Below are 144,179 nucleotides of genomic sequence, written 5' to 3'. Positions count from 1 at the left end.
AGCTCTTCGAACATCTCATATGTTCTATGGCGTTCAAAACGCTTTTGGAGCCCTGACTCTAAGCCGTAAAGCATGGCGCACTAAACTACCAGGTAGTCATCAGAACGTGTCTACCAGATGTTCACAACATCAACAGAATGCCAGAGGGGTTGGCACACCGAGCGGTGCATCAAGGACAGAAGCCTTCTGTGTAGCAGTGAGGACAATCCTCAGACTACGGCCCTAGTCCGCACAATTGCTTACAATATCTTTTAACTTAGTCTTTCTCTAGGAATGTATTAAAACAAAGAGCTAAAGCGCGAGCTATTAATCCACAACATAATTTGCAAAGACAATTTAGACTATGTTCATGATAATTAAGTTCATCTAATCAAATTATTCAATGAATTCCCACTCAGATAGACATCCCTCTAGTCATCTAAGTGATACATGATCCGAATCGACTAGGCCATGTCCGATCATCACGTGAGACGGACTAGTCATCAACGGTGAACATCTCCATGTTGATCGTATCTACTATACGACTCACGTTCGACCTTTCGGTCTCTCGTGTTCCGAGGCCATGTCTGTACATGCTAGGCTCGTCAAGTCAACCTAAGTGTTTTGCATGTGTAAATCTGGCTTATTCCCGTTGTATTCGAACGTTAGAATCTATCACACCCGATCATCACGTGGTGCTTCGAAACAACGAGCCTTCGCAGCGGTGCACAGTTAGGGGGAACACTTTCTTGAAATTTTAGTGAGGGATCATCTTATTTATGCTATCGTCGTTCTAAGCAAACAAGATGTAAACATGACAAACATCACATGAAAATCATAAAGTGACATGATATGGCCAATATCATCTTGCGCCTTTGATCTCCATCTTCGAGGTGCGGCATGAACACCATCGTCGCCGGCATGACACCATGATCTCCATCATCATGATCTACATCACCGTGTCTTCATGGAGTTGCCTCACCAACTATTACTTCTACTACTATGGCTAACGATTAGCAATAAAGTAAATTCATTACATGGCGTTTTCATTGACACGCAGGTCATAAATAAATTAAGACAACTCCTATGGCTCCTGCCGGTTGTCATACTCATCGACATGCAAGTCGTGATTCCTTTTACAAGAACATGATCAATCTCATACATCACATATATCATTCATCACATCCTTTTGTACATATCACATCACATAGCATACCCTGCAAAAACAAGTTAGACGTCCTCTAATTGTTGTTGCATGTTTTTACGTGGCTGCTATGGGTTTCTAGCAAGAACGTTTCTTACCTACGCAAAACCACAACGGTGATATGCCAATTGCTATTTACCCTTCATAAGGACCCTTTTCTTCGAATCCGATCCAACTAAAGTGGGAGAGACAGACACCCGCCAGCCACCTTATGCATCAAGTGCATGTCAGTCGGTGGAACCAGTCTCACATAAGCGTACGTGAGGGAGTCCTAGATTAGGGGGTGTCCGGATAGCCGGACTATACCTTCGGCCGGACTCCTGGACTATGAAGATACAAGATTGAAGACTCCGTCCCGTGTCCGGAAGGGACTTTCCTTGGCGTGGAAGAAAAGCTTGGCGATGCGGATATGTAGATCTCCTACCATTGTAACCGACTCTGTGTAACCCTAGCCCTCTCCGGTGTCTATATAAACCGGAGGGTTTTAGTCCATAGGACGAACAACAATCATACCATAGGCTAGCTTCTAGGGTTTAGCCTCTCTGATCTCGTGGTAGATCTACTCTTGTACTACCCATATCATAAATATTAATCAAGTAGGAGTAGGGTTTTACCTCCATCAAGAGGGCCCGAACCTGGGTAAAACATCGTGTCCCCTGCCTCCTGTTACCACCCGGCCTAGATGCACAATTCGGGACCCCCTACCCGAGATCCACCGGTTTTTACACCGACATTGGTGCTTTCATTGAGAGTTCCTCTGTGTCGTCACTTTTAGGCCCGATGGCTTCTCCGATCATCAACAGCGATGCGATCCAGGGTGAGACTTTTCTCCCCGGACAGATCTTCGTATTCGGCGGCTTTGCACTGCGGGCCAATTCGCTTGGTCATCTAGAGCAGATCGAAAGCTACGCCCCTGGCCATTAGGTTAGATTTGGAAGTTTGAACTACACGGCCGACATCCGCGGAGACTTGATCTTCGAGGGATTCGGGCCACAGCCAAGCGCGCCGCACTGTCACGATGGGCATGATCTAGCTCTGCCACCGAACAGTGCCCTGGAGGCCGCACCTGTGTCCGCTTCGACCCCTAGCTCGGAGCCGATCACACCAATCGAGGATGGGTGGTTAGACACCGCCTCGGGGGCTGCAATCTCTACGGCGATCGAGCCGAACACTAGCCCTATTCTCTGCGAAGCCCGTGACTCCAAGGAGACGGACTCCCCTCCTGACTCCGAGCCCTCCGTGCCCCTACCGATCGAACCCGATTGGGCGCCGATCATGGAGTTCACCGCCGCAGACATCTTTCAGCACTCGCCCTTCAGCAATATTCTGAATTCACTAAAGTCTCTCTCTTTATCAGGAGAGCCCTGGCCGGACTATGGTCAGCAGGGTTGGGATGCGGACGATGAAGAAATTCAAAGCCCACCCACCACCCACTTCGTAGCCACTGTCGATGATTTAATCGACATGCTCGACTTCGACTCTGAAGACATCGACGGTATGGACGCCGATGCAGGAGACGATCAAGAACCAGTGCCTATAGGGCACTGGAAAGCCACCTCGCCGTATGATATATACATGGTGGACACCCCAAAAGAAGGTAATGGCGATGGAACAGCGGAGGATGACCCCTCCAAGAAGCAGCCTAAGCGCCAGCGTCAGCGGCGCCGCTCTAAATCCCGCCAAAGAAAAAACGGTGATTCCGGCATGGGAGATAATAACACCCCGGACAGTGCCGAAGACAACCACCTCCAGCAAGATTCAGCACAGGAGGATAGAGAAGCCAGCCCTCATGAGAGAGCGGCAGACAGAGAGGTCGAGGACGATAATTATATGCCTCCCTCCGAAGACGAGGCAAGCCTCGACGACGACGAATTTGTCATGCCGGAGGATCCCGTCGAACAAGAGCATTTCAAACGCAGTTTCATGGCCACGGCGAGCAGCCTCAAGAAAAAACAGCAACAGCTTAGAGCTGATCAAGGTTTGCTAGCCGATAGATGGACTGAAGTCCTTGCGGCCGAAGAGTATGAACTCGAACGCCCCTCCAGGAGCTACCCAAAGCGTAGGTTGCTACCCCAATTAGAGGAGGAAGCACCTAAACCTACATCACCAGCGCATGATGCGGCCGACCAGCCACCCCGTGGCCGCGACAGAGAGGCCTCTCGGCCCTCCACTCAAGCCGCACCCCGGCACCGCTCAAAAAATACCAAGGCATGGGAAAATGCGCCAGACCTGCAAGATATATTGGAGGACAAGGCAAGGCAAACAAGATCGATCTATGGATCACGTGGGCGCCCCACGGCATGAGACGGTACTCGTCACGCCGGATACAGTAAATCCGACCGGGCCGAACACAGTAGACAAAGCTCGTTTGAGCTGCGTCGTGATATAGCCCAATACAGAGACGCTGCACACCCACTATGCTTCATAGATGAAGTAATGGATCATCAAATCCCCGAGGGTTTCAAACCCGTGAACATCGAATCATACGATGGCACAACAGATCATGCGGTATGGATCGAGGACTATCTCCTTCATATCCACATGGCCCGCGGTGATGACCTACACGCCATCAAATACCTCCCACTCAAGCTTAAAGGACCAGCTCGTCATTGGCTTAACAGCTTGCCAGCAGAATCAATTGGTTGTTGGGAGGACATGGAAGCCGCATTCCTCGACAATTTCCAGGGCACTTATGTGCGACCACCAGACGCCGATGACCTAAGCCACATAATTCAGCAGCCAGAGGAATCGGCCAGACAATTCTGGACACGGTTCCTAACCAAGAAAAATCAAATCGTCGACTGTCCGGACGCAGAGGCCCTAGCAGCCTTCAAGCATAACATCCGTGACGAGTGGCTTGCACGGCACCTAGGACAGGAAAAGCCGAAATCTATGGCAGCCCTCACGACACTTATGACCCGTTTTTGCACGGGAGAAGACAGCTGGCTAGCTCGCAGCAATAACATGACCAAGAGCCCTGGTAATTCGGATACCAAGGACAGCAGTGGCAGGTCGCGTCGCAACAAGCAAAAGCGCCGCATTAACGGCGACAATGCTGAGGATACGGCAGTTAATGCCAGATTCAGAGGCTCTAAACCCGGTCAACAGAAAAAGCCATTCAAAAGAAATACTCCGGGCCTGTCTAGTTTGGACCGAATACTCGACCGCTCATGCCAGATACATGGCACCCCTGAAAAACCAGCCAATCACACCAACAGGGATTGTTGGGTGTTCAAGCAGGCAGGCAAGTTAAATGCCGAAAGAAGAGACAAGGGGCTGCATAGCGATGACGAGGAGGAGCCTCGGCCGCCCAACAACAGTGGACAGAAAGGTTTTCCCCCACAAGTGCAGACGGTGAACATGATATACGCAACACACGTCCCCAAGAGGGAGAGGAAGCGTGCGCTAAGGGACGTATACGCGATGGAGCCAGTCGCCCCAAAGTTCAACCCATGGTCTTCCTGCCCGATCACTTTTGATCGAAGGGACCACCCCACTAGCATCCGTCATGGAGGATTCACCGCATTGGTTCTAGACCCAATTATTGACGGATTTCACCTCACTAGAGTCCTTATGGACGGCGGCAGCAGCCCGAACCTGCTTTACCAGGATACAGTGCGGAAAATGGGCATCGATCCCTCGAGGATTAAACCCACTAAAACGACCTTTAAAGGCGTCATACCATGTGTAGAGGCCAATTGTACAGGCTCAGTTACACTTGTAGTGGTCTTCGGATCTCCGGATAATTTCTGAAGCGAGGAGTTAATCTTCGACATAGTCCCGTTCCGTAGTGGCTATCACGCACTGCTCGGGCGAACTGCATTTGCTAAGTTCAATGTGGTGCCGCACTACGCATACCTCAAGCTCAAGATGCCAGGCCCTCGAGGAGTCATCACGGTCAACGGAAACACCGAACGCTCTCTCCGAATGGAGGAGCATACGGCGGCTATCGCAGCAGAAGTACAAAGCAGCCTCTCAAGGCAATTCTCCTGTCCGGCCATTAAATGTCTGGAAACCGTCAAGCGCGCCCGGAATAACCTACAACAAGACCGCCTGGCATGTTCCGAGCAAGCGTAGCAATGCGCCCCAACCCCAGCCCTCGCGAACTTGCGAAACCAGTGTTGCGCGTACATAACTACGCTCTGGAAATACCATGGGCAAAGGGGGAGGGGCACCATCACGGCACGCCTGAAACGCAGCTTAAACCGCACTAGGGGCTGCCGATTTCTTAATTTTCTCTTATTTTCAGGACTCCATTCTTCGGAAGGCTTGTCCGGCAGTACAATTGCCGCACAAACGATACAACCAGGGAAGCAGAAAGCTACACCGCACTATGGAACTCTAAGGTGGTCTCTATAACGAGTAGTATACCTGTTTCACATGCCATTCCACAGCTCGCCCCTGGAAAGGACACGTCAAATAGTCCCATTGTTTGCTTATCGCACTATTTGTATCGTTCTGCTTTGGTCGCAGCTTTTTGAATAAACAATGCATAGCTTCCGTCTATTATTGCATTACTCTTTTTTACGAATATATGTTCATTAATGACATGTTGCACCCGTACACTTTGGTACAGCCAATACGCCAGGGGCTTAAGTACCCCACAATACGGTGTGAGAAGTCCGAACACTTTCACAAGTGCGGCACCCCGAACTTATAGCATTATATGCATCGGCTCCGAATCATGTCTTGGGTCAATAGTTGGGTTTGCCCGGCTCCTATGTTTTGGTACCTTACGTTCCGTTATATCGGCTAAGGTAGCACTAGGAGAACTACTGAGATTGTGCCCCAGTTGAGCTGGGCTAAGCACCTCAGTAGAGAAAGCTAAAACTGACCGTCATGATGAGGCGAGAGCTGGTCACTGTTCGAGAGGTTTTCGAGTCCCTAAAGACTTATGCCGCTTAGAGCGAGGAGTCAGCTTTGTCCGGCCTAGGCGTGGATAGCGCCCCGAACTCGGTCTTCCGAACACTAGGGGCTTTGCTGAAATTTCAAATTATAGAATTCTATGGCTAAGTGAGAGTGTTCAAGCATTATAGTCCGATTGCCTTGTTCGTTGTGTTGAGCGCCTCCCTCGAATGACCCAAGAATGGGAAAAAGAGCGCTCATGTTTATCCCGAACACCCCAGCACTCGTGGCATGGGGGCAGAAGCCGACGACTCGCCATCTCTCAAATTTGATAAACGGCCGCACAGAAGGTAATATTTTAAATTCAAAAGCATTGCTTAGCGCATATGAACAAGTTTTCAGCGTACAGGATCACAAATGCGAGTTTACTCCAAAATTACATCTTTGGAGCATTCATCTGCTATAAGGCGGGCACCCTTCAGGACGCCCACATAATACGCTTCCGGGACGCGATGCTCCTTGCCCGGCGGCGGCCCGTCCTTCACCAGCTTCAACGCAGACACCAATGCAAACAACACTTATCTAGGTTCAACACTAATCCCAAAGGTAGAGGGAGCGTGCGATGGTGATCACATCAAACTTGGAAACACTTCCAACACACATCATCACCTCGCCCTTAGCTAGTCTCTGTTAATTCCGTAGCTTTTGTTTCGAGTTACCAATGTTAGCAACTGAACTGGTATCTAATACCCAGGTGCTACTAGGAGTACTAGTAAGGTACACATCAATAACACACATATATCAACTATACTTTTGTTGAAGTTGACAACCTTCTTATCTACCAAGTATTTGAGGAAGTTCTGCTACTAGTGACCGTTCCCCTAATAGAAGCACTTTATCTTGGGTTTGGGTTCTTGGGTTTCTTCACTGGAGCGGCAACTGGCTTGCCATTCAAGAAGTTTCCCTTCTTGCCCTTGCCCTTCTTTGAAACCAGTGCTCTTGTTAACCATCAACACTTGATGCTCCTTCTTGATTTCTACCTTTACGACCTTAAGCACGACAAACAGCTCCGGGATTATCTTCCCTTGCATGTTATAGTTCATCACGAAACTCTAGTAGCTTGGTAATAGCGACTGGAGAACTTTTGTCAATCACTCTCTTATCTGGTAGATTAACTCCCACTTGATTCAAGTGATTGAAGTACCCAGACATTTTGAGCACATGCTCACTGGCTGAGCTATTCTCCTCCATCTTGTAGGCAAACGTCTTGTCAAAGGTCTCAACCTCTCAACACGGACATGAGCCTGAAATACCAATTTCAGCTCTTCGAACATCTCATATGTTCTATGGCGTTCAAAACGCTTTTGGAGCCCTGACTCTAAGCCGTAAAGCATGGCGCACTAAACTACCAGGTAGTCATCAGAACGTGTCTACCAGATGTTCACAACATCAACAGAATGCCAGAGGGGTTGGCACACCGAGCGGTGCATCAAGGACAGAAGCCTTCTGTGTAGCAGTGAGGACAATCCTCAGACTACGGCCCTAGTCCGCACAATTGCTTACAATATCTTTTAACTTAGTCTTTCTCTAGGAATGTATTAAAACAAAGAGCTAAAGCGCGAGCTATTAATCCACAACATAATTTGCAAAGACAATTTAGACTATGTTCATGATAATTAAGTTCATCTAATCAAATTATTCAATGAATTCCCACTCAGATAGACATCCCTCTAGTCATCTAAGTGATACATGATCCGAATCGACTAGGCCATGTCCGATCATCACGTGAGACGGACTAGTCATCAACGGTGAACATCTCCATGTTGATCGTATCTACTATACGACTCACGTTCGACCTTTCGGTCTCTCGTGTTCCGAGGCCATGTCTGTACATGCTAGGCTCGTCAAGTCAACCTAAGTGTTTTGCATGTGTAAATCTGGCTTATTCCCGTTGTATTCGAACGTTAGAATCTATCACACCCGATCATCACGTGGTGCTTCGAAACAACGAGCCTTCGCAGCGGTGCACAGTTAGGGGGAACACTTTCTTGAAATTTTAGTGAGGGATCATCTTATTTATGCTATCGTCGTTCTAAGCAAACAAGATGTAAACATGACAAACATCACATGAAAATCATAAAGTGACATGATATGGCCAATATCATCTTGCGCCTTTGATCTCCATCTTCGAGGTGCGGCATGAACACCATCGTCGCCGGCATGACACCATGATCTCCATCATCATGATCTACATCACCGTGTCTTCATGGAGTTGCCTCACCAACTATTACTTCTACTACTATGGCTAACGATTAGCAATAAAGTAAATTCATTACATGGCGTTTTCATTGACACGCAGGTCATAAATAAATTAAGACAACTCCTATGGCTCCTGCCGGTTGTCATACTCATCGACATGCAAGTCGTGATTCCTTTTACAAGAACATGATCAATCTCATACATCACATATATCATTCATCACATCCTTTTGTACATATCACATCACATAGCATACCCTGCAAAAACAAGTTAGACGTCCTCTAATTGTTGTTGCATGTTTTTACGTGGCTGCTATGGGTTTCTAGCAAGAACGTTTCTTACCTACGCAAAACCACAACGGTGATATGCCAATTGCTATTTACCCTTCATAAGGACCCTTTTCTTCGAATCCGATCCAACTAAAGTGGGAGAGACAGACACCCGCCAGCCACCTTATGCATCAAGTGCATGTCAGTCGGTGGAACCAGTCTCACATAAGCGTACGTGAGGGAGTCCTAGATTAGGGGGTGTCCGGATAGCCGGACTATACCTTCGGCCGGACTCCTGGACTATGAAGATACAAGATTGAAGACTCCGTCCCGTGTCCGGAAGGGACTTTCCTTGGCGTGGAAGAAAAGCTTGGCGATGCGGATATGTAGATCTCCTACCATTGTAACCGACTCTGTGTAACCCTAGCCCTCTCCGGTGTCTATATAAACCGGAGGGTTTTAGTCCATAGGACGAACAACAATCATACCATAGGCTAGCTTCTAGGGTTTAGCCTCTCTGATCTCGTGGTAGATCTACTCTTGTACTACCCATATCATAAATATTAATCAAGTAGGAGTAGGGTTTTACCTCCATCAAGAGGGCCCGAACCTGGGTAAAACATCGTGTCCCCTGCCTCCTGTTACCACCCGGCCTAGATGCACAATTCGGGACCCCCTACCCGAGATCCACCGGTTTTTACACCGACATTGGTGCTTTCATTGAGAGTTCCTCTGTGTCGTCACTTTTAGGCCCGATGGCTTCTCCGATCATCAACAGCGATGCGATCCAGGGTGAGACTTTTCTCCCCGGACAGATCTTCGTATTCGGCGGCTTTGCACTGCGGGCCAATTCGCTTGGTCATCTAGAGCAGATCGAAAGCTACGCCCCTGGCCATTAGGTTAGATTTGGAAGTTTGAACTACACGGCCGACATCCGCGGAGACTTGATCTTCGAGGGATTCGGGCCACAGCCAAGCGCGCCGCACTGTCACGATGGGCATGATCTAGCTCTGCCACCGAACAGTGCCCTGGAGGCCGCACCTGTGTCCGCTTCGACCCCTAGCTCGGAGCCGATCACACCAATCGAGGATGGGTGGTTAGACACCGCCTCGGGGGCTGCAATCTCTACGGCGATCGAGCCGAACACTAGCCCTATTCTCTGCGAAGCCCGTGACTCCAAGGAGACGGACTCCCCTCCTGACTCCGAGCCCTCCGTGCCCCTACCGATCGAACCCGATTGGGCGCCGATCATGGAGTTCACCGCCGCAGACATCTTTCAGCACTCGCCCTTCAGCAATATTCTGAATTCACTAAAGTCTCTCTCTTTATCAGGAGAGCCCTGGCCGGACTATGGTCAGCAGGGTTGGGATGCGGACGATGAAGAAATTCAAAGCCCACCCACCACCCACTTCGTAGCCACTGTCGATGATTTAATCGACATGCTCGACTTCGACTCTGAAGACATCGACGGTATGGACGCCGATGCAGGAGACGATCAAGAACCAGTGCCTATAGGGCACTGGAAAGCCACCTCGCCGTATGATATATACATGGTGGACACCCCAAAAGAAGGTAATGGCGATGGAACAGCGGAGGATGACCCCTCCAAGAAGCAGCCTAAGCGCCAGCGTCAGCGGCGCCGCTCTAAATCCCGCCAAAGAAAAAACGGTGATTCCGGCATGGGAGATAATAACACCCCGGACAGTGCCGAAGACAACCACCTCCAGCAAGATTCAGCACAGGAGGATAGAGAAGCCAGCCCTCATGAGAGAGCGGCAGACAGAGAGGTCGAGGACGATAATTATATGCCTCCCTCCGAAGACGAGGCAAGCCTCGACGACGACGAATTTGTCATGCCGGAGGATCCCGTCGAACAAGAGCATTTCAAACGCAGTTTCATGGCCACGGCGAGCAGCCTCAAGAAAAAACAGCAACAGCTTAGAGCTGATCAAGGTTTGCTAGCCGATAGATGGACTGAAGTCCTTGCGGCCGAAGAGTATGAACTCGAACGCCCCTCCAGGAGCTACCCAAAGCGTAGGTTGCTACCCCAATTAGAGGAGGAAGCACCTAAACCTACATCACCAGCGCATGATGCGGCCGACCAGCCACCCCGTGGCCGCGACAGAGAGGCCTCTCGGCCCTCCACTCAAGCCGCACCCCGGCACCGCTCAAAAAATACCAAGGCATGGGAAAATGCGCCAGACCTGCAAGATATATTGGAGGACAAGGCAAGGCAAACAAGATCGATCTATGGATCACGTGGGCGCCCCACGGCATGAGACGGTACTCGTCACGCCGGATACAGTAAATCCGACCGGGCCGAACACAGTAGACAAAGCTCGTTTGAGCTGCGTCGTGATATAGCCCAATACAGAGACGCTGCACACCCACTATGCTTCACAGATGAAGTAATGGATCATCAAATCCCCGAGGGTTTCAAACCCGTGAACATCGAATCATACGATGGCACAACAGATCATGCGGTATGGATCGAGGACTATCTCCTTCATATCCACATGGCCCGCGGTGATGACCTACACGCCATCAAATACCTCCCACTCAAGCTTAAAGGACCAGCTCGTCATTGGCTTAACAGCTTGCCAGCAGAATCAATTGGTTGTTGGGAGGACATGGAAGCCGCATTCCTCGACAATTTCCAGGGCACTTATGTGCGACCACCAGACGCCGATGACCTAAGCCACATAATTCAGCAGCCAGAGGAATCGGCCAGACAATTCTGGACACGGTTCCTAACCAAGAAAAATCAAATCGTCGACTGTCCGGACGCAGAGGCCCTAGCAGCCTTCAAGCATAACATCCGTGACGAGTGGCTTGCACGGCACCTAGGACAGGAAAAGCCGAAATCTATGGCAGCCCTCACGACACTTATGACCCGTTTTTGCACGGGAGAAGACAGCTGGCTAGCTCGCAGCAATAACATGACCAAGAGCCCTGGTAATTCGGATACCAAGGACAGCAGTGGCAGGTCACGTCGCAACAAGCAAAAGCGCCGCATTAACGGCGACAATGCTGAGGATACAGCAGTTAATGCCAGATTCAGAGGCTCTAAACCCGGTCAACAGAAAAAGCCATTCAAAAGAAATACTCCGGGCCTGTCTAGTTTGGACCGAATACTCGACCGCTCATGCCAGATACATGGCACCCCTGAAAAACCAGCCAATCACACCAACAGGGATTGTTGGGTGTTCAAGCAGGCAGGCAAGTTAAATGCCGAAAGAAGAGACAAGGGGCTGCATAGCGATGACGAGGAGGAGCCTCGGCCGCCCAACAACAGTGGACAGAAAGGTTTTCCCCCACAAGTGCAGACGGTGAACATGATATACGCAACACACGTCCCCAAGAGGGAGAGGAAGCGTGCGCTAAGGGACGTATACGCGATGGAGCCAGTCGCCCCAAAGTTCAACCCATGGTCTTCCTGCCCGATCACTTTTGATCGAAGGGACCACCCCACTAGCATCCGTCATGGAGGATTCACCGCATTGGTTCTAGACCCAATTATTGACGGATTTCACCTCACTAGAGTCCTTATGGACGGCGGCAGCAGCCCGAACCTGCTTTACCAGGATACAGTGCGGAAAATGGGCATCGATCCCTCGAGGATTAAACCCACTAAAACGACCTTTAAAGGCGTCATACCATGTGTAGAGGCCAATTGTACAGGCTCAGTTACACTTGTAGTGGTCTTCGGATCTCCGGATAATTTCCGAAGCGAGGAGTTAATCTTCGACATAGTCCCGTTCCGCAGTGGCTATCACGCACTGCTCGGGCGAACTGCATTTGCTAAGTTCAATGTGGTTCCGCACTACGCATACCACAAGCTCAAGATGCCAGGCCCTCGAGGAGTCATCACGGTCAACGGAAACACCGAACGCTCTCTCCGAACGGAGGAGCATACGGCGGCTATCGCAGCGGAAGTACAAAGCAGCCTCTCAAGGCAATTCTCCTGTCCGGCCATTAAATGTCTGGAAACCGTCAAGCGCGCCCGGAATAACCTACAACAAGACCGCCTGGCATGTTCCGAGCAAGCGTAGCAATGCGCCCCAACCCCAGCCCTCGCGAACTTGCGAAACCAGTGTTGCGCGTACATAACTACGCTCTGGAAATACCATGGGCAAAGGGGGAGGGGCACCATCACGGCACGCCTGAAACGCGGCTTAAACCGCACTAGGGGCTGCCGATTTCTTAATTTTCTCTTATTTTCAGGACTCCATTCTTCGGAAGGCTTGTCCGGCAGTACAATTGCCGCACAAACGATACAACCAGGGAAGCAGAAAGCTACACCGCACTATGGAACTCTAAGGTGGTCTCTATAACGAGTAGTATAGCTGTTTCACATGCCATTCCACAGCTCGCCCCTGGAAAGGACACGTTAAATAGTCCCATTGTTTGCTTATCGCACTATTTGTATCGTTCTGCTTTGGTCGTAGCTTTTTGAATAAACAATGCATAGCTTCCGTCTATTATTGCATTACTCTTTTTTACGAATATATGTTCATTAATGACATGTTGCACCCGTACACTTTGGTACGGCCAATACGCCAGGGGTTTAAGTACCCCACAATACGGTGTGAGAAGTCTGAACACTTTCACAAGTGCGGCACCCCGAACTTATAGCATTATATGCATCGGCTCCGAATCATGTCTTGGGTCAATAGTTGGGTTTGCCCGGCTCCTATGTTTTGGTACCTTACGTTCCGTTATATCGGCTAAGGTAGCACTAGGAGAACTACTGAGATTGTGCCCCAGTTGAGCTGGGCTAAGCACCTCAGTAGAGAAAGCTAAAACTGACCGTCATGATGAGGCGAGAGCTGGTCACTGTTCGAGAGGTTTTCGAGTCCCTAAAGACTTATGCCGCTTAGAGCGAGGAGTCAGCTTTGTCCGGCCTAGGCGTGGATAGCGCCCCGAACTCGGTCTTCCGAACACTAGGGGCTTTGCTGAAATTTCAAATTATAGAATTCTATGGCTAAGTGAGAGTGTTCAAGCATTATAGTCCGATTGCCTTGTTCGTTGTGTTGAGCGCCTCCCTCGAATGACCCAAGAATGGGAAAAAGAGCGCTCATGTTTATCCCGAACACCCCAGCACTCGTGGCATGGGGGCAGAAGCCGACGACTCGCCATCTCTCAAATTTGATAAACGGCCGCACAGAAGGTAATATTTTAAATTCAAAAGCATTGCTTAGCGCATATGAACAAGTTTTCAGCGTACAGGATCACAAATGCGAGTTTACTCCAAAATTACATCTTTGGAGCATTCATCCGCTATAAGGCGGGCACCCTTCAGGACGCCCACATAATACGCTTCCGGGACGCGATGCTCCTTGCCCGGCGGCGGCCCGTCCTTCACCAGCTTCTCCGCATCCATATTGCCCCAGTGCACTTTAGCACGGGCAAGCGCCCTACGGGCACCTTCGATGCAGACGGAGCGCTTGATTACTTCAAGCCGTGGACAGGCATCCACCAGCCGCCTCACCAGCCAAAGTAGCTCCCAGTCAGAGCCTCTCCAGGCCAAAGCCGAACTAAGAGGCCCTTTATGGCATGTTCGGCCACCTTGTGGAGCTCGACCAGTTGCTTCAGCTGGTCGCTCAAAGGCACCAGGTGTCCGGCCTCAGCATACTGAGACCAGAACACCTTCTCCGTCGAGCTCCCCTCCTCGGCTCGGTAGTAGGCGGTGGCATCAGACGCACTGCGGGGCAAATCTGGAATGCTCCGGGAGAGCTTCGGACTCGGGTAAGTAACAAGTAATTCACTTTCACATGCTTGCTTTGCATAATGAATGCCTTACCCGCCGCTATCTTCTTCATCGCTCCAATTTCTTGGAGGGCTTTCTGGGCTTCGGCCTTGGCAGACTTCGCGCTTTTGAGGGCTGCCGCAAGCTCGGACGCTTGCGTCTTTGAGTCAAGCTCCAAACTCTCGTATTTTTTCATGAGAGCCTGGAGCTCTTTCTGCACCTCCTCCACCCGCGCCTCCTGCTTCCCTCTCTCGGTGCGCTGACAACGCTTGCTTAAGGGTTGCCACCTCGGTCGTGGCCCCTATAATAGCACGTTGATCCTATCATTTTTTGCAACCACATCTTCTCTATATACTTGTGCAAGGTATTAATTACCTTCCTTCTCCTCGAGTTGCCTCTTGGCATGGCCGAGCTCGTTCTCGGACCGCACGAGGTTTTGCTTCAGCGTATCCACCTCCGCAGTCAGGGCGGCGGAGGCCAGCAGCGAAGCCTGTATACGCATATTGACTTGATTACGTTAGACTCCTGCGAATGTTATTAGATCCTCTATTCGGCTTTTCTGTCCGAACACCGAACAGAGCATTAGGGGCTACTGTCTATGCGGTAATATTTTTATTCTTTACTTACCTCAAAGCCTCTTAGAAGGCTAGCACAGGCTTCAGTAAGTCCGCTCTTGGCGGACTGAACCTTCTCGATCATCGCACTCATAATAGCGCGGTGCTCCTCGTCGATGGAGGCGCCTTTAAGCACCTCCAGCAAATTGTCCGGTGCCTCTGTTTGGACGGAGGTCACCGGCTCGGTAGGCTTGCTCCTCTTGGAAGGAGGCTGCCTACCGGAGTCCGGAACCGTTGAAGGTTCCGGCGCGGTGTCCGGCTCAAGGCCGGACTCGGGGCCCTTGGGGGTTTTATCCCCTTTACGCCTAGAGTCCGGGAGGTCGCCTTGTGGCGCCTCCAGGACCACCTCCTCCTGGCTTGGAACCTGTTGGGACAGCACCTCGGCATCGTCCGTAGGGTGGGGGGAGGTAGCCGTCGGAAGCGAATTCACATCCGACGAATCCAGGGAACCGCTCGACGACACATCGAGCCGGTCTTTGGGTGGACTACATAAACATGTTCGACATAAGGAAAAGCTGTGCAATGGAGGAATACTATGAATCACTCTGGTATCCGGATACTTACGATCTCGCCAGGGGCTTGGCCCTGTGCGGCCACTCCTCTTCGCTGTCGTCGACGTTGGTGGAGCCGTCCGAAGGAAGGGTTTTCCCCTTCTTGGACCCTTCGGCCTCCCCAGTTGGGGGGGGCCTTCCTTTTCTTCTATCCCCCCGCTGGAGGGGGAGAGGTATCTTCTTCCTCCTCCTCGTCTTCACGGGAGGAGTGCGCCTTGGAGTCGCCGGATGATGAATCCGACACCTCCTGGCGCCGGGCACTCTTTCGAGTCCCGGTGGCCTTCTTCTTGGCCTTCTTCTCCGGCACCACATAGGGTGCTAGAACCAGCAGCTTTTCGCCAAGTGAGCATCCGCTGGGCTTTCGGGCAAAGGAGCCGGACAGTTGATCTGTCTGGACGTCTCCTGCCAATCCTGTCAAAGGTAAGGGATCTTAGATCCCGCATGGAGTCAAACTATGAAAAACTAATACCCTGTAAAAGGTTAAAACAGCTTACCGCACGAGCGCGACGCTGCATGCTGAATCCGTGATCCTTGGTAGCGGATACGGGGGCCTCGGCGCCCTTGAAAAGCACCTTCCAGGCATCTTCGTACGTCGTGTCAAAGAGCCTGCTCAGAGTTCGGTGCTGTGCCGGGTCGAACTCCCACAGGTTGAAAGCTCGTTGTTGACACGGGAGGATCCGGCGGATGAGCATAACCTGGACTACGTTGACAAGTTTGAGCCTCTTGTCCGCCAGGGTTTGGACGCATGTTTGGAGTCCGGTCAGCTCTCCTTCTTTACCCGACGACAGGCCCGTCTCTTTCCAGGAGGTGAGCCGCGTAGGGGGTCCGGATCGGAACTCGGGGACTGCGACCCATTCAGGGTCGCGCGGCTCGGTGATGTAAAACCACCCCGATTGCCACCCCTTTAGGGACTCCACGAAGGAGCCCTCGAGCCATAGGACGTTGGGCATCTTGCCCACCATGGCGCCTCCGCACTCCGCCTGGGTGCCGCGCACCACCTTCGGCTTGACATTGAAAGTCTTGAGCCATAGGCCGAAATGGGGGCGGATGCAGAAGAAAACCTCGCACATGATGATAAACGCCGAGATATTGAGGACAAACTTCGGGGCCGGATCGTGGAAATCCAGGCCATAGTAGAACATGAGCCCCCGGACAAATGGGTGGAGAGGGAAGCCCAGTCTGCGGAGGAAATGGGGGAGGAACACCACCCTCTCATGGGGCCTAGGGGTGGGGATGAGCTGCCCCATTTCGGGAAGCCGGTGCGCAATGTCGTTAGACAAGTATCCGGCCTTCCTCAGTTTTTTGATGTGTCCCTCCGTGACGGAGGAGACCATCCACTTGCCTCCCGCTCCGGACATGGCTGGAGAAGGTTGAGGTGGGGTTTGCGGACTTGGGCGCTAGAGCTCGAGTGCGCGGAAATGGATAGGCAAAGGAGGAAGAAGGCGTGGATGAAAAGGCGGATCCTTATCCCCTTATATGGATGGACGCGACTATGCACCCCCACCAGCCTGGTAAAACTCGCTTATCTCCCAAGCGCCATAGTCAATGGCGCGGTTGGGTTACCCACACCCTTATTGATGAGAATCCCGGAATAAGGGGACACGATCTCTGCTTTAACAAGACGTGCCAAGGAAACCGCCTCGCTAAATGTGTTGAGGTGGGATAGTAAAACGATTCGAATAAAGACTTGGCCGTGGTGTGATGTCACGCTACGGAATACGTCAGCAGATTAGATTTGTGTAAATATTATTCTCTCTATGGCAATATGTGGAAACTTATTTTGCAGAGCCAGACACTACCTTTGTGTTAAAAATCTTCTATGAATTACTTAGAGGAGGAACCCGCTTTGCAATGCCGAAGACAATCTGCGCGCCGGACTCGTCGTCATTGAAGCCAGGTTCAGGGGCTACTAAGGGAGTCCTGGATTAGGGGGTGTCCGGATAGCCGGACTATACCTTCGGCCGGACTCCTAGACTATGAAGATACAAGATTGAAGACTTTGTCCTGTGTCCGGAAGGGACTTTCCTTGGCGTGGAAGGCAAGCTTGGCGATACGGATATGTAGATCTCCTACCATTGTAACCGACTTTGTGTAACCCTAGCCCTCTCTGGTGTCTATATGAAGTACTTGGAGGAGGAACCCGCCTTGCAATGCTGAAGAAAATCAACGCGCCGGACTCGTCGTCATTGAAGCCAGGTTCAGGGGCTACTGAGGGAGTCCTGGATTAGGGGGTGTCCGGATAGCCGGACTATACCTTCGGCCGGACTCCTAGACTATGAAGATACAAGATTGAAGACTTCGTCCCGTGTCCGGAAGGGACTTTCCTGGGCGTGGAAGGCAAGCTTGGCGATACGGATATGTAGATCTCCTACCATTGTAACCGACTCTATGTAACCCTAGCCCTGGTAATTCGGATACCAAGGACAGCAGTGGCACGTCGTGTCGCAACAAGCAAAAGCGCCGCATTAACGGCGACAATGCTGAGGATACGGCAGTTAATGCCAGATTCAGAGGCTCTAAACCCGGTCAGCGGAAAAAGCCATTCAAAAGAAATACTCCGGGCCCATCCAGTTTGGACCGAGTACTCGACCGCTCATGCCAGATACATGGCACCCCTCGAAAAACCAGCCAATCACACCAACAGGGATTGTTGGGTGTTCAAGCAGGCAGGCAAGTTAAATGCCGAAAGAAGAGACAAGGGGCTGCATAGCGATGACGAGGAGGAGCCCCGGCCACCGAACAACAGTGGACAGAGGTTTTCCCCCACAAGTGCGGATGGTGAACATGATATACGCAACACACGTCCCCAAGAGGGAGAGGAAGCGTGCGCTAAGGGATGTATACGCGATGGAGCCAGTCGCCCCAAAGTTCAACCCATGGTCTTCCTGCCCAATCACTTTTGATCGAAGGGACCACCCCACTAGCATCCGTCATGGCAGATTCGCCGCATTGGTTCTAGACCCAATTATTGACGGATTTCACCTCACTAGAGTCCTTATGGACGGCGGCAGTAGCCTGAACCAGCTTTACCAGGATACAGTGCGGAAAATGGGCATCGATCCCTCGAGGATTAAACCCACTAAAACGACCTTTAAAGGCGTCATACCAGGTGTAGAGGCCAATTGTACAGGCTCAGTTACACTTGAAGTGGTCTTTGGATCTCCGGATAATTTCCGAAGCGAGGAGTTAATCTTCCACATAGTCCCGTTCCGCAGTGGCTATCATGCACTGCTCGGGCGAACCGCATTTGCTAAGTTCAATGCGGTGCCGCACTACGCATATCTCAAGCTCAAGATGCCAGGCCCTCGAGGAGTCATCACGGTCAATGGAAACACCGAACGCTCTCTCCGAACGGAGGAGCATACAGCGGCTATCGCAGCAGAAGTACAAAGCAGCCTCTCAAGGCAATTCTCCAGTCCGGCCATTAAACGTCTGGACACCGTCAAGCGCACCCGGAGTAAGCTACAACAAGACCGCCTGGCACGTTCCGAGCAAGCGTAGCAATGCGGCCCCAACCCCAGCCCTCACGAACTTGCGAAACCAGTGTTGCGCGTACATAACTACGCTCTGGAAATACCATGGGCAAAGGGGGAGGGGCACCATCACGGCACGCCCAAAACTCGGCTTAAACCGCACTAGGGGCTGCCGATTTCTTAATTTTCTCTTATTTTCAGGACTCCATTCTTCGGAAGGCTTGTCCGGCAGTACAATTGCCGCACAAACGATACAACCAGGGAAGCAGAAAGCTACGCCGCACTATGGAACTCTAAGGTGGTCTCTATAACGAGTAGTATACCTGTTTCACATGCCATTCCGCAGCTCGCCCCTAGAAAGGACACGTTAAATAGTCCCATTGTTTGCTTATCGCACTATTTATATCGTTCTGCTTTGATCGCAGCTTTTTGAATAAACAATGCATAGCTTCCGTCTATTATTGCATTACTCTTTTTTACGAATATATGTTCATTAATGACATGTTGCACCCGTACACTTTGGTACGGCCAATACGCCAGGGGCTTAAGTACCCCACAATACGGTGTGAGAAGTCCAAACACTTTCACAAGTGCGGCACCCCGAACTTATAGCATTATATGCATCGGCTCTGAATCATGTCTTGGGTCAATAGTTGGGTTTGCCCGGCTCCTATGTTTTGGTACCTTACGTTCCGTTATATCGGCTAAGGTAGCACTAGGAGAACTACTGCGATTGTGCCCCAGTTGAGCTGGGCTGAGCACCTCAGTAGAGAAAGCTAAAACTGACCGTCATGATGAGGTGAGAGCTGGTCGCTGTTCGAGAGGTTTTCGAGTCCCTAAAGACTTATGCTGCTTAGAGCGAGGAGTCGGCTTTGTCCGGCCTAGGCGTGGATAGCGCCCCGAACTCGGTCTTCCGAACACTAGGGGCTTCGCTGAAATTTCAAATTACAGAACTCTATGGCTAAGTGAGAGTGTTCAAGCATTATAGTCCGATTGCCTTGTTCGTTGTGTTGAGCGCCTCCCTCGAAGGACCCAAGAATGGGAAAAAGAGCGCTCATGTTTATCCCGAACACCCCAGCACTCGTGGCATGGGGGCAGAAGCCGACGACTCGCCATCTCTCAAATTTGATAAACGGCGCACAGAAGGTAATATTTTAAATTCAAAAGCGTTGCTTAGCGCATATGAACAAGTTTTTAGCATACAGGATCACAAATGCGAGTTTACTCAAAAATTACATCTTTGGAGCATTCATCCGCTATAAGGCGGGCACCCTTCAGGACGCCCTCATAATACGCTTCCGAGACGCGATGCTCCTTGCCCGGTGGCGGCCTGTCCTTCACCAGCTTCTCCGCATCCATATTTCCCCAGTGCACTTTAGCACGGGCAAGCGCCCTACGGGCACCTTGAATGCAGACGGAGCGCTTGATTACTTCAAGCCGTGGACAGGCATCCACCAGCCGCCTCACCAGCCCGAAGTAGCTCCCAGTCAGAGCCTCTCCAGGCCAAAGCCGAACTACGAGGCCCTTTTTGGCATGTTCGGCCACCTTGTGGAGCTCGACCAGTTGCTTCAGCTGGTCGCTCAAAGGCACCAGGTGTCCGGCCTCAGCATACTGAGACCAGAACACCTTCTCCGTCGAGCTCCCCTCCTCGGCTCGGTAGTAGGCGGCAGCATCAGACGCACTGCGGGGCAAATCTGGAATGCTCCTGGAGAGCTCCGGACTCGGGTAAGTAACAAGTAATTCACTTTCACGTGCTTGCTTTGCATAATGAATGCCTTACCCGCCGCTATCTTCTTCATCGCTCCAATTTCTTGGAGGGCTTTTTGGGCTTCGGCCTTGGCAGACTTCGCGCTTTTGAGGGCTGCCGCAAGCTCGGACGCTTGCATCTTTGAGTCAAACTCCAAACTCTCGTGTTTTTTTCACGAGAGCCTGGAGCTCTTTCTGCACCTCCTCCACCCGCGCCTCCTGCTTCCCTCTCTCGGTGCGCTCCGCAGCCGCTCTGTTTTCGGCCTCGGACAGCGCTTGCTTAAGGGTTGCCACCTCGGTCGTGGCCCCTATAATAGCACGTTTATCCTGTCATTTTTTGCAACCACATCTTCTCTATATACTTGTGCAAGGTATTACTTACCTTCCTTCTCCTCGAGTTGCCTCTTGGCATGGCCGAGCTCGTTCTCGGACCGCGTGAGGTTTTGCTTCAGCGTATCCACCTCCGCAGTCAGTGCGGCGGAGGCCAACAACGAAGCCTGTATACGCATATTGACTTGATTATGTTAGACTCCTGCGAATGTTATTAGATCCTCTATTCGGCTTTTCTTTCCGAACGTCGAACAGAGCATTAGGGGCTACTGTCTATGCGGTAATGTTTTTATTCTATACTTACCTCAAAGCCTGTTAGAAGGCTGGCACAGGCTTCAGTCAGTCCGCTCTTGGCAGACTGAACCTTCACGATCACCGCACTCATAATAGTGCGGTGCTCCTCGTCGATGGAGGCACCTTTAAGCACCTCCAGCAAATTGTCCGGTGCCTCCGGTTGGACGGAGCTCACCGGCTCGGTAGGCTTGCTCCTCTTGGAAGGATGCTGCCTACCGGAGTCCGGAACCGTTGAAGGTTCCGGCGTGGTGTCCGACTCAAGGCCGGACTCGGGGCCCTTGGGGGTTTTATCCCCTTTACGCCTGGAGTCCGGGAGGTCGCCTTGCGGCGCCTCCAGGACCACCTCCTCCTGGCTTGGAACCTGTTGGGGCAGCACCTCGGCTTCGTCCGTAGGGTGGGGGGAGGTACCGTCGGAAGCGAATTCACATCCGACTAATCCAGGGAACCGCTCGATGACACGTCGAGCCGGTCTTTGGGTGGACTGCATAAACATGTTCGACATAAGGAAAAGCTGTGCAATGGTGGAATACTATGAATCACTCTGGTATCCGGATACTTACGATCTCGCCAGGGGCTTGGCCCTGTGCGGCTACTCCTCTTCGCCGTCGTCGGCGTTGGTGGAGCTGTCCGGAGGAAGGGTTTTCCCCTTCTTGGACCCTTCGGCCTCCCCAGTTGGGGGGGCCTTCCTTTTCTTCTCTCCCCCCGCTGTAGGGGGAGAGGTCTCTTCTTCCTCCTCCTCGTCTTCACGAGAGGAGTGCGCCTTGGAGTCGTCGGATGATGAATCCGACACCTCCTGGCGCCGGGCACTCTTTCGAGTCCCCGTGGCCTTCTTCTTGTCCTTCTTCTCCGGCACCACATAGGGTGCCGGAACCAGCAGCTTCGCCAAGCGAGCGTCCGCTGGGCCTTCGGGCAAAGGAGCCGGACAGTTGATCTGTCCGGACGTCTCCTGCCAATCCTGTCAAAGGTAAGGGAGCTTAGATCCCGAATGGAGTCAAACTATAAAAAACTAATACCCTGTAAAAGGTAAAAACAGCTTACCGCACGAGCGCGACGCTGCGTGCTGAATCCGTGATCCTCGGTAGCGGGTGCAGGGGCCTCGGCGCCCTTGAAAAGCACCTTCCAGGCATCTTCGTATGTCGTGTTGAAGAGCCTGCTCAGAGTTCGGTGTTGCGCCGGGTCGAACTCCCACAGGTTGAAAGCCCGTTGTTGACACGGGAGGATCCGGCGGATGAGCATAACCTGGACTACGTTGACAAGTTTGAGCTTCGTGTCCGCCAGGGTTTGGACGCATGTTTGGAGTCCGGTCAGCTCTCCTTCTTTACCCGACGACAGGCCCGTCTCTTTCCAGGAGGTGAGCCGCGTAGGGGGTCCGGATCGGAACTCGGGGACTGCGACCCATTCAGGGTCGCGCGGCTCGGTGATGTAAAACCACCCCGATTGCCACCCCTTTAGGGACTCCACGAAGGAGCCCTTGAGCCATAGGACGTTGGGAATCTTACCCACCATGGCGCCTCCGCACTCCGCCTGGGTGCCACGCACCACCTTCGGCTTGACATTGAAAGTCTTGAGCCATAGGCCGAAATGGGGGCGGATGCAGAAGAAAGCCTCACACACGACGATAAACGCCGAGATATTGAGGACAAAGTTCGGGGCCAGATCGTGGAAATCCAGGCCATAGTAGAACAAGAGCCCCCGGAAAAATGGGTGGAGAGGGAAGCCCGGTCCGCGGAGGAAATGGGGGAGGAACACCACCCTCTCATGGGGCCTAGGGGTGGGGATGAGCTGCCCCTCTTCGGGAAGCTGGTGCGCAATGTCGTTAGACAAGTATCCGGCCTTCCTCAGTTTTTTGATGTGTCCCTCTGTGACGGAGGAGACCATCCACTTGCCTCCCGCTCCGGACATGGCTGGAGAAGGTTGAGGTGGGGTGTGCGGACTTGGGCGCTGGAGCTCGAGTGCGCGTAAATGGATAGGCAAAGGAGGAAGAAGGCGTGGATGAAAAGGCAGATCCTTATCCCTTTATATGGATGGATGCGACTATGCGCCCCCACCAGCCTGGTAAAACTCGCTTATCTCCCAAGCACCATAGTCAATGGCGCGGTTGGGTTACCCACACCCTTATTGATGAGAATCCCGGAATAAGGGGACACGATCTCTGCTTTAATAAGATGTGCCAAGGAAACCGCCTCGCTAAATGTGTTGAGGTGGGACAGTAAAACGATTCGAATAAAGACTTGGCCGTGGTGTGATGTCACGCTACGGAATACGTCAGCAGATTAGATTTGTGTAAATATTATTCTCTCTATGGCAATATGTGGAAACTTATTTTGCAGAGCCAGACACTACCTTTGTGTTAAAAATCTTCTATGAAGTACTTGGAGGAGGAACCCGCCTTGCAATGCCGAAGACAATCTGCGCGCCGGACACTACCTTTGTGTTCAAAATCTTCTATGAAGTACTTGGAGGAGGAACCCGCCTTGCAATGTTGAAGACAATCTGCGCGCCGGACTCGTCGTCATTGAAGCCAGGTTCAGGGGCTACTAAGGGAGTCCTAGATTAGGGGGTGTCCGGATAGCCAGACTATACCTTCGGCCGGACTCCTAGACTATGAAGATACAAGATTGAAGACTTCGTCCCGTGTCCGGAAGGGACTTTCCTTGGCGTGGAAGGCAAGCTTGGCGATACGGATATGTAGATCTCCTACCATTGTAACCGACTCTGTGTAACCCTAGACCTCTTCGGTGTCTATATAAACCAAAGGGTTTTAGTCCATAGGACGAACGACAATCATACCATAGGCTAGCTTCTAGGGTTTAGCCTCTCTGATCTCGTGGTAGATCTACTCTTGTACTACCCATATCGTCAATATTAATCAAGCAGGACGTAGGGTTTTACCTCCATCAAGAGGGCCCGAACCTGGGAAAAACATCGTGTCCCCTGCCTCCTGTTACCATCCGGCCTAGACGCACAATTCGGGACCCCCTACCCGAGATCCGCCGGTTTTGACACCGACAGTACGTGTAAGGTCGGTCTGGGCCGCTTCATCCCACAATGCCGCCGGATTAAGATAAGACTAGTAACGGAAAGCAAATTGAACAAATCATCACCCACAACTGCTTTGTGTTCTACTCGTGCATAGAATCTACCATAGACCTAGCTCATGATGTCACTATTGGGGAATGTAGCAATAATTCAAAAATTTCCTACGTGTCACCAAGATCAATCTAGGAGATACTACCAACGAGAGAGGGAGTGCATCTTCATACCCTTGAAGATCGCTAAGCGGAAGCTTTACAAGAACGCGGTTGGTGGAGTCGTACACGCAGCGATTCAGATCGCGGTCGATTCCGATCTAAGCGTCGAACAACGGCGCCTCCGCGTTCAACACACGTACAGCCAGGGAACGTCTCCTCCTTCTTGATCCAGCAAGGGGAGAGGAGAAGTTGAGGGAGAACTCCGACAGCACGACAGCGTGGTGGTGATGGAGCTCGTGGTTCTCCGGCAGGGCTTCGCCAAGCGCTACGGAGGAGGAGGAGGTGTAGGAGAGGGGGAAGGGCTGCGCCAAGGGAAGGGTGTGCGGCTGCCCTCTCTCTCCTCACTATATATAGGGGGAAGGGGGATGGAGGAGGCTCCCTAGGGTTCCCTAGGGGAGGGGCGGCGGCCACAGGGGAAACCCTAGATGGGTTTGGGCGCCCCCACCCCTAGGAAACTTGCCCCCTAAGCCAGTAGGGGTGGCTGCCCTAGGGGAGGCACCCCCACCTCTCCAGGTTACGTGATATGGGGTGGAGGGGCGCTCAGCCCCTTAGTGGGCTGATGTGCCCCCTCCTCTTGGCCCATAAGGCCCCCCAACGCTTGTCGGGGCCTCCGAAACCCCTTTCGGACATGCTGGTCGTCACCCGGTACCCCCGGAACAATTTTGGACTCCAATACCCTTCGTCCAATATATCGATCTTCACCTCTAGACCATTCTGGAACTCCTCGTCACGTCCGGGATATCATCCGGGACTCCTAACAACCTTCGGTAACCACATACTATTTCCCATAACAACTTTAGCGTCACCGAACCTTAAGTGTGTAGACCCTACGGGTTCGGGAACCATGCAGACATGACCGAGACATCTCTCCGGCCAATAACCAATAGCGGGATCTGGATACCCATATTGTCTCCCACATGTTCCACGATGATCTCATCAGATGAACCACGATGTCGGGGATTCAATCAATCCCGTATACAATTCCCTTTGTCTATCGGTATGTTACTTGCCCGAGATTCGATTGTCGGTATCCCCATACCTCGTTCAATCTTGTTACTGGGAAGTCTCTTTACTTGTTCCGTAATGCATGATCCCATGGCTAACTCCTTAGTCACATTGAGCTCATTATGATGATGCATTACCGAGTGGGCCCAGAGATACCTCTCTGTCATACGAAGTGACAAATCCCAGTCTCAATTCGTGCCAATCCAACAGACACTTTCGGAGATACATGTAGTGCACCTTTATAGCCACCCAGTTACGTTGTGACATTTGGTACACCCAAAGCATTCCTACGGTATCCGGGAGTTGCACAATCTCATGGTCTAAGGAAATGATACTTGACATTAGAAAAGCTTTAGCAAATGAACTACACGATCTTGTGCTACGCTTAAGATTGGGTCTTGTCCATCACATCATTCTCCTAATGATGTGATCCCGTTATCAATGACATCCAATGTCCATGGTCAGGAAACCATGACCATCTATTGATCAACGAGCTAGTCAACTAGAGGCTTACCAGGGACATATTATGATCTATGTATTCAAACATGTATTACGTTTCCGGTTAATACAATTATAGCATGAACAATAGACAGTTATCATGAACAAGGAAATATAATAATAACCATTTTATTATTGCCTCTAGGGAATATTTCCAACAGATAATACTGTAGCGGTGCTTAGGCGAAGCCCTGCGTCGGTAGAACTTCATCATCGTCACCACGTCGTCGTGCTGACGAAACTCTCCCTCAACACTCGGCTGGATCGGAGTTCGAGGGACGTCATCGGGCTGAACGTGTGTTGAACTCGGAGGTGTCGTGCGTTCGGTACTTGATCGGTCGGATCGTGAAGACGTACGACTACATCAACCGCGTTGTGCTAACGCTTCCGCTTTCGGTCTACGAGGGTACGTGGACAACACTCTCCCCTCTCGTTGCTATGCATCACCATGATCTTGCGTGTGCTTAGGAAATTTTTTGAAATTACTACATTCCCCAAAGTGGTATCCGAGCCAGGTTTTATGCGTAGATGTGATATGCACGAGTAGAACACAAGTGAGTTGTGTGCGATATAAGTCATACTGCTTACCAGCATGTCATACTTTGGTTCGGCGGTATTGTTGGATGAAGCGGCCCGGACCAACATTACGCGTACGCTTACGCGAGGCTGGTTCTACCGACGTGCTTTGCACACAGGTGGCTGGCGGGTGTCAGTTTCTCCAACTTTAGTTGAACCGAGTGTGGCTACGCCCAGTCCTTGCGAAGGTTAAAACAGCACCAACTTGACAAACTATCGTTGTGGTTTTGATGCCTAGGTAAGAACGGTTCTTGCTAAGCCCGTGGCAGCCACGTAAAACTTGCAACAACAAAGTAGATGACGTCTAACTTGTTTTTGCAGGGCATGTTGTGATGTGATATGGTCAAGACATGATGCTAAATTTTATTGTATGAGATGATCATGTTTTGTAGCCGAGTTATCGGCAACTGGCAGGAGCCATATGGTTGTCGCTTTATTGTATGCAATGCAATCGCCCTATAATGCTTTACTTTATCACTAAGCGGTAGCGATAATCGTAGAAGCATAAGATTGGCGAGACGACAACGATGCTACGATGGAGATCAAGGTGTCGCGCCGGTGACTATGGTGATCATGACGGTGCTTCAGAGATGGAGATCACAAGCACAAGATGATGATGGCCATATCATATCACTTAAATTGATTGCATGTGATGTTTATCTTTTATGCATCTTATCTTGCTTCGATTAATGGTAGCATTATAAGATGATCTCTCACTAAATTTCAACATAAAAGTATTCTCCCTGAGTATGCACCGTTGCCAAAGTTCGTCGTGCCCAGACACCACGTGATGATCGGGTGTGATAAGCTCTACGTCCATCTACGATGGGTGCAAGCCAGTTTTTGCACACGCAGAATACTCAGGTTAAACTTGACGAGCCTAGCATATGTAGATATGGCCTCGGAACACTGAGACCGAAAGGTCGAGCATCAATCACATAGTAGATATGAACAACGTAATGATGTTCACCATTGAAAGCTACTCCATTTCACGTGATGATCGGTTATGGTTTAGTTGATATGGATCACGTGATCACTTAGAGGATTAGAGGGATGTCTATCTAAGTGGGAGTTCTTAAGTAATATGATTAATTGAACTTAAATTTATCATGAACTTAGTACCTGATAGTATCTTGCTTGTCTATGTTCATTGTAGATAGATGGCCCGTGCTATTGTTCCGTTGAATTTTAATGCGTTCCTTGAGAAAGCAAAGTTGAAAGATGATGGTAGCAATTACACGGACTGGGTTCATAACTTGAGGATTATCCTCATTGCTGCACAGAAAAATTACGTCCTGGAAGCACCGCTGGGTGCCAGGCCTGCTGCAGATGCTTCTGACAACGTTAAGAACGTTTGGCAGAGCAAAGCTGATGACTACTCGATAGTTCAGTGTGCCATGCTTTACGGCTTAGAACCGGGACTTCAACGACGTTTTGAACGTCATGGAGCATATGAGATGTTCCAGGAGTTGAAGTTAATATTTCAAGCAAATGCCCGGATTGAGAGATATGAAGTCTCCAATAAGTTCTATAGCTGCAAGATGGAGGAGAATAGTTCTGTCAGTGAGCATATACTCAAAATGTCTGGGTATCATAATCACTTGACTCAACTGGGAGTTAATCTTCCTGTTGATAGTGTCATTGACAGAGTTCTTCAATCACTGCCACCAAGCTACAAAAACTTCATGATGAACTATGATATGCAAGGGATGAATAAGACTATTCTCGAGCTCTTCGCAATGCAAAAGGCTGTGGAGGTAGAAATCAAGAAGGAGCATCAAGTGTTGATGGTCAATAAGACCACCAGTTTCAAGAAAAAGAGCAAAGGGAAGAAGAAGGGGAACTTCAAGAAGAACAGCAAGCAAGTTGCTGCTCAAGAGAAGAAACCCAAGTCTGGACCTAAGCCTGAGACTGAGTGCTTCTACTGCAAGCAGACTAGTCACTGGAAGCGGAACTGCCCCAAGTATTTGGCGGATAAGAAGGATGGCAAGGTGAACAAAGGTATATGTGATATACATGTTATTGATGTGTACCTTACCAGAGCTCGCAGTAGCACCTAGGTATTTGATACTGGTTCTGTTGCTAATATTTACAACTCAAAACAGGGACTACGGATTAAGCGAACACTGGCCAAGGACGAGGTGACGATGCGCGTGGGAAACGGTTCTAAAGTCGATGTGATCGCCGTCGGCATGCTACCTCTACATCTACCTCCGGGATTAGTATTAGACCTAAATAATTGTTATTTGGTGCCAGCGTTGAGCATGAACATTATATCTGGATCTTGTTTGATGCGAGACGGTTATTCATTTAAATCAGAGAATAATGGTTGTTCTATTTATATGATTAATATCTTTTATGGTCATGCACCCTTGAAGAGTGGTCTATTTTTGATGAATCTCGATAGTAGTGATACACATATTCATAATGTTGAAGCCAAAAGATGTAGAGTTGATAATGATAGTGCAACTTATTTGTGGCACTGCCGTTTAGGTCATATCGGTGTAAAGCGCATGAAGAAACTCCATACTGATGGACTTTTGGAATCACTTGGTTATGAATCACTTGGTACTTGCGAACCGTGCCTTATGGGCAAAATGACTAAAATGCCATTCTCCGGAACTATGGAGCGAGCAACAGATTTGTTGGAAATCATACATACTGATGTATGTGGTCCAATGAATATTGAGGCTTGCGGCGGGTATCGTTATTTTCTCACCTTCACAGATGATTTAAGCAGATATGGGTATATCAACTTAATGAAACATAAGTCTGAAACATTTGAAAAGTTCAAAGAATTTCAGAGTGAAGTGGAAAATCATCGTAACAAGAAAATAAAGTTTCTACGATCTGCTCATGGAGGAGAATATTTGAGTTACGAGTTTGGTCTACATTTGAAACAATGCGGAATAGTTTCGCAACTCACGCCACCCGGAACACCACAGCGCAATGGTGTGTCCGAACGTCGTAATCGTACTTTACTAGATATGGTGTGATCTATGATGTCTCTTACTGATTTACCACTATCGTTTTGGGGTTATGCTTTAGAGACGGCCGCATTCACGTTAAATAGGGCACCATCAAAATCCGTTGAGACGACGCCTGAACTATGGTTTGGCAAGAAACCAAAGTTGTCGTTTCTTAAAGTTTGGGACGCGATGCTTATGTGAAAAAGCTTCAACCTGATAAGCTCGAACCCAAATCGAGAAATTTGTCTTCATAGGATACCCAAAGGAGGCTGTTGGGTACACCTTCTATCACAGATCCGAAGGCAAGACATTCGTTGCTAAGAATGGGTCCTTTCTAGAGAAGGAGTTTTTTCTCAAAAGAAGTGAGTGGGAGGAAAGTAGAACTTGATGAGGTAACCATAGCTGCTCCCTTATTGGAAAGTAGTTCATCACAGAAACCGGTTCTTGTGACGTCTATACCAATTAGTGAGGAAGTTAATGATGATGATCATGGAACTTTAGATCAAGTTGTTACTGAACCTCGTAGGTCAACCAGAGTAAGATCCGCACCCGAGTGGTACGGTAAACCTGTTCTGGAGGGTATGTTACTAGACCATGACGAACCTACAAATTATGAAGAAGAGATGGTGAGCCCAGATTCCGCAAAATGGCTTGAGGCCATGAAATCTGAGATGGGATCCATGTATGAGAACAAAGTGTGCACTTTGGTTGACTTGCCCGTTGATCGGCAAGCTATTGAGAATAAATGGATCTTCAAGAAGAAGACTGACGCTGACAGTAATACTACTGTCTATAAAGCTCGACTTGTTGCAAAAGGTGTTTGACAAGTTCAAGGGATTGACTATGATGAGACCTTCTCACCCGTAGCGATGCTTAAGTCTGTCCGAATCATGTTAGCAATTGCCGCATTTTATGATTATGAAATTTGGCAAATGGATGTAAAAACTGCATTCCTGAATGGATTTCTGGAAGAAGAGTTGTATATGATGCAACCGGAAGGTTTTATCGATCCAAAGGGAGCTAACAAAGTCTGCAAGCTCCAGCGATCCATTTATGGACTGGTGCAAGCCTCTCGGAGTTGGAATAAACGATTTGATAGTGTGATCAAAGCATTTGGTTTTATACAGACTTTTGGAGAAGCCTGTATTTACAAGAAAGTGAGTGGGAGCTCTGTAGCATTTCTGATATTATATGTGGATGACATATTGCTAATTGGAAATGATATAGAATTTCTGGATAGCATAAAGGGATACTTGAATAAGAGTTTTTCAATGAAAGACCTCGGTGAAGCTGTTTATATATTGGGCATTAAGATCTATCAAGGCGCTTAATTGGACTTTCACAAAGCACATACCTTGACAAAGTTTTGAAGAAGTTCAAAATGGATCAAGAAAAGAAAGGGTTCTTTCCTGAGTTACAAGGTGTGAAGTTGAGTAAGACTCAATGCCCAACCACTGCAGAAGATAGAGAGAAAATGAAAGATGTTCTCTATGCTTCAGCCATAGGCTCTATCATGTATGCAATGCTGTGTACCAGACCTGATGTGTGCCTTGCTATAAGTCTAGCAGGGAGGTACCAAAGTAATCCAGGAGTGGATCACTGGACAGCGGTCAAGAACATCCTGAAATACCTGAAAAGGACTAAGGACATGTTTCTCGTTTATGTGGAGGTGACAAAGAGCTCATCATAAATGGTTACATTGATGCAAGCTTTGACACTGATCCGGACGATTCTAAATCACAAACCGGATACATGTTTACATTCAACGGTGGAGCTGTCAGTTGGTGCAGTTCTAAACAAAGCATCATGGCGGGATCTACGTGTGAAGCGGAATACATAGCTGCTTCGGAAGCAGCAAATGAAGGAGTTTGGATGAAGGAGTTCATATCCGATCTAGGTGTCATACCTAGTGCATCGGGTCCAATGAAAATCTTTTGTGACAATACTGGTGCAATTGCCTTGGCGAAGGAATCCAGATTTCACAAGAGAACCAAGCACATCAAGAGACGCATCAATTCCATCCGGGACCTAGTCCAGGTGGGAGACATAGAAATTTGCAAGATACATACGGATCTGAATGTTGCAGACCCATTGACTAAGCCTCTTCCACGGGCAAAACATGATCAGCACCAAGACTCCATGGGTGTTAGAATCATTACTGTGTAATCTAGATTATTGACTCTAGTGCAAGTGGGAGACTGAAGGAAATGTGCCCTAGAGGCAATAATAAAGTTAGTATTTATTTCCTTATATCATGATAAATGTTTATTATTCATGCTAGAATTGTATTAACCGGAAACATAATACATGTGTGAATACATAAACAAACAAAGTGTCACTAGTATGCCTCTACTTGACTAGCTCGTTAATCAAAGATGGTTATGTTTCCTAACCATAGACATGAGTTGTCATTTGATTAACGGGATCACATCATTAGAAGAATGATTTGATTGACTTGACCCATTCCGTTAGCTTAGCACTTGATCGTTTAGTTTGTTGCTATTGCTTTCTTCATGACCTATACATGTTCCTATGACTAAGAGATTATGCAACTCCCGTTTACCGGAGGAACACTTTGTGTGCTACCAAACGTCACAACATAACTGGGTGATTATAAAGGTGCTCTACAGGTGTCTCCGAAGGTAATTGTTGGGTTGGCGTATTTCGAGATTAGGATTTGTCACTCCGATTGTCGGAGAGGTATCTCTGGGCCCACTCGGTAATGCACATCACTTAAGCCTTGCAAGCATTGCAACTAATGAGTTAGTTGTGGAATGATGTATTGCGGAACTAGTAAAGAGACTTGCCGGTAACAAGATTGAACTAGGTATTGAGATACCGACGATCGAATCTCGGGCAAGTAACATACCGATGACAAAGGGAACAACGTATGTTGTTATGCGGTCTGACCGATAAAAGATCTTCGTAGAATATGTGGGAGCCAATATGAGCATCTAGGTTCCGCTATTGGTTATTGACCGGAGACGTGTCTCGGTCATGTCTACATAGTTCTCGAACCCGTAGGGTCCGCACGCTTAAAGTTTCGATGACGGTTATATTATGAGTTTATGAGTTTTGATGTACCGAAGGTTGTTCGGAGTCTCGGATGTGATCACGGACATGACGAGGAGTCTCGAAATGGTCGATACATGAAGATTGATATATTGGAAGCCTATATTTGGATATCGAAAGTGTTCCGGGTGAAATCGGGATTTTACCGGAGTATCGAGGGGTTACCGGAACCCCCCCCCCCCCCCCGCCCCCCCGAGGGATTAATGGGCCATAGTGGGCCTTAGTGGAGAAGAGGAGAGGCGGCCAGGGCAGGGCCGCGCGCCCCTCCCCCCTAATCCGAATAGGACAAGGAGAGGGGGCGGCGCCCCCCCCCCCTTTCCTTCCTCTCTTCCTCCTCTTTCCCCCTTCTCCTAATCCAACAAGGAAGGGAGGGAGTCCTACTCCCAGTAGGAGTAGGACTCCTCCTGGCGCGCCTCCTCCTAGCCGGCCGCACCTCCCCCCCTTGCTCCTTTATATACGGGGGCAGGGGGCACCCTAGAGACACAACAATTGATTTGATATTTTAGCCATGTGCGGTGCCCCCCTCCACCATAGTCCACCTCGATAATATTGTAGCGGTGCTTAGGCGAAGCCCTGCGTCGGTAGAACATCATCATTGTCACCACACCGTCGTGCTGACAAAACTCTCCCTAAACATTCGGCTGGATCGGAGTTCGAGGGACGTCATCGGGCTAAATGTGTGCTGAACTCGGAGGTGTCGTGCGTTCGGTACTTGATCGGTCGGATCGTGAAGACGTACAACTACATCAAACGCGTTGTGCTAATGCTTCCGCTTTTGGTCTACAAGGGTACGTGGACAACACTCTCCCCTCTCGTTGCTATGCATCACCACGATCTTGCGTGTGTGTAGGAAATTTTTTGAAATTACTACGTTCCCCAACAGTTGGATGATCCATGACAATATAATTTATCTCAGATGTAAGAAAACATAACCCATTACGTTGTCTTCCTTGTCCAACATCAACTCTTAGCATGTCATACTTTAATGAGTGCTCACAATCATAAAAGATGTCCAAGCTAGTATATTTATATGTGAACCTCTCTTTCTTTATTACTTCCTATTCATTGCAACGATGACCAAAACTATGTTTGTCAACTCTCAACAACTTTTATTCATCATACTCTCTATATGTAAGCTCATTACTTTCCATAAGATCCATATGATCTCTTTGTTTCTTTTTATTTCTTCTCTTATTCTATTCCCTCAAGATCATAACAAAATAATAAAACCCTTGACTCAACACTAATCTTTATTATATATAGCTCATGGGCTCGATTACATAGAAGGATCATAAAGCAAAACTCACAACTAGATCATACTAAAACTTTATTCTACTAGATCAAGGTATTATCAAAAGGATCAAACTAAAACAAACAGTAAAGATAAAAGTTGTGATGGTGATACGATACCGGGGCACTCCCCCAAGCTTGGCAGTTGCCAAGGGGAGTGCCCATACCCATGTGATTATGTCTCCTTTTTCGGGGGTGGTGATGTGATATTCTTGGCGATGATGCCCCTCAGGATACGATTCTCTTCCTCGAGCTTATTGACTTGCTGCTTGAGGTTCATTATTTCCTTACGGAGCTTGCCAGTGACGGGTAAAGCTCCTTTCACCCAAGGATGTTGCATAGCTGTAGGAGAACAAGTAACACTCATTTTCATATTTTTCATAAGAAAGAAATCTAGCATTGGAAGGGATGACCGAGTTTGGAATAGCTGAGCTCTGTAGTTCCCCCATCGTGAATCCTGCCCGAAAACGAGAAGTAACTTCTTGGTACTCCTCCATGGCAGCTATCCTTTTCAAGTCAGCTTCCATCTCTTCCTCCGTTGAGGGCCCAAAGTGATAGGCATCGCTGTTTTCCCCGGGACCTGGTGTCGGATGAGACACCCGACTCTCCCCGACTGACTCTTGAGAATACATCTTGCGCTAATCTGTGGCAGAAACAGCTCGAAACAAGAACTGGGGATAATTGTGTGATACGGAGGTCAAAACCTTCGGGAGATTATATAATGAATTTTTACAGAGTAAAAGAAGTATCATGCAAGAAAACGGAGTCCGGAGAGCACACGAGGTGCCCACGAGGCAGGGGGCACGCCTAGGGGGGTAGGGCGCGCCATCCACCCTCGTGGAAGCCCTATGTCCTTTCTGGTCTGCTTTTTATTTTCCTATTTTCTTAAATATTCCAAAACGAAGAAATATTGCCATTAGAACGGTTTTGGAGTCGGTTTACTTACCGTACCACGTACCCATTCCTTTTAGGAGTCTGAAACGTTTTGGAAAGTGTCCCTTATGTATTCCTCCGGGGTTACGGTTTCAATAATATTAGTTTCAACATTTATAGGATTACCTGAGATATAATGTTTGATTCTTTGGCCGTTCACCACCCTCAGAGTTGTGCCTTCGAAGTTGTTGATTTTTATGGCACCGGAACGATAGACCTCCTCGATAACGTAAGGACCTTCCCATTTAGAGAGAAGTTTGCCTGCAAAAAATCTTAAACGAGAGTTGTATAGCAATACATAATCACCTACATTAAACTCACGCTTTTGTATCCTTTTATCATGCCATCATTTAACTTTTTCTTTAAACAGCTTGGCATTTTCATAAGCCTGGGTTGTCCATTCATCAAGTGAGCTAATGTCAAAAAGCCTCTTCTCACCAGCAAATTTGAAGTCATAGTTGAGCTCTTTAATAGCCCAATATGCCTTATGTTCTAATTCAAGAGGTAAGTGACATGCTTTACCATAAACCATTTTATACGGAGACATACCCATAGGATTTTTTACGCAGTTGTATAAGCCCATAATGCATCATCAAGTTTCTTGGACCAATTCTTTGTAGATCTATTAACAGTCTTTTGCAAAATTAATTTGAGCTCTCTATTACTTAATTCTACTTGACCACTAGAGTGTGGGTGATAAGGAGATGAAATTCTATGATTAACATCATACTTAGCAAGCATTTTATGAAAAGCACCGTGAATAAAATGTGAACCACCATCAGTCATTAAATATCTAGGGACTCCAAACCTAGGAAAAATAACTTCTTTAAGCATCTTAATAGAGGTGTTATGATCAGCACTACTAGTTGGAATAGCTTCTACCCACTTAGTAACGTAATCAACAGCAACTAAAATATGTGTATACCCATTAGAGGAAGGAAAAGGTCCCATATAATCAAAGCCCCAAACACCAAATGGTTCAATAACAAGTGAATAATTCATAGGCATTTCTTGACGTATACTAATATTACCAATTCTTTGACATTCATCACAAGACAAGAGAAATTTACGGGCATCCTTGAAGAGAGTGGGCCAATAAAAACCGGATTGCAATACCTTATGTGCAGTTCTATCTCCAGCATGGTGTCCTCCATAAGCCTCGGAGTGACACTTGCATAGGATTTGTTCCTGTTCATGCTCAGGTACACAACGTCTAATAATACCATCTACTCCTTTATAAAGATGTGGGTCATCCCAAAAGTAATGTCTCAAATCATAGAAGAACTTTTTCTTTTGCTGGTATGTGAAACTAGGTGGTATAAATTTAGCAATAATGTAATTAGCATAATCAGCATACCAAAGCAGTTCGAGAAGCATTTATGGCATTTAATTGTTCATCAGGAAAGCTATCATCAATAGGTAGTGGGTCATCAAGAACATTTTCTAACCTAGACAAGTTGTCTGTAACAGGGTTCTCGGCTCCCTTTCTATCAATAATATGCAAATAAAATTCTTGTAGCAAGAGAACCCATCTAATAAGTCTAGGTTTAGCATCTTTCTTTTTGATAAGATATTTAATAGCAGCATGATCAGTGTGAACAGTTACTTTAGAATCAACAATATAAGGTCTGAACTTATCACAAGCAAATACAACTGCTAAAAATTCTTTTTCAGTAGTAGCATAATTTATCTGGGCATTGTCTAGAGTTTTACTAGCATATTGAATAACATTTAATTTCTTATCAACTCTTTGCCCAAGAACAGCACCTACAGCATAATCACTAGCATCACACATAATTTCAAATGGTAAATTCCAATCAGGTGGCTGAACAATAGGTAAATTCCACCCTCGTGTCCTCGTCCGAGAAGATGGCTTATGATTTTTTTTCCCATCAAAAGACTCCATATAGCAGAAGATGGCCACCGGAGGGCCACCAGGGGGCCCACGAGGTAGGGGGCGCGCCCAGGGGGGTAGGGCGCTCCCCCCACCCTCGTGGGCAGGGTGTGCCCCCCTGGTGAAGTTCTTGCTCTCAGTATTTTTTGTATATTCGGAAAACATCTTCCGTGAAGTTTCAGGACTTTTGGAGCTGTGCAGAATAGCTCTCTAATATTTGCTCCTTTTCCAGCTCAGAATCCCAGCTGTCGGCATTCTCCCTCTTTATGTAAACCTTGTAAAATAAGAGAGAATAGGTAAGTATTGTGACATAATGTGTAATAAAATCCCATAATGCAATAAATATCGACATAAAAGCATGATGCAAAATGGACGTATCAACTCCCCCAAGCTTAGACCTCGCTTGTCCTCAAGCGAAAGCCGAAATCGAAAAATATGTCCACATGTTTAGAGATAGAGGTGTCGATAAAAATAAAATACGGACATGAGGGCATCATGATCATTCTTAGAACAACAACTTATATAATTCTTGTCATATGATTTCTTATGCTAGAGTAATAATTTCAATCACAATTCCAAGTATGAATCGTAAACTTCATTGAAAACTAGCAAACTATAATCTCGGTCATTGGAGCAATTGCAATTTATCATAACATAGGAAAGAGACAATATATAAGAGCTTTTCAGCAAGTCCACATACTCAACTATCATATAGTCTTTCACAATTGCTGACACTCACGCAATACTTATGGGTATGGAGTTTTAATCGAACACAGAGAAAGATAGGGTCTTATAGCTTTGCCTCCCAACATTTTACCTCAAGGTAATGTTAACAATAATAGTTCATGAAAACTCACATCCAATTAGCCATATATACCAGGATCTTTCCAACATACTGTGCTTGCCAAAGGATAAAATGTAAAAAGGAATGGTGAAGATCACCATGACTCTTATGCAAGGTAGGAGATAAAACTAAAAGATAGGCCCTTCGCAGAGGGAAGCAGAGGTTGTCATGCGATTTTATGATTGGATGCACAAAATCTTAATGCAAAAGAACGTCACTTTATATTGCCACTTGTGATCTGGACCTTTATTATGCAGTCTGTCGCTTTTATTTCTTCCATATCACACGATCGTATGAAGTTTATTTTCTCCCACACTAATAAGTCATACATACTTAGAGAGCAATTTTTATTGCTTTGCGCCGATGACAACTTACTTGGAGGATCTTACTCAATCCATAGGTAGGTATGTTGGACTCTCATGGCAAAACTGGTTTAAGGGTATTTGGAAGCACAAGTAGTATCTCTACTTGGTGCGATGAATTTGGCTAGCATGAGAGGGAAAGGCAAGCTTAACCATGTTGAATGATCCATGACAATATAATTTATCTCATATGTAAGAAAACATAACCCATTACGTTGTCTTACTTGTCCAACGTCAACTCTTTAGCATGTCATATTTTAATGAGTGCTCACAATCATAAAAGATCTCCAAGATAGTATATTTATATGTGAAGACCTCTCTTTCTTTATTACTTCCTATTAATTCCAACTATGACCAAAACTATGTTTGTCAACTCTCAACAACTTTTATTCATCATACTTTTTCTATGTGAGCTCATTACTCTCTATGAGATCCATATGATCTCTTTGTTTCTTTTTATTTCTTTCTCTTTTCTTTTATTCACTTAGGATCATGGCAAAATAATCAAGCCCTTGACTCAACACTAATCTTTATTATATATAGCTCACGGACTCGATTACATAGAAGGATCATAAAGCAAAACTCACAACTAGATCATACTAAGAACTTTTATTCTACTAGATCAAGATATTACCAAAAGGATCGAACTAAGAAAAATGGTAAAGATAAAAGTGATGGTGATATGATACCGGGGAACTCCCCCAAGCTTGGCAGTTGCCAAGGGGAGTGCCCATACCAGATACTCAATTCTTCTTTGTTGGTGGAGAAGGTGATGGTTTTGTTGATGGCGTAGGCTTGTCGTCCTTCTTCCAAGGCATAGGCTCACCATCATAGAAGGATGATCGAGTCTCCTGAAACCTCAAATCTGCAGCCAAACTCATCCTCTTGAATCTATATTCATACTCACAGTTTTGATTTTGCAGGTCATAGATCTGGCTTGGAGGTGCTTGTTTTTCTCATGAAGCTTGAAGATGGCCTCCCCAATGTCCTTGACGTCCAGCTTGTGGTTGTTGGTGAACTCCGTGATCAGAATGTGATTGGAATCGAGTCCACGCTCCACCATCTCTTGACACTTGAAAACTTATTGCTCCAATGCCTTGAGCCTTGCCTCCGTGCTTCCGGTCTTCCTTGGTCCCTCAACATCGCGGATGTGCAACAACCCCTCACGCATCTCAATGGTTTGAGGGTGTTGCAGCACCTCCGTGAGGTAGGGGTTGATGACCTTCTCGAAGAACTGGTCCTTGGGGGCACTTGAAGATGACATGACGACCTAGATCTGTCAGAAAAACAGCTCAAAACAAAGACATGATATTTTTGCGTGATACGGGAGTCAAAACCTCCGGGAGATTATATAATGAATTTTTACCGACCAAAATACGTGTCGTGTAAGAAAACGGAGTCCGGAAAGCGCACGAGGTGCCCACGAGGTAGGGGGCGCGCCCAGGGGGTAGGGCGCGCCCTCCACCCTCGTGGAGCCCTCGTGTCCTTCCCGGACAGCTTCTTATTTTTCTATTTTTCTAAATATTCCAAAACGGAGAAATATTGCCTTAAAACTGTTTTGGAGTCGGTTTACTTACCGTACCACATACCTATTCCTTTTTGGAGTCTGAAACATTCCGAAAAGTGTCCCTTATGTATTCCTCCGGGGTTACGGTTTCAATAACATTGGTTTCAACATTTACGGGATTACCTGAGATATAATGTTTGATTCTTTGACCGTTCACCACCTTCGGATTTGTGCCTTCGAAGTTGTTGATTTTTACGGCACCGGAACGATAGACCTCCTCGATAACGTAAGGACCTTCCCATTTAGAGAGAAGTTTTCCTGCAAAAAATCTTAAATGAGAGTTGTATAGCAATACATAATCACCTACATTAAACTCATGCTTTTGTATTCTTTTATCATGCCATCTTTTAACTTTTTCTTTAAACAACTTGGCATTTTCGTAGGCTTGGGTTCTCCATTTATCGAGTGAGCTAATATCAAATAACCTCTTCTCACTGGCAAGTTTAAAATCATAATTGAGCTCTTTAATAGCCCAATATGCCTTGTGTTCTAGTTCGAGAGGTAAGTGACATGCTTTTTCATAAACCATTTTATACAGAGACATACCCATAGGATTTTTATATGAAGTTCTATAGGCCCATAATGCATGATCAAGTTTCTTGGACCAATTCTTTCTAGACCTATTGAAAGTCTGTTGCAAAATTAATTTGATCTCTCCATTACTCAATTCTACTTAACCACTAGACTGTGGGTGATAAGGAGATGCAATTCTATGATTAACATCATATTTAGCAAGCATTTTACGGAAAGCACCATGAATAAAATGTGAACCACCATCAGTCATTAAATATCTAGGGACTCCAAATCTTGGAAAAATAACTTCTTTAAGCATTTTAATAGAAGTGTTATGATCAGCACTACTAGTTGGAATAGCTTCTACCCACTTAGTAACATAATCAACAGCAACTAAAATATGTGTATATCCATTAGAGGCGGGAAAAGGTCCCATATAGTCAAAGCCCCAAACATCAAATGGTTCAATAACGAGTGAATAGTTCATAGGAATTTCTTGACGTCTACTAATATTACCAATTCTTTGACATTCATCACAAGATAAGAGAAACTTACGGGCATCTTTGAAGAGAGTAGGCCAATAAAAACCAGATTGCAATACCTTATGCAGTTCTATCTCCAGCATGGTGTCCTCCATAAGCTTCGGAGTGACACTTGTGTAGGACCTGTTCCTGTTCATGCTCAGGTACACAACGTCTAATAAAACCATCTACTCCTTCTTTATAAAGATGTGGGTCATCCCAAAAGTAATGCCTCAAATCATATAAGAACTTTTTCTTTTGCTGGTATGTGAAACTAGCTGGTATGAATTTGGCAACAATGTATTAGCATAATCAGCATACCATGGAGCAGTATGAGAAGCATTTATGACATTTAATTGCTCATCAGGAAAGCTGTCATCAATAGGTAGTGGGTCATCAAGCACATTTTCCGTCCTAGACAAGTTGTCTGCAACAGGGTTCTCAGCTCCCTTTCTATCAACAATATGCAAATCAAATTCTTGTAGCAAGAGAACCCATCTAATAAGTCTAGGTTTAGCATCTTTCTTTTCCATAAGATATGTAATAGCAGCATGATCAGTGTGAATAGTTACTTTAGAATCAACAATATAAGGCCTGAACTTATCACAAGCAAATACAACTGCTAAGAATTGTTTTTCAGTAGTAGCATAATTTCTTTGTGCATTGCCTAGGGTTTTACTAGCATATTGAATAAAATTTAATTTCTTATCAACCCTTTGCCCTAGAACAGACCTACAGCATAATCACTAGCATCACACATAATTTCAAAGGGTAAATTCCAATCAGGTGGCTGAACAATAGGTGCAGAGATCAATGCTTTCTTAAGTATTTCAAATGCTTCTACACAATCATCATCAAAGACAAATGGTATATCTTTTTGTAATAAATTAGTCAGAGGCCGAGAAATTTTTGAGAAGTCCTTAATGAACCTCCTATAAAATCCGGCGTGACCAAGGAAACTTCTTATACCTTTGATGTCCTTGGGACATGGCATCTTTTCAATAGCATCAACCTTGGCTTTATCAACCTCAATACCTCTTTCAGAAACTTTATGCCCCAAGACAATACCTTCATTAACCATAAAGTGGCACTTTTCCCAATTCAAGACAAGATTAGTTTCTTCACATCTCTGCAAAACTCGATCAAGGTTTCTTAAGCAATCATCAAAAGAAGATCCATAGACGGAAAAATCGTCCATGAAAACCTCACAAATCTTTTCACAGAAGTCGGAGAATATAGCCATCATGCATCTTTGAAGGGTAGCAAGTGCATTACATAAACCAAAAGGCATACATCTATAAGCAAAAGTACCAAAAGGGCATGTAAAAGTAGTCTTTGATTGATCTTTGGCTGACACTGGTATTTGAGAGAAACCATAATAACCATCTAGAAAGCAAAAATGTGTATGTTTGGATAATCTTTCTAGCATCTGATCGATAAAAGGTAAGGGGTAATGATCTTTTTAGTAGCTTTATTTAATTTGAGGAAATCAATTACCATCCTATAATCTGTAATAATTATTTGCAGGATCAACTCATCTTTATAATTAGGAACGACAGTAATGCCTCCCTTCTTAGGGACACAATGGACAGGACTTACCCACTGACTATCAGCAACAGGATAAATTATACCTGCCTCAAGAAGCTTTAGTATTTCTGCCCAGGTTGAAGCGTTACAATTGCCGGTCATGACCTACTCAGGCTGCTGAAGTTTCAGATAGTATGACCTGCACCTTTTCATCCACGGTACAGCCAGCTAGGAAATCCCGTGCCAGAAAGCCCAAATCTTCAGTTGTTCAGGTTGCCTCTGACTTTTATGACAGAAGGATGACCAGGAGTCTAGCCAAATCTAAAGGTTTTAAACCTATATCTCCTCTGTCACCCAAGCCCAAACCCCTCAGGTGGCCCAGAGCAAAGAAGTTGAAGGCTGACAACCAAGCTTCCACTCCAAACAATCAGGCCCAACCAGAGAATGATGCTACCCAGGACCAGGCTCCCCCCTCCAACTCCAATTGCCACACTTCAGATGATTGGAGCAGCTCTTGGTGTCCCTACTGAGAAGATGATTGTGGAGAAGCTTATGGCTTCTTCAGATACTGCCCCCAAGCCTGCAGTTTCTCATGACGATTAAGCCTTTTATTTGTTATACAGGGAGGCATGTCCCTTGTCATGCCAGTTGTCTGAACCTTATTTCTCTTTTGTCTGTTACCTGCACTTTGGTCTGCACTTTGGTCCGTGTGGATGGTTTTATCTATGGGCTTTTGTTTCACTGTTATGCAGTGAGCTATTACCTCTGCCTCATTTTATTGTTTCCTGATGAATGCACAACAAACTAGAGATTGGAGGGTTCTCTGTTGGAATGTGAGAGGTTTAAACTCTGAAGATAGGCAGAGAAGCGTTAGAGTGAAAATTGAGGAAAGCCAATGCTCTATCATTTGTTGGCAAGAAACTAAACGTGATTTCTTCGATCAGCGTACGGTTAGAAAGTTTTGCCAAAGAAGATTTGATAACTTTGTTTATTCACCCTCTATTGGTGCCTCTAGTGAAATCCTTGTGCTGTGGTGCTCTAACATGTTCACTGGCACTTTAGTGGATATTAAGCTGTTTGGTATCATAGTCTCCTTCATATCTGCCCATAATGCAAGTCGATGGACCTTGGTCAATGTTTATGGGCCTTGTCAAGGGTAGCATAGAGATAATTTTGTTCAATGGCTGTATGATCTGGATATTCCAACAGATGATAAGTGGCTCCTTGTGGGGGATTTTAACTTCATTAGATCTCCTGAGAACAGAAACTTGCCAGGAGGAGATATAAATTATATTTTCCTCTTCAACGAGGTCATTGGCCACCTTGGTCTCCTTGAGTTGCCATTAAAAGGAAGATCATACACATGGTCTAATATGCAAGAAAATCCGTTGCTGGAACAACTGGACTGGTTCTTCACTTCCTCCACTTGGATTAATGACTATCCTAACACGATGGTCCTTCCTCTAGTACAAACAGCGTCGGATCATGTACCTTGTGTAGTCTCCATTGCAACAATTATTCCCAAGTCAAAGATCTTTCGGTTTGAAAACTATTGGGTGGATTTGCCTGGTTTCTATGACTGTGTGGAACAATCTTGGAATGCTCCAACAAAAAGAACAAATTCTGCAACTCGCTTGACTGAAAAATTCAAGAGACTTCGAAATGCTCTTAAACACTGGTACATCAGCCTGTCTAAACTTAAGAAGGCCATTCAAGCTTGTAACAAGGTGGTCATCTTTTTTGATAATCTGGAAGAGTTAAGGCCTTTAACAAGACCTGAATTTAATTTCAGGAAAATTGTTAAACTTCACATCGAGGAAATACTCCACCTGCAGTTTCTATACTGGAAACAGAGATGTACCATTCGGTGGATAAAAGTTGGGGAGGAAAACTCTTAGTTTTCCAAGCAATGGCGACTGAACGTTTAAGGAGGAACTCAATTTCCTCTCTGCAGAATGAAAATGGTGATGTTGTCTCTGATCACCAACAGATGGCTGGCATGTTATGGGGCACTTTCAAGGATAGAATGGGTGTCCCTGAGGGGACTGATATGAAGTTTGACCTAGCCTCATTGATTGACAAAGTGGATGATCTAGATAACTTGTCTGCTCCATTTTTTGAGGAGGAAATAAATGAGGTTCTTAAGTCTCTGCCTACTGATAGGGCCCCTAGCCCTGATGGTTTTACCAGTTTGTTTGTCAAACGGTGCTGGCACATCATTAAGGATGATTTTTTGCAGCTATTCTGAGATTTCTATGATGGAAAGGTTACTATTAGCAGCATCAATGGGTCTTTAATCACCTTAATTCCAAAGAAACTATCACCTGAGAGTCCTAATGATTTTAGGCCTATTTCCTTGACAAATACTTGTCTGAAGTTTCTGACTAAACTGCTGGCTAATAGATTGCAGAAGGTTATCCTAAAGTGCATTCATAAAAACCAATATGGGTTCCTTAAGTGCAGGTCTATCCAAGATTGTATTGCTTGGACTCTGGATTATATCCATCAGTGTCACAAGTCCAAGAAGCCTATCTTGATTCTTAAGCTGGATTTTGCCAAAGCCTTTGATACTGTTGAGCATGACCTAATACTCAAACTCCTGCATCACAAAGGTTTTGATAACAAGTGGATTGGTTGGATTAGAGAGCTTCTATCCTCTGGTACTTCTTTTGTCATTCTAAATGGTGTGCCTGGAAAACAATTTACCTGCAAAAGGGGAGTAAGGCAGGGTGATCCACTGTCACCCCTCTTGTTTGTTCTCGCAGCCGATCTGCTACAAACTTTGGTAAACAATATGCTCAGAAATGGAGTGATCTCCCTGCCTATTGAAACTCATGATCCTGATTTCCCTATAGTGCAATATGCTGACAACACTCTCCTCATTGTGCCTGCTGTGGATTCGCAACTATTAGCTCTCAAGGAGATGATGTAAGATTTCCATGCCTCCACAGGTCTTGGGGTAAACTTCCATAAACCATGCATATTGCCTATTAATGTGGATGAGGCAGAAACTACCAGGTTAGCTTCTGTTTTTGGCTGCCAAGTTGGGGCCCTTCCCGTTACCTACCTGGGGCTCCCTGTGGGAACAACTAAACCCAGAATCCAAGATTTATTTCATGTGGTTGATAGAGTTGAAAGAAGGTTGTCTGCCAGTTCCAGCCTTCTCAATCAGGGTGCTAGGTTGCAATTACTACAATCAGTGATGTCCTCTTTGTCCATCCATTTTATTTGCAGTTTATGTTTGCCAGCTGGTATTATAAAGCAATTAGAAAGGATTATGAGGCAGTGCTTATGGAGAGGAAATTCTGATACTCCTAGGCAATCACTTGTAGCTTGGCCTCTTGTTTGCAGACCCAAAGATAAAGGTGGCATGGGGATAGTAAATCTAGCCATCCAAAACAGAGCTCTCCTTTCCAAGCACCTTTCCAAGTTTTATAACAAAGCAGATATCCCTTGGGTTTCTCTCATTTGGAATACCTACTATGATGGTGTTGTTCCTCATGGCACAGTTTTATGTGGTTCTTATTGGTGGAGAGACATACTCAAGCTCAATGAAGTTTTCAAACTTCATTCTGAGGTTACCATCAACATGGGGGACTCTGTTCTTTTTTGGTTTGATGCTTGGGTGTTCCTAGGCTCATCTGTTCCCCTCAGAGAGAGATTTCCTAGGTTGTTCTCTTTTGCCATTGATGACAAGGTGTATGTACGAGAGGTGATAAACACAACTGATATGTCTGAACTATTTCATCTGCCCTTGTCACTAGAAGCACTGGATGCATGCTGGTCTTCATGCTGATGAAGGGATTCCTGATTCGTGGTCCTGGACACCTGGCAAAGGTATTTTCTCTGCCAAAAGTTATTATACAGTGATGCATGCTCATATGGCCACTGATACTCCAGCCAAATGGATTTGGGAAAGTAAGGCAACAATGAAGATAAAGGTGTTTGCCTGGTTGATGTTAAATGATAGGCTCAATACCAGAGATATGCTGGTGAGGAGGCACTGGCGATCACCTCAGGATGACAACACATGCCCATTATTCTTTGCCCATGCTCATGAGGATAGAGATCATCTTTTCTTCACATGTCAATTCAGCACAAGAGTATGGAACTACTTGAACATCCAATGGTTAGCTGGTTTAACCCCAACTCAGTGTTTACTTGCTGCAAGGAAGAGCTTTGGGCAACCTTTCTTCAGGAAGGTCGCTTATCTAGCAGCTTGGAATATTTGGCTCATCATAAATGGCAGAATTTTCAGATATGAAAGGCCAACTTTTGCTGCTTGGAAGAGAAACTTCACTCATGATGTTACTCTGCACTCTCATAGATTCAAGCCTAGTCTAAAGCCATTGATGTTAGCTTGGGTCAATTCATTGCCCTAGTTGGTTGTATGTATCCATGTATATATTTCTGTAATTGTGTAAATAGCTCAATAGGTAAGTAGTCCTCTACCTCTATAGTTAGCTTTCTTTTCAGAACCTCTTTGTTTGTTTGGTGGTTGAGTTTTAATAAAGTGTTGTGGGGCTGTTGCCTCACAGTTTCCAGTCAAAAACACGGGATAGATTATACCTGCCTCAAGGAGCTTTAGTATTTCTTTTCTTACCACTTCTTTCATTTTAGGATTTAGCCGTCGTTGATGATCACGAACTAGTTTAGCATCTTCTTCCAAATTTATTTTATGTTGACATAGAGTGGGACTAATGCTAGTAAGATCATCAAGAGTATACCCAATAGCAGCATGGTGCTTCTTCAGAGTTTTCAATAATCTCTCTTCCTCATGCTCTAAAAGGTTAGCACTAATAATAACAGGATATATCTTTTTCTCATCAAGATAAGCATATTTAAGAGTATCAGGCAACGGTTTAAGCTCAAACACGGGATCACCCTTGGGTGGAGGAGGATCCCCTAGGATTTCAACAGGCAAATTGTGTTTCAGAATAGGTTCCTGTTTAAAGAATACTTCATCTATTTCCCTTCTTTCATTCATAAACATATCATTTTCATGGTCTAGCAAATATTGTTCTAAAGGATCACTAGGAGGTACGGCAATAGAAGCAAGACCAATAATTTCATCCTTACTAGGTAATTCTTCGTCACGGTTTTGTCTACTAAATTTCGAGAAATTAAATTCATGAGACATATCATCTAAAACGATAGTAACAACATCCTTTTTGCAATCTATCTTAGCATTAACAGTGTTTAAGAAGGATCTACCAAATATAATGGGACAAAAGCTATCTTGTGGGGAACCAAGAACAAGAAAATCAGCAGGATATTTAGTTTTCCCACACAAGACTTCAACATCTCTAACAATTCCCATTGGTGAAATAGTATCTCTATTGGCAAGTTTAACTGTGACATCAATATCTTCTAACTCAACAGGTGCAATATCATGCATAATTTCTCTATATAGGTCAATAGGTATTGCACTAGCACTGGCACCCATATCACATCAGTCATGATAACAATGATCTCCTATTTTAACAGAAATAACAGGCATGCCTACCACAGGTCTAGGTTTATCTTTAGCACAAGGTTTATGTAACATCCCAAATTTTCAATTTGGAATGTTATACATTAGACCATCATTGCATATCATTATTTACTTGCTTTTGGTTTTGATCCTAGAAATTCTACGCAACTCAAGGACCCACGGAGAGAGTTGGGGATTTCGTTATTTTCATATTTGAGTTTTCTCAAATTTTGAGAATAGGATCATTTGATTTTAATTATTTTATCATCAATTATTTCTATTACAAAAATATGAGAGAGGGAATAAAATGACTTTCCCAAAATAAAGAAATATTGAGGATTTAATAATAAAATCAAATAAGATTTTATTTCGGAGTTTTTCGTTATTTTATTTGAATTTAGGAAAAATGTGCGTTTTTCAAAATTACATTTGGGCCCCAAATAAATGTTCACCTTGTGCGGCTTGATTTTAGAAGCCCGCGAAAATTTATTTCGGGATTTTTGGAGTCCGTTTAGTATTTCTTTTATTTGTTTCTCTGCGCGGAATTTAAAAAAAACGCAACCGATCTACGGGCCGTGTCCGACCTGGACACCAGGCCCGTCCGGGCTTTATAAGCCGGGGAGCCCAGCCCGGGGTCTCCCCCAAACCCTAGCGCGCCGCCCCAGCCCCGCCCTAGCGCCGCCGCTGCCGCCGCCGGAGCCCCGCCGCCGCCGCCGGATCTCTCGCCGGAGTTGCCGGGTAGATTTTTTTCATAGACGCCGGTTTTTTTCTGAAAAACCGTTCGGTTTTTCTGACGGTTTTGTTCGTTTTTTTGCTTAGTTTCGGTTTTTTTAAATAGATCGGTTTTTCCGATTTATTTAAATAGCGAGCGTTCGTTCGTTCGTTCTAGCGAACGTTCGTTGTTTTTTCTTTTTCTCGGATTAAATCCGCGATTTTTCTGATCGCGATTCCTGATCTGATTTTCGTTTTAGTATAACTTTTCGCTCGTTTATCGGAATCAGGTGATTCAAGCGCCTGGAGTTTCGTCTCGAAACCCTCTATCTGTTTAACCAACTTAATTTTTGCCACTGTAAAAATTGCCCTAGATCCAGAATAGTAAACGAAGCCTGTTTCTTTTGCCGTTTGACTTTCGTTGCTTCGTTTGATTTGATTCCTTTTGCAAACCGGAGTTCTTAAGTTCAACCTTCTGGTTAGATCTCTTATTTGAGTTTTACCTGTGCATTAGATGAGTACTTATTGTATGCTTGTTTGTTTGTCTGTGATAGAATACCCGGAGTGCGCCCCCTATTACTTCGAATCTTTAAGTTTCGTGGATCATCAGCAAGGCAAGTAACACTTTGATCATACCTCCTACTATCCAGTTTTGTTGCATTAGATCAATCCTCAAACATTGCATGATTAGGATCTAATTAAATTGTGGGATGGGAAGTAGTTGAGGTAGTACCTATTACCTGTTGTATTATCAAACCTTTGGGAGTTACTTCTACATTTGCCTATTATGCCATGCTATGCTAGTAGACGTGGATTGGGTGAGTGATATCCATGACAGATGTGAGTTTGTTAATTTAATGGTTTATCTAAGGTGGCAACTTAAACACACATCTGGGTGGATTGAGGTACCTGGGTATTCCAGGATTGCCTGTTTTTCTTTATGGACCGCCACCCAGGCCCAAAGGGATCATGAGATTTTTCATACTAGAAACTTCCGTGTGCAGCCACAAGCTATTATGGGCTCTAGCATAGTTGATTAAGTCGTGCGAACTCTTACAGGGTAGACTAGCAGATGTAGGGGAAAGTAGGTGTAACGGTCTATCCATCGTAAGGTGCTAGCGCTTCTGAAAGACTGTGTCTCGGTCATCCGTCTTCTCAACACCATGTAGTGCGAGAAACCAAATGGAGGCGATCGAGTCTTGTGGGGAAAAGTGCGCAAACCTCTGCAGAGTGTATAAACTAATCATGGTTAGGCGTGTCCCCGATTATGGATATCTTGAGTATCTAGTACTTGGATTATCATGTGAATCTCAACATGTTACTCTAAAATTTAATTTTGTTGGGTTTTTTTAATGATGATGCTTAATTGGGATTGAGAATGCTGTCAACCATTCTCAATGTTTAACAACTACCATGATAGTTAAATAAAATTTATTCCTTTGCAGTAGGGAAAAATTGGCTTTACGCAAAACTGTAACCATAGAGCTTTCCACCAGCCAAATATGCATATAGTATAGCTGTTTCATTCCATTACTCTCTATGTGTTACTTTGCCAGCATATTCCATGTGCTGACCCATTTTCGGGCTGCAATGTTAATGTTGCAGACTTTTTAGACGACGATTAAGGAGTTTTAGGGTCGTGGTTCTATACTCAGTGATGCCATTGGAGTTGATGGACTCACTTATCTTCCAAGCCTTCCGTTGTTATCGTTATTAGATGGCCATAAGCCATATTTATTGTAATAAGTTCTCTATTGAGACACTCGATGTAATAAGTGTGTGATTGCTACTCTGTTATAAATCCTTCAAGTACTATGTGGTGTCAGCATTACTGATCCAGGGATGACACCTGAGCACAGAGATCAGGCTGTTTGAGGTCTGGTCGCTACAAAGATGGTATCAGAGCACACGCTGACTGTAGGACACGACCACTAAGCTAAAGACCTAGAACACTATTCACTCTCTTCTCTTCTGACCGTTCATCTTTTCTACTCTTTAGGATGGCGGATGCAAGGAACAAGTTCACGCAACCGGATGAAGATACACCCTTTGGACGCCAGTTGAAGGAAGTCACTAGATACCTGAACATAGGAGTACCAAGCTTCACCAGAACCTACAACGCCACTTTACCTGAAGAAGAGCGCTGGATGATTCAAGTTCAAGTTCCAGGAAGGACGTTCATGCCAGTCACTGAGCCCATAGAGTTTTCTTTTGATGCACCAACTTGGAGTCTAGGAAAGAGCATGGCAGCTCACATCGCCATGGGACGCATTGGAGAAGTCTACCGCAATGATCTCAAGGATACTATCTACCAGATTTGTGGGCGCCGAGATGAGCACTGGGAGATGATCGGCACCAGAAAGGATAGATCAATTGCAGCTTTTATCCAGGAATTAAACCAGCACATTCGACGATAGGAGAACCAGATGTGCGCCGACATGATAGACCTGAAGAAGGCTAGGACAAGAATCAAAGAACTGGAGGAAGAACTCAAGGCTACACGTGAAGATTACGAAGAGGAAATTGAAGTATTGGTGGAGAAGAATGACGATCTGATCAAGAAGATTGGAATATTTATGGGAGGCCCTACACCAGTAGATGAAGACGAAGAACCCAAGGAGATTCGCCCGGAAGACTACATCATCATCGACGACACCGACTCGGACCCAGATGATAGCGATGATGACTATGTTGATGAAGCCGGCGCAGATATAATGGAGTCTGCAACTGAAGAATATTTCTAGTAGACCACCTCATCAGTAGTAGTAGTCCACCATGTAAATACAGTAGTCCGAGCACTTTTGCGATAGTTAGATCGATTGTATGCCCTTGTTTGATTGAATGAAGTGAATTGTTTGCTTTTGCCTCATGTGCATATGGGTAGTGTTTTCTCTTTAGACCCCCTCTATTCTTAAATCTCATCTTTTCTAAACCCTCAGATGCCTCCGAGACATGACCCCGGATTTACCTTTCCATCGGAGCTCACCCAGTTGATCCAGCAGCAGAACACATTGATGCAGTTGCTAGTCCAAAATCAGAATCAGGGGAACAACAACAACCCACCACCACCACCACCACCTGTTGATCACTTAGCCCGTTTTCTTAGGCTGAATCCGCCGGTGTTTTCCAGTAGCACCGAGCCGATAGTAGCAGATGATTGGCTCAGCAAGACAGCTAGAGAGTTGACCACAGCAGGATGCACATATGCGGAGAAGGTGAAGTTTGCTGCACATCAGCTTGAAGGACCCGCAACATCATGGTGGGAGAATTTCACAGCCACCTTCCCTGTCGACACTGTCACATGGGACCAGTTTCAGCAGGCTTTTCGAACTGCCCATGTTTCAGCAGGAGCTATGGCCATGAAGAAGCGTGAGTTTCGCAACTTGCGCCAAGGAGGACGTACAGTTGGCCAGTATGTGGAGGACTTTAGTAAATTAACACGTTATGCCCCAGATGACGTTGCTACGGATGCAGCTAAGCAGGAGAAGTTTCTGGAAGGACTGAATGATGAGTTAAGCATGCAGTTGATGGTAGCAACCTTCAACAACTACCAGGAGTTGGTAGATCGTGCTCTTATGATTGAAGGGAAGCAGCAGCAAATTGAGAACCGCAAGAGGAAGTATGGACAAGGGAAGTACAATTCAAGAGCTCAGCAGAAGCCACGTTTTACCCCTAGATCGGGAGGACATTTTCAGCATACCCATGGAGGAGGTAGCTCGCACAATCACAACGGCACCAAGAATGGTAATGGCAATGGAGGAAGCAACGGCCAGAACCGTACCAACCCATCAACCCCAGCCAAGAAAGACCTGAACCAAGTCACTTGCTTTAAGTGTCAGAAGACCGGACATTATGCCAATGAATGTCCTGAAGGCCAGAATGGCAATGGAAGCTCTGGGAAGAAGCCGAACCCTTTCAACAGGGGACAGGTGAACCACGTTAACATGGAGGAGGTTGAAGAGCAGCCGGATGCAGTAATCGGTAAGTTTTTGGTTAAGTTATTTACTGCACTCATTCTTTTTGATACTGGTGCATCGCATTCATACATATCAAGGGGATTTGTGGATAAGTATAACTTGCCCACTAAGGTTCTTAGAACACCTATGCTAGTAAGCTCACCGGGAGCAGAGTATATGGCCAGTCAAGGATGTTTCCAAGTGCCATTAAGTATAGGTAGGCATGTGTTCCCCTCGGATTTAATCATTTTGGAATCACAAGGATTGGATGTAATTCTGGGTATGGATTGGCTGTCGATGTATGGGGGAAACATCGATTGCGCCAGTAAGACAATTTTGCTTACCACCCCAGAAGGGAGAAGGATCAAGTATGTATCCCGACATGTGCCAAAAGGGACTCAAGTAAATTGTTTAATAGGAGTTGTGCAGGAGGAAGTACCAGTGGTAAGGGATTTCCCTAACGTATTTCCCGAAGAGTTGCCAGGCATGCCACCGAATAGAGATATTGAGTTTTTGATTGATCTATTGCCAGGCACAGGGCCAATATCAAAGATACCATACAGGATGCCTGCAAAGGATTTGGTGGAGATTAAGAAGCAGATTAAGGAGTTACTGGATAAAGGTTATATTTGCCCAAGTTCGTCGCCTTGGGGATCACCAGTACTTCTAGTGGAGAAAAAGGATGGATCGTTAAGGATGGTTGTTGATTATCGTGGGTTGAATGAAGTAACGATCAAGAACAAGTACCCACTACCAATGATCAATGATCTGTTTGATCGATTGCAAGGAGCTAAGGTATTTTCCAAGATCGATCTGCGATCAGGATACCACCAGTTGAAGATTCGAGAACAGGATATACCTAAGATGGCTTTTACCACCAGGTATGGGCTGTACGAGTATACCATTATGTCATTTGGTCTGACTAACGCACCTGCCTATTTTATGAACATGATGAACAAAGTGTTTATGGAATTTTTGGATAAGTTCGTCGTGGTGTTCATTGATGATATCCTGGTTTACTCGAAGAATGAAGAGGAACATAAGGAACATTTGCGATTGGTACTTGAGAAGCTCGGAGAACATCAGTTGTATGCCAAGTTCAGCAAATGTGAGTTTTGGTTAAAGGAAGTCAGATTCCTCGGACACGTTATATCCGGAGAAGGTATATCAGTAGATCCCACTAAAGTTGATACCCTGACCAAGTGGGAGGCACCAACAACAGTTGGAGAGATCCGAAGTTTCCTTGGACTCACAGGATACTACCGGAGATTTATTGAGAATTTCTCCAAGATTGCAAAACCTATGACGGAGTTGTTAAAGAAGGATACAAAGTTCATATGGACTGAGGAGTGTGAGGCTAGTTTCCAGGAGTTGAAGAAACGCTTGGTTACTTCACCAGTGTTGGTTTTGCCAGACCAGACCAAGGATTATAAGGTGTATTGCGACGCTTCACGGCGAGGACTTGGAGCAGTGCTTATGCAGGAAGGGAGAGTTGTTTCATATGCCTCACGACAACTGAAACCCCACGAATTGAATCATGCCACGCGTGATTTGGAGTTAGCAGCCGTAGTGCATGCATTGAAAACATGGAGACATTTCCTCATTGGAAATCATTGTGAGGTGTACACGGATCACAAGAGTTTGAAATACATTTTCACGCAGAAGGAGTTAAACCTCAAACAAAGGAGATGGTTGGAGCTCATCAAGGATTATGATATGAGATTGCATTACCATCCCGGAAAGGCTAATGTAGTAGCTGACGCATTGAGCCGTAAGAGCCATGTCAATACACTAATGACGGGAGAAATACCAAAGGAGTTAGCCGAGGATCTTCGTGAGCTATCTTTGGAAATAGTTTCGAGAGGCTATGTAGCAGCATTGGAGATTCAGTCAACTTTGATGGATAAAATCAGAGAAGCTCAGAAGACCGACAAGGAGATTGCCTCTATAAAGGAGAAAATGAGTGAGGGAAAGGCTAAAGGATTTCGTGAGGATGAGCACGACACCCTATGGTTTGAAGACCGTGTTTATGTGCCCAATGACCCGGAGATCAGGAGGTTGATTCTGCAAGAGGCACACGATTCACCATATTCGATTCACCGTGGAAATACCAAGATGTATTTGGATTTGAAGGATATTTTCTGGTGGAACAGAATGAAGAAAGATATTGCGGAGTATGTAGCAGTTTGTGATGTATGTCAGAGAGTAAAGGCAGAGCATCAGAAGCCAGCAGGATTGCTACAACCATTGCCGATACCCGAATGGAAGTGGGATAAGTTAGGCATGGATTTTATCACGGGATTACCCAGAACTCGTTCAAGCTATGACTCGATTTGGGTTGTAGTTGATCGGTTGACGAAAGTAGCTCATTTCATCCCAGTAAAGACCACTTACACCAGTGCTAAGTTGGCAAAGATATACATGACCAGGATTGTATGCTTACATGGAGTTCCGAGGAGTATAGAATCAGATAGAGGAACCCAGTTTACCTCAAAGTTCTGGAATCAGTTGCACGAAACTTTGGGTACCAGGCTAGAGTTCAGCACAGCTTTTCATCCACAGACAGGTGGACAGACCGAGAGAGTCAATCAGATTTTGGAGGACATGCTGAGAGCTTGTGCGCTAGATTATGGATCTAGTTGGGACGACAATTTGCCATATGCAGAATTCTCTTACAACAACAGCTATCAATCCAGTTTGAAGATGGCCCCTTTCGAAGCCTTGTACGGAAGGAGGTGCAGGACCCCATTGTCTTGGGATGAAGTTGGAGATCGCCAGTTGTTTGGACCTGATTTGATTAAGGAGTCTGAGCAGAAGGTGAAATTGATTCGCGATAGGCTCAAGGTAGCTCAATCCAGGCAGAAGAGCTATGCAGATTCTAAACACAAGGAGACAGTTTACGAAGTCGGAGATAGAGTTTATCTTCGAGTATCCCCACTTTGGGGAATAAAGCGCTTTGGTGTTAAGGGAAAGTTAGCGCCACGATTTGTAGGACCATACCGAGTATTGGAACGTATGGGAGAAGTGGCCTACAAGTTGGAATTGCCTGAAGGATTGTCAGGAGTTCATGATGTGTTCCACGTTTCTCAGTTGAAGAAGTGCCACACGGAGATGGCTGACATACCGCTGAGAGATACGGTACCACTGGAAGCAATTCAGTTGGACAGTGATTTGACCTATGAGGAGAAACCAGTTAAGATTCTCGAGTTTGCCAGCCGAGTCACCCGCAGCAAGGTTATCAAGTTTTGTAAGGTTCAGTGGAGCCACCACACGGAGGATGAAGCCACCTGGGAGCGAGAGGAAGATTTGCTCAAGGACCACCCTCACCTATTTTCTAGCCAACCCGAATCTCGAGGGCGAGATTCATCTTAAGGGGGGTAGGTTTGTAACATCCCAAATTTTCAATTTGGAATGTTATACATTAGACCATCATTGCATATCATTATTTATTTGCCTTTGGTTTTGATCCTAGAAATTCTATGCAACTCAAGGACCCATGGAGAGAGTTGGGGATTTCGTTATTTTCATATTTGAGTTTTCTCAAATTTTGAGAATAGGATCATTTGATTTTAATTATTTTATCATCAATTATTTCTATTACAAAAATATGAGAGAGGGAATAAATTGACTTTCCCAAAATAAAGAAATATTGAGGATTTAATAATAAAATCAAATAATATTTTCAGAGTTTTTCGTTATTTTATTTGAATTTAGGAAAAATGTGCGTTTTTCAAAATTGCATTTAGGCCCCAAATAAATGTTCACCTTGTGCGGCTTGATTTTAGAAGCCCGGGAAAATTTATTTCGGGATTTTTGGAGTCCGTTTAGTATTTCTTTTATTTGTTTTTCTGTGCGGAATTTAAAAAACGCAACCGACCTACGGGCCGTGTCCGACCTGGACACCAGGCCCGTCCAGGCTTTATAAGCCGCGGAGCCCAGCCCGGGGTCTCCCCCAAACCCTAGCGCGCCGCCCCAGCCCCGCCCTAGCGCCGCCGCCGCCGTCGGATCTCTCGCCGGAGTTACCGAGTAGATTTTTTTTATAGATCTCTCGCCGACCTTCTGGTTAGATCTCTTATTTGAGTTTTACCTGTGCATTAGATGAGTACTTATTGTATGCTTGTTTGTTTGTCTGTGATAGAATACCCGGAGTGCGCCCCCTATTACTTCGAATCTTTAAGTTTCGTGGATCATCAGCAAGGCAAGTAACACTTTGATCATACCTCCTACTATCCAGTTTTGTTGCATTAGATCAATCCTCAAACATTGCATGATTAGGATCTAATTAAATTGTGGGATGGGAAGTAGTTGAGGTAGTACCTATTACCTGTTGTATTATCAAACCTTTGGGAGTTACTTCTACGTTTGCCTATTATGCCATGCTATGCTAGTAGACGTGGATTGGGTGAGTGATATCCATGACAGATGTGAGTTTGTTAATTTAATGGTTTATCTAAGGTGGCAACTTAAACACACATCTGGGTGGATTGAGGTACCTGGGTATTCCAGGATTGCCTGTTTTTCTTTATGGACCGCCACCCAGGCCCAAAGGGATCATGAGATTTTTCATACTAGAAACTTCCGTGTGCAGCCACAAGCTATTATGGGCTCTAGCATAGTTGATTAAGTCGTGCGAACTCTTACAGGGTAGACTAGCAGATGTAGGAGAAAGTAGGTGTAACGGTCTATCCATCGTAAGGTGCTAGCGCTTCTGAAAGACTGTGTCTCGGTCATCCGTCTTCTCAAACACCATGTAGTGCGAGAAACCAAACGGAGGCGATCGAGTCTTGTGGGGAAAAGTGCGCAAACCTCTGCAGAGTGTATAAACTAATCATGGTTAGGCATGTCCCCAATTATGGACATCTTGAGTATCTAGTACTTGGATTATCATGTGAATCTCAACATGTTACTCTAAAATTTAATTTTGTTGGGTTTTTTTAATGATGATGCTTAATTGGGATTGAGAATGCTGTCAACCATTCTCAATGTTTAACAACTACCATGATAGTTAAATAAAATTTATTCCTTTGCAGTAGGGAAAAATTGGCTTTACGCAAAACTGTAACCATAGAGCTTTCCACCAGCCAAATATGCATATAGTATAGCTGTTTCATTCCATTACTCTCTATGTGTTACTTTGCCAGCATATTCCATGTGCTGACCCATTTTCGGGCTGCAACATTAATGTTGCAGACTTTTCAAACGATGATTAAGGAGTTTTAGGGTCGTGGTTCTATACTCAGTGATGCCATTGGAGTTGATGGACTCACTTATCTTCCAAGCCTTCCGTTGTTATCGTTATTAGATGGCCTTAAGCCATATTTATTGTAATAAGTTCTCTATTGAGACACTCGATGTAATAAGTGTGTGATTGCTACTCTGTTATAAATCCTTCAAGTACTGTGTGGTGTCAGCATTACTGATCCAGGGATGACACTTGAGCACAGAGATCAGACTGTTTGAGGTCTGGTCGCTACAGTTTAGCAATTCTAGCAGTTTCATCACAGAAATAAATAACATGCCCATCAATATTATCAGCCAAAAGATCTTTAACAATATTAGGTTCAACTTTAACTTGCTCAAGAGGTGTATAAGTTTTAATATTGCTTTTACGGACCACGGTTGAAGCTTTAGCATGATCCTTTATCCTAACAGGGAAAGGTGGTTTCTCAACATAAGAAGTAGGAACAATAGGATCATTATAAGTGATAGTCTTTTCTTCAACTTTAATAGGTGCAGCTACTTTTACTTATATGGGAGGATGATATTTAAACCACTTCTCCTTGGGGAGATCAACATAAGTAGCAAAAGATTCACAGAAAGAAGCTACTGTCTCAGAGTCAAGTCCATATTTAGTGTTAAATTTACGGAAAACATCGGTATCCATAAAAGATTTAACACAATCAAACTTAGGTGTCATACCTGACTCCTTACCTTCGTCGAGGTCCCAATCTTTAGAGTTGCATTTAATTCTTTCCAATAAATCCCATTTGAATTCAATGGTCTTGATCATAAAAGAGCCAGCACAAGAAGTATCGAGCATCGTGCGATTTTTATCAGAAAGTCGAGCATATAAATTTTGAATAATCATCTCTCTTGAGAGCTCATGATTGGGGCATGAATATAACATTGATTTAAGCCTCCCCCAAGCTTGAGCGATGCTTTCTCCTTCGCGAGGCCAAAAATTATATATATAATTGCGATCACGATGAACAAGATGCATAGGATAAAACTTCTGTTGAAATTCGAATTTCAATCGTTTGTAGTTCCATGACCCCGTATCATCACATAGCCTATACCATGTCAATGCATCTTCCTTCAAAGATAAAGGGAAGACCTTCTTCTTAACAACATCTCCGGGTACACCTGCAAGCTTAAATAATCCACAAACTTCATCAACATATATTAGGTGCTCATCAGGATGCATTGTTCCATCTCCTGCAAAAGGATTATCTAGCAGTTTTTCTAACATACCCGAAGGAATTTCAAAGCAGACATTTCCATTTTCATTTTTATTTTTCAGTAGGTTCAGTAGGTTGAGGAGCAACTCTTTGCTCTACTGGTCGGGGTGAAGATACCCCGAGCAAGCCCCTCGGAGGATTACTTTCCATAGTAACAAATAACAGTAAATTTTAGCACACTATATAAATTTTCCTTACCAAATTCCACCTACCAAAGGTGCTTCACTCCCCGGCAACGGTGCTAGAAAAGAGTCTTGATGACCCACAAGTATAGGGGATCTATCATAGTCCTTTCGATAAGTAAGAGTGTCGAACCCAGCAAGGAGCAGAAGGAAATGATAAGCGGTTTCCAGCAAGGTATTCTCTGCAAGTACTGAAATAAGTGGTAACAGATAGTTTTGTGATAGGATAATTTGTAACGAGCAACAAGTAACAAAAGTAAATAAAGTGCAGCAAGGTGGCCCAATCCTTTTGTAGCAAAGGATAAGCCTGCACAAACTCTTATATAGAGAAAAGTGCTCCCGAGGACACATGGGAATATCGTCAAGCTAGTTTTCATCACGTTCATATGATTCGCGTTCGGTACTTTAATAATTTGGTATGTGGGTGGACCGATGATTGGGTACTGTCCTTGCGTGAACAAGCATCCCACTTATGATTAACCTCTATTGCAAGCATCCGCAACTACAACAAAAGTATTAAGGTAAACCTAACCATAGCATGAAACATATGGATCCAAATCAGCCCCTTACGAAGCAACACATAAACTAGGGTTTAAGCTTATGTCACTCTAGCAACCCATCATCTACTTATTACTTCCCAATGCCTTTCTCTAGGCCCAAATAATGGTGAAGTGTTATGTAGTCGACGTTCACATAACACCACTAGAGGATAGACAACATACATCTCATCAAAATATCGAACAAAGACCAAATTCACATGACTACTAATAGCAAGACTTCTCCCATGTCCTCAGGAACAAACGTAACTACTCACAAAGCATATTCATGTTCATAATCAGAGGGGTATTAATATGCATATAGGATCTGAACATATGATCTTCCACTAAATAAACCAACTAGCATCAACTACAAGGAGTAATTAACACTACTAGCAACCCACAGGTACCAATCCCGGACTTGGAGACAAGAATTGGATACAAGAGATGAACTAGGGTTTTGAGAGGAGATGGTGCTGGTGAAGATGTTGATGGAGATTGCCCTCTCCTGATGAGAGGAGCATTGGTGATGATGATGGCGATGATTTCCCCCTCCCGGAGGAAAGTTTCCCCGGCAGAACAGCTCCGCCAGAGCCCTAGATTGGTTCCGCCAAGGTTCCGCCTCGTGGCGGCGGAGTTTCGTCCGAGGAGATGGCTTATGATTTTTTTTCCCATCGAAAGACTTCATATAGCAGAAGATGGTCATCGGAGGGCCACCAGGGGGCCCACGAGGTAGGGGGCGCGCCCAGGGGGTAGGGCACGCGCCCCACCCTCGTGGGCAGGGTGTGGGCCCCCTGGTGAACTTCTTGCGCTCAATATTTATTATATATTCTGAAATTGACTTCCATGAAGTTTTAGGACTTTTGGAGCTGTGCAAAATAGGTCTCTAATATTTGCTCCTTTTCCAGCTCAGAATCCCAGCTGCCGGCATTCTCCCTCTTTATGTAAACCTTGTAAAATAAGAGAGAATAGGCATAAGTATTGTGACATAATGTGTAATAATAGCCCATAATGCAATAAATATCGATATAAAAGCATGATGCAAAATGGACGTATCAAGGATTGACCATCGGGCGTCTTTGCATTCCTTGGAATTGTCATCTTGGGAATGAGATGTTGATGCAAGACTACTTCGCGGAGAATCCTACGTATCCACCGCACCTCTTCTGGAGAAGGTACCGAATGCGTCGATCCCTCTTTTTGAAAATTGTTCAAGCTTGCGAGGCAAATTGCCGGTATTTCACTCAAAGAAGAAATGTTGTGGGCTTAAAGGGATTTAGTGCATATCAAAAATTCTCCGCAGCTATGCGGGTGATTGCATATGGCGTCCCGGCTGACTATGCCGATGTGTACCTTCGCATTGGTGAAGATACTACAATTGAGTCTGTGCGTAGATTTGCAAAAGTGATCATCCGTGTCTTTGGTCCTGAGTATCTTCGGGCACCCAACGAAGATGACACAAAGAAATTGATGGCATCTAATGAGAGAAGAGGTTGGCCCGACATGCTAGGTAGCATTGATTGTATGCATTGGACTTGGAAAATTTGCCCCAAGGCATGGCAAGGAATGTATAGTGGCAAGTCTCGTGATGCAACAATTGTTCTAGAGGCCGTAGCATCCGAGAATTTATGGATTTGGCATTGCTTTTTTGGTATGCCGGGCACTCTCAATGATATCAATATGTTGTGACGGTCTCATTTGTTTGCTAGGCTTGCTAGTGGTGATGCTCCTGCTTGCAACTACACTATCAATGGGCATGAATACACAAAGGGATACTATCTTGCAGATGGTATATACCCTCCTTGATGCACATTTGTCAAGAGCATCAAAGAACCCAAAACTAAAAAACAATGTGAATTTGCAAGGGTGCAAGAGGCAGCCCGAAAAGACATTGAAAGAGCATTCGGTGTTTTGCAATCTAGGTTTGTCATTGTCCGTGGTCCTGCTCATTTTTGGGATGAGAAAACCTTGAAATATATCATGGCATGTTGTGTTATCCTGCACAATATGATTCTTGAAGATGAGAGAGGAATGAACTTGGAATTCTTCTATGACAATGTGGGTAGCCGTGTCAAACCAGCTAGAGACCCTAACCGCATTAGAGTTTTTCTTCAGACATACAAGGAGATTAAAAATGCAAACACACACTTTCAACTTCAGCAGGATCTCATTGAGCACCATTGGCAAAAGGCTAGACAGTGACTAATTTTTGTATTCATTTGTATTTGTATTCATGACAAGTTTTGTATTGCATTATTTAAGTTTGCTACGGTGATTTGAATAATTATTTGTAATGTGGGTGATTATTGTATTATGTTTGATTTGAATAATTTAGTTTTATTTACGTTTGTTTTGATATGTTGGATTTGATATTTGCGGGCTGATGAGATGCGGGATGTAGCAGCGCAAAGAGCAGATCCCGCAAAGTCGACCCGTAAAAATCATATTCCGTGAATATACTTTTATGCAGGTCCGTTTGAGGGGTCTGCATCTGTGATCGTCCGTGCCAGCCCGCAAAGACCATTTTGCGCGAACTGCAAATGCGTTTTGCGGGTCGGCGGGATGCGGGGTCTACTAGAGTTGCTCTAACTATCTGCTTTCAATACTTCACACAAATAGATAAAAAAATTATACGTTTCTTATCAGAAAATGAAATATTACGCCACCGTATGTGTGGAGTGTGTTGTAGTGCTCCACAGAATATTTCTCATGACCCTTGAAAACTTTTAAGGATAGAGAGAATCACCCAAAACAATTTCCATGAAATTCCTTTTGTTGTGGTGGCAAATATAATGCTTAGAGCATCTCCAATAGATGATGTATATTTTGGTGATCCAAACCGGTGATGTAAAAATTTACATCACCAAAAAATGTTTTTTACATCTCCGAAAAAGGCTTAACTCCAATAGATGGTCCAAAACGGAGATGCAAAAGAGCAACTCCAACAGATGGTCCAAAACGAAGATGTAAAATTCTGAAAATGACCAACTACTACTTCATCTCAACATAGTTTAAACATCAAATTCAAACATAGTTAAAACATAGATGACATAAATTTAAACTAGCAGAACTACTCGTTGTCCGAGGGCATCCAGTACGACTCTTCGGAGTCATCCGAGAGCCCCCAGAACTCCTCGTCCTCCGACGATGATGGAGGATGGGGATCACCGTCGAGGGGCCGGCCTCGTCCTCCTTCTTCACCTCCTCCTCCTCCTCCTCCTCCTCCTCCTTCTTTGTCTTCTCCTTGATATCACGCTTCCAGTAGAACTCATGTTCGGCTTGGGCATACTCGGGATGCTCCCACGCAAACCGAGCCATCGCCGCCTTGTCGCTCTCACAGGGAGTGACGACAACCGCCAGTCTCTTCTTCTTCTTCTTCGGCATCTCCTCCATACGGATGCCCTGCAGCATGAGCCACTCTGCCACCACCTAGGTCTCGATTGCCGGGAATTTGAGGTCCGTCTTCGGCCGTCCGACACACCACACCACCACGTCGTAGGCACGCGCAACCTCGTCGACGGTGGGATACGTGCCGAGCCACCAACGCCGTGCGGCGTCAGAGAACTCCACTCCGGAGTTCCCAGAGGGCTTCACCCTCACGCCGAAGAAACCCGACTTGCCCTTCGGCGTCTTCTTCGACGCCATCGGGTGGTGTCGTCGGCTGGAGTGAGTCAGGGCGGCGGCAGATGGAGAGAGGTCGGGGCGGCGGCCGGGCGGGGAGCGGGCGGTGGCGTGCGGTGTGGGGCGGAGGCGGACGGAGCGGGGCGGCAGCGTGCAGTGCTGGCAAAGGCGGGCGGCGGCGGTGAGCGGTGCGGACGGGGGCGGGCAGAGGCCGGAGGCGGTCAGGGGCGGGTCTAAGGCAGACGGGTCCGGGGCGGGGCGGAGGCGGACGGGGCCAGGGCGGCGCGGTGCGGCGACGGCCCGATCCACTCGTACGACGGCGGGCGGTGGTCCAGGCAGGGTGGAATCGGCGGCGGTGGTAGGGACGGGGTCGGATCTACGGCAGGGCGGCGTCGAGGAGCTGCGGCGGGGCGGCAGCGGGCGGGTGGGAGGAAGAAGGGGGGAAATAAACTGAAGGGCGGTTGGGCGTTGGTGCGCGGCCACGGTTTTTACATCTCCTGTCTCTAGAAATGTAAATTTGCACCGCGAGGTGTTGTATTTTATGTCTCGTGGAGGCGGAAATGTAAAAATATTTACATATGGACCATCTGATGGAGAGATATTTTTTGCCTTAGAAGATTCAAAAGTTGGTTATTTTTATATATGGACCGTCTATTGGAGATGCTCTTAGTCCTGAAAATATTACACTGGAAAATATTATTTTGTGTATAGTCGAACACTTAAATAACCGATTGAGGGAATTTGAGAGGATGGAGAAGATGAGGGCACAATAGGAAAATGGATGGAGAGAGAGAGAAAGAAGAGTGTTGGAGATGAGAGACAGAGTGAGAAAGAGGGTCTTTACATCAAAAAAGGTCGACAATGATGCATAAACATAATTAGTATGAGGGTAAAGTATATATTATACACAATTGATGTTAAACTATTGTTATATACAAAAAACCCGTAGCAACGCACGGGCGTTCTACTAGTACACCTATTGCATGCATTCTTCAGTGGAACTCTTAGAATGTACTCGAGCTTCCTTCGAGCGTACTCAAAAAAATTTGTCCAAATTAATCTAGGTTTAAGGCTTTCAATGGAAACTAGTTATTTTCTTGTATAGAAAATTATTTCGCCTCATATATAAAGATATTTTATGCCTGATTGAAGAACAACACACCATGAAGCAAATTAATATACTACTTTTTCATCTATCTATCTCGTGGGACGGCAGTGTACCTCAAGGCTTAAATGACTGTTAGGCTGACCTAGGGCATCCCATAGCCGATGTACTCCCTAACAGGGGTTTTCCTAGGCGTGTGGAGTTTTGGATCTCTAAGTGACCTTGCCAACTACATGCCTTGTGCATTGCACTGCCAATGAGGCTCCTCTCACAAGTCTTGCATACCGCACTCAACATCAGTGACACATGGTGACGTGTTCGTGTACGAATAGTACGACTTAGTCATAGCTAGAATAACAACTGGCTTGAAATAGCAAAACACTATTGTGAAACTGGAATTCATATCTTGCATTCATGTGAATTGTGTCCTTTTACTGCCATGTAAAGTTTCACTCACAAAGAAGAACCACAATCAAAATAAAAGGCAAAAGTAAAAAAGTATTAAAATGTAAGGTGTACAATATAGTTTTGCGTTTGGTTGAATTCATTTTCCCCTCTCAAATTCTCTACAAGCACACACCACTCATTTCATCATCATCTTGTTTGTTGTGCTCTTGATGGCCTTGGTGACATCACTATGGATGTGCTCCTGGAGCTTGGCGGGGCCGTAGGTGCGCATGACCATCCACAACTTGAGCCCGCGGAAGCGGAGACCCACGCCAACCTGCATGTCCTTGAAATCGGTGACCTCAGCGGAGTCAATGGCATCATTCTTTAGGTACTCTGGGTTGGTCTTCATGGAGTCACTTAGAGCATCTCCAACAAGCGTCGGTCGCGCCGCGCGCAAAAAACAGATATGCCGCGCATGCATCGGCTGGTTTGGCGCGGCGCGTAGCGCTGGCTCCAGTGGCCGCGCTAAAATGCAGCGCGCGCGCGTCGCTCCAGCAGCGCGCGCGACTCGCCGGTGCATTGCATATGGCATTTTTCAACACAAAATGATGAACATTTTCAACACAATAAAAATTTCACACAAACAAGTTGATGAAGTTCATGCCCACAAGTTTAAAATCATGCCCACAAGTTCATCCAACCAAGTTCAAAATGCAAATCAAGTTCAATACACAAAGGAAATACACATCATTCCTCGTCCTCGTCCTCGTCCTCGTCCTCATCTTCGGAAGACGATTCTTCCGCCTCCGAAGATGAATCTTCCTCCCTCTCCTCATCGCGCACCGCATCACGTGAAGCTCCGACGGTGTTGGCAAGATCTTCAACGGCATCTTCATGGGAATGTGTGCGAGGAGGCTCATCGAAAGACATTCCTCCCATGGCGGCCGGAGGTGCACCCATGCCTCCCATGAGAGAAGCAAAACTCATGCCTCCCATCGTGGCCATAGCGTCGGGGGGTGCTCCAAAGCCAGCCATGCCTCCCATTGCACCTAAGCCGCCCACGGTACCTCCGAAACCACCCATGGCGCCGAGGCCACCGCTACCCATGGCGCCGATGCCACCGCCACCCATTGTGCCGAGGCCACCGCCACCCATTGCACGAACCATGGCTCTTTTTTTGGATCAAGACTTCTTATTGGGCAAGATTGACATACTCCTTTTGCGCCGCATTGAGGTTAGTTGTGTCCAAGAAGAACAAGTGCTTCTCCCATTCCAACAATCTAGTTCGCTCCTCATTGATCACCTTCCTCTCCTCCAAAGCCACCTTCCTCTCCTCGGTCGCCACCCTTCTCTCCTCGGCCACCAACCTTCTCTCCTCGGCCGCGGCATCTTGGGTCCTTGCCATTTTCCTCACCTCGTTGGCTTCTTTTCTTGCCTTCACAATAGTTTCCATAGCATTTTTGAGCTCATCATCTCCTTTCCTCTTCTTTTTTTCGGTTTTGTCTTTCTTGCACCCATCCGGCCGCTTTGGCTTCGAGTATGAAACCGAGTTGGGTATGGGGCTTCTCTTGCCGTCATCACTTGATGCATCATCCTCATCATCATCATCATCATGCAACTTAATTGTTCGCTTCCGTTTGTCGCTCAAATGCAAATCATCCAAATCTTCACGCTTCTTCCATTTCTCATCATCCTTCAACACATCATAGCAATGAGGCAAAGTAAATACCCTTCCTTTCTTGATCTTCCCCTTCTTGGTTTTCCTCCTCTTCTTTGAACAAGTTTTGCGCAATGTTGTACTACATGAAAACAAAGCAAGTTAGCACCAACAACAAGCAAAACAAAGCAAGTTTAGCACCAACATGTAAGATGAAATGGCACTTACTCTATCATCCTCAATTGTGCCACTTGGGTTCAACTTGTCAACCACCTTTTGACAGGCCGCCCACCTTTGACAATCCGAGTTGATTGTCGACCATCGGGACCTAAGTGATCGGTTGGAGTGGTCAATTCCACTCACGTTGTGAGCATCAAAGTGTTCCTTCATCCGGTTCCAATAAGCATCTCTACTTTGATCACCTCCAACGGATGGATCCCTCGACACTTGCAACCAAGTATTGCATAGTAAGATGTCATCGGTGTTGGTGTAATTGCCCGCTCTTCCTTTCGGTGCATCGACAATGCCCTCACCCTCCTCGTCCACCTCGAACTCATGGTCTTCAAAATGCATGTCATTGGTTTGAGACCAATGCGAATTGTTGGAGCCAACACCCATCGTTGACATGTATGCATCATCATTGAGACTACAAATTTTTTGCACAATGCAAATAAGCTATCTATATGTGACGAATGCATTCAAAAAATAACAAAAAATGAAAAGTTAGAATTTTTTTACCTTGGAGGCATTTCGTCGAACATGTTGTGCGCGCCGGCCGCCGGCTCAACGAGTGAGCTTGCCGGCGCTTCGGCAGCCGCCGCGCCCGTCGCACGCCCCGCAAGCTTCTTCCTCTTCGCCTTGGAGGTGCCGGAGCCGTCCGCCGCCTTGTTTTTCTTCGCCGATGTCTTGCCCTTCTTTGGCCGCGCCGCATTGGGGAGCTTTGAGGAGGAGGGGGCGGCGGCTCGGGCCAGCGTCGGCGCGACGCCACCCGTCGCCGAGGTCATCCGCGGCGGCATGAAGAGGCCGCGCGCGAGGCCGCTCGTCGGAGGAGCTCCGGCGGAGGCGAGGCCAATGCCACCCGGGCTAGGGTTTGTGGCGGCGGCGGCGGGGTGGGGGGGTCGCGGCTATAGGACGGGGTGAGCGGGGTGCCGGCGCGTGCGTCCATGGGTGCGGGTCGCCGGCGCCGACACGCGCGGGGCTTTGGAGGGGAAGAAGAAGAGCGCAGCGCGAGCGTCGTGTGTGCCGCGCGCGGAAGCGGGCGCCGCAAATACACCGTGCGAGGTACCGCTTCCTAGCGCGCGCCCAACTGCTTATACCGCGCGCGCGGTTATTGCGCGCCCGCTGGAGCCATCCGTCGGGTTGCGCGCGCGCTAAAACGGGGGATTTTGCGGCACGGCGCCTGTTTAGCGCGTCTGTTGGAGATGTTCTTAGGCGGCAAGCGTCGCGGACGTAGAGGCGGGTGCAATCAAGGCAGGTAAGAAGCCACTTGTGTGGACTGGCGCTAATGGAGTCCACACGCTCGACGCCGTCGAGGTGGTGGCGGAACTCTGGGCATACGCGGGCACTACCGGCGTAGGTGGCGTCGACATGGACCCACGCGCTGAACAATGCGGCCACTTTGGCGATAGCGCTCACCGGGTCGACAGCGTTGGTGGACGTGGTGCCCACCGTGATACAGACATATGTTGGCACAAGACCAGCATCGGCGTCAGCTTGCATTGCCTCGAACAGCCTGGCTGGGTCAAGCTCATAGTGGTTCTCCAACATGGTAGGGATGGAGCGGATGTTTGGCGGGGTCAAACCCGGCGAGGCGACAAACCTTGAAGAAGGTGGAGTGGGTCTAGTCGGTGGCTTAGACTGTCAGACGTGGCAAGCCGGAGACGCCGACAGAACCACTCCGATGTAGAGCGGCATCACGGGCGGCAACAAAGGTGACTAGCATAGCTTCGCTGGTGGTGCCGACTGCCGAGGATGACACCACCCCCGGTGCCACGGCTTCCAGTGCTGGTGCGGTTTATGAATGTAGCCGACAGGCGAAGAAGCTGCGCGAGCCAGTCAAGCGCGAGAACCTCCATCTCGGTTGCCATGGGAACGGCTTGCCACATGAAGCCGACAGTGTTCATGGCAGAGGCAATGAGATCACCGGCGATGGCGGCGGCACTGTTGGTGGCGGGGAAGAACGCGAAGAAGTTTGGGCTGGCCCAATGCGTCATACCAGGAACTACAGAGGCCTTCAGCTCCTTCATGGTGATATCGAACGGCATAGGATAGGTGGGAGGAGACGGCATAAGTTCCTCCTGCGACAACAAACACGATTCAAATTATCAATGAAATTTGACAAAATATCAGTGGGTTTTTGTAATCGCAAAATTCCTGACCAAACCAAACCCAAACTAATTTTAAATCAAAATTTTAAAAGGACACAAATATCATAGTAAGTTAATTTTGACAGAAGAGCGACGTGCATGCCAAAGCGTCCGTTCCGCTGGAAAAAAATTGTTACCGAAAGTTTAAACCTTGCCTGCAGGTAGCCCGGCTTGACGCCCGGGAGGACCGGCATGGACTCAACGTTGGCGTAGTAGTCGGAGATGAAGTCGACGGCCTTGTGAGGGTAGGCGCGGACATCCACGGGATCGAGTGGCTGAAACGCTGGCTTGTCGCCGCGGAGGGCCAACGCGGAGACGGCGGCGATGTCCACGGAGCTGCCCATTTTCAGGCCGACCGATGAGAGAAAAGAAAGGGAGCTACGTACTAGGTGCGTGCTTAGTCGGTTTCCTGGGTTGGGTTGAGTTGCCGCTTCCCATATAGACAGGAGCTAGGATCAGGATTCAGGAGCAGATCGGTAGATTTTTTTTTTTCGGTGTTTTTTTCACCATCTTATCTCTCACCATCACCATTATCACCAAATCTAATTAAAAACGGAGATTTTGTTTCATGCTTATTTTGGCACGTGCTGATTCACAAAAGGTCAAGGAATGTTCCAAAGCTAACTCGAAGAATGACAACATAATGACTGCTCCACGGGTAGCTTATTTCTTTACGAAATGGGAATCAATAAGCTAGTGAGGGATGAAAAAAATATGGATATCTGGACCCAACATTGTCGACATATGCATATGCTCATTCTTGGTCGACGTAATCTTCTTTCTTTGAAATTATTCCCTTGTTTATGTTGTGCGACGAACAACGAGGACACACATACCCGTCCGGAGGGTGGGTTGGCCATCTTCTGGTTTCCAAGTGGTTTTCTTTGTCTTTTTTTTGCCTTTTGTCCAGGTAACCTGCTGTAGCAAGCATTCGCCAGTAGGGAAGCATTCTTCGTTAAGCTTACCGGGAGTTTTTCCTTTCTCACAAAACAGTTTTGTTATATGATTTTAAAAATAAAAATTAATCAAATTAAAAAAATGTTTGGATTTAAAAAGATGTTCAAATTTTTAATATAAAAAACAAATTGGAAAAAATGTTCCAAAATTCTCAAAAACTCATGATTTTTTTAGAGTCTATATTTAAAAATTCTTGTAGAATTTAAAAAGAATAGTGAATTTAGAGAATTATTGTGCATTAAAAATGTAATGGAATTAAAGAAAATGTTCATACATTTAAAATGTTCCTGAATTAAAATGTTGATCACGGATTTTTAAATTCCCACCAATTTAAAAATGTGTTCAAGAATTTTTTAAGATGGAATTTGAAAAAAAATCATGGAATTTAAAAAAACTCGCAATTTTTTTGCAAAATTTAAAAAAAAATTGAATTTAAGAAAATGTTTGTGGAGTAAAAAAATACATTCACAAATTTATAAATGTTCGTTACTAAAAACTTTCTCATTTAAGTTCTAAAATATAAAAAAATACTCGTGAATTGGAAATTGTTTCCAAATTTAAAAACTTCTTATTGAATTTAAAATTGTTCCCGAAACAAAAATAAGAAAAAAAGTATGAACAGAAAAGATAAAAGAAAAGAAAAGAAATCAAATAAAACAATTGCACAAGAAAGCCCCAAGTGGGCTGACCCATTAGGTGGGGACGGGTGCGTGATGTCTCTTACCCCGCCCTATGCATGGACTGTTTTTTAAGGGTTAAAACACTTTATTAAACTATTATAGAGTTTGAAATACAAGCAATGGATGGCGCAGCCTTAGCCAGATCATGTGCCTCAGAATTAGCTTCTCTCATTTCATGCTCAATCCTGGTTTCTTTAAGGTCTTCAATCTTTGGTTTGATTTCTTCAATAATCATGGTGCTAGAGCCACAATATTGTTCCTTCAAATGTTTCACGGTTGCCATGCAATATGCCGCCGCTTGAACTTTTCTCAAATACATATCAGAGGGGAAATTCAGGCACTCGCTCCATGACATTTCATAATCTCGTGTACAGTTAATTTCAACAAAACCATAATCGAAGCACTAGATATGTTCCCTGCTCGTGACGACACAGTGTAGCAATGGCACCCTTTTCTTGATTCTTGGAAACGGGCGCATCACTGTTCATCCTAGAGAAATTTTGTGAGGTTGGCTTCCACCGTTTTATCCTTTGCAAATGTCTAGATGGATTCACATTCTTGGCATGCTAAAGTAACAAAGCAAGGTCGCCAAATATTTCTGGATAAAGCACAATGTTGATAGTGAGGATTGGAACTAGTGTTCATGTATCGTTTTGCGTCACGGCCACCAAATAGCTCATAAGCTAACCAAAGCTTTAGTGAAATCACCAGCATTTGATGACTCTCTGAGATCAAGCAACAACAACCTTGCATCTGACTGTTTGCATGCAATCAAGTGCTCAACTAGATCTTCGTCAAGAAGGGACCAGACACACTTTGCCCGGTTACAATCTATTAGAGTATGTCGCCACGTATCTTGTGCACCATTGCATAGCAAGCAAACATCAATGTCCAACATATTCCTCTTGAGTCTGACATGACCAGTAGGGATAGAATTCCATGGTAACCTCTAAGAAAAATATTCAACAACTTCCAAAACTTTGATATTCCAAAGCAATTTCCATTGCCTTGGTTTGCGCCTTGGTCTCACAATGTCGCTCATCCCTCAAGTCAGTCCAGCCTCCTCCTTTTTGTATCACCAGCGGCCGGCAAGTACATCATACAAAAAATGCCACTACGTTAGTAATGTCATGCCTAGCTATCAATGATATTCCAAGAGCTGAGGGAGATGTTGAAAATGACTTTGTATCAGGTTCCTACATATGCTCTAACAATCGCTCCGTGTTCCATGTTCTAGTAACGCTATTTAAGATCTAAGATAATATCCAGTGGGTTAACCAAGCAGGATGCAGCGCTCTGAGTAGATTATCCTATGGTGGCCAATTGTCATCCCAAAATAGAGTAGATAGAATGGTTGTTTCCAACTGAAAACTTAAAAGGGGTGTACATGGCTAGTTGTTCTAAACCCTCCAGGTTGCTTCCATTCACCAAAACATTAAATGAAATTATCAAGACATAATTTGTTATCTTAGAAACCCAGCTTGGTTTAAAAACCATTTTCAACAGAACGGATTCAAGGTAGGTCCACTCTACTCAATAGTATGCCTTCATCATTGCTGCTTCTAAGTATGCTTCACGCGAGACCGAGTGTAGCCTTGCCTCAAGCGATGCGCTAGAGGGTTGGCCCATTAGCACTCTACTTCACTCATTAGTTTGTTCTGCTCTTTTTATTCTTTTTTAAATTTTCGAATATTCTAAATATATATATTCCAGACATTATACTGCTGAAATTTTAAAAAATCTTCACCATGCAAATTAGAAAAAAATTGTAATGCAGTGTAAAAAACACGTCGATCATTTTTTTGAAGTTGATTCAAAAAATGTTCGTGACATTTTTTGTGTGATTTCTGAAAAACAATTGTGTACCTTGCAAAAAAATACTCGTGTCATTCAAATCAGTTCACGCATTTTAAAATATGTTGCATGACATTTTTAAAATATGCTCATGAAATAGAAAAAATTTCTTGTGTAATTTAAAAAATATTCATCACGTATAAAAATGGTCATGAAATTTAAAATTTGTTCTAGCACTTAATAAATGTTTGCATGTTTTAGAAAATGTTAATGAATTTTTTGAAAAAAACTTCAATGTGTGTTTAAAAATGTGCACTGTGTATAAAAAATATTTGATTTCTATACGACAAATGTTCAATGTGTATTCAGAAAAACATGACATGTATTTTGAAAAAGCAAATGATAGATAAAAACACATCTTAAAGGGAAAAAACCACGTAGAACCTTCTCCAAACCAGCCAAAACGGGGCGGAAGGTTCCACGACCGGTTTCCGAAAACTGCTTCTTAGGTCGGCCCAGTTTAGCGCTCTCGTGTAGACGAGGCTACTGTATGTATCACAGTAAGCGATATATAACTTTTGCGCTTCATGATATCTACCTATTCGTGTGTTGGTAAAAATTATGTTTCATGATCCTAGTTCCCGCAGAGTGGATAACTTTTAAAATTAACTTTCATGGCATTTTTAAAAAAGTGTTCATGAAATGTAAAACATTGTTCACATGATTTTTAAAAACATTAGTAACATATATAAATTGTTCTAACACTTAACTAGTGTTTGCATGTTTTGAGAAAAAAATGTTCATAACTTTTTACAAAATGGTCAACATGTGCTTGAAAAAATTTCTATGTGCACTTAAGTGATGTCCAATGTGTATTTTACAAGTTTTCAAGATGCATCCGATAAATAATCAACATGTATTTAGAAACTTTTCAATGTATATTTTAAAAATGTTCGATTTGTATACAAAAAATATTCTACGTGTATTAAGAAAATGTGAGATGTATTTTCAAAAAAATAAAAAGGAAAAAATGATAGAGAAAAAGACATAAAAGATAAAAAAACAAAGAAAAATACCAGTATAACTTTCTCCAAACCGGTCCAGAACCGGGTGGAAGGTTCGAGAAACCATTTTCTCGAAACCACTCCTTGGGCCGGTCCACTGTAGTCCTCCATATAGGCGAGGCTATCATATGTATCACAGTAAGCGATATATAGCTTTTGCACTTAATCATATCCACCCTCCGATAGCCCAACAGACTCACTACCATACACGCAAATCAATCAGTCTACACTGCAAGAAAAGAGACAACATTTCCATTTCACTCAACCTTCGACCACCTTCAACCCACGCTTAGAAAGCCAAGAAAACCAGGGAAATCGGTCCGTTACAACCCACGCATGCAGGTCCATCCTTACCTCTAACAACGGGTTTATTTCTTCAAGGTTAATCAAGTCTTCGTTTTTTTTTTAGAGAAAGGGAGAGGGGTTGGTGGTGGAGGAGGAATTATTTAATGGTAAATGAAATCGACAATACAGTCTAATGTACATGAGTATTCTAAAGGTATATGTTAGACATGATTGGTGTTAAACCATTAAAATGTGGTGCCCTGTTACAATGTAGTTAGTATTAAAGGGGAGTTTGTACGTCCCACCAGGGCCCCATAGATTGAAGTATCTTTTCACCATTCTCTATTTCCTTTTACCAACTACAACGTCATCCAGTTTGATCACATCTTCTTTCTTTCTTCGTATGCACTCGGGTGTTTTCCCAGCAGATCCACTGCCATAAAAAATTAAATCAATCACCAACCAAAAATTGTCTCCAGCAACCCCAATCGATTCACTATCGTACCCGGCAAATCAATCTATCTATACACTACCTAAAAAAAGCATAACGTTTTCATTTCGCTCAACCTTCGCTCACGCCCATCCCATGCTTAGGGCATCTCCAGCCGTTGGACCCCTAGGAGGGGCAAAAAATCGCCCCCTGAGGGCGCACCGGTGCTAAACCGTGCACTGGGGGCGTGATGCCCCCAGTCGCGGCCCCCCACGGGTTTTTAAAATGTTCAAATTCCGCACAAACACAACGCAAACACGGGCGAGTTCGTTCAAATTTAAACATATTTTACAAAAAAAAACTACCGCGGGCTACCCCCGCCGTCTCCCTCGCCGCCCGCCCAAGCGGTTCTACATGCCGAGGAGGCTGTAGAACCGTGTGTAGTCACCGCCGTTGTCGTCGTCGCCCCCGCCTACACTTCCGTCGTCCCTGCTGCATCCCTCCCCCGGTTGGCGCGGCGGATTGGACGGTCCGGGGGCGTCGTCGTCGTCGCTATCGAGGACGACGACATCGTCCTCGTCCTCGCGCCCACGTTTGCGGGCGGCGATCTCCTCCAGGGCCCGGTGCTGCCGGATCATCTCCTCGCGCAGGTAGTCGTCGCGCGACCACCACATGGCGTCCTCGTCGGAGAAGCCGCGCCGGGCTATCTCCTCGTGCTCCGGGGGGAGGCTGGGCTCCACCTTGGGCTCGACGAGGGCGCCGGAGCTGCGGGTACGCGCGCTGACAGGTGTGTCCTGGGGCTCCGGCTTGACGGGGCGGAGGTGGAGGCAGGGAGAGCCGCCGGACGAGGAGGACGACACCCCGGTCTCCATGCGTCTCGGCGTCCAGGAGCTTCCCTGGCGGCCCCAGCGGCGTGAGAAGGACGGGGGAGCGGGGTACTCGAGGCGCGGCGTGTTGCCGCCCTCGATATACTCGAGGACGGACTCCAACGTGCGCCCGGGCACGCCCCACCACCGACGCCGGCCGGCGGCGTTGAACCTGCCGGAGGGCACGACGCCGTTGGTGGCCTCGAGCTGCTCGTTGTGCTGGCGGCGGAAGTACGGCTCCCAGATTGGGCTGTCGGGGACGGACCGGGGCCCCTCCCTCGCCGCACGCGGCAGAGACGAGCGGATGCGTGCGATCTCCGCACGCCGCGCCGCGCCGGTGGGTACCGGGGGCACCGGCACACCGCCGGCGCTGATCCTCCACGCCCCGGGCACCCGCATGTCCGGCGGGACCGAGTACTCGGCCTCGAAAAGGAGGCGAGCCTCGTCCTCGTGCAGATGACGGCGCCCGAATCCGTTCGCCGCCGCGCCGTCGCCTGGGAAACGCTCGGCCATACTTTCTCAACTGATGACGGCGAGAGAAGGAAAGGGGGAGAAATGAGCGCGTCGTCGGTGGATGATCGGGGTGAGTCTCTCCTGCGCGCTTGCAGTCGGCTTTTATAGGCGGAGACGCCGCGTGGTAGGCTTGGCCGGCGCGCTACGCGTGGCGTGATTGCGTGGCGGCCGAGGGACGCGTCGCCCAGCCTTCACTTCGCCGCCCGTGAGGCATCAATGGAGGCTGACCGGCGCGGCAGCGCGCGCCAGCTTTGGCATTGATTCGCCGCGGGAAACGAGGCGATGAGGACGACGAAGGGGCGAGAAGAGAGTAGAGTCGCTGACGCGGCGGGGCCGCGGCTCTTCGCGTCAAAAACGATTCGCCCAGCGCCCCCGAGCGACCCCCAGCGCGCCGGGTTCGGGTTGGGTCCGCCGGCGCCAATTTCGACCCGAGCCGGCGAAAACTGGGCTCTTGGGGCACGATTGGGCCGATTTTTGGCGCCGGCGGACGAAAAAATGCCTGGGGGGCCTTCTTGGGGGCGCGGCTGGAGATGCTCTTAGCACGCAAGAAACCAGGCGAAAACCATCCCGCTACCCACGCACGCACGTCAGTCCTTCCCTCTTTTGCCTCTATACACGGGTTTATTTCTTGAAGATTAATCAAGTTTTGTATTCAACAGTAAATCAAATTTACAATACCATCTAATGTACATGAGTTTTCTATCTGTTATACATAATCGATGTTAATCCAACACGGGCAATTAGTTAGTTCATTTAGCTGGAGCTCGATCCCCTCAAAAACAAAAAATGGAGTGTGATGTGCGTCAAGGGTGCATCCTGCAGTTGGGGTTGCATCCTCTGATCAAGAGATAATCAAACACGAACTGCAACATATACAACCTAACAATTAATCCAACTTGACAATTTTCCTTCCCACTAGCACTCCTTGCAGCATTATTTCCATGTACAGTACACACTGTTTTTGAGTCAAGCAACTAGTCTTCGACTCGAGTCGCAACTGCCAAGTTGACTCAAGATGTCGACTCGACTAGTTGGATCAGTCGAGCGACTCGATCGACCAGTCACGACTAGTCGTGGCTTTTTAGTTGAACGACTATAATTTATTTATTAGAGACTATTAATAAGTATATCATATACTATGGTAATTTTATTGATGCTCAGGTTTGTATTACAGACTATTAATAAGTATCCCCTCAGTTTCTAAATATAAGACTTTTAGAGATTCCAATATGGACTACATACCGAGCAAAATGAGTGAATCTATACTTTAAAATATGTATATGTACAACCCCAAAATGACTAGTCGACTCAAAAACATTGACACTACATACAGATCCCACCTCCACTCATTCCTACCATTGCAGGACAATTTATTCTTTCTTTCCTTCAAAACACATGTTCGAAAATGACCTTGGAGACATGTCCATCGAATACATGGGGAGGGCAGTTAGCGGCGTAGTAACAGCTCCTCACGACGCTCAACAAGGTACGCTTTGGCTCACTGCTCGCTCCATCGCCGTGCGCCCGGAGGACGTTCTGGGTGAGTTGCTGCATACCCGCCTCAATTTTCTCGTCCAGGTGGCTCATTGTTGCCTCGCTCCTTTTGGTGTCCTGTAAATAAATTGCATAGTTAGTTTGATAGATGTCAGATGTGTGGCTCTGTTTCTAACGAAAACGTGTTGATTCACAGTTGGTATGTACATGGGAATATTGCTTGCATGGAGCAGATACAAAAAAAAAGACGATAAATTCTAGCGCCGAATTAAAATAAGTTATTATAAGCTAATTTACAAGCCAAAACTAGCATGAGATCCCTAATGTTTTGGAGCTTGCTTCAGAGCATGCTTCAGTTTACACATGTGGGCTATTCATTGCACGCAAGTAACCAAGAAAGGGTGAGAATACTTCAGTGATCTGTCATTGTGTTCAGTTCTTCAAATGGGAAAAACACCATCAACCATGTTCGTATCACAAAGTTCACTAGAAAATATGGCAAAATATATATTATTTGAGCGTAAAAGAACTACCTCAGAAAGTAACATCTTGTGGTGAAGGTTGTCACAAATAGAGGACGCAAGTTGAATAAACCAAGCACCATCCATGGTGTTTATCATCGATGATGCTTCACCACTTCGTCCACCGCAAATCTCAATAATTTTCACTAGAAGCAAACATGTTTGTTTATCGTGAACCATGCATGGCCCTGCTTGAACAACACCTGAAATGCAGGTGTCATCCTCTCTGTTTTTCTGTTGCATCATCCACTCGATCCACTAGAGGTCCAAAGAAATATATTAGAATGTTTACCAAGAGAACATTCTGGCAATTAATAACTCTAATAAAAGGTGCAATTGGTCGTTCAACTTACAGCACAGCGTAACAAATTGTTGATGTACGTTGGTCCTTCACCAACAGGTAGTGCCTCTTGTGCCAATAAATCAATAAGCTGCTCAAGTGCCCCCACAAGAATGTCTTCTTTTGCATCTCCTTTACGCCTGGATGGACAAATTGTGTCATGTGAACCATATTAAAAAAAGTGAAAAGACATTATAAATGGAAGTCCATGTTTTCATAAAGACATTAAATAGTAGTGTTTAAAGATTACATCATCTCTCGTAAGCAAAAAATGAAGCTACATATGCAAGTTTGAAGGTCTTAATTTCTAGATAGTGGATGTTATGTTTGCATCACAATTGTCCACCTGTGGAAATCATCTACCAAATTACTAGTATTAGTTTGCCATTTTTCTTATCAAAAGAACAATTGGTCAAAGGGATCCAGTTAAGCATGTAAATACTTATCATTTGGTGCGATGGTTTAGATTGAGTAGTGATGCTCAGTTAATGTGCTTACCATGATATATTACTATTTCCTTCATAGATACCACCATGCATAAACCGTTCCATCATTTCATTACCCAAAAAATTGCTACGAAGGTATTTAGTAATAATGTTGGCCAGCACTGACACCTTGGCCCATGCAAGTCGCTCGATGGCACGGCTTGGCTCGAAAATGCAAGCGGCGGCTAGAAAATAAACTCTCAAAACATCCCTTAAAGTCACCCCAAAAATTTCGAGGCCATTCTCAGTAAACCACCTAAATACATAGAAAGACATGTTATGCAGGAAAAAAATTAGACGTAATTAGCAAAATGTTATGTGAGATTAATGCGTACTTTTGTAGGCCATGCCACTCTAGCTGATGTTGGACTTGGCAGCGATTGAAATCACGCTTTGCCAACTCAAGATAGGTGTTGTTGTTCACAAGTGGCATCCTGCCAAAACCATTCAGCATATCAACTCTGGGATCTTTCCTCAACGAGTATGAAATTAACCAATTGTTGGAATTCAACCATTTTTTACCTGTAGAGTGTCTTTCCAATCCAGACATCATTATCACCACCATATTGATCTAGGTAGACTCTTGCTTCTACATGCGGTAAGCTTGCATACCATGGGAAGTCCAGTGTATATTTTACCTATAATCATACATAAAGGTATTTATATTCTTGTTCGTATCCAGATAAGGTTATTTTGTTTCACAATAATAAGATAATAATTTTTTTTAATATGCTAACAAGAGAGTGTTTAAAATAGTCATATTGTATATGGAAATATCAAGTACAATTCTTTAAGGGTTTCAAAAAAAATTAACTATCAAGTGTCGTCAGCAATCAAGCCAAAGATTGTGAGAGTTATGTTTACTTCCTAGTCCATCTAAACCGATTGATTGGCAGGATGGATGTGTTTACCTCGCCTGGTAGATCCTTAGCAATGATCCATTTGTCTCGAATCGTGCCATGGACTTCCCTTTCTCTAAGGAACTCATATGAGAATCTCCCTGCACGCTGCAACAAGTCCTCTCCGGGGAACCTTACCTGAGAGGCCCTGTTCAGGTTGTACATCCCAGTGACTGCTTGCGTTGACTGCCCGACGAAACAGAAGAACTCCCCGTCCTTCTCAAACTTCTCAAATACACCTGTGAATGAATCAAAATGTCAGTTTTGTTTGTGACATGAAATAATTATTATTACTCTGCAGAGTATGTACAGCACGATACAATATTTGAGTTTGCAGGGAAAAGGGGGTCATACTTGGGGAGACATTGTATCCATGTAGCCGCAGCAGCCGGAATGCCATGGATGTGTCATCCACGTCTATTACAGTGGAGTTCCTCGCCCAGCCAATCCCCTCATCAGTCCAGTGCCTAAAGAGTGAGTATAGAGGCTAGAAGAAACTTTCCTCATGAAGCGACCAAAAGTTTAAGATTACCATGCTATTGTTAACAACACACAGTTATGAAGGAGAAATTAAACCTATGAACATAGTCCAAGCACTGTTTGATTTCTTGCTTGAAATAGCGCGAGATTCCAAGACGCTCCAATCGATCGACGGCCCAGATGCGCTCAAAGAGATCGACCGGGTAAACATTGGGAACTGAAATGTGCCAATCAAGATGAACAATGCACACAGGATCAGGAATTACCCAAAAAAAGAACTCAGTCCCATCCAATATTAGTGTAGTTAATGGTCATGGATCTCTTACCTCCTCCGTTGAATTTCTTGACGATTCTGTCGATGTATTCGAAGCATTTCGGGTCACCAGTTTGCATGAGAGCATAGGCTGTAGCCGAGGGAGAATAGAGGAAGGACCCATCAGTAGACTGGAGCCTGAGGATTTTCTGCCAGTCCACCACAGGCATCCCTTCAAGGGAATGCAGGATCGACGTTGGAATCCTGTGCATCATCTCCACCGGAATCCTACGGAAGTAATTAATAATTAACTAGGAAAACTGTGAAGTAATCTGCATCTCTGGCATGAAAGGGGATATAGGGGTACCTCTTGAGCTTCACTTCTCTGTTGGCATATATGCGCTGCAGAGCATGGTCGTCATACGGGAACCCAATGCCCAAGCTCTTGGCCACCTCCAGGAGAGAAGGGAACGCGATCTCGAAGCCAATGGGCATCAACTCTAGGTCTTCCTCAGCTAGCCTCCACACGTTCTCCTCTAGAAAAGAGAGCCCTGAAAAGAAAACCAGGATGCATCATGCATACATTTAGTTGAAAGACCTTGCTTCATTTGGTACTTTAGCAGAACAGTTGCGTGTATCAGTTTGTAGATTTGCAATACCTCTCCTGCATTTATCAGGGCCAAGAGACCACTTTGTGAGAGCCACGAGACAGGCAAGGGTGTTAATGACCCGGTCATAGGCGGAGAACAGGGCAGCGTCTCCCCAGGAGCCGTCTGGGAGCTGGTTGTCAAGAATCCACCGGAGGGTGGTGGGAAACTGGGGGCTGTCACTGTCATCCAGACTCGGCACCAGAGCGACCCAGGCGGTGTCGTATACCGAGACGTTGATCTCGCCGTCACTCATTGACCCCAGCATCATCCTCACTTGGTCGACCAGTGCCTGCTCGAACTCTGTCCCGGGAATCACACAGTAGTCGTCGAGTTCACATGGTTCCTCAGTCCGTTCTAGAATCTGAATATCGTTTCTGACAAGGTTCTTTTGCAACCCTGCAGTTACGTCGAAACACACAAATGATTAAATGTATCCAGTGTAAGACATCACATTCATTTTGAATTAACTAGAATAATAATGCCTCCATGTGCATTAACATGTTACCAAATTTCAGCTCCAGGTCCAGTTTACATGATTGTAAATTAAATTCAAGCTATACAGACTGAGATTGGGTTAAGTTCACCTAGGATTTTATTAGCTGATCTGCTGATGAAAGAACGATGGCAGTGACACTGACGGTAACGAGAACAATAGTAGGTCGAGAATCTTTCTATCATCAGACTTGACTTTAAACTGCAGAAGCATTCTTTTGTATAATTGATGCTTTGGGATCTGGTAAGAAAGCTACATCATTGTGCTAAAGTGAACTTCATATAGGTTCGGGTTCCTTCTCTTCTTGATGCCAAAAAAATAGTCGTTGACGAACCGTTGTCTCGCCTACTAGTTAACGTGTTGTGTGCTCCAAAAGAAAAAATCTTAATCCTAGCCTTCTCTCTAGTATACCCTTTTCTCATGTTTCTGTGCACTCTATCAGTATAATTGCGACTCCTCTTGGCGACAAATGGCATGTCGTGTCGTTTTGTAAAAAGGACCTAGAGACGTTGACAGATCATTTGTTCTTGTCTCACCTACTAATTAATGTGTTGTGTGTTCCGAAAATCCGGATCCTATCAACTCCTGATTCGTTGACTGATCATTTGTTCATGTCTCGCCTGCTAATTATGTGTGCTATAATTGGTATAGCACGTACCAACTCACCAGAGGCCATTCGTTCCTTGGGTAAATGAGTAGCAGCATGTGTAATTGAGCTCCAAATATGTTAATTATGTGACGTGTACTCGCTAAAGAGGAACATAATAAAAAGGACTAAAAAAATATATGTACTAATTAGCTGCCTACAGATTGGAGTACATAGGCTGGCATGATGGCAGATAGCAAAACAACAGACAGTAGAAACGGGAGATGGCCAGCTGAGATTAATTAGTAAATTAGTAATGTTATGATACTTTCCCAGTGCTAGCTAACAGTAGACAGTGACACTAAAGCGAGCGATGGAGAGAACAGAAGCATAAAACAAACACAAGGTCACTGGGTCGCAGACCGAGTCAAGGCAACAATACCATTAGCACTGGATACTTTGGTGGCCTGCGCAATCTGGAGAGCGACACGCGAGCCGGCGGTTTCCACAAGGGCAGCATCTCCTTTGCCGTGGAAACGGCATGGACCTGATTGTTCAAAGAGAAAGCGATCAGAATCAATCTCACGACAAGAGCCTATGTCGGTTTCGTTCAAATTCAACACAGCATCCCGACATTTGCCTGCGGTGGACAGGGCGAAACGGTCACGAGCTGCAGGCATCACAATTCGCGTGTGTTAATGACAGACAGGAACTCCTGCAGCCGTATCCCCGCAGACGTGGCCGGCACACGAAGAACCGCTAGATCCACATAATTAATCGCGGTACACACGAAACATCATACGACAGGGAAACCAGCGCCTTGCGCCAAAAACATCATACGTCAATTGAGCACCTTTGACGACGAGAGCACGCGGCCGCGATCCATGGCCGTAGCCCAATGGCAGCCATGCCGGCGGCAAGAGGTGTAGCTGCATGCTGGATTCTGCACTGCACGTTCCTCAGTCCGCAATGAACAGCACTCCTCCAATTAATCCCTCACAGCGCCGAGTGTTAAGAATGATGACGAGTTGTTGATAATGATGATGACGATGATTGGTGATAAAGCAAAGAAGGGGTAAGGGTGGCAGCTAAGGAATGAGCGAAGAACGGCACGGGGTTACTCAGGAGGGACATGTATGTGTGCCGTGCAATGTGATTGCAATGCATATATAGAAGGATACATACTACTCCCTCCGTTTCAAAATAGATGACTCAACTTTGTACTCATCTATTTTGGAACGGAGGGAGTAGATACTAACACAAAGGAAAAGGGGGAGACGAGTGTGGGAGAAGGGAATGATTCCTGCGCGGCAAAGGCCTCTGGTGGTGGACAAAAAAGCTTTGCGGAACGGGTGGTGTGAGGGCGAGGGTGAGATGCTCCGCCCCATCACGCCAAGATGCGGCCCGGGAAGGGAGCCAGATCCTTTTTCTTCACTCTTTAGCCGGTAACTGATCCGCTTCAGTTCCTCTGAATTCTGCCGTTCCGGAGCGGAATGGGAAAAAGGGACGCGCGTGGATGATCTGCGCGCGTACGTGTTGCTTCCTTGCTGATTATGTTCGGTGGCGGCACGAGACGGAACGAGGAACAAACACATGGCATGAGCTATGGCTAATCTGCGTGCGGGGCGGGGGTAGGTTGTGTGTGTGCTACCTTGGGCGTGCCTGGCCGCGCGGACGCTCGCAGGAAGCCGCGCCGCCGGCGGAGATCAGCTGCGGCCGCCCGGCGGAGGCAGGGGTCGCCGCCCCCGAGGCCGGCGGCGAGGGCGGCCTCGGGGTCGCCGTCGCGCGTGGGGCGGCGGGCGGGCGGCCGCGCCACGGGCTCCCGCCATCAGTGCTGGAGCGCCTCGGCGCCGGGGGAGGCGGCGGGCGGGGGATCGATGGATCGGGACGGGGAGGGGACGGAGGGGAAAGCTCTGTTTTTTCGACCGCAGCCGCGCCGCTCGCCAGGGTGGACCCCGCGTCGTGCCATCCCTCCCCGAAATTCGGCGCTAGTTTCCTCTTTTCCTTTGTTGCGAGCCGCCGATTTCGGGTTTGGGCGGCGGCGCGTGGCGTTTTGGCCATTGTCCGTCACGGCTCGCCTATTTTTAGGCCAACTTCATCGCGTGACCCCAAACGGATGTCCGGTTTGCCCGGATTTTATTTTTTTGGGGCATCGATAAGTTTGCCCATGTCCGTGTTTGTTCGATGGGCCGTGGGTGCGCCCAACGCACGGCCGCATCCTAAAACCTGTTCGGGATGGATGTGAATAAAAATAATTTAAAATTTTAATTGAAATGACTAAAAAGGTAAATAAACGCAGTTAAAAAAACATAAAACATATATATAGAGGTTACGGCCACAAAACGGCTCAGTTCAGTCTACTTAAACGGCCCAGTTCATAATTAACATAAAATCAAAAAAACGCCCCCTGCGTGCGCGCTCCTGCCGTGCCCGTCGATGCCATGGTCGTCGCCGTCTTCACTGACCGCCGGTGTCGTCGTCGTCGCTGACGAGATCGATGTATTCCGGTGGCGTCCACAGGTGGGCCGGCGGTTCGTGGTGCACGGGGGCGGTGGGCTGCAAGGTGGCCGGTGGTGCCTGCACCACTTCCTCCCGAGGCGAGGCCTCCCGCTCCGGCGACCGCGGCGTGGGGCACCAGTTCACGGCCTCCAGGGCGGCCGCCATCTGCTCAGCGGAGCACGACCAGCTCCACCCCTGGCCCACCAGGTCAGGGTGCAACGCGGCCACTGGCGGCTCCTCGGGGATGGCGACGTCGCCGGCCGCGGAGAGGGCCATCGTCGCCTCGAGGTCCGCCCATTGGCGCTCGTCGTGCGTGTGCATGGAGTCCTCCAGCACACGCGCCATGAGCCGGGCCTCCTCCTCCGCCGTCATGCGAGGAGGTGGGGGTGGCGATGGAGATGGCGACGGCGACGGCTTGGGCGTCAGGCCGCGGACCCGCGTACGCCCGCGCTCCTGGGAAGCCGCTCGGGGCTCATGCGGCCGCCGCAGCCCCGTCAACGTGCCGGCGAAGAACGACGCCCGCCGCACGTCGTGCTCATCGCGGAACCACGTGTTCCCCAATGTCGAGTCGGGGACGTACCTCTCGTCATGGTAGAGGTCGTCCGGGAGAAGGCGGCGGCGGCGCTCGATCTCCTAGCGGCGCGCACGGCCGCTCAGCGGGACGGGCGGGATCGGCATGCGGTCGGCCGACAGATGCCAGTTATTGGGGAGGTGGACGTCGCTCCAGGGCAGCAGCGTCCTCGTCTCCCAATAACGGCGGCAGACGGCCGCCTCGATATAGTGCCGGTCGCGCGAGCCGGCGGCGGGCGCGATGGAGAAGGCGGGCGGCGCGGGGGCCCGATATGATGGCGATGGCGACGCGGGCTCCTCTTTCTTCACCGAGCCGCGGCGGCGTCCCGACGAGGAACCAGCCTCGCGGTCGTGCTTGTCTTTGCGGCCGTAATTCCAGAGGCCCATGGCTGCGGGCGGCCGGCCGGCGAGTTCTTGGCTAGGATTTGGATTCGGCGTTGTCGGGTTTCGAGAAGGCCGCGGGCAAGGGTGAAATTGGGCCTGGGGCAATTGGGGCTATAGTCTCAGGCGTAGCCCAACTAGTACCTATAGCCTTAGTAAATTTTGTTCAGAATTTTAACCTTTTAAAAGCCCAGCCCCAGGCATGTATACCCATCCGCAGGCTTCAGCCCATAGATCTCCAAGTTTCTCAGCCCACTAAGCTCTCCAACTGTTTCTCAAAAGGAAAAGCTCTCTACCTGCTCGGCTGCACCTAAGATTGAAAACCAATCGGTGAAAGCAAATGAATCGCCGAGCGATTCGATCAGCTCGGCTGACCAAGCCCTCGCTCATGGCTGCGCCGTCTAATTTTTGTTCCAGTTCAGATCTGCTTTGCCATTTACTGCTCTATTCCCAGCCTTACACTACCAAACCGGCTGGAAAGGTAATTTCTGCCACGTGTGATCTAATTTTCTTCCTTATTTTTTATGTATTAGTATAAATCAATTATTTAATAATGTCAAATTGTGTAACGTCAATCAATTATATTATCAACGGGAATTATAAACCAAAGATCAAGTGGACTTGAGCAATTACACCTTTTTCAAGCAACGTCCAACCAGTCTACATCTAAGCATTGACGATATAAAGATCATACTATGCTATCAAAAAATGAGGAAATGCAAGGGGCTACTACATGTCTACGTCATGCACTTCGTGATAATGGTATATTATATTCTTATTTGGTAAAATTTTGTATTAAGAATTTGACTTAGTAAGTGTACTGATTCCAAATACTCAGTTTTATATTTACTACTTTACGTCTTCATTAATTTGGTACCTACATTTGCAATGATGCATCCTTGTAAATTGTTTATATGTTTTATCGAATTTGCTCTTACAACATTAGAATACATATTTCATGCTTATAGCATTGAATTTGTATGTGTGGTATTTGGCGTTATTTATAGCAGCTTAGTTTTAGCCCTAGGCTTTCGGAAATCCTGGTTCCGCCTCTGGCCGCGGGGTGGCATGGGGCAGTGTGGACGACGACCCGTCCACGCCTCCCACTTAAAGAAGGACGGCGACCGTTCGACGTGCGGATGACAGGTGGGGTCGCCTGCTCGTGCGCATTGATGTGGGCGGGTGGGAGGTAGGTGGCCGCCTGCCACGCGGCCCCGACGCGGACGAGGCGCGCGTCCGTTTGGTGTCCGTCGCGACCCAAGCCCGGCGTAAATTTGTGCTTGAAATGGGTCGGCCCGGACACAAAACGGACAAGATGGGTCCGGGTCGTCGCGCGCTGGGCCGCATCCTTTGTCCGTTTTACCCCAAACAGATGGGGCCAGACAAGATAGGGTCGCGCGGTGGAGTTGGCCTTACGACATGTATGGAAAGGTTTTTGGGGGTCGGGGGCCTAATTTTGAAAGTTGGTGGCGGCGTTTTCTGAAATTTCAAAAGGTTTGGAGGCATTGTTTTCTAAAAATTGGCGGACCGATCCGATTCCCCCCCACCCAAAAGTCGGAGGTGTTTTTTTCCCGATTAGTTGAAAGCTAAAGGGTTTAAATGTTGTGCCATCTCAGTGTCTTGGAGATGCTCATAAGGATAGAGAGTGTGTGTGTGTTCATAGATATGAGTGTATGTACGTCTATGCGAGCATCTGTGATGGTATAGTGTTAAAAACAGTGTGCTCGCGTGTTCTTCCTTGAGTCGATGGAATTCGTTCGGAGAGAAACCACACGGGAGCGCACCATTGCCATGGGCCTTCAGAGAAACTGTTGGACGCGTGACATCAATGATCAACTTCGTCACAATCTTTTCAGTTCCTTCTGATCCGCCATGTTGAATTAAGGAAGAAGATGTGCAATGATGGAAATGGTCTGAAAATAAAAATGGCAAAGCAGCTCTTCGTCGCGGTTGGGTGATCTGGTCAAGACTTCATGGGTGCCACCCAAATTCAAACTATTCGACTGGATGGCGGCACTTACAAATCGATGTTGGACATCGAATCCACTAGGGAGGTGTTTGGTAGTGTACATGTACCTCAGCCAGGCCCGCTGGATGCCGTTTTGGGCCGTTTGGATGCTTGCCATGCTGGGAATCTTGGTTTGCACAGAAATTGTTCGCGTTTTCGAAAAGTATTCACAACTTGAAAAATTGCTCATGTTTACAAATAATGTTCACTATTTTGAAAAATGTTCGTATTTTCAAAATAATTAAGTATTTAATAAAACATTCCAAAAATCCAAAATTGTTAGAAATTCAGCTTTTGTTCGCTTTTTTTGAAGAAAAAATTGAAAATTGAAAAAAAATATGATTTTAAATACGTTCATAATTACAAAAAATGTTCATGGTATTCTAAAAAAAATCATTTTTCTAAAAAAATGCCCGCCGCACTCCGCCACATGCACAGTAGGAACATTTTCCTTATACTCGTTTTACATTTTTCGAATACATGATTGACATTTTTCAAATACACGAATACCAATGCTTAGATGTCGGATGGCTAAAAGGCCGACTTAAATATAAGAAGAAAAATAATAGTTTTTTTTTGGAAATCAACAGAGCCTTATTACTTGCTCTCTTTTTCTTTGGTAAATAGCATAAACCTACCACAACTTGGGGTAGGTTTCCAAAAAACTACCGCCTTTAAAATTTTCTTTATAACTCCCACTTTCGAGGGTTGGTTGTTTCAAAAGACCCAAGTCGCCAATCATTGCGTCTTGAACGGATTTATGACAAGACAGGCCCACCCGTCGGGGCCACGTCGGCAGCCGACAGACGGCGCCCGTGCTCACGGACGTTAGAGGCTGACGTTCTGACCGGGTCAAAATGACTCGGGACGGCTAACTCCCTCTCCCTCACTCTCCAACTCGTTCTCCTCTCTTTACTCGACCATGTCGTTGCCGGTGAACATGTCGTCGTGGAAGGATGCGGAAGAGAGCAGTGACAACGGCATCAACATGGGCGACGACTTCATGGACATGGACTACTTTGTAAGATTGGCTCCTCTCTGAATAGTTAGGGTTAGGGTTCTTAGATTTGGGGATTTTTTTTCCTTGTTTTGAGCTTTGCTGCACAGATTACATGGAATATGTCGTTGATCTAGCTTGCAATGTACGCAGGAGACACCGGACATCATTCCTGAGCCGCTTTACAACGATGTTGTTGTGGATGATGTGCCGAATCGCATGTTGTAGAAGCAAAGGCCGAAGAAATGTCTGGCTTTTGAAGGAGTTGATACTGGAAAGAGATTCATTGGATGCAATGTGCAGGTGAGTTACCAGTAGATGTCCATTATTTAGCTTAGTTGAAATGGCTAGGTTGAGACTCTGTTATCTTGGTAATTGTCTCTGAGATATATCTTAAATTTGAGAGTAGAGTGGAGCAGATTGCCTGCACAACTGAGAGTCTGTTGTGTCATTTGCTTAAGGTCCTTCAGGTTGACTACGCGCTACGGAAAGGCACGTGAGAAGGGAAGGATGCCACACTCGTGGATGGTCATCGGCCACAGCCAAAAGCGTCTTCATTTAAGGCGCCTTCGCTTGTAGTTTACACACTTAATCCTGTCGCATGCGTAGCCGTCGGATCAATCCTGATCAAACGCTCACGCTGGCCACAAGTCCCTTTAACAAGGGTCTTGTTTCAGAAGAAGAAAAAAAAGGTTCAGTGATGAAGTTTTTTTTCAGCAATAGGGTCTTATTTCAGAAGAAAAAAAGTGGTCTGATGGTGAAGATCTTTTCTTTTGCAACAGAGATCTTGCTTCATAAATATATCCCCGATTACAGAAAGTGTCGAAGGAGCACACAGCATTAGAGCTTGAGAGGCCAAGAATTGCAACATAACCCGCGTTTTAGAAACATAGCTCCGGTTGCAGCAACCGTCAGAGGAGTCTCCGGCGTGAGCGCTCGTCGCGATCGTGCTGGAGTAAAAAAAAAGACTTTACCTTATACCTACTTGTCTAGGAACGTTACGGGTAAACCTCAAAAAAAAAAGGAACGCTAGGGGTTTGAAGTAATAAATATAAAAAAGAGAACAAATACTCCCTCATTTTTCAAATATTTGTCTTTCTAAAGATTGCAACAAGTGGCTACATACAGAGCAAAATAAATGAATCTACACTCTAAAATATGTTTACATATATCCGGATGTTTAGTTCATTTAAAATAATTAGAAAGATAAATATTAAGGAACGGAGGAAGTAGTGTGCTACTGGGTGGCAGCCGTGTAGGGCCGGAGGGGGCCACGCCTCATGTTTATGTCGTTCATTCATACTAACCGCCGACAGATGCCCGTGAGTTACCGTCCCTACCACCATCTCAACCGGAGCCGGGCCATCTTCTGACTGACGATGTATACGGCATGAGCCGAGCGCACATCTTGATCTGGGCTGATGCCCCCTTGCCCGGCGAGCTGATTCCGAGCCCCTCCGGCGCCGGCGGCCGGCCCTTCCTCTCCTGCGCCTAGCCCGCTAGCAGCCCCTTCGCTCGAGGCTGCGCGCACGTACGTCCTCCTCCCGGCCGGCCCCTACATCCATCTCTGTAAGCATGCCTCTTTAATTTCCCTACCGTGATGTGATTCATTCTCCCCGGCCCCTGGCTTGGACTCTTTTCCTCCATTTCCCTACCCTACGCATTCCACTCGGCATCAGCAACAACACTCGACGACAAGCCCGATGTGAGTTATTTATCCAAAACCACCATATTATGGGCTAGGGTAACAGATCAGTACCACATTTGAGTCAAAGCACAAAAAACAACCAACAATGGGGCTAATCTGTAACACCGAGATAGTCGAATTTACTCACGAAAACAACGAAACCGATAGGTAGAGCCCACATGTCGGGACGATGTGGCATGCCTATCTGGACAATTTGCTGAGGTGGACGTAGGTCCCATATGTCATCCTCACGCACCTCCTCCTTCCTCCTCTCTGTCTTTTTTCTCTCTTCAACCAGCGAACACAGAGGACCTCGCCAGTGGCCATGCTCAGGCTGGACCCATGCCTCCGCCGCCATGGTCGGCCGCCACGGTCGTCCCCGCCGGCAGCCCAACGCCTGACGAGACGCCGCGTCCCCCGCCATCAACCTCCTCCTCTCTTCCAGGCCGCTCCGGCGATGCGCGCCTCGCCCCGAGCAGCACCACTCGGGCCGGTTGCCTTGCTGGCCGCCGCTCGCTCCGGATGTGGACGCCCGCAACCCCGCTTCCATGGATCTGGTGCCCAGGACCCGTACGGCGTCCGCATCGGCCGCCGGAGTCCACACCCCCACGGAGCCCATAGCAGCTCCTCCCCGATCTGCGGTCGCCGCCGGCCACCATTCTCATGGCGAGAGACCACTCCAAGCCCCACCACCTTGTCTGGGAGCACCGGAATGCCTCCCTGAGCACCCCTACTGGAGTTTTTGGACCCGGACGTCCAAAATTGGCCACGCCGCGGTCGTCTTCTTCACGTCTAACCACCAACGTGCCTCGATCTCCTGCTCCGGTGAATCCCTGCGCCTCGCAACTAGTCCCTAGGCTTCGACACGTCCTCTTGATGCCTTCGCCGCCAACACCGGCAAGCTGCGAGTCCCCAAGCCGTCTTCCTCGCCTCACCATGCTTCGTCGGCCGCTGCCGCTCACGAGGACGTTGCTCCAGTGCTACCTCCCCGCGTCCGAGCATGCATACGTGCTGAAGGTGAGCACCGCGCCCCTTCCCCGCACCATGGCATGTTGTGCCTTCGTCAGTGACCAGAGGATGAACGCACGGAAGGTGCTCGATGGAATGCCTGATAGAAAGAATGTTGTGAAGAAGATGACCCTCTAGTCATTGACAAGTGGGGCCCAAGTCTCATTTGCCACATCAATCGGTCAAAGTTTTTGGTCTTCGCCATGTCAGCCCGACAAGTGGGGCCAACCTGTCAGTTTCACTGTTTTCGTGAGCTTATCGGAGAATTAGTGCTCGGAGTTATAGGTTAGGCGCAGAGTTGGTGGTTTTTTGTGCCCTGACTCAAATGTAGTACCAAGTTGTTACCCTAGCCCATAATGTGATGATTTTGGGTAAATAACTCGCCCGATGTGGATGCCTTGCTGGCCTTCAAGGCGAGCCTAAGCGACCAGCGAGGCGCGCTGGCTGCGTGGAACACGACCGCTGCTCTCTGCTCCTGGCCAGGTGTCACTTGCAGCCTTAAGCATAAGCACAGGGTGGCAGTGCTTAACCTCACCTCGGGGGGCCTCGCCGGCAAAATCGCTCCATCAGTCGGAAACCTCACGTTCCTGAAGATCCTAGACCTCAGCCAGAACAAATTCCACGGCGAAATGCCTTCGTCGATCGGCTATTTGTCTCGTTTACGGCACATTGATTTGTCCGGCAACTCATTTCATGGTGATGTGAACAACGCTGGCTTGAACAACTGCACCGGTCTTGAAGCTATCAATCTTGACTTCAACCTCTTCACCGGGAACATCCCTGCCTGGCTTGGACGGCTGTCAAAGCTCAAGATCCATCTGGAGAGGAACAACTTCACCGGGATAATCCCGTCGTCGCTTACCAACCTATCAGAGCTAGAACAGATCTATTTCGGCAAAAACCACCTTCATGGTGCCATCCCTGAGGGCCTTGGCAGTCTCGGTAGTCTCGCATACGTCTCCCTCGGACTTAACCATTTATCAGGTACCATCCCTACAGCTCTCTTCAACCTTTCATCTCTAGTTGGATTTAGTGTGGCAGCCAATGAGTTGGATGGTAAACTGCCCTCTGACTTGGGGGATCACGTCCCGCACCTCATGGGCCTGTTCCTCGGGTTGAACAGCTTTACAGGAAGCCTTCCAGCTTCTCTTGTCAATGCAACTCAGATAAGGTTTCTCGACATCTCCTTCAACAACATCACCGGAACAGTTCCTCCTGAGATTGGAATGCTCTGCCCAGAAGTCCTCAATTTTAAGAGTAATCAGCTAATGGCAACCACTGCTCAGGACTGGGAGTTTATGACATTCCTCACAAACTGCACACGCCTCAGGTTCCTTAGCATCCAGGCCAACATGCTAGGTGGCATGCTGCCAAGCTCAGTTGGCAACCTATCAGCACATCTCCAACAATTTATTTTTGGATTTAATAAAATTTCTGGCAAATTACCATTTGGAATAAGCAATCTTGTCGGACTAAATGTGTTGGACTTCCCTCACAACCAACTTACTGGTGTCTTGCCTGACAGCATCGGAAGGCTAAATTTGCTTCAGCAATTGTATTTCAATAATAATCAATTTTCAGGGTCCATGCCATCCTCCCTCGGGAACTTGACACGGCTACTAGTTCTTTCAGCCGGCAGCAATAAGTTTAAGGGGGCCCTTCCAACAGGCCTAGGGAACCTCCAAGAGATAACTGAAGCAGACTTTTCAAACAATAAGTTTTCAGGTACATTGCCAAAAGAGATATTTAACCTATCAACCCTATCAAATACACTGGATTTGTCAAACAACTTTTTGGTTGGTTCTCTTCCACCTGAAGTTGGCAGTCTGACAAAGCTTACATACATGTATGTATCCATGAACAACTTATCAGGACCACTACCTGATACACTTAGCTATTGCCAAAGCTTGATAGAGCTCAGGTTGGACCACAACTACTTCAATAGTACCATTCCCTCGTCTATCAGCAAAATGCAGGGCTTGACATTTCTAAATCTTTCCAAGAATGCACTCTCTGGTGTGGTTCCTCAAGAGTTAGGACTCATGGACGGTATTCAAGAATTGTATCTTGCACACAACTACTTGTCTGGTCATATCCCTGAGAGCTTGCAAAACATGGCATCATTGTATCGGTTAGACCTGTCCTTCAATAATCTGGATGGCAAAGTTCCATCGCAGGGCGTGTTCAGTAATGTGACTGATTTTTGTTTGAAGGGAATTCGAGGCTTTGTGGTGGTAACTCAGAATAACAGTTGCCCCCATGCCCGCCGCTGGAATCAATGGAACACAAGAAGAAACGCCATTTCATTATCGCAATAGCTATCCCAATTGTTGGCGCAATTCTATGCTTGAGTGTGATGCTTGTGTTCTTCACAAGGAGAAAGGAAACAAAAGCTCAATCCACATCCACAAGTGGATTCCAATTGATGGGTGACAATTATCCAAGAGTTACTTATGTTGAACTGGCCCAGGGAACAGGTGGCTTTGCCACAGCCAATTTGATTGGTAGAGGAATGCATGGATCAGTGTATAAGTGTCATTTATTGCTGAACAACATGATGACCACAGTAGCGGTGAAGGTTTTTGATCTCCAACAGACTGGTTGTTCCAAAAGCTTTTTAGCTGAGTGTGAGGCACTTAGTAAGGTTCGCCATCGTAATTTGATCAGTGTCATAACTTGCTGCTCAAGCTCTGACTCAAGCCAAAACGACTTCAAAGCTCTTGTGTTCGAGTTCATGCCCAATGGGAACCTGGACAGCTGGTTACATCCGGATGTACATGATGCATCACGGCAACTGCAAGGATTGACATTGATGCAGAGATTAAATATTGCAGTCGATATTGCTGATGCACTAGATTATTTACACAACAACTGGGAACCGCCAATAGTTCACTGTGACCTGAAGCCAAGCAACATTCTTCTCAATGAGGATTTAGTTGCTCATGTTGGAAACTTTGGCCTTGCAAAGATTCTTTCCGAACCAGCAGCCGAGCAACTGATTAACTCAAAGAGCTCGAATGGAATAAGAGGAACAATTGGCTACGTCGCTCCAGGTAGCTTTAATTTTCTCTAACATTAAATCAAACAGTCCACAGCATAAATTTAGCAGGTATGCAAAATCATACCTTTTTATGTATGCAAATGTAGAATATGGTGAAGGCGGTCAAGTTTCTTCACGTGGGGACGTATACAGCTTTGGGTGTGCCATCCTCGAGTTGTTTATAGGCAAGGCACCTACTCATGACATGTTCAGGGATGGGTTGACCTTGCAAAAACATGCCAAGGATGCATTTCCAGGGATGCTGATGCAGATCGTCGATCCAGTCCTACTGTCCATTGAAGAAGCTAGTGCCAGTAGTTTGCTGGATGGAAGCAACACAATGGAACATACCAGCAATGCCACGTTCTCTGTCATAGAGGTTGCCCTGTCATGCAGCAAGCATGCACCCACCAAGAGAATGTGCATAGGAGATGCAGCTGCTGCGATTCACAGGATAAGGGATAGCTATGTTAGAATAACACAAAAGGAGTAACAAGGTCGGCAGTATATAACGCAAGACCTTATGCTGAAACATCCAGGTCATGTACACTTAATTGGCTTCATGGAGGTTATATGTTTGGCATTCTAAGCTTGGTTTTGGTTTGTTCGTTTCTGGCTCGTCATGTTTGCCTAGCTTGTTGATCTGTCCTTTCCACCTTATGTGTCAAGTTCCGTATTAAGAACTGGTAAATTACGTATTGGTTGTCTTCAAGCTAATCAGACTCCTTAGTGAAGCTAACATTCTCCTTCAAAGCACCCTCGGGTGTACCCATAGGATAGGGTAATAATGCCGGTTGGTCTACCTAATCTTCTGTAGTCCCATGTTGACCATTTCTAGTACAGTCATCAAACATAAAATTCAGCATAGATTCACTGACACAGGCAATACAAATTTACATTTCATAAGTTGATACACTGCTCTCGTCGTTTAGTTGATATATACCAGCAATGCCATGTTCTCTGTCATAGAGGTTGCCCTGTCATGCAGCAAGCATGCACCCACCAAGAGAATGTGCATAGGAGATTGAGCTGCTGCGATTCATAGGATAAGGGATAGCTATGTTAAAATAACACAAAAGGAGTAACAAGGTCGGCAGTATATAACGCAAGACCTTATGCTGAAACATCCAGGTCATGTACACTTAATTGGCTTCATGGAGGTTATATGTTTGGCATTCTAAGCTTGGTTTTGGTTTGTCCGTTTCTGGCTCGTCATGTTTGCCTAGCTTGTTGATCTGTTCTTTCCACCTTATGTGTCAAGTTCCGTATTAAGAACTGGTAAATTACGTACTGGTTGTCTTCAAGCTAATCAGACTCCTTAGTGGAGCTAACATTCTCCTTCAAAGCACCCTCGGGTGTACCCATAGGACAGGGTAATAATGCCGGTTGGTCTACCTAATCTTCTGTAGTCCCATGTTGACCATTTCTAGTACAGTCATCAAACATAAAATTCAGCATAGATTCACTGACACAGGCAATACAAATTTACATTTCATAAGTTGATACACTGCTCTCGTCGTTTAGTTGATATATAGCAGCAATGCCATGTTCTCTGTCATAGAGGTTGCCCTGTCATGCAGCAAGCATGCACCCACCAAGAGAATGTGCATAGGAGATGCAGCTGCTGCGATTCACAGGATAAGGGATAGCTATATTAGAATAACACAAAAGGAGTAACAAGGTCGGCAGTATATAACGCAAGACCTTATGCTGAAACATCCAGGTCATGTACACTTAATTGGCTTCATGGAGGTTATATGTTTGGCATTCTAAGCTTGGTTTTGGTTTGTTCGTTTCTGGCTCGTCATGTTTGCCTAGCTTGTTGATCTGTCCTTTCCACCTTATGTGTCAAGTTCCGTATTAAGAACTGGTAAATTACGTACTGGTTGTCTTCAAGCTAATCAGACTCCTTAGTGGAGCTAACATTCTCCTTCAAAGCACCCTCGGGTGTACCCATAGGACAGGGTAATAATGCCGGTTGGTCTACCTAATCTTCTGTAGTCCCATGTTGACCATTTCTAGTACAGTCATCAAACATAAAATTCAGCATAGATTCACTGACACAGGCAATACAAATTTACATTTCATAAGTTGATACACTGCTCTCGTCGTTTAGTCCTCCAACTTGTACGTCTTAAAGAGCACCACAGCATCTTGATCCAACTCAAACCCAGAAGTTTGTTATGAGAACACATCATACAGAGTTGTGAGTACCCGCAATGAGATGTATTGTCACGTAAATATCTGGTGATTGCTGATTAGTTTGCCCCTCATTGTCATGCATATATGGTTTGATATCTATGCAACAAGCAAAAGCCTTACTCTGCACATAGAACTGATACCTTGGCAATATATTTAGAATTTAGATAACTTGAATGATTTTCAGATAAATGTTTAAGCATTCAGGTCCGTGTCAGATCAACACCAAATGTGGGCACAGGTGACAGCAAACCATCACATGCTAATCAACAGCAAGTTTGTTTTGTAATTTGGTATATGCAGTAAACCAACAATAAAGATAAAAGTCTCTTGACCAGTAATATAGGTAGAAGTTGACTCAATTGAAAGCTAAACATTGACGATACAAACTAACAGAACCAGACTCCTTTATGAGAAAATGGTAAAAAGGACACAGCATTTTCCGCAAGACCTCCCATGTTTCATGAATGGAACAAACTCGATCCACTTCATCCAATTTTTCGCTCTCTGGCTCTGCTAAGAAGAAATATAAAACCCTTGAGCACAAGCCCGGGGAAGGATATGCCATAATCTAGAGAATGGTCCCGTCAACTCGGAACTCCAAGGCCTACACTCTAATTAAACTTGCAATTGGTTATATATTTTCAGGTGTCCTGCTAGCACTACAACCTCTAATGTAACATCCAGTCCTCACAAATTCACCGCTATGAGTGCTAATGTGTATCTGCAAGATCCCAGATATGCTACAAGTCAAACATTGTCCAGGAAACATTTCATGGGGCAGCCTGCTTTATCAACAAATTAAATTTGCAATTTGTTGTTATTTCAAGTGTCCTGCTATGCTAGCACTAGAAGAGTAGAAGTCTAGAATCTCTTATGTTTATGTAACCGTCCAGTCTTCACAAATTCATTGACGTGAGCACTAATGTGTGTCTGCAAGATCCCAGCTGCTATGATTCTACTGTATGGCAACACATACAGGGACAAGCAGGCATAGCAGTTTCACTCGAGCTAAGTACACTAGCTAGCTAGTCCAGAGATACAATACAACCAACCGTGGTTGCTAGTCCAGAAATACAATACACTGACACCGAGACTGGTACACTCTTACCCGCTTTCGGTGGCGGCGCCTCCAGCCCGTCCGTGCTGCGACGGCGGGGGATCCCGGCCGGCTGCATATGAAGCTCGGAGCGGCGGCGGTGGTGGCCGGCGTGGCTTAGATCCATCTGGGAAGAGGAGCAATGCTCTGCTCTACCGTGGTGGATTCGTCGTGCCGACTAATTTGGGTCTTCTGCCCTGGACCATGGGGTGGAGGCCCACCCGTAAGCCTAGTGCACCCGTCCGAACTTTTTAACCCATCATCAAACCGAGGCCCTGTGTGCTTTTCGGGGATCGGGAGCTAAAAAAATTTAGAGCATCTACCGCCAGGCGCACCAAACTCCCTCCATACACTAGCCGGGTCAGTGACTGGTCGAAAAAAGCTGATCCAAACGGACGCCTTAAACCAGCCCTAAATGTCCGGGCTGATCGGCAGACCTCTTAAATCTAGGGCGGCTATGAGGAAGCCCAGACATGGGTGGAGCCAGGATTTAGTCATTAGAGGGCGAGAAAGATAATAATCGTTTCAGAGACACAGCACAGAAATATAGTCTCAAAAGTAGAATTGATATGAATGAAAACATATGCTTGGTAATAACATGAGTTCAAATTATCAGCTACTCACAATGTACTCCTATTCTTCTGGAAGCAACTAGTTAACGAGCGCTCCTTTGGGAGCCTCGCAACAATCAGCGCCACTTGGCGCGCTCTCAGCCATTCGCCACGTATCGTGCTCTGGACGCTCCCTTCGGATTTTGTTTTTTTTATTTTTCCGCACGCGTTTTCAGCTTTTTAAATGGTTTTTTTCCCGGGTTTTTTCGACGTTTTGGTTTTCCCCCGGTCTTTCTTAGCTTTTCGATCAAAAAATTTGAAAAAAAAAATTCCGCGAAAAAACACGTTTTCTTTTATTTTACTTTCGCGAAAGTAACGGTTTTTCTTCCGCGAGAGACACGGTTGTGCTTTAGCGAGAGTCACGGCCGTGCCTTTCAAAAAAACGTGTTTTTTGTCTTTTTTTTCTTTCGCGAGAGTCACGGTTTTGCTTCCGCGAGAGGCACGGTTATACTTTTGCGAAAGTCACGGTCGTGCCTCTCGGAAAAGGGAAAAACAAAATGTGTTTTCTATTTTTTTTCTTTCTTTCGTGAGAGTCACGGTTTTGCTTCCGCGAGAGGCACGGTTGTGCTTTCGCGAAAGTCACGACCGTGCCTCTAGGAAAGGGAAAAACAAAACGCGTTTTCTGTTTTTTTTTCTTTCTTGAGAGTCACGGTTTTGCTTCCCCGAGAGGCACGGTTGTGCTTTCACGAAAGTCACGGCCGTGCCTCTAGGAAAGGGAAAAAAATACGCGTTTTCTGTTTTTTTTTCTTTCGCGAGAGTCACGGTTTTGCTTCCGCGAGAGGCACGGTTGTGCTTTCGCGAGAGTCACGGCCGTGCCTCTCGGAAACGAAAAAAAACGCGTTTTCTGTTTTTTTTTCCTTCCACGAGAGTCATGTTTTTGCTTTCACGAGAGGCACGATTGTGATTTCGCAAGAGGCACGGGCGTGCCTCTTTCAGAAAGGGAAAAAACCGTGCTCCTGGTTCGGTTTTTTGTTCGATTTTTTCGTTCGGTTTTTTTTGTGAAAAAAAGTTCGTTAAAACCTATCAACATGGGATCTAGTTTTGAAGATCTTGACGCGAGGAATCCAATGGTGAAAACAGTTCGAGATTTGGACGCACGGTTTAAGAGATAAAACGTTTTGAATAAACGGATCTACGAAAAAAAGGAAAACTCTCAGGTTGCGACAAATGGCGCGCTGTATCTTTGCAAGGAGTACTCCTTAATTAGTGATTTCGTATTCTTCTCAACAAAAAGAACAATGTACTCCTACATAAAAAAAAAGTTATAATTAACTGGAGCATTGGGCTTCCCTGTGGCCAGGACATTGTTGGGCTCTCCTAGCAACTTATGTGGGCGGCAGCCTACTTACGAGATCTTTTTTTTTCTACAAAACCTGCTCGATCTTCCTCCCGACGGCGCAGGCGTCCCCGCAAAGCGCCTCCGGCACCCACGGCGACCTCCTGACCTCGCGCTCAGCCGTGCCGTCCACCGTAGCCCGCGCCACATGCATATCTATATATATGCACGTCCTTCAATGGACACTCACTTACATTTGTATATATATTAAAAATACCTGAGTAGTTCGTTAAAAATGTGTTAATATTTTAAATTATATGAATATTTCTTATGCATCGATATTTTAACAAAAAGGTTCATTCTGTATTAAATAATGTTCAGCCCATATTGTATATTTCTTAATCAAAAGTAATCCCTTCGTCCCATAACGTAAGATATTTTTTGACACTACACTAGAGTCAAAAACCGTCTTACATTATGGGACGGAGGGAGTAGTAGAAATGTTTTCCTTGTGTTTCCAGAAAAAGTATCATCATGTATTGAAAAAATATTCGTTGTGTATGAAAAAATTGTATGTCGCATATTAAAAAAGGTCAATTCATGTTAAAGATTGTTCATCATATATTTTTAAAAGTTTAATCATGTATTAAAAATGTTTTTCTAAGAATACTCTTATATTGTAAATTGTTCTTCGTGTTTTCTAAAAAAATCACCGTACAAGAAAAATATGTTCGTCGTGTATAAAAAAATTACATAACAAAAAAGTTCTTAACGTATTAAAATATGTGTTTTTCCTAAAAAAAACTATATGCATGGTTATTTTCAAAAGCATCATCATGTCTTTGAAAAAATGGTCATTGCATATGAAAAAGCATGTTCAGCGTGTATTGAAAAATTGTTCATTCTATTCTTAACATTTGTTTATACCGATCAAAATTGGATCATGTACAAAGTAATTGTCCGTCAAGTATTTGAGTAGAAAGGTTCATGTAATTTAAAATATTTTATGCATTTAAAAGAAATGTCATATAAATTTCAAAGGTCGTCATGTTTTTTAATAAATGATCTGGTAATTTTCAAATAAAAATGAAAATAGACAGAAAAATAAGAAGAAGAAAATAAAAGTAAAGATGAAAATAAAAAATTGATACAACAAAAAGTATCGGGAAATCATATAAGAATACCAGAAAGATTACCGTACACCAAAAGAAACCGCTCAGGTAAACGGGCTACAGAAGCAATGTAACAAAAGAAACAAAAAAGGCCGATGAAGCTTCGTCTTTGCAGTGGTTTCATTCTGCACTGGCTCAATAGATGTACACACGAATTTCCTTCGTTGTTCTCAAATAAAAAACCCGAGTTTCCTTCGCCGGTCCTTATGTGATTTTGTGTTTTTTTTTGGTTGCGGGAAAAGGAGTGTAACTCGGTGCATGTGACCTTTTCCATTTGAAGTGGAACACGTTACGTCCCCTAGGGTTCCCCTAGGGTCTACCTTATCCTCCGACGGCGCCGCCGACGGAGTCCACATATCTTCACCATAGACTCGCTGGATTCCTGCGAGCGCTAGGTAGACTACGTCTGCGCGTCCCTGGTACGGTGGTTGCATGGGGGATCCGGGAGGTTTGAGTACTGGAACGAGCTTGAAGGAAGGAACGAAGGAGATGCATACGGGGGGAGAGGTGCGGGAGGAAACAAGATCGGGGAGAGGACAATCCAATCCTCTGCCCGAGGAGAAGGCTGCGGAGGCGCTGCCAACATCGGATGAGGCTGATATGGAGGAAGACAATGGAGGGGATTGGGATCATAGTGGCCCTGATCCAACCCTAGAGGATGCTTTTGAAGGCATGAATTTACACGGTGAAGAAGAAGAAGACCTGGACCTCTCTGGGGAGGTGGAGGATTTGATCAAGGACGTGAGGTGGTTGGCCCTGTTTAGGGTCCATACCATGAGACCGTTTAGCCATGCTGCCCTTTTGAACTCCATGAGAAACGCGTGGGTATGTGCGCAAGGGGTGACCTTCAACATTAAGGGCCCAAACCTGTTCCTGGCACAGTGCCATTGCTTAGGAGATTGGAAGCGGGTGATGGACGGAGGCCCTTGGCAGTTTAGAAGAGATCCCGTCGTACTTGTTGAGTATGACGGATTCACAAACGTCGTTGAATATGCACTTGATATGTATCCTCTTTGGGCGAGAATCAAAGGTTTGCCGGATGGTTTAACAAGGAAAAAAGAACTTGCGGAGAAGGTGGCGAAGAAAGTAGGGGAACCACCGTTTACTGTCATTGTTAATGAAGGGAAGATTAATCCTTCTAGCTATTTGCGGGTGAGAGTGTTTGTGAATGTCAATAAACCTCTTGTGAGATTTGTGCCGATCACGTTGAAAGAAAGGAAGAAATACCCTGTCTGCTATGAGAAGCTTCCAGACTTTTGTTTCTTTTGTGGCTGCATGGGACATGTCGTTGAGGAGTGTGGTGATGGCATACAAGATCCTGGTACATGTGAATGGGGTGAGTATTTGCACTGGAATAATGAACCCAATGGAGGAGGCACGGGTGGTGGTAGAGGAGGAGGATGGCCGGGTTCAGGAAGGGGTGGTGGTGCAGCTGGAGGCCGTGACCACGCTGGTAAAGGGGATGGTGGTGCTGGCAGAGGAAGAGGAGGAAGATCAAACAGTGGAGCAGGGCGTGGTGGGGGAACCAAATATGAACATGTGAATCAACAACAAGATCATGATGAAGCATTAGGGGAGGAGGGGAAGAATGCCCGCAAAAGGCTGATCAGTGCGGATGGTACTATTAATGTCAGGGGACAGGCAGTGCAAAATTTGGTAGGGAAAGTGTCAAGTACAGTTCTGATGATTGAAAATGGGAATGCAACAGAAGCTTCGGCGGGAGTAGGGGTGAATTCTACACCTGGCAAAGCCCCCATTGTGAAAAGGAGACGTCATGGAGAGGGAGTTGAGGGAGAAAATGTTGATATGTCTATTGAGGCGGCCTCCGAGGCGGAGAGCCGCCGGTCACAATGATTCTTCTCAGCTGGAACTGCCGGGGTGGGGGGCATACCCGGACAGTTCGTGAACTAGCGACGTTATGTCAGTCGCATTCCCCCATGTTAGTCTTCTTATGTGAAACGAGGCAGAAAGAAGAGAAGATGAAGAGAATACGGGGTCCTCTAGGCCTCAAAGGTTTTTGTGGTGTTGATAGTAATGGCATGAGTGGTGGTCTCGCGCTTTTCTGGCATGAGTCTTATGAGGTGGAGATTATGGATAAAAACGAACGACATATCGATGCTCTTGTACGAGTTAATCGAGACGCCGATCAATGGAGGATTACTTGTGTGTATGGGGAACCAAGAGTGGAAAATAGACATCTCATGTGAACAAAATTACAGTCTTTGAAGAGTACAAATGAGTTGCCATGGTTAGTGGTGGGAGACTTTAATGAGGCACTTTGGGACTTTGAACACATGTCAGCAACTCCCAGGGCTGAATCTCAGATGGTAGCTTTTAGAGATACATTGGAAACCTGCGGTTTGGTGGATCTTGGGTTCGTTGGTGTCCCATTCACTTATGACAACAAGAGGTCAGGTTCTGGAAATGTGCGGGTACGTTTGGACAGAGCTGTAGCTACAAATAATTGGAGAAATATGTTTGCCTTTTCATCAGTTCTGCATGTTCCGTCGTCATGTTCTGACCATGTGGCGTTGGTACTTAAAAGTTCACCCGATGAGGTTCCGACAGGGCCAAGGAGGGACGCATTGACTAAAACAATGTTGTCTCTCGGATCATGGAGCAAGAAATTTGGTAATGTTACGAGGGAGCTAGCCAAGTCTAGGTCGCAATTGGAGGAGCTTATGCATATGAATGCAGATCAACAAGACATCCGGAGGGTGACGGATAAAATGAACGAGTTGCTATATCAAGAAGAGATGATGTGGCTCCAGAGGTCTAGGATTTCATGGCTGAAGGAGGGCGACCGTAATACCAAGTTTTTTCAGAGCAAGGCTGTATGGAGAGCGAGGAAGAATAAAATACGTCAACTCACTGATAGTATTGGCGTAGTACATTCAGATTTTGCTGCAATGGGAAAAATAGCAAATGAATACTTTCAGACTATTTTTGCTGCTGATCCCTCACTTGATGCTTCGCCGGTCCTTGATCTTTTGGAGCCTAAGATTTCGGAGGAAGATAATGTCAAGCTTTGTGCTCCATTTACGGACAAAGAAATCTCAGACGCATTGTTCCAGATAGGGCCACTAAAAGCCCCCGGACCTGATGGCTTTCCGGCAAGGTTTTTTCAGCGGAATTGGAGTATTATCAAAGAGGATGTTTTAGCTGCGGTTAAGGACTTCTTCCGGACAGGAATAATGCCTCATGGGGTAAATTCTACTTCCATTGTTCTTATTCCAAAAATATCTAACCCCGCTAAGATTTCTGATTATAGACCCATTAGCCTCTGTAATGTTATTTATAAAATCATTTCGAAATGCCTGGTGAACCGGTTACAACCACTATTGGACAATTTAATTTCTCCAGAGCAGAGCGCCTTTATTCCTGGAAGGATGATAACGGGCAATGCCCTTGTTGCGTTTGAATGCATCCATTACATCAAACAGGAGAAGGACCCAACAAAAAGCTTCTGTGCTTACAAGCTAGATTTGTCAAAGGCTTATGACAGAGTGGATTGGGTGTTCTTGAGGCAGGTGATGCAAAAGGTGGGTTTCGCTCAACGATGGATTGACTGGGTTATGACGTGTGTCACATCGATGAGGTATTCTATCAAATTAAATGGTACCCTCTTGGATTCATTTGCACCGACGCGTGGGCTTCGGCAAGGCGACCCTCTATCACCATTCTTATTCCTGTTTGTGGCAGATGGCTTGTCAGCAATTTTAAAGAACAAAGTGTCTTTGGGTGAGATTACCCCTGTTAAGGTATGTAGAAGGGCTCCTGGTATATCTCATTTGCTATTTGCTGATGATACCTTGTTATTCTTTGAGGCCTCCAGTGTCCAAGCGGTTAGTGTAAAGGCTGCCCTGGAATTGTATAGCGCGTCCACTGGCCAAAGCTTGAACTATAATAAATGCTCTATATTTTTTGGTGCTGCCTGCCCGGTGACGATACAGGAGCAAGTAAGAGATGTGTTGGGAGTTACAAGTCTGGTATTCGAGGAAAAATATCTGGGCCTTCCAACACCAGAAGGGCGTATGTCTAAAGAACGGTTTCAGAACTTGCAAACAAGTCTCACAAAGTGATTGATTCAGTGGGGTGATGGACTCCTTGCCCAGCCAGGTAGAGAGGTTTTAATTAAGTCAGTGGCACAGGCCTTGCCGACGTACATGATGGGTGTCTTCAAGTTACCATACTCGGTGTGCGATGATCTCACAAGAATGGTTAGGAACTTTTATTGGGGTTCTAAGGAAGGAAGAAGGAGGGTCCATTGGAGAGGTTGGGACTATCTATTACAGCCCAAGGCTAAAGGAGGTGCAGGATTCCGTGACTTTCGATTATTCAATCAAGCACTGTTGGCACGCTAAGCCTGGAGGTTGCTATCCAAACCAGATAGCTTATGCGCCCAAGTGCTAAAGGCTAGATATTATCCCCAAGGTAATCTAGTAGATACGGTCTTCTTAGGAAATGCTTCCTCATCATGGCAAGCTATTAGTCACGGTCTAGATCTTTTGAAGAAAGGTCTAATATGGAGAGTTGGGAATGGAAAGAGTATTAGAGTGTGGAGAGATAATTGGATACCGAGGCCTTACTCATACAAACCTGTGTTTATTCAAGGCCGGTGTCGTATCCGCTTTGTGTCGGACCTGCTTAACGACAATGGCTCATGGAACGTGGAACTGCTGCAGCAATACTTCATACCAGCTGATGTTGAAGATATTTTGAAGATACGGGCGTCACCGAGACTTAGGGAAGATGTTATTTCATGGGGCCCGGGGAGGCTAGGAGTTTTCACAGTGAAATCAGCTTATGCCATGGCTTTTGACGAAATTCACAGGGGGTCCTCAGAAGCATCAAGCAGTTCGCCGGATGGTAGCAGGACATGCTGGAAGTTTATATGGAAGTGCAATGTTCCCCCCACTGTACGTAATTTTGCCTGGAGACTGTCGATTGATTCTCTTCCGACGTGGAAAAATAAGTATAAGATTGGCCTCGAAACATCTAGCAGATGTGCCGTTTGTGGCATGGAAGAGGAAGATAATTATCATCCGTTTCTGAGATGCCAGTTTGGACGAGACCTTTATCTAGCCATGTCCAAGGTGTGGTGTATATCAGCAATTGAATCGCTGCTACCTGTTGGGAAACAGTGGCTACTCCAGGCCCTTGCTCCCCTTAATGATATTCAGAGAAGCATGTTGGTGCTAATCTTCTGGAGAAGCTGGTACGTGAGGAACGAGATAACACATTACAAACCACCACCGCCCATGGTCGTCTCAGTAAAATTTCTACAGGACTATCTGGATGTCTTGTTCTGTATCAAATTCAATTCCCACATGGACCCGGTTAAAGGGAAGTACAGCATAAACTTTGACCAAGGCGCTGTAATGCATGCATGTGCTCCTGTCCTTGAAACGTCATGGAAACCGCCCCAACAAGGTTGGGCTAAGTTTAATACGGATGGGTCTTACTCATCGGATGGTGGCGCGGGAGCTGGGATGATTCTACGTAATGTTGATGGTTCTGTTGTGTTTTCATCCTGCAGATCTTTGTTCTCATGTAGAGACGCCCTAGAAGCTGAGTTGTGTGCATGTATGGAAGGATTATCATTCGCAATTCAACGATCGGATCTTCCGATTGAAGTTGAGATGGACTCGAGTACGGCGGTGCAGATGATTTCCTGTGGCGAGATGGACCGCTCAATTTATGCTTCCTTGGTTGGTGAAATTAAATTCCTATTAAGCCTTAGGCAATCTTGTATTACTTATGTCCCTCGTTGTCAAAATAAAGCGAGTGATAGTCTCGCTAATTTTGCTAGAATAGAGGGCAGGACTATGACATGGATTGGTTCGGGGCCTGAGGATGTTTTGAAGTTCGTCCTAGATGATTGTAAGGACCTGATAAATGAGTAATACAAGTATTATTCCCGCAAAAAAAAAGTGGAATGCATTTTGTTTTTAATTGAGGGAAGAGGAATGCATTTTTTTTGAGACAAAGTGGAATGCATATGCTTACTGACACTTGGACTGTACAATTGGGCCTCTTGTAAAGAACAGGGTTGGGCTCTGCCTGCAACTCATGCAGGCTCCAGCCCACTTAGAGCATTACTAGTAGTACTCCTAAACCCTCAAACCCTCAAAAATAACCGTTTTTTTTGCGGGTTGCAACAAAAAAAACGCAAAGACTAGAACCCCTAAACCCTCAAACCCTCAAAGAAAAGTAAGGGTCCAACCCTCAAACCCAATTTCAAACCGTAGAAGTGAGGGTTGGAGGGGGGCGCTCGACACCAGCCCGCACTCCCTTCCCCCGTCGCGCGGGAGGGAAGTTTCCCGTCCCCAACCTCCCGCTTCCTCCCTCCCAAGCCGCCGGCCGTCGCCCGCCGCCAATCCGGCCGGCCCCCCGCCTCCCCTCGACGCCGCCGTCGTCCCGCCCCTGCGCCACACTCCCCGCCGTCGGATCCGCCGTTCCCGCCGCCTCCCGCCCCACGCCCCAGCCCCCGGCCGCCCCGCCCCGCGCCCCGCCCCCTGGCCTCCTGCCCCGCAGCCTCCCGCCCCGGCGTCCCGCCCCCCGGCCTCCTGCCCCGCCGCCTCCCGCCCTGCCCCCCGCCCGCCCGCCTCAGCCGTCGGCCCCGCCCCCCAGTCTGAAGGAAATATGCCCTAGAGGCAATAATAAAGTTATTATTTATTTCCTTATATCATGATAAAAGTTTATTATTCATGCTAGAATTGTATTAACCGGAAACATAATACATGTGTGAATACATAGACAAACAGAGTGTCACTAGTATGCCTCTACTTGACTAGCTCGTTAATCAAAGATGGTTATGTTTCCTAACCATGGACAAAGAGTTGTTATTGGATTAACGGGATCACATCATTAGTTGAATGATCTGATTGACATGACCCATTCCATTAGCTTAGCACCCGATCGTTTAGTATGTTGCTATTACTTTCTTCATGACTTATACATGTTCCTATGACTATGAGATTATGCAACTCCCGTTTGCCAGAGGAACACTTTGTGTGCTACCAAATATCACAACGTAACTGGGTGATTATAAAGGAGCTCTACAGGTGTCTCCAAAGGTACATGTTGGGTTGGCGTATTTTGAGATTAGGATTTGTCACTCCGATTGTCGGAGAGGTATCTCTGGGCCCTCTCGGTAATGCACATCACTTAAGCCTTGCAAGCATTGCAACTAATGAGTTAGTTGCGGGATGATGTATTACAGAACGAGTAAAGAGACTTGCCGGTAACGAGATTGAACTAGGTATTGAGATACCGACGATCGAATCTCGGGCAAGTGACATACCGATGACAAAGGGAACGACGTATGTTGTTATGCGGTCTGACCGATAAAGATCTTCGTAGAATATGTAGGAGCCAATATGAGCATCCAAGTTCCGCTATTGGTTATTGACCGAAGACGTGTCTCGGTCATGTCTACATTGTTCTCGAACCCGTAGGGTCCGCACGCTTAAGGTTTCGATGACAGATATATTATGAGTTTATGAGTTTTGATGTACCGAAGTTAGTTCGGAGTCCCGGATGTGATCACGGACATGACGAGGAGTCTCGAAATGGTCGAGACATAAAGATTGATATATTGGACGGCTATATTCGGACACCGGAAGTGTTCCGGGTGATTTCAGAGAAAACCGGAGAGCCGGAGGGTTACCGGAACCACCACCCCCCCCGGGAGAAGTAATGGGCCATATGGGCCTTAGTGGAGAGAGAGAGGGGCAGCCAGAGGTGGGCCGCGCGCCTCCTCCCCCTGGTCTGAATTGGACTAGGAGAGGGGGGGCGGCGCCCCCCTTTCCCTCTCCCTCCCCACTTCTTTCCCCCTCCTAGTAGGAGTCCTACTCCTACTAGGAGGACTCCTCCTTGGCGCGCCATAGAGGGCCGGCCGGCCTCCTCCCCTTGATCCTTTATATACGGGGGCAGGGGGCACCCCTTGACACACAAGTTGATCCACATGATCATATTCTTAGCCGTGTGCGGTGCCTCCATCCACCATAGTCCTCGATAATATTGTAGCGGTGTTTAGGCGAAGCCCTGCGACGGTAGTACATCAAGATCGTCACCACGCCGTCGTGCTGACGGAACTCTTCCCCGACACTTTGCTGGATCGGAGTCCGGGGATCGTCATCGAGCTGAACGTGTGCTAGAACTCGGAGGTGTCATAGTTTCGGTGCTTGATCGGTCGGGCCGTCGAGACGTACGACTACATCAACCAAGTTAACGCTTCCGTTGTCAATCTACAAGGGTACGTAGATCACACTCTCCCCCTCTCGTTGCTATGCATCACCATGATCTTGCGTGTGCGTAGGAATTTTTTTGAAATTACTACGTTCCCCAACTGTGGCATCCGAGCCTAGGTTTTATATGTTGATGTTATATGCACGAGTAGAACACAAGTGAGTTGTGGGCGATATAAGTCATACTGCTTACCAGCATGTCATACTTTGGTTTGGCGGTATTGTTGGACGAAGCGGCCCGGACCGACATTACGCGTACGCTTACGCGAGACCGGTTCTCCCGACGTGCTTTGCACATAGGTGGCTTGCGGGTGACAGTTTCTCCAACTTTAGTTGAACCGAGTGTGGCTACGCCCGGTCCTTGCGAAGGTTAAAATAACACCAACTTGACAAACTATCGTTGTGATTTTGATGCGTAGGTAAGATTGGTTCTTGCTTAAGCCCGTAGCAGCCACGTAAAACTTGCAACAACAAAGTAGAGGACGTCTAACTTGTTTTTGCAGGGCATGTTGTGATGTGATATGGTCAAGACATGATGCTAAATTTTATTGTATGAGATGATCATGTTTTGTAACCAAGTTATCGGCAACTGGCAGGAGCCATATGGTTGTCGCTTTATTGTATGCAATGCAATCGCGCTGTAATGCTTTACTTTATCACTAAGCGGTAGCGATAGTCGTGGAAGCATAAGATTGGCGAGACGACAACGATGCTACGATGGAGATCAAGGTGTCGCGCCGGTGACGATGGTGATCACGACGGTGCTTCGGAGATGGAGATCACAAGCACAAGATGATGATGGCCATATCATATCACTTATATTGATTGCATGTGATGTTTATCTTTTATGCATCTTATCTTGCTTTGATTGACGGTAGCATTATAAGATGATCTCTCACTAAATTATCAAGAAGTGTTCTCCCTGAGTATGCACCGTTGCGAAAGTTCTTCGTGCTGAGACACCACGTGATGATCGGGTGTGATAGGCTCTACGTTCAAATACAATAGGTGCAAAACAGTTGCACACGCGGAATACTCAGGTTATACTTGACGAGCCAAGCATATACAGATATGGCCTCGGAACACGGAGACCGAAAGGTCGAGCGTGAATCATATAGTAGATATGATCAACATAGTGATGTTCACCAATGAAACTACTCCATCTCACGTGATGATCGGACATGGTTTAGTTGATTTGGATCACGTAATCACTTAGAAGATTAGAGGGATGTCTATCTAAGTGGGAGTTCTTTAAGTAATATGATTAATTGAACCTAAATTTATCATGAACTTAGTACCTGATAGTATCTTGCTTGTTTATGTATGATTGTAGATAAATGGCCCGTGCTGTTGTTCCGTTGAATTTTAATGCGTTCCTTGAGAAAGCAAAGTTGAAAGATGATGGTAGCAATTACACGGACTGGGTCCGTAACTTGAGGATTATCCTCATTGCTGCACAGAAGAATTACGTCATGGAAGCACCGCTGGGTGCCATGCCTGCTGCTGGAGCAACACCAGATGTTGTGAACGTCTGGCAGAGCAAAGCTGATGACTACTCGATAGTTCAGTGTGCCATGCTTTACGGCTTAGAACCGCGACTTCAACGGCATTTTGAACGTCATGGAGCATATGAGATGTTCCAGGAGTTGAAGTTAATATTTCAAGCAAATGCCCGGATTGAGAGATATGAAGTCTCCAATAAGTTCTATAGCTGCAAGATGGAGGAGAACAGTTCTGTCAGTGAGCATATACTCAAAATGTCTGGGTATAATAATCACTTGATTCAAATGGGAGTTAATCTTCCAGATGATTGCGTCATTGACAGAATTCTCCAATCACTGCCACCAAGCTACAAGAGCTTCGTGATGAACTATAATATGCAAGGGATGAATAAGACTATTCCCGAGCTCTTCGCAATGCTGAAAGCCGCGGAGGTAGAAATCAAAAAGGAGCATCAAGTGTTGATGGTCAACAAGACCACTAGTTTCAAGAAAAAGGGCAAAGAGAAGAAGAAAGGGAACTTCAAGAAGAACAGCAAGCAAGTTGCTGCTCAAGAGAAGAAACCCAAGTCTGGATCTAAGCCTGAAACTGAGTGCTTCTACTGCAAGCAGACTGGTCACTGGAAGCGGAACTGCCCCAAGTATTTGGCGGATAAGAAGGATGGCAAGGTGAACAAAGGTATATGTGATATACATGTTATTGATGTGTACCTTACTAATACTCGTAGTAGCACCTGGGTATTTGATACTGGTTCTGTTGCTAATATTTGCAACTCGAAACAGGGACTACGAATTAAGCGAAGATTGGCTAAGGACAAGGTGACGATGCGCGTGGGAAACGGTTCCAAAGTCGATGTGATCGCGGTCGGCACGCTACCTCTACATCTACCTTCGGGATTAATATTAGACCTAAATAATTGTTATTTGGTGCCAGCGTTAAGCATGAACATTATATCTGGATCTTATTTGATGCGAGACGGCTATTCATTTAAATCAGAGAATAATGGTTGTTCTATTTATATGAGTAATATCTTTTATGGTCATGCACCCTTGAAGAGTGTTCTATTCTTATTGAATCTTGATAGTAGTAACACACATATTCATAATGTTGAAGCCAAAAGATGCAGAGTTGATAATGATAGTGCAACTTATTTGTGGCACTGCCGTTTAGGTCATATCGGTGTAAAGCGCATGAAGAAACTCCATACTGATGGACTTTTGGAACCACTTGATTATGAATCACTTGGTACTTGCGAACCGTGCCTCATGGGCAAGATGACTAAAACGCCGTTCTCCGGTACTATGGAGAGAGCAACGGATTTGTTGGAAATCATACATACAGATGTATGTGGTCCGATGAATATTGAGGCTCGTGGAGGATATCGTTATTTTTTCACCTTCACAGATGACTTAAGCAGATATGGGTATATCTACTTAATGAAACATAAGTCTGAAACGTTTGAAAAGTTCAAAGAATTTCAGAGTGAAGTTGAAAATCATCGTAACAAGAAAATAAAGTTTTTACGATCTGATCGTGGAGGAGAATATTTGAGTTACGAGTTTGGTGTACATTTGAAACAATGCGGAATAGTTTCGCAACTCACGCCACCTGGAACACCACAGCGTAATGGTGTGTCCGAACGTCGTAATCGTACTTTACTAGATATGGTGCGATCTATGATGTCTCTTACTGATTTACCGCTGTCGTTTTGGGGTTATGCTTTGGAGACGGCCGCATTCACGTTAAATAGGGCACCATCAAAATCCGTTGAGACGACGCCTTATCAACTATGGTTTGGCAAGAAACCAAAGTTGTCATTTCTGAAAGTTTGGGGCTGCGATGCTTATGTGAAAAAGCTTCAACCTGATAAGCTCGAACCCAAATCGGAGAAATGTGTCTTCATAGGATATCCAAAGGAGACTATTGGATACACCTTCTATCACAGATCCGAAGGCAAGACTTTTGTTGCTAAGTTCGGAAACTTTCTAGAGAGGGAGTTTCTCTCGAAAGAAGTGAGTGGGAGGAAAGTAGAACTTGACGAGGTAACTGTACCTGCTCCCTTATTGGAAAGTAGTGCATCACAGAAAACTGTTTGTGTGACACCTACACCAATTAGTGAGGAAGCTAATGATAATGATCATGAAACTTCAGAACAAGATACTACTGAACCTCGTAGATCAACCAGAGTGAGATCCACGCCAGAGTGGTACAGTAATCCAATTCTGGAAGTCATGCTACTAGATCATGATGAACCTACGAACTATGAAGAAGCGATGGTGAGCCCAGATTCCGTAAAATGGCTTGAAGCCATGAAATCTGAGATGGGATCCATGTATGAGAACAAAGTGTGGACTTTGGTTGACTTGCCCAATGATCAGCAAGCAATTGAGAATAAATGGATCTTCAAGAAGAAGACTGACGCCGACGGTAATATTACTGTCTACAAAGCTCGACTTGTCGCAAAAGGGTTTCGGCAAGTTCAAGGGGTTGACTACGATGAGACCTTCTCACCCGTAGCGATGCTTAAGTCTGTCCGAATCATGTTAGCAATTGCCGCATTTTATGATTATGAAATTTGGCAGATGGATGTCAAAACTGCATTCCTGAATGGATTTCTGGAAGAAGAGTTGTATATGATGCAACCGGAAGGTTTTGTCGATCCAAAGGGAGCTAACAAAGTGTGCAAGCTCCAGCGATCCATTTATGGACTGGTGCAAGCCTCTCGGAGTTGGAATAAACGCTTTGATAGTGTGATCAAAGCATTTAGTTTTATACAGACTTTTGGAGAAGCCTATATTTACAAGAAAGTGAGTGGGAGCTCTGTAGCATTTCTGATATTATATGTGGATGACATATTACTGATCGGAAATGATATAGAATTTCTGTATAGCATAAAGGGATACTTGAATAAGAGTTTTTCAATGAAAGACCTCGGTGAAGCTGCTTACATATTAGGCATAAAGATCTATAGAGATAGATCAAGACGTTGAATTGGACTTTCACAAAGCACATACCTTGACAAGATTTTGAAGAAGTTTAAAATGGATCAAGCAAAGAAAGGGTTCTTGCCTGTGTTACAAGGTGTGAAGTTGAGTCAGACTCAATGCCCGACCACTTCAGAAGATAGAGAGAAAATGAAAGATGTTTCCTATGCTTCAGCCATAGGCTCTATCATGTATGCAATGCTGTGTACCAGACCTGATGTGTGCCTTGCTATAAGTCTAGCAGGGAGGTACCAAAGTAATCCAGGAGTGGATCACTGGACAGCGGTCAAGAACATCCTGAAGTACCTGAAAAGGACTAAGGATATGTTTCTCGTATATGGAGGTGACAAAGAGCTCATCGTAAACGGTTACGTTGATGCAAGCTTTGACCCTGATCCGGACGATTCTAAATCGCAAACCGGATACGTGTTTACATTAAACGGTGGAGCTGTCAGTTGGTGCAGTTCTAAACAAAGCGTCGTGGCGGGATCTACGTGTGAAGCGGAATACATAGCTGCTTCGGAAGCAGCAAATGAAGGAGTTCATATCCGATCTAGGTGTCATACCTAGTGCATCGGGTCCAATGAAAATCTTTTGTGACAATACTGGTGCAATTGCCTTGGCAAAGGAATCCAGATTTCACAAGAGAACCAAGCACATCAAGAGACGCTTCAATTCCATCTGGGATCTAGTCCAGGTGGGAGACATAGAGATTTGCAAGATACATACGGATCTGAATGTTGCAGACCCGTTGACTAAGCCTCTTCCACGAGCAAAACATGATCAGCACCAAGGCTCCATGGGTGTTAGAATCATTACTGTGTAATCTAGATTATTGACTCTAGTGCAAGTGGGAGACTGAAGGAAATATGCCCTAGAGGCAATAATAAAGTTATTATTTATTTCCTTATATCATGATAAAAGTTTATTATTCATGCTAGAATTGTATTAACCGGAAACATAATACATGTGTGAATACATAGACAAACAGAGTGTCACTAGTATGCCTCTACTTGACTAGCTCGTTAATCAAAGATGGTTATGTTTCTTAACCATGGATATAGAGTTGTTATTTGATTAACGGGATCACATCATTAGTTGAATGATCTGATTGACATGACCCATTCCATTAGCTTAGCACCCGATCGTTTAGTATGTTGCTATTACTTTCTTCATGACTTATACATGTTCCTATGACTATGAGATTATGCAACTCCCGTTTGCCAGAGGAACACTTTGTGTGCTACCAAACGTCACAATGTAACTGGGTGATTATAAAGGAGCTCTACAGGTGTCTCCAAAGGTACATGTTGGGTTGGCGTATTTCGAGATTAGGATTTGTCACTCCGATTGTCGGAGAGGTATGTCTGGGCCCTCTCGGTAATGCACATCACTTAATCCTTGCAAGCATTGCAACTAATGAGTTAGTTGCGGGATGATGTATTACAGAACGAGTAAAGAGACTTGCCGGTAACGAGATTGAACTAGGTATTGAGATACCGATGATCGAATCTCGGGCAAGTGACATACCGATGACAAAGGAACGACGTATGTTGTTATGCGGTCTGACCAATAAAGATCTTCATAGAATATGTAGGAGCCAATATGAGCATCCAGGTTCCGCTATTGGTTATTGACCGGAGACGTGTCTCGGTCATGTCTACATTGTTCTCGAACCCGTAGGGTCCGCACGCTTAAGGTTTCGATGACAGTTATATTATGAGTTTATGAGTTTTGATGTACCGAAGTTAGTTCGGAGTCCCGGATGTGATCACGGACATGACGAGGAGTCTCGAAATGGTCGAGACATAAATATTGATATATTGGACGGCTATATTCGGACACCGGAAGTGTTCCGAGTGATTTCGGAGAAAACCGGAGAGCCGGAGGGTTACCGGAACCCCCCCGGGAGAAGTAATGGGCCATATGGGCCTTAGTGGAGAGAGAGAGAGGGGCAGCCAGAGGTGGGCCGTGCGCCTCCTCCCCCCCTGGTCCGAATTGGACTAGGAGAGGGGGGCGGCGCCCCCCCTTTCCCTCTCCCTCCCCACTTCTTTCCCCCTCCTAGTAGGAGTCCTACTCCTACTAGGAGGAGGACTCCTCCTTGGCGCGCCATAGAGGGCCGGCCGGCCTCCTCCCCTTGATCCTTTATATACGGGGGCAGGGGGCACCCCTTGACACACAAGTTGATCCACGTGATCATATTTTTAGCCGTGTGCGGTGCCCCCTTTCACCATAGTCCTCGATAATATTGTAGCGGTGCTTAGGCGAAGCCCTGCGACGGTAGTACATCAAGATCGTCACCACGCTGTCGTGCTGACGGAACTCTTCCCCGACACTTTGCTGGATCGGAGTCCGGGGATCGTCATCGAGCTGAACGTGTGCTAGAACTCGGAGGTGCCGTAGTTTCGGTGCTTGATCGGTCGGGCCGTGGAGACGTACGACTACATCAACCAAGTTAACGCTTCCGTTGTCGATCTACAAGGGTACGTAGATCACACTCTCCCCCTCTCGTTGCTATGCATCACCATGATCTTGCGTGTGCGTAGGAAATTTTTTGAAATTACTACGTTCCCCAACAGGAGGTGCCGTAGTTTTGGTGCTTGATCAGCCGGGCCGTGGAGACGTACGACTACATCAACCAAGTTAACGCTTCCGTTGTCAATCTACAAGGGTACGTAGATCACACTCTCCCCCTCTCGTTGCTATGCATCACCATGATCTTGCGTGTGCGTAGGAAATTTTTTGAAATTACTACGTTCCCCAACACAGTCGGCTCCCGCCCCCAGCCGCCTCCCGCCTCCCAGCTGCCTCCCGGCCCCCAGCAGCCAGAGGCAGGCCGACCTCAAGCCTCCTCGAGCCGCCGCGCCAGAGGCCAGGCGGGCCAGAGGCAGCCGCGCCGCCGCCCCGAGCTCCCCGCAGGTATGCTTCCTTTTCTTTCTTTTTGTTTTATTTTTTTCCTTTTTGATTCATTGTTGGCACTCACAATTTATTGTTTGTTGTATTGTGTAGATGGAGGTGAACAACAACAACATGGACTCATTGTCCGATTCATCGGGTTGGTCGTCATCCGACGATTCAGACATTGACGAGTTGTTGCAAGATGACGACGTCGAGATGATGAGCCTCCTCATCGACGTGCAATCCTTTGAAAACCGCGTGAAGCTGATGGATCAGAGGAGAGGGACGAAGATGGGGCGAGTCACCATCTACCGGAACCGCGCTCTCGGACACGAGCATTTGATGGAAGACTACTTCGCGGAGGTACCTACATACCCTCCTCGTCTCTTCCACAGAAGGTACCGAATGCGGCGTAGTTTGTTTGTGAAGATTGTCACCGATTGTGAGGCCGCCTCCTATTACTTTAAACGTCGTAGATCCGCCGCCGGTATTATGGGGTTTAGTGCATATCAAAAGATATCGGCGGCAATGCGGGTACTCGCTTATGGCATACCCGCGGATTATACCGACGAGTATCTTCGCATTGGGCAAGATACAACCACGGAGTCAGTCCATAGGTTTGCCAAGTTGGTCATTCGGTTGTACGGTGAGCAGTATCTTCAGGCACCAAACGAGGAAGATACAAAGAGATTAATGGAAATGAATGAAAAAAGGGGATGGCCGGGGATGCTAGGTAGTCTTGACTGCATGCATTGGAGGTGGAAAATTGCCCAAAGGCATGGCACGAAATGTATTGAGGTAAAAGCCGTGATGCTACCATTGTGCTTGAGGCCGTAGCATCTCAGGACACATGGATTTGGCATGCATTCTTTGGGTTGCCGGGAACACTCAATGATATCAATATCCTCAATAGATCTCCTTTGTTCAAAAGATTAATTTCTGGGGATGCTCCAGCTTGCAACTACAAAATCATGGACAATGAGTACTCAATGGGATACTATCTCACCGATGGCATCTATCCCGAATGGGCAACTCTTGTGAAGTCCATCAAGGAAAAAAAATGGGGTGCCCTTAACAAGAAAAGAGGCTCATTTCACCAAGGCACAAGAGGCAGCCCGCAAGGATATTGAGAGAGATTTCGGTGTTTTGCAAGCAAGGTTTGCCATAGTTCATGGTCCAGCTCGGTTTTGGGACAAAAAAACCTTGATGAACATCATGAAATGTTGTGTGATGCTACACAATATGATCCTAGAGGATGAAAGAGGGTTAAACCTCCCTTGTTTCTATGACAATGTTGGTACCCGTGTGCAACCGGAAAGAAACCCTTCTCGCATACACGCTTTTCTTCAAGCACATCGTGAGATTGAGGATGCAACCACTCATGGTCGGCTCCGGGATGATCTAATAGAGCACCACTGGCAGTTGGATGGGCGGCGCATTGGCCCATGATATAACTTTGTTTTACTTTTCTATGTCCTATTTGATTCGAACAATTAGTGTAATTTGCTCAAACATTGTTGTAATAATTTGAATGATTATTGTTTTATTCGGTGTTGTAATAATAACTAGAATGATTATTGTTTTATGTCAAATGTGATGGAATTTGTAATATGTCATATGATGAAATGTGATGAAATATGTGATATGTGAAATGATAAATTTAAAGGTTGGGGTTGAGGCAAAGACTAGAACCCTCAAATCCAACCCTTAAAGCAGTTTAAAGGTTGGGTTTGAGAGTTCTAGTCTTTGCCTCTGTTTTTCAACCCTTAAAAGTGTCAAAAAGTGACATTTCTCAACCCTTAAAACTGAAGGGTTTGAGAGTTTAGGGGTTCTACTAGTAATGCTCTTACAAGCTTTTTTTTTCCTACAAAACCTGTTCCAAAAAATTTCTCAAGAAAAACAAAAACTGTTGGAAAAAATAAGTGCAGTCAGACAAACAGCTGACGCACGACGTCGCCGACCAGCTCGTCGAAGATGGCGCGCTCGATCTTCCTCCCGACGGCGCAGGCGTCCTCGCACAGCGCCTCCGGCACCCACGGCGACCTCCCGACATCGCGCTCGGCTGTGCCGTCCACCGTCGCCCGCGCCGCGTGCCGCCACACCTCGTCTTCCAGCTCCCTCCCCCGCGGCCGCGACGGCGACGGCGCGCCGTTGTTGCACTCGACGACCCACCGGCGCAGACACGACGGCGAAGAACACGAGAAGGCAGGTCTCGCGCCCGCCTGCATTGCCTCGTTGGCCAGGTCGAAGAGCAGCCTGCGGCGGTCCGCCGCCCCGAGTTCCTCCTCCTCTCCGGCGCCGTCGTCGCGGCGCCGGAGGCGGCGGTAGTAGTACCCGTCCTCCACCTCATCGAAGACTTCCTCGGAGATGGCGATCGAGTCCGTCCTGGAAACCGTCGCGTCGTCGTCGTCGAACAGACCCGCGGCAACGAGCACTTCCCGGACGTACGCCGTGTCAGGGTCGTCGCTCTCGGCCGCGGCGTCGGCCTTCCATTCCCACGGCGACTCGCCGCCGCCCACGGACGCCTCGAACTCCGACGAACACCTGGGACTCCATCTCGGGCTCGACTCTGCAAAGCGCATTGCTGCTTAATTCGCTGCAGCAAAGAAATCATATGGAATGCAGCAAAACTTTTGGTAAATTTTGTGATCCTGTACCTGGGAGGAACGTGCAGTTGAGATCACCGGCGAAATGGCGCCCGCCGCTGACCTCCAACGGGGACACCGGGCTAGGAGGCGCCGGAGAGGAAGGCTTCTTCTTGGACAGATGCATCAGCAGCAGCTTCCCGGCTCCTCCGCCCAGGCAGAGGCTCTGCCTCAGGCTGGCCACCGTCCCTCTGAAAATGCTGAAGCTTCTGCTCCGGCCCACCATCTTCTGCTCCGCCACAGAGGACGCTTCCGAAGAACACCCCGCCGCCGGGGCAGAGAACGACCGGAGCAGCGCCCGCGGCGACGCAGCAACGAAGTCGACGCCGTCGTCGCCGTGCAGCTTCGCCGGACTCCGACGCGGGTCACGGTCAGGGCTCTGCCGGTCGTTCACGCCAGCGCCTGCCCGCAGCGGTGACCACCTGCCGCCCCTCGGTCCTCTGCCCGTGGTCTTCGTCGGCGACATGGCCTCGGTCCTCGCCATGACGCTCCTCAGCATCCTGTGCTCCGGGGACGGTGACGCCGCGGCGCCGTCGCGCCGGCCGCGGTCGCCTCGGAAGACGCGGAAGGACTCCAGCCGGCTCAGCCTCTTGCCGACGGCCTCCCTGATCTGCCTCGCCGTGTCTTGCGCCGTTCGCTCCGGGCCGTCGCCGACGCTTCCCCAGCCTCTCCTCTCCTTCGCGACCACGTCGCCTGCGCCGTCGGTCTTGGCTTTCGTTTCGGCCTTGAGCCTCTCCGCCCTCTCCTTCACCTCCCGGAGGAAGTCCTCCATGTCCATGCCGCCGTCCCGCACCGCCTTCCATGACGGCGTCGGAACGGCGTTCCGATGATCACCGGCGGCACCGAGAGCAGCACTGGTCGTCGGCCTGAGGATCGCTATCCGTGTCGCCGGCATGCCGCGCGATTTGTCCGGCGTGCTGCTCGTTTGGTCATGCTCGTCATGTTCTTCAGACACTGCAGCCTCCATGGCCGCTGCAGCTTCTGAACCACGCTGCTGCTGCTGCTCTGCTTCAAATTTCTTCAGGGTAGATACAACCGCCACCTGAATGTCTTCTTCTTCCTCCTCCGCGCTGCTCTGGCGGCCGCCATAGCCGTACCTGGCCAGCTTCTCCCGGCGCAGGTTCTCCTGCGCGATCCTCTGGATGCACCTCCCGTCCAACAGCCCGGCCACCCGACCACCGCTCCTCCTCCCCGACGTCACTACCCCCTCCTCCTCCTCCGTCCCCATTGGCGGCGTGGCCGTGGAGGCCAGCTGCCAGGAAGCCCGGAAGTCCTCCTTGATCTTCTCCAGCAGCTCCTCCTGCGGATGCTCGCGGCGGCGACGATCACACCTTGCCCTCCTCCGCCGCGGCTTCATCTTGTTGAGGCAGTACCTGTAGTAGTCCCCGCCGATGCGCCGGCCGTGGTGGGCGCCGAGCGGGCCGCACTTGGGCTGCTCGGCCTGGGACGACGACGGTTTCAACAGGCTGATGGTCGTGGTACTGGTTCCTCCCGCGGCTTGGACGATCGTCGTCGCCGTCGCCGGCACCGTCGTGTGGCGCTGGTCCTCCATGCCCATGAGGCGGGCGATGACGCTCGGCTGGCCGAGCATCGATCGATCGGATTCTTGGGACGGCGGGCGTCGCGACCGTGCTGGCTGCTGATCGAGGTTCGAGGAGGAGGAGGATTGGGGTTTCTGGTTCAGCTCGATCGCCTGCTGTGTCAACAATGGCACCAAATGGATTTCTCGGAGGGAGGAGTCGTCCCGCGCACGACCAAACATTTTAGATTGGTGGGACGGCAGGCAACAAAAGCTAAGAGAACCGAAGCTTGGTGAGCCGGCTGGACGTTCACGACGACAGTTTGATCCTGGCACGTCCATCGCTTTGCATTTCATTTCATTTCACGTCCACTCACCAGCATCGACTTGGATTTCTTATGTCCGAGTCAAAACCATTCGATCGAATCTTGACGCCGCAGCCTTTGCACGAATCTCAATGCTTGGATGGAGTGCCGGAGCTTGGGACACATCTTAGAGGAGGGGCAAATAGGCTGGGGGGGGGGGGAGGGCAACCAACATCAGGTTTGGGCTAGATTTCTATCAATCTATGGGAAATTTACTCATGATAATATGAACAAATCTCCTAGGCGCTGGGGGGGGGGGGGGGGGGGGGGCGATGGCCCAGGTTGATCTCCACTAAGCTCCGCCACTGGATGGCTCAAGTGACGGTTCGGGTATAAGAAAACAAAAACCTTTTTTATTTTTGCAAATCAACAAGCCTTATTATTTACTCTTTCTTGAGAAAAAAAATCTTCTGATATATTAAAGCTTTATTGCTTGCTCGTCGTGATTACAGTCACGTCTCGAAAACCAGCTAAGAAAATATTGAAGACACCCTACATTTAGCAAGACCATATTAATTACTATTTTTGCCATGACAAATCTACGCTGCAAAGGAAAATATTGATTATTGCAAAACAAAGATACCAGTGTATCCTTTCCGTACTACTTATGGTTACTGGCGCAAATCAACAAAAGCTAAGAAAGAAAGCCATTATCCCGACTCTAAATTATTAGTAAAAAACAGAAAGTTCGGAATAGAGCACAAGGTGTTTGAGAGAAACAGCAAGAATAAAACAAAAATAAAGAATAAAATAAAGAACATCACATGCATCGTAAACGGGGCATGTAGACCAAGGGTGAAGAAGATTTTTTTTTCAAAAAGGAGGATAACCCCCGACCTCTGCATACACCCATAAAGATGAAACAGATGTAGTGCCAAAGAATGGATGTCAGCCAACTATATCAAAAGAAGTACTCACCTACTTCAAGGAGTGATGATGTACCACCATCTATCGCCCAAGTGGAATCTCGGTCCCCTTGCCCTGGCATGAAGGGTGCCAACCCATCAGGTGACAAAGAAGCTCACTTGAGAGGTTGAATGAACACCATAACTGGACCAAGGCATACATCTGCCACAAATGTAGCTCAAAAAGAGAACGGTATTGTGGTGGTCCACGAACCAATCACACGATGGTCAGTTGATATAGACCCAAGGGTCTAAGCACAAGCCTTTGAGGAGGGAACGACGTAGAGGCATCGAAAACATCCACTTAAGCAACCAGGCCATGGCTTTTCATGCCCGAAACCCGAGTGATGGAGGCATGACCCAATGACAATGCCTTCATGGAAAGAAGTGACGCTCTTCATGCTCAAAACCTGATTGATAGAGGCACGACCCAATGACAATGCCTCCAAGGAAGGAAGTGGCTCTTTTCGCGCTCAAGGCCCGAGTGATAAAGGCACGACCCCATAACGATGCTCCCATGGAAGGAAGTGGCACTCAAAAAGGTCATCATCGCCTGCACCGACATTTATGCCTAGGCTTCATTGCCACCTTTAACTGAAGCTCACGCTTCTTACTCATACAAAAATACATCATTGTGGCCAAATTAAGTTTTTTTTGTTTGGAACATGTGAAGGATTCAGAGGGACCGAGAGTTGCTCTATATATTATAAACAAAAAACACATACAACTCACACGAGGACCCAACTGAAAACTAAATTTTCAACTATGTCCAACATGTTTACAAGAAGAGCCCCGCAAATAAAGCATAGATTGCAATTGAGTTATCTTGCAACACTGAGCTCCAACTCTGAACAGCCTTGCCAACGTCGGAGAGAATATCACTTGGGCCAACAAGGTCGTCACCGCTGCAGTACCAGATCTCACGAGAAGTGACAGCAGTGGACGGAGAACCATAGCTCACCTACCACCCTTTTGACATGCAGGTCAGGAGAAGAAGTAAAGGTCGTGGCCATCTTGCAGAAGACCATCATCATCTGGCACCGCTGTCAGGGCCACTTATTTTTGTGGCTTTTTTTAGCTTCTAGAATAAGCTTTCTCCTACCGAGCTTATTATAGAAGCCCAACCAAAAATATATTTTTTAAATCTACTAGTCAAATCGTAATTAGTAAGCTTTTGAAAAAGTTGATTGGGCTTTTAGGTTTAGATTAATTTGGATAGGAGGCGGCTTATTTCAGCTTATTTTAGAAGACCGTTGTGAGGATATAACTTGTATCTGATCTCAGATCTGTGGCTAATTCAGCATGAGGTATGCACAAGCTCACGCACGCCACACACTAGCCATGGCCGAAGCCACCAACTCCTTTCCCAATCCACACGCAAAGCACACACACCGCGTATATCAGCGTACACCCTTAACGGGCCCAGTCTGGGCCTGCAAGCCACTGGGGAAGTCGTCGATCGCGAGTGGGCCGCAAGGCTGCTGGCCCACAAGTCGAGTCCTCGTCACCTCGCGCTTCTGGATGACTGGCTTTGTCCTTGTGGGCGCTGACAACCGTAAAAGAACTGCCCCAAGTGGCGGGACTCAAAGCTTCCCAAATGCATACACCGCCGATGACGAGCCTAATCATGATGCGTGAAGATAGACGGGAGGAGAAAGATCCGTCCTGAAGAACGTGGAGCTTATCGGGCGAATTTTGCCACATCCGTGAGCGCCCGCTTTCGTCCTCCATGGGACAGCAAGCAAGCAAGCAGCCCATATAGTAGGATGTAAAATTAAGCAGTACTCCCAGCAACAAAACTATTCCATTAATCATTCTTTAAAGTCAATGACCTAAAAGTGGAGTGTTACGGCAGACGGTGAAACAATTTACAATGCAAGAAAGAAAAAAAACGAAACATAAAAAAAAATGGAAGCCCCCGGTGAGGATCGAACTCACGACCTTTCCCTTACGAAGGGAACGCACTACCACTATGCTACGGAGGCCCGCTGTGCTCTTCACTCCTCTGACACGTCCTTAATTTAATCACCCCGATTAACCCCTCCAGCACCAATCCGCCCGCCCCGCCCACCGGAACGGTTAACCGCTGACAGACACGTCCGACGCACTCACCGGAGCGAGCGAGTTGGAATTTGAAACCACGGGACAGATCCAGCAGCAGCAGCAGCACTGTATAGTCATCGACAACAAAAATCAAAATGCAAAGCCTCACGTACAGTACGTGGTACTCCCCGCAGGCGCGTAAATGCGGCCGGGCAGGCATGTCGGCCCGGGCCCAGATTCAGAGGCTCGCATTCATGGATGCCTGCCTCCAGCAGCAGACATACGGGCAGCGGCAACGGCTCCTCCTCCATACATTCATTTCCAGACTATACAAATATCTTCCTTCACTCACGAACGAGCGGCATTCCGCCATTGTTTTCAACGCAGAGAGCTTGGATGGGTTGGGATGGCATCTGCCCTTTGGGGGAGGCGACGCACGGTTGACGGTCGTACGAACCACGCAACACGGCCACGACGTCGGCCAGCACTGGATGGAGAATTCGCCTTCGCGGCGGCGAATCCTTGCAAGTTGGAGAAAATGCGGTCCGATTCCTTCCGGTGGTCTCTCTGGTATGCTACTGCCAATGATTGGCTGCAAAAGGGGAGAAATGCCAAGAAGCGATAGCGATAGAAATGCCGCTGAACAACAACATGCCAACACCAATCTCCTGATGAGCGCATGCCTAATCCAACTCCAACGTCTTGAGAGTTTTGACATTGGAATACAGAACCACGACGGAATTACTTCGTTCTTTCGGGTTGCAAGGATCTGTGGTCCGAGTCCAGTGGCCGATCGATGATTGGCTGGGCACCAACATGTGCTTGTTCCATGTACTGTTGCACTGTTCCATGTACCAACGCCAATCAAAGAGAAAGATTTCGCTATAATTGGTACTACAACCACCAGCAAACATGCAGGCCTGTAATTTTGAAAGCAAGGTGAACAAGATTGTCCACGACCAACCAATCACTCCACCCAGCTAGTCCATGTCAAAACGAGATGACATGCATCTTAAATCCATCATAAGATTTTTATTTTTCATTTGAGTTCATTATAATCTATATGAAAAGTGGAAGGCAAGGAGAATGCGTTCATAGGAATTTAATTTTTCCTATAGAATACCACCTCCTTACCAAAATGATGTTCAATACTAAGCCATTTCAAAACAAGAATACCACTCGCACAGCAGCATGGCACTGCAGCACAGGGCATACACGGCAACGAATTTAACCTACAAAGTTGTTAGAGTACCAAGCACAGCACAGCACATCACAGCGCAGCAGCCATGCCACCAACACTTGCAAAAGGGCAGCAGCAATCACAGAACCAACCAAGCAAGCAAGCAAGCATAAGGAACAAATCATACACGCGAATGCATGGCAGGGGAGGACAACAGCTTAATCTAACATTACCCAGACTGATATTATCACAATGTTAGCCGGTGACAATGGACGGAAAGAGTAACCATCTAGGTACAAGCAGGGGCACCCGCGGCAGAGGACATACACCCTCCACCACTAGGGCATCCCCGCCGGCGGCGGCGCCAACAGGGAGCGCTATCCGTTATAGCAGGACAATGACAGGAAAAAAGGTAAAACAACATCACGATGTGAAGTGAAACTTGGGATAATTCTAGTGGAGATGCTCAGGTCCGTTCTCGCACAGCAGCTCCCGACTTGTCCGCCGGAGCAGCCTTGACAAGATGCGTCTTCTTCACTCGTCATCGTCCTCGTCCTGCAATGTTCAGCACAGGCTTATGTTCAGAACATGCACTACAACAGATCTTACTTAACAGGTGGTTGTTCTAATTGCCTACTACAGCCTCAGGCCTTCAACTCAATACCATCAATCTACTCTACAGCTAAGGAATAATGCAGCATTCTGGTCAAGCAATAAGCATGCCTAGCAAGTACCATAAGCTAATTCAAGAGACGGTATACAGGATGTTGTGTAGTTTATACCTCATCGCTACCCTCATCGTCATCGTCGTCATTGATCTCCGACTTGGACTTGTCAGATTCCTCCTCATCTTCCTCCTCTACCTCCTTGGCCGCAGCCTTCTTTGGGGCAGCAGCAGCAGCGCTCTGAACAAACAAAGCACAGAGCCAAGATTAGCTCAGCCAAACATCATCAATCAGACAAAGCAGCAAGGTTAAATCACAGGGTGGGTTCGGCGAGTCACTACCTCGCCCTTGTTGTAGGCAGCAATGGCCTTGTTGTACTCGCCCTTGAGCTTGTTGGCCTTGGCCACATAGGGGGCCTTTTCCTGCAAAGCAAACCCACAGAAGTTGCGTGTCAGCATACACATCGACAGACAAATCGGGCAACATATCGGCCAAACCTAACGAGCTAGGGTTAATCAGAAGCAGGGTCAGGTACAAAAGCTTACCGATTCGCTCAAGCTCTTCCACCTCTCACCGGCCGCTTTGCCGACCTGAGTGAAAAATCACAGCGGAAGCAACTAATCAGTTCCCAGATCATGATCCAATCTATAGCACCTAAATTTTTTCTAGAATTACCAACCTACAGCACCTGGCAGATTAATTTGTACTACATGCTGGTACACAGAGCAAATCGGGAGAGGGGATAGATTTGGATGGAACTTACGGCGGCGACGGACTTGTTCTTGGGGTTCTTCTGCTTGAACTCCTCGCGGAACTCGCCCCTGAAAGCAACCAACCAACAAACATCAGGTTCAGAACAACGGCCGCCCGGGAAGCACGGTTAGAAGAGCAACAGAAAAACAGAATCTGAGCAGGGTAACAGGAAGGAAGGAAGCAAAGGGGGATCCATCTGCGGTGAGGACGTACATGAAGACGAAGAAGGCGGATGGCGCCCTCTTGGGCTTGTTGGGGTCCTTGCCGGCCTTGCCCTTCTTCCCCTTGGCGGCCGGCTTCTCCGCCCCCTTGCTCTTCACCGCCAACCTACACGAGACGAGACCACAACCACAACAGCACAGATCGTCAGAACCCTAACCACGCCAGCAGATCTACCAGAAACACAAGAGGAATCGGATCGGATTTCTTACTTGGCGTCGGCCTTGGCGGCGCCCTTGGATTTGGCCCCCTTCATGGCTGGTTTCCTGCGCCGAAAAACACGAAATCAGCGACGGCACGGGCCGGAATCGGGCGGAGCGGCGAGGAATCGAGGCGATTCGGCGGCGGATCGGGCGCCGGCGAGGGAGGCTCACCTGGGGGGAGGGGGCGGGGGGAGGGCGCTCCTGGTCTGGGTTGGGGAAAGGAGGAGGAGACGCAGACAAGGCTGGGCTGGGCTAACGCTGCGTTGCGCCGAGGGGATAAGAAGCGCTCGCCCGCCCGAGGGCGTATCCGCGATTCCGCCCCATCTCCGAGGGCCCGCCCACAACTCCCAATTCGAATTTTCGGACCGATCGCAACCTTTCCTCACTCCGTCCCGCCTACCCAGCGGTCACCCGCGGGGCCGGGTGCCTGGTGGGGCCGGGATGTCATGTAGAGCACGAGGGTGGGTAGAGGGGCGGGCCGCCGCCCAGTACAACCCGCGAGGGGCGTAAACGCGATTATCCCAGACGGGAGGGACCCGGGCGTGAGGGCGCGCGCGCAGGGGCTTGGGCGGGATTTTGGAATTTTGGGGAAGCGCCGATATTTTTGCATGTGCCACGCGCGGGGGGCGCTGGGGCGGCGGGCCCGGGGCGTCAGCGACCTAACGCGGCATCTGCCCCGCCACGTCACCGATCCGCGAGGTCTGCCGCGGTTGGCCGGCCCGCCGCGACGGAGGAGCGGGGTGGCGCCTGTGTTTTCACTCTGTGCTTCCTATGGCGCACGGCGCGGCCTCGCTCCGGCCGTTGGAGGCGCCGATCCGCCCCGTTCGAACTGCCTCCTTTCGCCGCGCGACGAACGCTGCCGATCCATGCGTGCCTCGGGCATGGTCTCGAACGCATTCTGAGTTTCATGTGGTTTTGTGTCTGCACTTGGTCACGGTGACGTCACCACGATCAGCCTGATCTTCACCGGAAATGACGTTTTACTGTGGGTTTTTTACGGGTTTACTGCTTTTTTTTTAGGGAAACGAGTTTACTGCTGGTTTGTTGTGGCCTGGCCTGCCGCCGGATCCATGGGTATGGAGATGGAACCGGTTATGAGTTTTCACAAGATGAATATACTTGTAATTTGTCTCAAAAATAAACATGAATACTCATGGTCAGAGAGTTTCAATCAATTTTTGGTGGACACTGATAGCTAGGAATCGATCGCCTCCGAACTGCTCCCGTCGAACGATTCATTCGCTAGAGCGAGCAGCTCCCGGCGGTCACTAACTTGTGAACGATGAAAAATTATTATTTGAGATTAATAAAGTTAGTCGTGATGGTCTTCCTCAACAAAAAAAAAGAAACTTCCATGGGTCATTTCTGATCGTTTGCTGGGGGCGGGCCAGGGCGACCCCGACTGACCCAAGGGGCCGTGTTAACTGTTTTTTATTTAGAAAATGCCATGAATAAAAAAATTCTTATAAAACATAGAGAAAAGCCAAATTTTGAAATTACATGCTCTGAATTTATGAAAATATCTAATATCTGAAACTAACCATGGATAGTAAAAAAATGTATGTATACTTGGCGTGCTCCTATAGTTTCAGTTGTCGTGTCAACGAAGAAGAAGAAAATGCCATGATCAAAAAATGTCTTTTCTTAATAATAAAAATGGCATGTCTTAATAAATAAAACATGACATGTCTTAACAATAAAAAATGGCATATATCTTTAATAATTAAAATGTCATCTCTTGATAATAATAAAAATCTCATATCTTAATAATAAAAATGCCATGCAAAAAAAGAAACTTAATTTGTGAAATAGAAACGGAAAAAAAATTGCCGTGTGACATAGCTCAAAATTTTATAACGCGTCGCTGATACGTCTCCAACATATCTATAATTTTTTATTGTTCCATGCTATTATATTATCTGTTTTGCATGTTTAATGGGCTTTAATATACCTTTTTATATTATTTTGGGGACTAACCTAATAACCAAAGGCCCAGTGCAAATTGCTTTTTTTTGCCTATTTCAGTGTTTCGCAGAAAAAGAATATCAAACGAAATCCAAACGGAATGAAACCTTCGAGAGAGTTATTTTTAGAACAAACGTGATCCAAGAGACTTGGAGTGGACGTCAAGAAAGAAGCGAGCAGGCCACGAGGCAGGAGGGCGCGCCCAGGGGGTAGGCACGCCCCCACCCACATGGGCCCCTTGCAGCTCCACCGACGTACTTCTTCCTACTATATATACCCATATACCCCGAAAATATCCAGGAGCACCACGAAACCCTATTTTCATCGCCGCAACCTTCTGTACCCGTGAGATCCCATCTTGGGGCCTTTTCCGGCGCCCCGCCGGTGGGGGAATCGATCACGGAGGGCTTCTACATCAACACCATAGCCTCTCCGATGATGTGTGAGTAGTTTACCATAGACCTTCGGGTCCATAGTTATTAGGTAGATGGCTTCTTCTCTCTCTTTGGATCTCGATACAAAGTTCTCCTCGATTCTGTTGGGGATCTATTCGATGTAATTCTTTTTGCGGTGTGTTTGTCGAGATCCGATGACTTGTGGGTTTATGATCAAGATTATCTATGAACAATATTTGATTCTTCTCTGAAATCTTTTATGCATGATTTAAATATCTTTGCAAGTCTCTTTAAATTATCAGTTTGGTTTGGCCTATTAGATTGATATTTCTTGCAATGGGAGAAGTGCTTAGCTTTGGGTTCAATCTTGCGGTGTCCTTTCCTAGTGACAGTAGGGTCAGCAAGGCACGTATTGTATTGTTGCCATCGAGGATAAAAAGATGGGGTTTATATCATATTGCTTGAGTTTATCCCTCTACATCATGTCATCTTGCCTAATGCGTTACTTTGTTCTTATGAACTTAATACTCTAGATGCATGTTGGATAGCGGTCGATGTGTGGAGTAATATTAGTAGATGCAGAATCGTTTCGGTCTACTTGTCGCGGATGTGATGCCTATATACATGATCATGCCTAGATATTCTCATAATCATTCGCTTTTCTATCAATTGCTCGACAGTAATTTGTTCACCCACCATAGAATTTGCTATCTTGAGAGAAGCCACTAGTGAAACCTATGGTCCCCGGGTCTATCTTCCATCATATTATTTTCCTATCAACTTGCTATTTCTATTACCGTTTATTTTGCAATCTTTATTTTCCAATCTATATCATAAAAATACCAAAAATATTTATCTTATTATCTGTACCGGATCTCACTTTCGTAAGTGACCGTGAAGGGATTGACAACCCCTTTATCGCGTTGGTTGCGAGGTTCTTGTTTGTTTGTGCAGGTACTAGGCGACTTGCGTGTTACCTCCTACTGGATTGATACCTTGGTTCTCAAAAACTGAGGGAAATAATTACGCTACTTTGCTGCAGCACCCTTTTCTCTTCAAGGGAAAACCAACGCATGCTCAAGAGGTAGCAAGAAGGATTTCTGGTGCCATTGCCGGGGAGGTTGCACCAAGTCAAGTCAAGATTTGATCTACCAACAACTAGCCATTTTTGGCGCCGTCTACGCACAAATCAAGACATACCAAGTACCCATCATAAACTCTTATCCCTCGCATTACATCATTTGCCATTCGCCTCTCGTTTTCCTCTCCCCCACTTCTAAAACGATTTTCGAAAACCTTTGCCTTTTCTTCGCCTTCTTCCCGTATGTATCTTTGTTTGTGTTTCCATGTGCCTTCTATTTGCTTACTAAAAATCTATTGACAGGGATCCACATAAAGTGTTCTACTTGGATCATCTTCAATCCTTATGCGCTCATGCTGAAACCCCAACTAGCCTAGTTGATAGGAAATCTTTAGATGAGCATGCTCATTTTGTGCGTCATCGTTTGTCTGAAAAGGGGAAGCTCTTATGGTATCAAATAAATAGTTTGCTATGCTATGCTTGGAATCTTTGTAAAATTTATGACTTTACTTGTTGCTCTAAGAACCCTAAAAAACACCTTCCCTACCTATGTGAGTTTAATGATAATGAAATCTTATCTTCTTATGGAAATGGTGTTTATAGTTACTATGATATCGAACAAATTGAAGAATTTGTTGTTTTTAAGGGTGCTCATTAAGTTGCTTTTTTGATTGAAAAGTATGATATTACTCTCTACAAACCTGAAAATTTCGACATACTTAAATATTGCTATGAAAACTATGCTCAGAATGCCTATGTTAAGGAATTTATTGAGAGAATGGCCGTTGCTTTGGAAGAAAATAATGATATGCACAAATCTATAGATAATTATGATTTCGATGATTTGATTGAAATATCTCTTAATGAACATGATGCTTGCTATTCTTATAGCCATGATTCCATTGTTTATGGAGATGAATTTGCTATAGTTCCTTATGTTAAACACGAGATTATTGCTATTGCACCCATACTTGATAGTTCCTTGAATCAAAAGCATGATTGCAATGATTCTACTATAAATTCTATTGATGTCAGTTGTGCTAATAATATGCAAAACCCTAAGCTTGGGGATGCTAGTTTTGTTGGGGAACGTAGTAATTTCAAAAATTTCCCTACGCACACGCAAGATCATGGTGATGCATAGCAACGAGAGGGGAGAGTGTTGTCTACGTACCCTCGTAGACCGGCAACGGAAGTGTTGACACAACGTAGAGGAAGTAGTCGTACGTCTTCCCGATCCGACCGATCCAAGTACTGAACGTACGACACCTCCGAGTTCTGCACACGGTCAACTCGATGACGTCCCTCGAACTCCGATCCAGCCGAGTGTTGAGGGAGAGTTTCGTCAGCACGACGGCATGCTGACGATGATGATGTTCTACCGACGCAGGGCTTCGCCTAAGCACCGCTACGATATGATCGAGGTGGATTATGGTGGAGGGCACCGCACACGGCTAAGAGATCAAGAGATCAATTGTTGTGTCTATGGGGTGCCCCCTGGCCACGTATATAAAGGAGTGGAGGAGGGGGGAGAGGGCCGGCCCCTATGGCGCGCCTGGAGGAGTCCTACTCCCACCGGGAGTAGGATTCCCCCCTTCCAAGTAGTAGGAGTAGGAGTCAAGGCAAGGGAAGGGAGAAGAGAAGGAAGGAGGGGGCGCAGCCCCTCCCCCTAGTCCAATTCGTACTAGGCCTTGGGGGGCGCCCAACCTCTCCTCTCTCTTTCCCCTAAAGCCCAATAAGGCCCATATACTCCCCGGCGAATTCCCGTAACTCTCCGGTACTCCGAAAAATACCCGAATCACTCGGAACCTTTCCGATGTCCGAATATAGTCGTCCAATATATCGATCTTTACGTCTCGACCATTTCGAGACTCCTCGTCATGTCCCCGATCTCATCCGGGACTCCGAACTCCTTTGGTACATCAAAACATATAAACTCATAATATAACTGTCATCGTAGCGTTAAGCGTGCGGACCCTACGGGTTCGAGAACTATGTAGACATGACCGAGACACGTCTCCGGTCAATAACCAATAGCGGAACCTGGATGCTCATATTGGCTCCTACATATTCTACGAAGATCTTTATCGGTCAGACCGCATAACAACATACGTTGTTCCCTTTGTCATCGGTATGTTACTTGCCGGAGATTCGATCGTCGGTATCTCAATACCTAGTTCAATCTCGTTACCGGCAAGTCTCTTTACTCGTTCCGTAATACATCATCTCGCAACTAACTCATTAGTTGCAATGCTTGCAAGGCTTAGGTGATGTGCATTACCGAGAGGGCCCAGAGATACCTCTCCGACAATCGGAGTGACAAATCCTAATCTCGAAATACGCCAACCCAACAAGTACCTTCGCAGACACCTGTAGAGCTCCTTTATAATCACCCAGTTACGTTGTGACGTTTGGTAGCACACAAAGTGTTCCTCCGGTAAACGGGAGTTGCATAATCTCATAGTCATAGGAACATGTATAAGTCATGAAGAAAGCAATAGCAACAAACTAAACGATCAAGTGCTATGCTAACGGAATGGGTCAAGTCAATCACATCATTCTCCTAATGATGTGATCCCGTTAATCAAATGACAACTCATGTCTATGGTTAGGAAACATAACCATCTTTGATCAACGAGCTAGTCAAGTAGAGGCATACTAGTGACACTCTGTTTGTCTATGTATTCACACATGTATTATGTTTCCGGTTAATACAATTATAGCATGAATAATAAACATTTATCATGATATAAGGAAATATATAATAACTTTATTATTGCCTCTAGGGCATATTTCCTTCAGTCTCCCACTTGCACTAGAGTCAATAATCTAGTTCACATCGCCATGTGATTTAATACCAATAGTTCACATCACCATGTGATTAACACCCATAGTTCACATCGACATGTGACCAACACCCAAAGGGTTTACTAGAGTCAATAATCTAGTTCACATCGCTATGTGATTAACACCCAAAGAGTACTAAGGTGTGATCATGTTGTTCTTGTGAGAGAAGTTTAGTCAACGGGTCTGCCACATTCAGATCCGTAAGTATTTTGCAAATTTCTATGTCAACAATGCTCTGCACGGAGCTACTCTAGCTAATTGCTCCCACTTTCAACATGTATCCAGATTGAGATTTAGAGTCATCTGGATCAGTGTCAAAATTTGCATCGACGTAACCCTTTACGACGAACCTTTTGTCACTTCCATAATCGAGAAACATGTCCTTATTCCACTAAGGATAATTTTGACCAATGTCCAGTGATCTACTCCTAGATCACTATTGTACTCCTTTGCCAAACTCAGGGCAGGGTATACAATAGGTCTGGTACACAGCATGGCATACTTTATAGAACCTATGGCTGGGGCATAGGGAATGACTTTCATTCTCTCTCTATCTTCTACCGTGGTCGGGTTTGAGTCTTACTCAACTTCACACCTTGTAACACAAGCAAGAACTCCTTCTTTGACTGTTCCATTTTGAACTACTTCAAAATCATGTCAAGGTATGTACTCATTGTAAAACTTATCAAGCGTCTTGATCTATCTCTATAGATCTTGATGCTCAATATGTAAGCAGCTTCACCGAGGTCTTTCTTTGAAAAAAAAACCCTTTCATACACTCCTTTATGCTTTGCAGAATAATTCTACATTATCTCCAATCAACAATATGTCATTCACATATACTTATCAGAAATGTTGTAGTGCTCCCACTCACTTTCTTGTAAATACAGGCTTCACCACAAGTCTGTATAAAACTATATGCTTTGATCAACTTATCAAAGCGTATATTCCAACTCCGAGATGTTTGCACCAGTCCATAGATGGATCGCTGGAGCTTGCATATTTTGTTAGCACCTTTAGGATTGACAAAACTTTCTTGTTGCATCATATACAACTCTTCTTTAATAAATCCATTAAGGAATGTAGTTTTGTTTATCCATTTGCCAGATTTCATAAAATGTGGCAATTGCTAACATGATTCGGATAGACTTAAGCATAGATACGAGTGAGAAACTCTCATCGTAGTCAACACCTTGAACTTGTCGAAAACCTTTTGCGACAATTCTAGCTTTGTAGATAGTAACACTACTATCAGCGTCCGTCTTCCTCTTGAAGATCCATTTAATCTCAATGGCTCGCCGATCAATGGGCAAGTCAATCAAAGTCCATACTTTGTTCTCATACATGGATCTCATCTCAGATTTCATGGCCTCAAGCCATTTCGTGGAATCTGGGCTCATCATCGCTTCCTCATAGTTCTTAGGTTCGTCATGGTCAAGTAACATGACCTCCAGAACAGGATTACCGTACCACTCTGGTGCGGATTTCACTCTGGTTTACCTACGAGGTTCGGTAGTAACTTGATCTGAAGTTACATGATCATCATCATTAGCTTCCTCACTAATTGGTGTCGTAGTCACAGGAACAGATTTCTGCGATGAACTACTTTCCAATAAGGGAGCAGGTACAATTACCTCATCAAGTTCTACTTTCCTCCCACTCACTTCTTTCGAGAGAAACTCCTTCTCTAGAAAGGATCCATTCTCAGCAATGAATATGTTGCCTTCAGATCTGTGATAGAAGGTGTACCTAACATTTTCTTTTGGGTATCCTATGAAGATGCACTTCTCCGATTTGGGTTTGAGCTTATCAGGTTGAAACTTTTTCACATAAGCATTGCAACCTCAAACTTTAAGAAACGACAGCTAAGGTTTCTTGCCAAACCATAGTTCATACGGTGTCGTCTCAACGGATTTAGATGGTGCCCTATTTAACGTGAATGCAGCTGTCTCTAATGCATAACCCCAAAACGATAGTGGTAGATCGGTAAGAGACATCACAGATTGCACCATATCTAATAAAGTACGGTTATGACGTTCGGACACACCATTACACTATGGTGTTCCAGGTGGCGTGAGTAGTGAAACTATTTCACATTGTTTTAACTGAAGGCCAAACTCTTAACTCAAATATTTACCTCTGCGATCATATCGTAGAAACTTTTATTTTCTTGTTACGATGATTATCCACTTCACTCTGAAATTCTTTGAACTTTTCAAATGTTTCAGACTTGTGTTTCATTAAGTAGATATACCCATATTTGCTCAAATCATGTGTGAAGATCAGAAAATAATGATACCTGCCGCGAGCCTCAATATTCATCGGACCACATACATCAGTATGTATGATTTCCAACAAATCTGTTGCTCGCTCCATTGTTCCGGATAACGGAGTCTTGGTCATCTTGCCCATGAGGCATGGTTCGCAAGCATCAACTGATTCATAATCAAGTGATTCCAAAAGCCCATCAACATGGAGTTTCTTCATGCGCTTTACACCAATATGACCTAAACGACAGTGCCACAAATAAGTTGCACTATCATTATTAACTTTGCATCTTTTGGTTTCAATATTATGAATATGTGTATCACTACGATCGAGATCCAACGAACCATTTTCATTGGGTTTGTAACCATATAAGGTTTTATTCATGTAAACAGAACAACAATTTATTCTCTTATTTAAATGAATAACCGTACTGCAATAAACATGATCAAATCATATTCATGCTCAACGCAAACACCAAATAACACTTATTTAGGTTCAACACTAATCCCAAAAGTATAGGGAGTGTGCGATGATGATCATATCAATCTTGGAACCACTTCCAACACACATCGTCACTTCACCCTTAACTAGTCTATGTTCATTCTGCAACTCCCGTTTCGAGTTACTACTCTTAGCAACTGAACCGGTATCAAATACCGAGGGGTTGCTACGAACACTAGTAAAATACACATCAATAATCTGTATATCAAATATACCTTTGTTCACTTTGCCATCCTTCTTATCCGCCAAATACTTGGGGCAGTTCCGCTTCCAGTGACCAGTCCCTTTGCAGTAGAAGCACTTAGTCTCAGGCTTAGGACCAGACTTGGGCTTCTTCACTTGAGCAGCAACTTGCTTGCCGTTCTTCTTGAAGTTCCCATTCTTCCCTTTGCCCTTTTCTTGAAACTAGTGGTCTTGTCTACCATCAACACTTGATATTTTTCTTGATTTCTACCTTCGTCGATTTCAGCATTACGTAGAGCTTGGGGATCGTTTCCGTTTATCCCTTGCATATCATAGTTCATCACGAAGTTCTACTAACTTGGTGATGGTGACTAGAGAATTCTATCAATCACTATTTTATCTGGAAGATTAACTCCCACTTGATTCAAGCGATTGTAGTACCCAGACAATCTGAGCACATGCTCACTGCTTGAGCTATTCTCCTCCATCTTTTAGCTATAAAACTTGTTGGAGACTTCATATCTCTCAACTCGGGTATTTGCTTGAAATATTAACTTCAACTCCTGGAACATCTCATATGGTCCATGACGTTCAAAACGTCTTTGAAGTCCCGATTCTAAGCCGTTTAAGCATGGTGCACTAAACTATCAAGTAGTCATCATATTGAGCTAGCCAAATGTTCATAACATCTGCATCTGCTCCTGCAATAGGTTTGTCACCTAGCGGTGCATCAAAGACATAATTTTTCTGTGCAGCAATGAGGATAAACCTCAGATCACCGGATCCAATCCGCATCATTGCTACTAACATCTTTCAACTTAGTTTTCTCTAGGAACATATCAAAAATAAAACAGGGGAGCTAAACACGAGCTATTGATCTACAACATAGATATGCTAATACTACCAGGACTAAGTTCATGATAAATTAAAGTTCAATTAATCATATTACTTAAGAACTCCCACTTAGATAGACATCCCTCTAATCCTCTAAGTGATCACGTGATCCAAATCAACTAAACCATGTCCGATCATCACGTGAGATGGAGTAGTTTCAATGGTGAACATCACTATGTTGATCATATCTACTATATGATTCACGCTCGACCTTTTGGTCTCCGTGTTCCGAGGCCATATTTGTTATATTCTAGGCTCGTCAAGTTTAACCTGAGTATTCCGCGTGTGCAACTGTTTTGCACCCGTTGTATTTGAACGTAGAGCCTATCACACCCGATCATCACGTGGTGTCTTAGCACGAAGAACTTTCGCAACGGTGCATACTCAGGGAGAACACTTGTACCTTGATAATTAGTGAGAGATCATCTTATAAATCTACCGTCGAACTAAGCAAAATAAGATGCATAAAAGATAAACATCACATGCAATCAAAATATGTGACATGATATGGCCATCATCATCTTGTGCCTTTGATATGCATCTCCAAAGCATCGTCATGATCTCCATCGTCACCGGCATGACACCATGATCTCCATCATCTTGATCTATATCAATGTGTCATCACATGGTTGTCTCGCCAACAATTGCTCTTGAAATATTGCTATCGCATAGCGATAAAGTAAAGCAATTATTTGGCGCTTGCATCTTATGCAATAGAGAGATAACCATAAGTCTTTTGCCAGTTGCCGATATCTTCAACAAAACATGATCATATTATACAACAACTTATATCTCATCACGTCTTGACCATATCACATCACAACATGCCCTGCAAAAACAAGTTAGACGTCCTCTACTTTGTTGTTGCAAATTTTATGTGGCTGTTACGGGCTTAGCAAGAACCGTTCTTACCTACGCATCGGAAACCACAACGATAGTTTGTCAAGTTAGTGCTGTTTTAACCTTCTCAAGGACCGGGCGTAGCCACACTCGGGTCAACTAAAGTTGGAGAAACTGACACCCGCTAGTCACCTGTGTGCATAGCACGGCGGTAAAACCAGTCTCGCGTAAGCGTACGCGTAATGTCGGTCCGGGCCACTTCATCCAACAATACCGCCGAACCAAAGTGTGACATGCTGGTAAGCAGTATGACTTATATCGCCTACAACTCACTTGTGTTCTACTCGTGCATATGACATCTACGCATAAAACCTAGGCTCAGATGCCATTGTTGGGGAACGTAGTAATTTCAAAAATTTCCCTACGCACACGCAAGATCATGGTGATGCATAGCAACGAGAGGGGAGAGTGTTGTCTACGTACCCTCGTAGACCGGCAACGGAAGTGTTGACACAATGTAGAGGAAGTAGTCGTACGTCTTCCCGATCCGACCGATCCAAGTATCGAACATACAGCACCTCCGAGTTCTGCACACGTTCAACTCAATGACGTCCCTCAAACTCCGATCCAGCCGAGTGTTGAGGGAGAGTTTCGTCAGCACGACGGCATGGTGACGATGATGATGTTCTACCGACGCAGGGCTTCGCCTAAGCACCGCTACGATATGATCGAGGTGGATTATGGTGGAGGGGGGCACCGCACACGGCTAAGAGATCAAGAGATCAATTGTTGTGTCTATGGGGTGCCCCCTGGCCACGTATATAAAGGAGTGGAGGAGGGGGGAGAGGGCCGGCCCCTATGGCGCGCCTGGAGGAGTCCTACTCCCACCGGGAGTAGGATTCCCCCCTTCCAAGTAGTAGGAGTAGGAGTCAAGGCAAGGGAAGGGAGAAGAGAAGGAAGGAGGGGGCGCAGCCCCTCCCCCTAGTCCAATTCGTACTAGGCCTTGGGGGGCGCCCAACCTCTCCTCTCTCTTTCCCCTAAAGCCCAATAAGGCCCATATACTCCCCGGCGAATTCCCGTAACTCTCCGGTACTCCGAAAAATACCCGAATCACTCGGAACCTTTCCGATGTCCGAATATAGTCGTCCAATATATCGATCTTTACGTCTCGACCATTTCGAGACTCCCCGTCATGTCCCCGATCTCATCCGGGACTCCGAACTCCTTTGGTACATCAAAACATATAAACTCATAATATAACTGTCATCGTAGCGTTAAGCGTGCGGACCCTACGGGTTCGAGAACTATGTAGACATGACCGAGACACGTCTCCGGTCAATAACCAATAGCGGAACCTGGATGCTCATATTGGCTCCTACATATTCTACGAAGATCTTTATCGGTCAGACCGCATAACAACATACGTTGTTCCCTTTGTCATCGGTATGTTACTTGCCGGAGATTCGATCGTCGGTATCTCAATACCTAGTTCAATCTCGTTACCGGCAAGTCTCTTTACTCGTTCCGTAATACATCATCTCGCAACTAACTCATTAGTTGCAATGCTTGCAAGGCTTAGGTGATGTGCATTACCGAGAGGGCCCAGAGATACCTCTCCGACAATCGGAGTGACAAATCCTAATCTCGAAATACGCCAACCCAACAAGTACCTTCGCAGACACCTGTAGAGCTCCTTTATAATCACCCAGTTACGTTGTGACGTTTGGTAGCACACAAAGTGTTCCTCCGGTAAACGGGAGTTGCATAATCTCATAGTCATAGGAACATGTATAAGTCATGAAGAAAGCAATAGCAACAAACTAAACGATCAAGTGCTATGCTAACGGAATGGGTCAAGTCAATCACATCATTCTCCTAATGATGTGATCCCGTTAATCAAATGACAACTCATGTCTATGGTTAGGAAACATAACCATCTTTGATCAACGAGCTAGTCAAGTAGAGGCATACTAGTGACACTCTGTTTGTCTATGTATTCACACATGTATTATGTTTCCGGTTAATACAATTATAGCATGAATAATAAACATTTATCATGATATAAGGAAATAAATAATAACTTTATTATTGCCTCTAGGGCATATTTCCTTCAAGTTTTGCTATGTCTACTACTTGTTGCAATGATCATGATTGGGGTGATTCTTCTTATGATCTTGAAAATTTATTTAAGCCCCATGATGAATATGAGATTGATAATAGTGTTTGCAATAATATTGAAAGTGGGTTTGGAATAGTGTCAACATTAGATCCCACATATTTGGAGAATGTTCAATCTTATGGTATTTTTGATAAAAGTGGGTTTGGAGAGGTCATGACTTTATTTAATGATATTCCCACTTTTTTGGAAGAGTGTCAACTTTGCATGCATGTGGATCATGTTGAAAATATTTTATGTGATAGATATTTTGTTGAATTTTCTTATGATCCCACATGTAATTATTATGAGAGAGGAAAATTTAGTTGTAGAAATTTTCATGATACTAAATTACCTCTCGCTATGTTGAGATTGCCATTGTTTCTTTCCGCTTCCTTGCATGTGCTAGTTTTTGCTTGCCTTGATAATTCGTTTGCCTATAAGATGGCTATGGATAGGAAGTATGTTAGACTTAGATGTGCTTGTTACATGATTTATTATGCTCTCTTTGTGCTTCAATTCTTGTCTTTCATGTGAGCATCATTGAAATCTCTATGCCTAGCTAGGGGCGTTAAACAATAGCGCTTGTTGGGAGGCAACCCAATTTTATTTATTTTTCTTATTTTTTGTTCCTGTTTAGTAATAAATAATTCATCTAGCTTCTGTTTATATGTGGCTTTATGCTTTTAATTAGTGTTTGTGCCAAGTAGAACCTTTGGGAAGACTTGGGGGGAGTTTTTGCGATCTTGCTGTAAAAAACAGAAACTTTAGCGCTCACGAGATTTGCTGCCATTTTTTTACTGGGGAGTGTGATTAGGTTGATTCTTTTTGCAGATGATTAATAGGCAAATTCCTCACGTCCACCAATTTATTTTAGAATTTTTGGGGTTACATAAGTATTCGAAACCTACGGATTACTACAGATTGTTCTGTTTTTGACAGATTCTGCTTTTCGTGTGTTGTTTGCTTATTTTGATAAATCTATGGCTAGTATCGGGGGGTTTGAACCATCGAGAAGTTGGAATAAAGTAGGTTTAACACCAATATAAATAAAGAATGAGTTCATTACAGTACCTTGAAGTGGTGATTTGTTTTCTTATACTAAAGGTGCTCATGAGATTTTCTGTTGAGTTCTATGTTGTGAAGTTTTCAAGTTTTGGGTAAAGATTTGATGATTTTGTAATAAGGAGTGGCAAGAGCCTAAGCTTGGGGATGCCCAAGGCACCCCAAGGTAAAATTCAAGGACAACCAAAAGCCTAAGCTTGGGGATGCCCCGGAAGGCATCCCCTCTTTTCGTCTTCGTCTATCGGTAACTTTACTTGAGGCTTTATTTTTATTCACCACATGATATGTGTTTTGATTGGAGCATCTTGTATGATTTGAGTCTTTGCCTTTTAGTTTAACACAATCATCCTTGCTATACACACCTTTTGGAGAGACACACACGAATCGGAATTTATTAGAATACTCTATATGCTTCACTTATATCTTTTGAGCTAGATAATTTTGCTCTAGTGCTTCACTTATATCTTTAAGAGCACGGTGGTGGTTTTATTTTATAGAAATTATTGATCTCTCATGCTTCACTTATATTATTTTGAGAGTCTTTTAGAACAACATGGTAAATTGCTTTGGCTATAAAATTAGTCCTAATATGATAGGCATCCAAGATGGGTATAATAAAAACTATCATAAAAAGTGCATTGAATACTATGAGAAGTTTGATACTTGATAATTGTTTTGAGATATGAAGATGGTGATATTAGAGTCATGCTAGTTGAGTAGTTGTGAATTTGAGAAATACTTGTTCTAAAGTTTGTGATTCCCGTAGCATGCACGTATGGTGAACCGTTATGTGATGAAGTCGGAGCATGATTTATTTATTGATTGTCTTCCTTATGAGTGGCGGCCGGGGACGAGCGATGATCTTTTCCTACCAATCTATCCCCCTAGGAGCATGCGTGTAGTACTTTGTTTCGATAACTAATAGATTGTTGCAATAAGTATGTGAGTTCTTATGACTAATGTTGAGTCCATGGATTATACGCACTCTCACCCTTCCACCATTGCTAGCCTCTCTAGTACCGCGTAACTTTCGCCGGTACCATACACCCACCATATACCTTCCTCAAAACAGCCACCATACCTACCTATTATGGCATTTCCATAGCCATGCCGAGATATATTGCCATGCAACTTACCACCGTTCCGTTTGTTATGACACGTTACATTATTGTCATATTGCTTTGCATGATCATGTAGTTGACATCGTATTTGTGGCAAAGCCACCATTTATAATTCTTTCATACATGTCACTCTTGATTCATTGAACATTCCGGTACACCGTTGGAGGCATTCACATAGAGTCATATGTTGTTCTAGTATTGAGTTGTAATTTTTGAGTTGTAAGTAAATAAAAGTGTGATGATCATCATTATTAGATCATTGTCCCAAGCGAGGAAAGGATGATGGAGGCTATGATTCCCCCACAAGTCGGCATGAGACTCCGGACGAAAAAAAATAAAAAAAAGAGGCCAAAAAAATAGAGAAGGCCCAAATAAAAAATGAGAAAAAAAGAGAGAAGGGACAATGTTACTACCCTTTTACCACACTCGTGCTTCAAAGTAGCACCATGATCTTCATGATAGAGAGTCTCTTATGTTATCACTTTCATATACTAGTGGTAATTTTACATTATAGAACTTGGCTTGTATATTCCAATGATGGGCTTCCTCAAAATGCCCTAGGTCTTCGTGAGCAAGCGAGTTGGATGCACACCCACTTAGTTTTATTTGAGCTTTCATACACTTATAGCTCTAGTGCATCCGCTGCATGGCTATCCCTACTCACTCACATTGATATCTATTGATGGGCATCTCCATAGCTCGTTGATACGCCTAGTTGATGTGAGACTATCTTCTTCCTTTTGTCTTCTCCACAACCACCATTCTATTCCACCTATAGTGCTATGTCCATGGCTCACGCTCATATATTGCGTGAAGATTGAAAAAGTTTGAGAACATTGAAAGTATGAAACAATTGCTTAGCTTGTCATCGGGGTTGTGCATGATTTAAATACTTTGTGTGGTGAAGATAGAGCATAGCCAGACTATATGATTTTGTAGGGATAACTTTCTTTGGCCATGTTATTTTGAGAAGACATGATTGCTTTGTTAGTATGCTTAAAGTATTATTATTTTTATGTCAATATTAAATTTTTGTCTTGAATCTTTCGGATCTGAACATTCATGACACAATAAAGAAAATTACATTGAGAATTATGCTAGGTAGCATTCCACATCAAAAATTCTGTTTTTATCATTCACCTACTCGAGGACGAGCAGGAATTAAGCTTGGGGATGCTTGATACGTCTCCAACGTATCTATAATTTTTGATTGTTCCATGCTATTATATTATCTATTTTGGATGTTTATTGGGCTTTAATATACCTTTTTATATTATTTTGGGACTAACCTACTAACCAAAGGCCCAGTGCAAATTGCTGTTTTTTTTGCCTATTTCAGTGTTTCGCAGAAAAGGAATATCAAATGGAATGAAACCTTCGGGAGAGTTATTTTTTGGAGCAAACGTGATGCAGGAGACTTGGAGTAGATGTCAAGAAAGAAGCGAGGAGGCCACGAGGAAGGAGAGCGCGCCCGGGGGGGGGGGGGGGGGGGTAGGCGCGCCCCCACCCTCGTGGGCCCCTCGCAGCTCGACCGACGTACTTCTTCCTCCTATATATACCCATATACCCCGAAAACATCCAGGAGCACCACGAAACCCTATTTCCACCGCCGCAACCTTCTGTACCCATGAGATCCCATCTTGGGGCCTTCTCCGGCGCCCCGCCGATGGGGGAATCAATCACGGAGGGCTTCTACATCAACACCATAGCCTCTCCGATGATGTGTGAGTAGTTTACCACAGACCTTTGGGTCCATAATTATTAGCTAGATGGCTTCTTCTCTCTCTTTGGATCTCGATACAAAGTTCTCCTCGATTCTGTTGGGGATCTATTCGATGTAATTCTTTTTGCGGTGTGTTTGTCGAGATCCGATGAATTGTGGCTTTATGATCAAGATTATCTATGAACAATATTTGATTCATCTCTGAAATCTTTTATGCATGATTTAAATATCTTTGCAAGTCTCTTCGAATTATCAGTTTGGTTTGGCCTATTAGATTGATCTTTCTTGCAATGGGGGAAGTGCTTAGCTTTGGGTTCAATCTTGCGGTGTCCTTTCCCAGTGACAGCAGGGGCAACAAGGCATGTATTGTATTGTTGCCATCGAGGATAAAAAGATGGGGTTTATATCATATTTCTTGAGTTTATCCCTCTACATCATGTCATCTTGCCTAATGTGTTACTCTGTTCTTATGAACTTAATAATCTAGATGCATCCTGGATAGCGGTCGATGTGTGGAGTAATATTAGTAGATGCAGAATCGTTTTAGTCTACTTGTCGCGGACGTGATGCCTATATACATGATCATGCCTAGATATTCTCATAATTATTCGCTTTTCTATCAATTGCTCGACAGTAATTTGTTCACCCACAGTAGAATTTGCTATCTTGAGAGAAGCCACTAGTGAAACCTATGGCCCCCGGGTCTATCTTCCATCATATTATTTTCCTATCAACTTGCTATTTATACTACCGTTTATTTTGCAATCTTTATTTTCCAATCTATATCATAAAAATACCAAAAATATTTATCTTATTATCTGTACCGGATCTCACTTTCGTAAGTGACCGTGAAGGGATTGACAACCCCTTTATCACGTTGGTTGCGAGGTTCTTGTTTGTTTATGCAGGTACTAGGCGACTTGCGTGTTACCTCCTACTGGATTGATACCTTGGTTCTCAAAAACTGAGGGAAATAATTATGCTACTTTGCTGCATCACCCTTTCCTCTTCAAGGGAAAACCAACGCATGCTCAAGAGGTAGCAGTCTCTAGCCTTTTGTTAGTTTGAGTATGAGTACATACC

The 144,179-nt window shown here is 46.1% G+C and overlaps 4 protein-coding genes, 1 non-coding gene and 2 pseudogenes across 7 annotated transcripts; 2 read left to right on the top strand and 5 right to left on the bottom strand.

Moving 5' to 3' along the window:
- Positions 1–64,760: 64,760 nt before the first annotated feature.
- Positions 64,761–68,934, bottom strand: LOC125519539 (tryptophan decarboxylase 1 pseudogene; annotated as a pseudogene).
- Positions 68,935–76,296: 7,362 nt separating this feature from the next.
- LOC125520986 (ent-copalyl diphosphate synthase 1, chloroplastic) lies at positions 76,297–83,379 on the bottom strand. 3 transcript variants are annotated; one of them, XM_048686024.2, is made up of 14 exons: positions 83,032–83,379; positions 81,823–81,927; positions 80,311–80,697; positions 80,019–80,202; positions 79,725–79,939; positions 79,495–79,615; positions 79,273–79,385; positions 78,931–79,157; positions 78,542–78,657; positions 78,355–78,453; positions 78,033–78,275; positions 77,548–77,674; positions 77,207–77,452; positions 76,297–76,790 (listed from the first exon to the last, which is right to left on the bottom strand). In XM_048686024.2, the coding sequence occupies exons 3-14, from the start codon at positions 80,567–80,569 to the stop codon at positions 76,566–76,568; spliced, it is 2,175 nt and encodes a 724-aa protein (XP_048541981.2). In that variant the 5' UTR covers positions 80,570–80,697; positions 81,823–81,927; positions 83,032–83,379; the 3' UTR covers positions 76,297–76,565. The 3 variants fall into 3 exon arrangements, with proteins under 3 accessions (XP_048541981.2, XP_048541980.2, XP_048541982.2); XM_048686023.2 differs by lacking the exon at positions 83,032–83,379 and adding an exon at positions 82,234–82,759; XM_048686025.2 differs by lacking the exon at positions 81,823–81,927.
- A 4,381-nt stretch (positions 83,380–87,760) lies between these two features.
- LOC125523156 (uncharacterized) lies at positions 87,761–94,106 on the top strand (annotated as a pseudogene).
- A 21,566-nt stretch (positions 94,107–115,672) lies between these two features.
- On the top strand, positions 115,673–116,398 carry LOC147962495 (uncharacterized). The gene has a single exon (XM_087534205.1). The coding sequence runs from the start codon at positions 115,673–115,675 to the stop codon at positions 116,396–116,398; it is 726 nt and encodes a 241-aa protein (XP_087390331.1).
- Positions 116,399–117,486: 1,088 nt separating this feature from the next.
- On the bottom strand, positions 117,487–119,819 carry LOC147962494 (uncharacterized). The gene is made up of 2 exons (XM_087537714.1): positions 118,219–119,819; positions 117,487–118,130 (listed from the first exon to the last, which is right to left on the bottom strand). Exons 1-2 carry the CDS (start codon positions 119,795–119,797, stop codon positions 117,490–117,492), a joined length of 2,220 nt encoding a protein of 739 aa, XP_087393840.1. The 5' UTR covers positions 119,798–119,819; the 3' UTR covers positions 117,487–117,489.
- A 3,089-nt stretch (positions 119,820–122,908) lies between these two features.
- On the bottom strand, positions 122,909–122,980 carry TRNAT-CGU (transfer RNA threonine (anticodon CGU)). The gene has a single exon. It is a non-coding gene; the product is annotated as a tRNA-Thr (tRNA).
- Positions 122,981–124,436: 1,456 nt separating this feature from the next.
- On the bottom strand, positions 124,437–126,345 carry LOC125521526 (HMG1/2-like protein). The gene is made up of 8 exons (XM_048686578.2): positions 126,230–126,345; positions 126,068–126,121; positions 125,850–125,963; positions 125,647–125,704; positions 125,429–125,473; positions 125,225–125,305; positions 125,001–125,123; positions 124,437–124,773 (listed from the first exon to the last, which is right to left on the bottom strand). The coding sequence occupies exons 2-8, from the start codon at positions 126,109–126,111 to the stop codon at positions 124,753–124,755; spliced, it is 486 nt and encodes a 161-aa protein (XP_048542535.1). The 5' UTR covers positions 126,112–126,121; positions 126,230–126,345; the 3' UTR covers positions 124,437–124,752.
- Positions 126,346–144,179: the final 17,834 nt, after the last annotated feature.

This window comes from Triticum urartu, chromosome 7A (assembly GCF_056163025.1).
Source record: "Triticum urartu cultivar PI428250 chromosome 7A, HENAU_Tu73, whole genome shotgun sequence".
Classification (NCBI taxonomy): Eukaryota; Viridiplantae; Streptophyta; class Magnoliopsida; order Poales; family Poaceae; genus Triticum; species Triticum urartu.
The sequence above is the reverse complement of the archived record's forward strand: the minus strand, read 5'-3'. Positions and strand labels throughout refer to the sequence as shown.

What these genes read in the sequence shown, in the direction of transcription:
- LOC125521526 (XM_048686578.2), bottom strand. Translation starts at nt 126,111, where the DNA reads ATGAAGGGGGCCAAATCCAAGGGCGCCGCCAAGGCCGACGCCAA. An exon ending in TCCGCCTTCTTCGTCTTCAT is followed by an intron (nt 125,705 to 125,849) that starts GTACGTCCTCAC and finishes GGTTGCTTTCAG; the next exon opens with GGGCGAGTTCCGCGAGGAGT. An exon ending in CTGCCTACAACAAGGGCGAG is followed by an intron (nt 125,124 to 125,224) that starts GTAGTGACTCGC and finishes TTGTTTGTTCAG; the next exon opens with AGCGCTGCTGCTGCTGCCCC.
- LOC125520986 (XM_048686023.2), bottom strand. Translation starts at nt 82,315, where the DNA reads ATGCAGCTACACCTCTTGCCGCCGGCATGGCTGCCATTGGGCTACGGC. An exon ending in CTAAGGATCTACCAGGCGAG is followed by an intron (nt 78,658 to 78,930) that starts GTAAACACATCC and finishes GTATGATTATAG; the next exon opens with GTAAAATATACACTGGACTT. An exon ending in GGAAATAGTAATATATCATG is followed by an intron (nt 77,675 to 78,032) that starts GTAAGCACATTA and finishes TTGTCCATCCAG; the next exon opens with GCGTAAAGGAGATGCAAAAG.
- LOC147962495 (XM_087534205.1), top strand. Translation starts at nt 115,673, where the DNA reads ATGGAGGTGAACAACAACAACATGGACTCATTGTCCGATTCATCGGGT.
- LOC147962494 (XM_087537714.1), bottom strand. Translation starts at nt 119,797, where the DNA reads ATGCTCGGCCAGCCGAGCGTCATCGCCCGCCTCATGGGCATGGAGGAC. An exon ending in CAACTGCACGTTCCTCCCAG is followed by an intron (nt 118,131 to 118,218) that starts GTACAGGATCAC and finishes TGCGCTTTGCAG; the next exon opens with AGTCGAGCCCGAGATGGAGT.